We start from the raw sequence: 144,179 nt of genomic DNA on the forward strand, positions 1-144,179 counted from the left end.
GGAAAGAAGCTTTTCAAGCTTCTGGAGAGAAGCTTTTCAAGCTTCTGGAGAGAAGCTTTTCAAGCTTCTGGAAAGAAGCTTTTGAAGTTTCTGGGGAAAAGCTTTACAAACTTGTAGGGAGAAACATTCCAAGGTCTTGAGGGGAAGCTTTTAAAGCTTCTGGCAGAAGTTTCCACAGCTTCTGGAATGCTTATTATTGAGTCTTTCAATCTCGAAAGCAGTTTTACAATAATATTCACTTGTTGGCAACCCTTGTCACTAGTAAGTGATCCTTCGCGCGTACACGTTTCGCCAGACTGTTGTCCACTACGCTGTACAAATCAGTCCCGCTAAACGATTTGAAGTTGATTCAGACTATTATTCCACAATATTTAAATTGCTCGTCTGTTAAGTGCCTTCATGCGGTAGGGTCTATCATCCGGAGATCTCTTACATATGTTCAGTAGTGCATTTGCACGCGTTCGAGACGGTTGACATTCACCATTGGAACGGAACTAAAGCACGTGGCGCAATTTAAACGCAGAAAATTTTCCCTTTTTCGGTGAAAACCATCTGACAGACAAGCACCGGAAAATCGATCCTGATTTTTCTCATAAATGCGATTGTGTGTGTGCGAATGGAGAGTTATGCGAAAGAGCTTTTCCGAAGGAGCTGAATTCTGCACTGCGTGTGAGAGGAGAAAACATCTGTTTTGGAAAATGTAGTGGAGTGGTCAGGAAACTCATCTGCTAGTCAGCCGACTTTACGTCACCAAAGAAGAGGCTGGGTGAATCAGCATCTCGGATTAGTTGTGCAGTGCAAAAATTTTCCCGGTTTGCGGCTAGTGTGGTTTTCGCAAAGAAGTTTAATTTCCAAAGTACGCTACTGAAGACGGTGAAAATATCTTCTCAAAGTTTGGGAAAAATGGGTGTGAATGATAGTGATAACGATGAGGTTGTTTCCTCAACGTCGAAGATGGATTTGCAGATGCTGCAGAAAATTTTCGTCAAACATGAACCGGATCTGGTTATTGATTCATATGAAGTAAGTGGTGGGTATTGATTTTTTTATGAGATGCGGTTTGAGATTTATAGAATTTGAATATTCATTTTATACGGATTTGTAAGTAAGTGGTTGTGAAAATCCAGAAAAGTTTTAAACATTATTGTGAAATCGAGTTATGTGACTGTTTTTATGATATACATTGAGTTGAACGTGTTGCCCACAGATTGTAATTCAACTATCACCCGGTTAAGGCTGAAGGCTTGTGAAGTACGAGTAATGTATGTTGATGGTGTGCTAACTCTTAAGTTAAGAGTCCTAACTAAATATTTTAGTTATTATTTTTCAATTATATATAATTTTCCTTTGGGGCCCAGATAGCCGTAGCCCAGGGCATAGAATATCTTCGTACCTGCCACACGATATACGAATGAAAAATGGTCATTGGCACAGTAAGCTCTCAGTTAATAACTGTGGAAGTGCTCATAAGAACACTGAGCTGAGAAGCAGGCTCTGTCCCAGTGGGGACGTAATGCCAGAAAGAAGAAGTGTCTAAGTGATATATGGATGACCCCTTTTAGAATGGTCTTAGGTAATACAATTCTTCAAAATATTTGATACTGACAATACTCTAAAATAATTGTTGTGATCTTCCATAGGAAAAATGCATCCCTACAGAATGCGTGTATATGACAAATTCTAAAAGACAGAAAGGAACATTCACAAGCATTTCTGAAACAATTCATGAAGTGATAATTTGTGTATTTGAAGCAATTTCCTCCGAAGTTCTTAAATGAACTCTGAATGAACATTTGGAGAAATTTTAAAAAGAATCGCTGAAAAAATCGTAGTGATGTTTAGATTCTTAACAAAACTTTTGAATAATTTCTAGCTAAATGTCTGGTACACTCAAGAATTTCCCAATAATTGTAGCATAAGGCAATTATTCCCATCACTTAGACACAAAAACCTTAATTCTGGAACCTCTCCCCCCTCCCCGTGGACAAACGTGGACATTTCGTCAAACCTTGCCCGTGATATTCACGTGAAAATATGTAAAAATATTATTCAAATTTATTGATTACACAGCGCAACAAAAATGACATTTTTGTTTGTCTCGAGGATTAAATTATGTGTCTCTAGTAAATTTGGGATCGCTGAATCTGTTGCTGTTCTCAGAAATGTCACTGCACGTCACAATTTTTAGCTACAGGTAGCCAAAGTTGTATAAAACACTGATTAAATGGATGTTTACATGGAATTTAAAGTATGATTTATTGAACTTTTTTGTGATCTAACCCAGCAAGCATGCAAAATAGGACTTCAACTTTCATTTCAGTTATAATTTGATCGAAATTGTACGATAAAATTAAGATTAAATCGTTTTTTCAACATGCTTGCAGTTTCCATACAAAACTTCTCGTTTCTCTTATATGCCAAAATACAATACTTTTCTAAAACACCAAAAAACAACTTTTGAGCATCGATAGAATCATGAACTTTGATGATAAGTATAGTTATACACATAAAGCTTGAATTCTGTGGCAAATTAAGCAAATATATTGAAACACAAGCTGCAAAACTTGCATGCAAGCTGGCTGATGTAGTCAAATTTTGCATTTTCAACAGCCAATATCTCAAAAACTAGACGTGCTGCGATATTTTTGAAAACGGCAATGGATTCAGCAACACTTAATTAAGTAAATAGTGGTATTTTGATGTTTGAGACAAAAACGTGTTCCACAGTGTTATTCCCAAAAATACAAACTTGTATTTTAAACGATCAAGGAAATAATGCATTGCGAAAGTTTTTATAATCCACCTTTTTTGTATGAAACAACTTTATGCTAAATATCCATTACCCCAAATGCTTTTTACGAAGAGCCAAAAAAAAACCAACCCAGTTCACCTGTCAACAGTAACTTATAACAGAAAAGAAACTTTTTATAAATAGGTACTTCTTATTTTTCGTGAGGTTGAAAAAATCTGGTCGAAAATCCTTAGAACGTTTTGTCAAAAGCTGAATTTGAAATGATTTACACGATAGACACGTGTCCGAAATGTTCTATTTTAGATAAACTTACATTTCCTCACATATAAACAATTAATCGTCCTATGCATTGATTATTATCTTCTACGTATTGCAATGTTGGTGGAATAACGTAGTTTTTTTTGAATAATCTGAATTATTAAATGTTATTGGATAAAAAACGAGACGTTTCATGGTATCCTTTTTTATCTTAACACATCTATTTTATGTGATTTGTTATGTTATGCAATCATCTAATTTTTAAGGGTACCGTAATTCGGGGTGTAGTTGATCAGTGGGAAGAAGTTGATCATTCCCTTACCAACATGTATTAACTGTCAAGAAAGCTATGATTCGATTTCAATTATCACAATTTCTATGATGTCGTATTACCTGACAGCTCAAGATAATTAAACTATGGGAAAACGGATTTTTAAGGAAATGTTTTTTGAACTGTTGAAGGGTTCTTCTCCAAATTATCGAATATTGCCAAGACTATAAAAAGACACCATTTAAATACACTGTTTCGCACATTCCGGATATGTTCTGTGAATCAAGTTTTGATTTTTCGCTTTGGGATGAAAATTCGTTTACAAAGAAAAAACATGTTCTTTTTGTGAGTGTGTTACTAATTTAAAGGAAAGTTGCATACCTTTTGGCGTTTAATGTGGTGTATTCTGTAGTTTACAACATCCAACTCTAAAATTGACCGTTTTATCAACAAATTGTAATGTTTTTGAGACTTAATTCGGATTCAGTGACCTCAAATTGAGTGAACTGCATACCGTTTTATTTTAGGTAACCTATCGCAGTTTGATCAACTTCACCCCGGATTCAAAAACTCCACTTTCTGATTTAATAAAACATATTTTTGTAATTATGATAACATTTCATCAAAGTTACGTTTGTATAATTCGATAAACATTCAATCAGTACAGGTTTTGAAAATATTTCGATAGTAATACATGCATCCTACTAGGAATTATAGAACATAATCGCTCAAAAGTGATCAACTTCACCCCATTTTACGGTACTTTTAGCACATTTGCTGAAATAAATTGCTATAGTGAATTTTTCTATTCTTTTGAATAGAATCATCATTCTTTGAAACAGGGCTCAACAAGTTATATGATATTACTCAAAAATGTAAACATAATGATTTCTTTATTTTTTTTTTTCCAAAATGTCATTGTTCTTTGTAATGAACTGTTGATCTTCATCAGTATTCTGAGAGAGTTCTCGGGATGAAATCCAGTTCTTGCGAACGTGGGCAGAACGTAGTAAATCTTAAACATCCTCAACAGGATACGTTTCTCTACTTATGGTTAATTAACTTCCAGCGTAATGACATTCCATAAGAAAATATAAGGTTTTACTTGCAATGTTAATGACTTCAAGTGCATAAGAGAATGTTCCGGTAAAAGCTTTAAATGATTTCGATTAGAGCACCTAGGATGATCGAAAATAATCAAAATAAAAAATTGTGCTAATTCTGAATGACTAGTTGGCTGAGGTGGTAAAAGTTGGTTTCCTTCCATTTGAGATTAGCTCGTCTCGACTCACAGAAAGGAAAGGCATAATGAAACATCAAAAACGCAAGGGGTTGGTCAATTTATTGGAAGAGTATAGTTCAACAAATTGAATATTACTAAACGCATATTGATTTTTGGTAAAAAGGCTATTATTTCTTTCAATCACTCTATGTTCTTCTTCTTTCTGGCATTACGTCCCCACTGGGACATAGCCTGCTTCTCAGCTTAGTGTTCTTATGAGCACTTCCACAGTTATTAATTGAGATCTTACTGTGCCAATGACCATTTTTGCATGCGTATATCGTGTGGCATAAAATGCTACTCTCAACGATAATCGGACTAAACGTAGAACTTTGATTCCGTACTATTTGTATTCGACCAAATGTTCCTCCGACGAAATGTCCATTTGACGAAATATGCGTTTCACCAAACGTACTTTCGACTAAATGTCTTTCAACCAAACGTCCCAGATTCCATTTGACCCCCCCCCCCCTCTGCGTGGACTTTGCGGCTTTAGAACATTTGGTCGAATGATGTTTGATCGAATGACATTTGGTCAAAAGTACATTTGGTCAAAGGGATAATTGGTCGAATGACTTTAGAGCATTTCGTTGAGAGATTATTTTGTAATGGTTGATCAGTGTTGTAAGCAATCACGGTAGTCGACACGTTTTCGCTGATAATCGGCAGCGCTTCCCTTAAACATGCACAACACGAGCGATCAAACGAATGTCGAGAAGAAAAATGTCAATGGAATGCCACTGACCGCGATAGAGCACTACGGTTTTGTTTGTTTCTGTTCTGCTTACACTTTATGTGTGTTACATTCGACATAACAGACAAGATCAAACTATTCATGTTGTTAATGATCCGATGTCTAAATTTTATGCAAAACTTATGATTTATGTAAATGTCATCGTGTAAGACGACATTCAGTTGATACTTTTTTGTGTTTGTCGACGTTCATTCTATAGCTCGTGCTGTGACTGCTGACCATGGCAACGAAACGAACGTCGCGCAAAGTGTCGAATGTTTACAGCACTGTGGTTGATCGTTAAAATCTTTTGTTTCAATAGATATAAAACCAAACTTCATTTTTCGCACCATTAATGACCTTAAGTTTATTTAGAGCAAATATACTTGTTCGCGTTCATCACAGACGCGTCATCGCTGGTTCCCGCTCAATCGAAGCGTGTGCAGAGAGGGACTGTGCCACCTATTGTGCCATTCATCGACGCAGTAGAATATTCCACTCTTATCCAGCGTGCAGCGTAAGGGTATCTGGTGTAATATGCACACCCGGGGCAAACCGACTTTTTGGGGTTTCTATGAATATTTTGGAAAAAATGAGACATTTTGCGTAGATTTTTTCTTGTCAAATCGTATTATGCTGATACTTCCTGTCGGTCCTTGATAAAAAAATGTTCCCATTTCCTTCGCAAACAGCCTAATGGAGCACCGTGGGTCGTTTTGCCTCAAGGGTACATATTACTCCAGATTCCCTTATATCTCCAGTTGGCGCCAATCTTATCGTCCCCTTGATGCTACAACTAGATAACTCGAAATTTAAAATTTTTGACTTCAATATGTCAAAATATTATTCTCAATTAGATCTGAAAAATATCTACAGCTCATAAGCGTGTGATTCAATATACATAACTTGAAGTTTATTTTCAAATCATATTCTCTGCGAATAACCATCACCTTGTTAAACGGTCATATTTACAAAGTTGCACAGCTCAAAAGTTTGATTTTCGAGTTATCTAGTTGTAGCATTAAGGGGACGTTATGAAAGCAGCGTGCGCGCTAAGTGAAAAGTTCAATTGTTATATGTCCGTACTGTGCGCCTATATAAGGCGCAACCATTTAGGATGTAAGTTTGTAGTTTGTTTCATTTCACCTCCGAGTTATTCGTTGTTCATTTGAATCGTCGGCCAAACCGTATTAAGTTAAAAGACACCATGTAGGAAAGAAATCCTGACCGAAACAGTACTTTTCATCAGAAGTCAATTAAAATAACTACATAATATCTATGCTTTGAAACGTGGTTAGTATATGAACTATTATTTATATAGGATAAATTATTGTTGAAATGTTCTTATTCTTCAGCGATTGGATTGTTAGACGGGACGTTTTATACAACCCTATGTTATAGAAGTTCAAAGGTAGCTAATTGTGTCTTTATATTGCCCAATCTTGAAAACATAATGATGTGGTGTGGGTAAGAACTTGGAATGTGATGACCATATACCTGATACGGTCGGGCATACAACAACTTTTATACATCGAATAAAGGGGGCAATTTTGATTGCCATGGCTTTTAGGAAATGTTTTTGAAGAAGAACATCAAAAGTTCCACTTATAGGATACGCTTTTCTACTCATGGTGAATTATTGTTTTAATTGTGACTTTCAACTAATTGACAATCCTTGGGCAAATATGTGGCTTTAATAACGAAGTCGATGGCTTCGATGGGTGAGCTAAAAATCAAGCTTCTGCCAATGAAATCATTCACAGTTGCCCCTCAGCAGGAAATACAAAAAAATCGCTTCAGGAATAATACTTGTGAAAAATGTGGCCGGCTTTCGTATATTAAAAACTATTAATTTATGATTAGGCTTCAGCTAAAGATCTAACCAGAAATTATTCGAAGGTGTAATCATTAGACCACAATGGATCTTACGATGAATCTGTTTGAAATCTGTTATGGAACTCAGAAGGTTTATGTCAAGGATTTGTCAAGTTTTATTAAAATGAATATGTCCACGAAATCTTCGAAGAATATATCAAAGATTTTGATAAGGAATAATTCCATTCTTAGAAATTCCTATGTATTGTATTTTTGTTTAGATTTCCTAAAATTTCTTTCAATAATCACTCAGGGTTCATTCCACAAATCAATTCTTGGAGTACTTTAAATTTCCCAGCAGTGTCTCAATGTTTTTTAGATTATCAATTTTAACATAATATGCTTCAAAACACAAGGGTATGCTTTATTAATTTAAAGTAATTCGTTCAAGTATTTGCATTATATGGGACCTTCAAGAATTCTTTTACATATTTTTTTTTTCTATGCATTCCCTTTCGAACTCGTTAATGGCGGGGTTGGTGGTCTAATGGCTACCGCTTCTGCTTCATAAGCTTTAGGTCATGGGTTCAATCCCAGGCCCGTCTTCTTCCTCGTATTTTGTAGTTGTATCTATCACTTGTTTCTATCTTCCATTCTTAATCTATCACACTCAAACTATTTGTTCATAGTAAACGCTAGAACCAGAGACGGACAAGAAACCGTTTCCCAACGCTTCCATCCTTCCATAATTATAGCACGCCTTTCCTTACGCCTGATACATAGGCAGCCTGCCAACCACTAAAGCAAACCTCTCTGCTATGCTTTCCCCCCAATTCATACACTCCCGCATGAACTGGTGTAGATGCAGTCGGACTCCACGGTCTACTATGGGCCAGTATAAGTGCAACATCAATTCCTCCCCCTTCCCCACATTGGCGTGCATTCTGACATGGATTATACTTATACACTTATACACTGAGGGGGTCTGTTAGTCCCAAGCAGTCATATGGTTGGTTCCTTGTGTAAGTGCAGCTGATCTGGTGATACTGGAGTAGCATCCACGGGCGGCCAATCAAGCCCTTTCGAACTCGTTAAAGAATCCCGCTATGGGAATTATATTCAGAGGAATCATTCTTCTTCTTCTTCTTTTTGGCATTACGTCCTCACTGGGACAGAGCCTGCTTCTCAGCGTAGTGTTCAATGGACACTTCCACAGTTAGGGGTCTATTTTATAAGTCGAGTCGATCAAAATGATTCGACTGAAGTCACTGTCGACCAAAAACTTTGCTCGACACGGGTTTGTCACTCGAGTTTTTCGACAGTTATCACTCTATGTGACTGGATTACTATGGGAGTCGATGGGTGACATTTGAAATATGCATGCTTACTTTGATCGACATTGTCTACAGACGAGTCACATGAATCTGCTCGATTTATAAAATAGGACCCTTATTAACTGAGAGCTTTCTTCGCCAAAGTTGCCATTTTTGCATTCGTATATCATGTGGCAGATACGATGATGCAGAGGAATCATATATTTTTTTATTATTTCTTGTATTAGTCTATGTTTTTTTCAGATATTTTCAGTAACTTCTCAAGATATTCTTTCAGAAATTACTACTGGTAACTCTCCTCGGATTATGTAATGAGTAACTCAATAAAAATCCGTTCTCCTTAATTGTCTCCGAAAATACTTGATAAAATGCAATCTAAACTATAATTTAAAAAAAATGTTTGGGGATACTTCTGAGCAGTGCTGGGAATGGTAATAGTAGTAGGCTTGAATTTCGTGAAACTCACGTGGCTCTCTCACTACAGTAGTTTAAAATCGTGAATCTCATCAAGTAGCCTATATTGGGTACATGAATTTCTCTAAATCAGTAGTGTCATTGAAGGTCCTTAATGCGGGAAATGCAGCGGGAAATAGAACATTTTTCTACAGTAATTGTGGGTTGCCCTTAGCAACGGGTGTTTTGCAATTTTCAAGGCTTTTTGCCTACAGCAGCGATGGGCGTGAGTTTCACTGGCTTCGCTGACTGTGATTGGCTTTGTTTCACTACTGTAGAGTGAATTTCAGATTTTTTCCCAACCCTGCTTCTGAGAACTTAGAGTTGGAGGAATCTGTAAGACTTAGAATTACCTTGTGTTTTGAAGCAATACATTTGATAGAATACATTGAATCGTTTGTGGAAAAACTCGTCGAAGAATGCAAAGTCACGGGGAAAACTGCTGCTCTCTAAACATGGAAAGATAGTCATGATTTCGGATTCCGGAAGAATGTGTATTTTTGTGTTACAGTGCTGTTCTGAATAATAGCAGCGCATGTCGATTTTCATACAAAATGCTCAACTTTGACATGCTGTAGTTTTGTTCCCTTTCAAGCAATCGAGCTGAAATTTTCTCCATAGAACTACAAATATGATCAATTTTGTAACTACAAAATTTCAGTTTTTTTCTGAGTCCCTGCCGAAAAGTGAGACACTAGGTGAAATTTTTCGAAAAAATAGCAGTTTTTCATTTTAAAATTTTTCTTCTACAAATATTTTAAACATTTTCGGTTTAGGTGTAGGTTTGATAAGTAGGAGGAGATTGTTCCAATGGTAAGTGATATACAATTTAAAACTATAATGTCAAGCCGAAATTCAAATTTTTAAAACTGCTATTTTTTCGAACAATTTCACCTAGTATCTCACTTTCCGGCAGGGGCTTAGAAAATTTCGAAATTTTGTGTTTACAAAATTGAGCATATTTGTAGTTCTGTGGAGAAAATTTCAACTCGATTGCTTGAAAGGGAACAAAACTACAGCATGTCAAAGTTGAGCATTTTGTATGAAAATCGACATGCGCTGCTATTATTCAGAACAGCACTGTATATATATACACTACCCGCCATAAGTATGGAATCGCATCATCTAGTATTGCAACACCTCAATTGAATATTGCAGCACCCCAAAAAGTTTAGCATCACCCGTAAGCTATTACACTAATGACGCAATATCTTGGAAACCTTACTTTCTAGAAAGCTGCGGTCTTTAGCAAAGTTGTTCGGAAGCCTTACGGCGTTCATCAGCTGAAATTTTTAATGCGCCATTTTGCCGCTACGTGGCGCTAGTGTGCATGTAAATTGGTCATATTTTAGACGGCTCTAGCTCATGAACCTGACTACTTAGAATGTTCGTGTCTTCAGCAAAGTTGGTCAGAAGCTTAAAAGCAATCTGAGGCAGCACTGATTGGTTAGCAATTTTGCCGCTACGTGGCGCTAGTGTGCATGTAAATTTGTCATATTTTAGACAGCTCTGGCTCATGAACCTGACCACTTAGAATGTTCGTGTCTTCAGCAAAGTTGGTCAGAAGCTTAAAAGCAATCGGAGACAGCACTGATTGGTTAGCAATTTTGATGAGGGTGGCTCTGCTTTTAGCGAAATGATGGATCCGAAATTTGAACTGAATGTTGGAAATAACTTTAAATTAAAACTGTGTACGATTCCTTAAGGCATTAAACATAGCCTATTTTAACAAAAAATGTCAAATTTTGTAATTTTTTAACACATAGTAAACAATTATACAGTACTTACCCGATATTGTCAGCCCCCGATTTTGTCTGCCCCCGATGTCTACCCCCGATTTTGTCAGCTTTTTGACCTGATTTTGTCGGCTTGTTTTAAATTTATCAAAAAATTGTTTTCGCCATGTTCTACCATATTTTCATTAAAAATGATGATGATGTTTAATGTCATGCACGCATGGGCATAGTCAGAGGGGGCAATGGGAATGCCTCCTCCCCTTTGGACGATGCTTAAAACAATATTACGGGAATTTATCATGTGTTTGTATTCTTAAAAGATTGTCTCCAGCACTCATATTTATATAATTGTTGCATGATGATAGATTGGAAAACTTATGGAGTATTCCAAACAATCAGCTTTTTGAAAAACTTCTTGCCATAAATTTATCGAAGGGTATATCAAATCTGTTGGGAAACTCAAAAAGGTTCTACACAATTTATTGTCCTCGTATTTCCCACAGGAATTCCACTCAAGATATCATTCATAATGCTCCAGATATTTCTCCAACGTGTTTCTCTAATTATTCCTGAAATTATTCTATAAATCGTTCCTGGCTGTACCTCGAATTTCTCCAGAGATTCCTCAACAAAATTGAAAAGTGTTTTCTAGAGGTGATTCTAAAAATTCTTCCATAAAAACTCAATTTAATATGCCAAATATTAAACGAGTTATGCACAGCGATCTCAAGTATCATAAAACTGTGTGACTCCGAGAATTTCTCTCAATACTATTTCAAAAATTAATCTATGGATTCCTGTTGAAACTTTTCTTTCAAAAATTTCCAAACAATAATTTCATAAACTGTTCCAGAAACATACTGGGTACACCGAAAGGGTTTTGCGTCTAAATTAAAATTGATTTTTGCTTGAACTTGAACTCGACCACAAACTTCACTCAAAATTCTAATAGAATATTTTTATTTTTCAAGTAATTACTTCAATAATTATCTTCTTTTAGTCCTTGTTGAATTCATTCCATTTTTATCTTCAGTATGTCTCGAGATAAACTTCAAAATTTGCTCACGAGGTTTTCAGGAACTTGACAAGGAATTTCACCAAAATCATTTTGAAGCATTAAATCATCCCTTAGGTATAGGAATAATTTATGAGATTTATTCACAACTTCATGTGATGTAATTTATGAATACTTCTGCGCTAAAAACCCAGCAAAAAAATCCATGAAAACTAAAGAAAATTTCTTGGTTTTCATACAGTAAGAAATATTTTTACACACATTCCATTTCCAAACATTGAGTTTTAAAACAATGTTTAGGAACAATTATGTGAAAACTCCGTATGAAACATTCTTTGAATTATACTAAAATGAATTCCAAGAAGAGCTTCGAGGCAATTATTTATGCTATGTATTTCGAAGGAGTTTATAAATCAAGAGGAATTTTAATATGAACCTCTTTAGGAATTTCTGTGTTCTGTGAGAAATTTTAAGATAATTCATCGATCATGTATAACTAGGAACTCAGGTTGATTCCATTTGTTTTACTGGACAAAGCAAAATTGCCGATCAAAGGAACCACAACGAATCGAATCTTTGGAATTTTTCCAATAGGTAAATCTGCAAGACTTTAAATAGACCCGTCACTCAACATTGAAATAAGACGCGTTTAGGATTTTACTTAGCTTACTATGAAAAAAATACGGTGGGTATCTTGTATAGTTTTATGTTTCATGCAAAAAGAGTGTAATGTATAATGATCGTTTTTTCGATGACTGCACATTTTAAAAAGTTGATTTTTTTATTCATACCTTTTTCACATTGAACAACAATGAGTGAATGATAAGATCATTAGACCGTTGTGCACAACCCAAGAACAAAAGAAAGAAGTCTAAGAAGGCAAGAAAACATGCCAACTGTCAGTGAGCTGTCTCCTCTCTCAGCTGTACGCTAGCACCACATAGCGGCAAAATTGCTAATCAATCAGTGATGCCTCACATTGCTTTTAAGCTTCTGAACAACTTTGCTGAAGACACGAACATTCTAAGTGGTCAGGTTCATGAGCTAGAGCCTGCTAGAATATGATCAAATGACATACATACTAGCGTCACGTAGCGGCAAAATTGCTAACCAATCAGTGCTGCCTCAGATTGCTTTTAAGCTTCTGAACAACTTTGCTGAAGACACGAACAATCTAAGTGGTCAGGTTCATGAGCTAGAGCCTACTAGAATATGATCAAATGACATACACACTAGCGTCACGTAGCGGCAAAATTGCTAACCAATCAGTGCTGCCTCAGATTGCTTTTAAGCTTCTGAACAACTTTGCTGAAGACACGAACATTCTAAGTTGTCAGGTTCATGAGCTAGAGCTGTCTAAAATATGACCAATTTACATGCACACTAGCGCCACGTAGCGACAAAATTGCTAACCAATCAGTGCTGCCTCAGATTGCTTTTAAGCTTCTGAACAACTTTGCTGAAGACACGAACATTCTAAGTGGTCAGGTTCATGAGCTAGAGCCTGCTAGAATATGATCAAATGACATACATACTAGCGTCACGTAGCGGCAAAATTGCTAACCAATCAGTGCTGCCTCAGATTGCTTTTAAGCTTCTGAACAACTTTGCTGAAGACACGAACATTCTAAGTGGTCAGGTTCATGAGCTAGAGCCTGCTAGAATATGATCAAATGACATACACACTAGCGCCACGTAGCGGCAAAATTGCTAACCAATCAGTGCTGCCTCAGATTGCTTTTAAGCTTCTGAACAACTTTGCTGAAGACACGAACATTCTAAGTTGTCAGGTTCATGAGCTAGAGCCTGCTAGAATATGATCAAATGACATACACACTAGCGCCACGTACCGGCAAAATTGCTAACCAATCAGTGCTGCCTCAGATTGCTTTTAAGCTTCTGAACAACTTTGCTGAAGACACGAACATTCTAAGTTGTCAGGTTCATGAGCTAGAGCTGTCTAAAATATGACCAATTTACATGCACACTAGCGCCACGTAGCGGCAAAATTGCTAACCAATCAGTGCTGCCTCAGATTGCTTTTAAGCTTCTGAACAACTTTGCTGAAGACACGAACATTCTAAGTGGCCAGGTTCATGAGCTAGAGCCTGCTAGAATATGATCAAATGACATACACACTAGCGTCACGTAGCGGCAAAATTGCTAACCAATCAGTGCTGCCTCAGATTGCTTTTAAGCTTCTGAACAACTTTGCTGAAGACACGAACATTCTAAGTTGTCAGGTTCATGAGCTAGAGCTGTCTAAAATATGACCAATTTACATGCACACTAGCGCCACGTAGCGGCAAAATTGCTAACCAATCAGTGCTGCCTCAGATTGCTTTTAAGCTTCTGAACAACTTTGCTGAAGACACGAACAATCTAAGTGGTCAGGTTCATGAGCTAGAGCTGTCTAAAATATGACCAATTTACATGCACACTAGCGCCACGTAGCGGCAAAATTGCTAACCAATCAGTGCTGCCTCAGATTGCTTTTAAGCTTCTGAACAACTTTGCTGAAGACACGAACAATTCTAAGTGGTCAGGTTCATGAGCTAGAGCCTACTAGAATATGATCAAATGACATACACACTAGCGTCACGTAGCGGCAAAATTGCTAACCAATCAGTGCTGCCTCAGATTGCTTTTAAGCTTCTGAACAACTTTGCTGAAGACACGAACAATCTAAGTGGTCAGGTTCATGAGCTAGAGCTGTCTAAAATATGACCAATTTACATGCACACTAGCGCCACGTAGCGGCAAAATTGCTAACCAATCAGTGCTGCCTCAGATTGCTTTTAAGCTTCTGAACAACTTTGCTGAAGACACGAACATTCTAAGTGGTCAGGTTCATGAGCTAGAGCCTGCTAGAATATGATCAAATGACATACACACTAGCGCCACGTACCGGCAAAATTGCTAACCAATCAGTGCTGCCTCAGATTGCTTTTAAGCTTCTGAACAACTTTGCTGAAGACACGAGCATTCTAAGTTGTCAGGTTCATGAGCTAGAGCTGTCTAAAATATGACCAATTTACATGCACACTAGCGCCACGTAGCGACAAAATTGCTAACCAATCAGTGCTGCCTCAGATTGCTTTTAAGCTTCTGAACAACTTTGCTGAAGACACGAACATTCTAAGTGGTCAGGTTCATGAGCTAGAGCCGTCTAAAATATGATCAAATGACATGCATACTAGCGTCACGTAGCGGCAAAATTGCTAACCAATCAGTGCTGCCTCAGATTGCTTTTAAGCTTCTGAACAACTTTGCTGAAGACACGAACATTCTAAGTGGTCAGGTTCATGAGCTAGAGCCTGCTAGAATATGATCAAATGACATACACACTAGCGCCACGTAGCGGCAAAATTGCTAACCAATCAGTGCTGCCTCAGATTGCTTTTAAGCTTCTGAACAACTTTGCTGAAGACACGAACATTCTAAGTTGTCAGGTTCATGAGCTAGAGCTGTCTAAAATATGACCAATTTACATGCACACTAGCGCCACGTAGCGGCAAAATTGCTAACCAATCAGTGCTGCCTCAGATTGCTTTTAAGCTTCTGAACAACTTTGCTGAAGACACGAACATCTAAGTGGTCAGGTTCATGAGCTAGAGCTGTCTAAAATATGACCAATTTACATGCACACTAGCGCCACGTAGCGGCAAAATTGCTAACCAATCAGTGCTGCCTCAGATTGCTTTTAAGCTTCTGAACAACTTTGCTGAAGACACGAACAATCTAAGTGGTCAGGTTCATGAGCTAGAGCCGTCTAGAATATGACCAAATTACATGCACACTAGCGCCACGTAGCGGCAAAATTGCTAACCAATCAGTGCTGCCTCAGATTGCTTTTAAGCTTCTGAACAACTTTGCTGAAGACACGAACATTCTAAGTGGTCAGGTTCATGAGCTAGAGCTGTCTAAAATATGACCAATTTACATGCACACTAGCGCCACGTAGCGGCAAAATTGCTAACCAATCAGTGCTGCCTCAGATTGCTTTTAAGCTTCTGAACAACTTTGCTGAAGACACGAACATTCTAAGTGGTCAGGTTCATGAGCTAGAGCCGTCTAAAATATGATCAAATGACATACACACTAGCGCCACGTAGCGGCAAAATTGCTAACCAATCAGTGCTGCCTCAGATTGCTTTTAAGCTTCTGAACAACTTTGCTGAAGACACGAACATTCTAAGTTGTCAGGTTCATGAGCTAGAGCTGTCTAAAATATGACCAATTTACATGCACACTAGCGCCACGTAGCGGCAAAATTGCTAACCAATCAGTGCTGCCTCAGATTGCTTTTAAGCTTCTGAACAACTTTGCTGAAGACACGAACATTCTAAGTGGTCAGGTTCATGAGCTAGAGCCTGCTAGAATATGATCAAATGACATGCACACTAGCGCCACGTAGCGGCAAAATTGCTAACCAATCAGTGCTGCCTCAGATTGCTTTTAAGCTTCTGAACAACTTTGCTGAAGACACGAACATTCTAAGTGGTCAGGTTCATGAGCTAGAGCCTGTCTAAAATATGACCAATTTACATGCACACTAGCGCCACGTAGCGGCAAAATTGCTAACCAATCAGTGCTGCCTCAGATTGCTTTTAAGCTTCTGAACAACTTTGCTGAAGACACGAACATTCTAAGTGGTCAGGTTCATGAGCTAGAGCCGTCTAAAATATGACCAATTTACATGCACACTAGCGCCACGTAGCGGCAAAATTGCTAACCAATCAGTGCTGCCTCAGATTGCTTTTAAGCTTCTGAACAACTTTGCTGAAGACACGAACAATTCTAAGTGGTCAGGTTCATGAGCTAGAGCCGTCTAAAATATGACCAATTTACATGCACACTAGCGCCACGTAGCGGCAAAATTGCTAACCAATCAGTGCTGCCTCAGATTGCTTTTAAGCTTCTGAACAACTTTGCTGAAGACACGAACAATTCTAAGTGGTCAGGTTCATGAGCTAGAGCCGTCTAAAATATGACCAATTTACATGCACACTAGCGCCACGTAGCGGCAAAATTGCTAACCAATCAGTGCTGCCTCAGATTGCTTTTAAGCTTCTGAACAACTTTGCTGAAGACACGAACATTCTAAGTGGTCAGGTTCATGAGCTAGAGCCTGTCTAAAATATGACCAATTTACATGCACACTAGCGCCACGTAGCGGCTAAATTGCTAACCAATCAGTGCTGCCTCAGATTGCTTTTAAGCTTCTGAACAACTTTGCTGAAGACACGAACATTCTAAGTGGTCAGGTTCATGAGCTAGAGCCGTCTAAAATATGACCAATTTACATGCACACTAGCGCCACGTAGCGGCAAAATTGCTAACCAATCAGTGCTGTTTCACATTGCTTTTAAGCTTCTGAACAACTTTGCTGAAGACACGAACATTCTAAGTGGTCAGGTTCATGAGCTAGAGCCGTCTAAAATATGACCAATTTACATGCACACTAGCGCCACGTAGCGGCTAAATTGCTAACCAATCAGTGCTGCCTCAGATTGCTTTTAAGCTTCTGAACAACTTTGCTGAAGACACGAACATTCTAAGTGGTCAGGTTCATGAGCTAGAGCCGTCTAAAATATGACCAAATTACATGCACACTAGCGCCACGTAGCGGCTAAATTGCTAACCAATCAGTGCTGCCTCAGATTGCTTTTAAGCTTCTGAACAACTTTGCTGAAGACACGAACATTCTAAGTGGTCAGGTTCATGAGCTAGAGCCTGTCTAAAATATGACCAATTTACATGCACACTAGCGCCACGTAGCGGCAAAATTGCTAACCAATCAGTGCTGCCTCAGATTGCTTTTAAGCTTCTGAACAACTTTGCTGAAGACACGAACATTCTAAGTGGTCAGGTTCATGAGCTAGAGCCGTCTAAAATATGACCAATTTACATGCACACTAGCGCCACGTAGCGGCTAAATTGCTAACCAATCAGTGCTGCCTCAGATTGCTTTTAAGCTTCTGAACAACTTTGCTGAAGACACGAACATTCTAAGTGGTCAGGTTCATGAGCTAGAGCCGTCTAAAATATGACCAATTTACATGCACACTAGCGCCACGTAGCGGCAAAATTGCTAACCAATCAGTGCTGCCTCAGATTGCTTTTAAGCTTCTGAACAACTTTGCTGAAGACACGAACATTCTAAGTGGTCAGGTTCATGAGCTAGAGCCGTCTAAAATATGACCAATTTACATGCACACTAGCGCCACGTAGCGGCTAAATTGCTAACCAATCAGTGCTGCTCAGATTGCTTTTAAGCTTCTGAACAACTTTGCTGAAGACACGAACATTCTAAGTGGTCAGGTTCATGAGCTAGAGCCGTCTAAAATATGACCAATTACATGCACACTAGCGCCACGTAGCGGCAAAATTGCTAACCAATCAGTGCTGTCTCAGATTGCTTTTAAGCTTCTGAACAACTTTGCTGAAGACACGAACATTCTAAGTGGTCAGGTTCATGAGCTAGAGCCGTCTAAAATATGACCAATTTACATGCACACTAGCGCCACGTAGCGGCTAAATTGCTAACCAATCAGTGCTGCCTCAGATTGCTTTTAAGCTTCTGAACAACTTTGCTGAAGACACGAACATTCTAAGTGGTCAGGTTCATGAGCTAGAGCCGTCTAAAATATGACCAATTTACATGCACACTAGCGCCACGTAGCGGCTAAATTGCTAACCAATCAGTGCTGCTCAGATTGCTTTTAAGCTTCTGAACAACTTTGCTGAAGACACGAACATTCTAAGTGGTCAGGTTCATGAGCTAGAGCCGTCTAAAATATGACCAATTTACATGCACACTAGCGCCACGTAGCGGCTAAATTGCTAACCAATCAGTGCTGCTCAGATTGCTTTTAAGCTTCTGAACAACTTTGCTGAAGACACGAACATTCTAAGTGGTCAGGTTCATGAGCTAGAGCCGTCTAAAATATGACCAATTTACATGCACACTAGCGCCACGTAGCGGCAAAATTGCTAACCAATCAGTGCTGCCTCAGATTGCTTTTAAGCTTCTGAACAACTTTGCTGAAGACACGAACATTCTAAGTGGTCAGGTTCATGAGCTAGAGCCGTCTAAAATATGACCAATTTACATGCACACTAGCGCCACGTAGCGGCAAAATTGCTAACCAATCAGTGCTGCCTCAGATTGCTTTTAAGCTTCTGAACAACTTTGCTGAAGACACGAACATTCTAAGTGGTCAGGTTCATGAGCTAGAGCCGTCTAAAATATGACCAATTTACATGCACACTAGCGCCACGTAGCGGCAAAATTGCTAACCAATCAGTGCTGTCTCAGATTGCTTTTAAGCTTCTGAACAACTTTGCTGAAGACACGAACATTCTAAGTGGTCAGGTTCATGAGCTAGAGCCGTCTAAAATATGACCAATTTACATGCACACTAGCGCCACGTAGCGGCTAAATTGCTAACCAATCAGTGCTGTCTCAGATTGCTTTTAAGCTTCTGAACAACTTTGCTGAAGACACGAACATTCTAAGTGGTCAGGTTCATGAGCTAGAGCCGTCTAAAATATGACCAATTTACATGCACACTAGCGCCACGTAGCGGCAAAATTGCTAACCAATCAGTGCTGCCTCAGATTGCTTTTAAGCTTCTGAACAACTTTGCTGAAGACACGAACATTCTAAGTGGTCAGGTTCATGAGCTAGAGCCGTCTAAAATATGACCAATTTACATGCACACTAGCGCCACGTAGCGGCAAAATTGCTAACCAATCAGTGCTGCCTCAGATTGCTTTTAAGCTTCTGAACAACTTTGCTGAAGACACGAACATTCTAAGTGGTCAGGTTCATGAGCTAGAGCCGTCTAAAATATGACCAATTGACATGCACACTAGCGCCACGTAGCGGCAAAATTGCTAACCAATCAGTGCTGCCTCAGATTGCTTTTAAGCTTCTGAACAACTTTGCTGAAGACACGAACATTCTAAGTGGTCAGGTTCATGAGCTAGAGCCTGCTAAAATATGATCAAATTACATGCACACTAGCGCCACGTAGCGGCAAAATTGCTAACCAATCAGTGCTGCCTCAGATTGCTTTTAAGCTTCTGAACAACTTTGCTGAAGACACGAACATTCTAAGTGGTCAGGTTCATGAGCTAGAGCCGTCTAAAATATGACCAATTTACATGCACACTAGCGCCACGTAGCGGCAAAATTGCTAACCAATCAGTGCTGCCTCAGATTGCTTTTAAGCTTCTGAACAACTTTGCTGAAGACACGAACATTCTAAGTGGTCAGGTTCATGAGCTAGAGCCGTCTAAAATATGACCAATTTACATGCACACTAGCGCCACGTAGCGGCAAATTGCTAACCAATCAGTGCTGTCTCACATTGCTTTTAAGCTTCTGAACAACTTTGCTGAAGACACGAACATTCTAAGTGGTCAGGTTCATGAGCTAGAGCCGTCTAAAATATGACCAATTACATGCACACTAGCGCCACGTAGCGGCAAAATTGCTAACCAATCAGTGCTGCTTCAGATTGCTTTTAAGCTTCTGAACAACTTTGCTGAAGACACGAACATTCTAAGTGGTCAGGTTCATGAGCTAGAGCCGTCTAAAATATGACCAATTACATGCACACTAGCGCCACGTAGCGGCAAAATTGCTAACCAATCAGTGCTGCCTCAGATTGCTTTTAAGCTTCTGAACAACTTTGCTGAAGACACGAACATTCTAAGTGGTCAGGTTCATGAGCTAGAGCCGTCTAAAATATGACCAATTACATGCACACTAGCGCCACGTAGCGGCAAAATTGCTAACCAATCAGTGCTGTCTCAGATTGCTTTTAAGCTTCTGAACAACTTTGCTGAAGACACAACATTCTAAGTGGTCAGGTTCATGAGCTAGAGCCGTCTAAAATATGACCAATTTACATGCACACTAGCGCCACGTAGCGGCAAAATTGCTAACCAATCAGTGCTGCCTCAGATTGCTTTTAAGCTTCTGAACAACTTTGCTGAAGACACGAACATTCTAAGTGGTCAGGTTCATGAGCTAGAGCCGTCTAAAATATGACCAATTTACATGCACACTAGCGCCACGTAGCGGCTAAATTGCTAACCAATCAGTGCTGTCTCACATTGCTTTTAAGCTTCTGAACAACTTTGCTGAAGACACGAACATTCTAAGTGGTCAGGTTCATGAGCTAGAGCCGTCTAAAATATGACCAATTTACATGCACACTAGCGCCACGTAGCGGCAAATTGCTAACCAATCAGTGCTGTTTCACATTGCTTTTAAGCTTCTGAACAACTTTGCTGAAGACACGAACATTCTAAGTGGTCAGGTTCATGAGCTAGAGCCGTCTAAAATATGACCAATTTACATGCACACTAGCGCCACGTAGCGGCAAAATTGCTAACCAATCAGTGCTGTCTCAGATTGCTTTTAAGCTTCTGAACAACTTTGCTGAAGACACGAACATTCTAAGTGGTCAGGTTCATGAGCCAGAGCCGTCTAAAATATGACCAATTTACATGCACACTAGCGCCACGTAGCGGCAAAATTGCTAACCAATCAGTGCTGCTTCAGATTGCTTTTAAGCTTCTGAACAACTTTGCTGAAGACACGAACATTCTAAGTGGTCAGGTTCATGAGCTAGAGCCGTCTAAAATATGACCAATTACATGCACACTAGCGCCACGTAGCGGCAAAATTGCTAACCAATCAGTGCTGTTCACATTGCTTTTAAGCTTCTGAACAACTTTGCTGAAGACACGAACATTCTAAGTGGTCAGGTTCATGAGCTAGAGCCGTCTAAAATATGACCAATTTACATGCACACTAGCGCCACGTAGCGGCAAAATTGCTAACCAATCAGTGCTGCTTCAGATTGCTTTTAAGCTTCTGAACAACTTTGCTGAAGACACGAACATTCTAAGTGGTCAGGTTCATGAGCCAGAGCCGTCTAAAATATGACCAATTTACATGCACACTAGCGCCACGTAGCGGCAAAATTGCTAACCAATCAGTGCTGCCTCAGATTGCTTTTAAGCTTCTGAACAACTTTGCTGAAGACACGAACATTCTAAGTGGTCAGGTTCATGAGCTAGAGCCGTCTAAAATATGACCAATTTACATGCACACTAGCGCCACGTAGCGGCTAAATTGCTAACCAATCAGTGCTGTCTCAGATTGCTTTTAAGCTTCTGAACAACTTTGCTGAAGACACGAACATTCTAAGTGGTCAGGTTCATGAGCTAGAGCCGTCTAAAATATGACCAATTTACATGCACACTAGCGCCACGTAGCGGCAAAATTGCTAACCAATCAGTGCTGTTTCACATTGCTTTTAAGCTTCTGAACAACTTTGCTGAAGACACGAACATTCTAAGTGGTCAGGTTCATGAGCTAGAGCCGTCTAAAATATGACCAATTTACATGCACACTAGCGCCACGTAGCGGCTAAATTGCTAACCAATCAGTGCTGCCTCAGATTGCTTTTAAGCTTCTGAACAACTTTGCTGAAGACACGAACATTCTAAGTGGTCAGGTTCATGAGCTAGAGCCGTCTAAAATATGACCAATTACATGCACACTAGCGCCACGTAGCGGCAAATTGCTAACCAATCAGTGCTGTTCACATTGCTTTTAAGCTTCTGAACAACTTTGCTGAAGACACGAACATTCTAAGTGGTCAGGTTCATGAGCTAGAGCCGTCTAAAATATGACCAATTACATGCACACTAGCGCCACGTAGCGGCTAAATTGCTAACCAATCAGTGCTGTCTCAGATTGCTTTTAAGCTTCTGAACAACTTTGCTGAAGACACGAACATTCTAAGTGGTCAGGTTCATGAGCTAGAGCCGTCTAAAATATGACCAATTACATGCACACTAGCGCCACGTAGCGGCAAAATTGCTAACCAATCAGTGCTGTCTCAGATTGCTTTTAAGCTTCTGAACAACTTTGCTGAAGACACGAACATTCTAAGTGGTCAGGTTCATGAGCTAGAGCCGTCTAAAATATGACCAATTTACATGCACACTAGCGCCACGTAGCGGCTAAATTGCTAACCAATCAGTGCTGCTCAGATTGCTTTTAAGCTTCTGAACAACTTTGCTGAAGACACGAACATTCTAAGTGGTCAGGTTCATGAGCTAGAGCCTGCTAGAAATATGACCAATTGACATGCACACTAGCGCCACGTAGCGGCAAAATTGCTAACCAATCAGTGCTGCCTCAGATTGCTTTTAAGCTTCTGAACAACTTTGCTGAAGACACGAACATTCTAAGTGGTCAGGTTCATGAGCTAGAGCCGTCTAAAATATGACCAATTACATGCACACTAGCGCCACGTAGCGGCAAAATTGCTAACCAATCAGTGCTGCCTCAGATTGCTTTTAAGCTTCTGAACAACTTTGCTGAAGACACGAACATTCTAAGTGGTCAGGTTCATGAGCTAGAGCCGTCTAAAATATGACCAATTACATGCACACTAGCGCCACGTAGCGGCAAAATTGCTAACCAATCAGTGCTGCCTCAGATTGCTTTTAAGCTTCTGAACAACTTTGCTGAAGACACGAACATTCTAAGTGGTCAGGTTCATGAGCTAGAGCCTGCTAGAATATGATCAAATGACATGCACACTAGCGCCACGTAGCGGCAAAATTGCTAACCAATCAGTGCTGCCTCAGATTGCTTTTAAGCTTCTGAACAACTTTGCTGAAGACACGAACATTCTAAGTGGTCAGGTTCATGAGCTAGAGCCGTCTAAATATGACCAATTTACATGCACACTAGCGCCACGTAGCGGCAAAATTGCTGACCAATCAGTGCTGTTTCACATTGCTTTTAAGCTTCTGAACAACTTTGCTGAAGACACGAACATTCTAAGTGGTCAGGTTCATGAGCTAGAGCCGTCTAAAATATGACCAATTTACATGCACACTAGCGCCACGTAGCGGCAAATTGCTAACCAATCAGTGCTGCTCAGATTGCTTTTAAGCTTCTGAACAACTTTGCTGAAGACACGAACATTCTAAGTGGTCAGGTTCATGAGCTAGAGCCGTCTAAAATATGACCAATTACATGCACACTAGCGCCACGTAGCGGCAAAATGGCGCCATTAAAAAATTTCAGCTGATGAACGCCAGTAAGGCTTCTGACAACTTTGCTGAAGACCGCAGCTTTCTAGAAAGTAAGGTTTCCAAGATATTGCGTCATTAGTGTTAATAGCTTACGGGTGATGCTAAACTCTTTTGGGGGGTGCTGCAATATTCAATTGAGGTGTTGCAATACTAGATGATGCGATTCCATACTTATGGCGGGTAGTGTACAATAATTTACCCAGTTGTACGTTACTTTTTTCAATTTTTAGCGAAAATGGTGTCAAATTAAATCATGATGTATGCTGGAATCTTCCTTAGCCGAGTTGTTAGAGTCCGCGGACACAAAGCAAAGCCATGCTTGAAGGTGTCTGGGGATTCTTTTTCCCGATCGGTCCAGGATCTTTTCGTAATGGAAATTTTCTTGGCTTCCCTGGGCATAGAGGAGTATCGTCGTACCTGCCAAACGATAGCAGTTCGTAGCAGTTCGTGACTCGTGTTAGTGTTACACATGGTGTTGCTAGGTGTATATTCACCTCTTTTTCCCCCGAACACCTGCGTCGTGAAATTCAATTGTCAATCGCGCAGTTATTTTGTAATTCGAGATTGGCATGATGCTGAGCAGGGGCATTGCGGAATTCGCTCTATCTTGAGTATGAAGCACGATCAAAGCAAGCAAAGAAAAACATCCCCATCTGTTGCGATCCACGATCGTCATTGTATCGCAAGGTGTAACAAGTCTGATAAATGGAAGCAGCGAGCGAGAGCCCCCAAAGAGAGAGCGATGATAAATCCCATTTTTCTTGCTTGTTTACTGTTGGGGATAGGTGTTTTTCTTTACTTGCACGATAAACAATCCACGAACTTCCAATAGGCAGATAGTGGTCCCCCCAGGCTTGGACATGTTTTTGAGGGGGTTTTATTCATGCCTGACTATCCCCGACCAATCTGATCAAAGTTCGTAAGGCAGTATACGATAACAAGTCTCCTCAATAAAGGTGCAGCATGTTATGATAGTTACAAAGAGCGATACGTGAGAGATTCTCTCAATTTTCTCAGGATTCAATCCCTGATGCTGAGTATGTGCTTTGGAAGCGTTCCAGAAAATTTCGAACAACTGACGTTTTCGAAAACAAAATGATTTCAGGGAAAATTTCTTTTAGTTTCGTGGCTTGCTGACCTACTTGAGCATAACAAACCAGCTAGCTGTCATCCTTTTCTCCATGGCGGAAAGCTATATTTGACACATCGAACTACCTCCCTTCTAAATACCTTGGTCTCCTCTCTCTCAGATGATCACTAACTGGAGTCAAGCTGAGTGAAACTGTTTGCTTGCAAAACATGGTCGCTTTGATTGCGTAAAACTCATGCTCATTACGCTCTCTCAAGCCTTCAATGCCTGGCTTAGACTAAGGCAAAAAATTGACAGTTAGATTTGTGTAACGCCCAGAGCACACAAGTTCTTGAATGTTATTCATGGCTTCATAACTTGTCAGGCTTGACAGAAACTCCGCTGCGATGCAAAAATGAGGCGATTTTAACGTTTTTCTGAGGAGTAAAAACTTAACTCGAAATTCTCAACACAGATCCTTAAACGATTCGAGTGAGATTGCAAGAAAGGTGAGGTTTTTTCTGGGGCTTTTTCTCTCTCGTTGCTATGCTCACGTTTACTCACACTATGAAAGAACTCTTGAGTGACCCTCACAACAAAACAGCCCTCGCCGAGTTGTGATGGTACTCTTATGTGATGGAATTTTGATTTGTTGCGTTTTGTGCTGCATATTTCTCGCTCATGTTTTGTTGCCGCTGCTAGGGTTTTTGTCGCTCCCTTTGAAAGAGGCAAAGGCAGCATGCTGCTCACTATACTCTGATAATTTGAAAGAATATTATCAAGCCTACTTGTAATCATGATACCGTGGACCCCCGCTAATTTGAACGGTACCTCATGCAAACCATCGGGGTTCATTTTTAATTTGAACATCTAGTCACCCTAGAAACGTGTTTCTGGTTACCTTCTTTCACTGTTTGTTTTGATTCTGGTTCCGTTCCATGAGCTAAATGACGTTTGAACGCATTTTTAATCTGAACGACCGTGCAAATTAGCGGGGTACAGATTAATTAAGTGTTCAGATTAAATGTGGTCAAACAACGGGGGGTTACCCGGTATCATGAAACATAAAATTTGATGATTTCAGTGACTTTTTGTTCATGAATCCCGCAACGGTTTTTATACCGTGACCCCAGAGGGAGAAATAAAAACAAATTCTGGAGAAATTTCAACAGGAACTCGAACAAATTCCTGTGTAATTTCATTCGGATTTCCTTAAAAAATATATTAGAGATGCCTAAAATTTTTAAGAGTTGTTCCTGGAAGAAATGCCCGATGGAATCCTTATTTCAGGCACTTCTTGGAGAACTGTAATGAAATCAACCGAGTTCATGTTTAAAATTGCTGATCAATATAGTTTCACTTCTTTTTTGGAAAGATCCTTGACCAGCAAGAAATCGGATCCACGACCCTAATCTTGGCCATGCTGAAATAGCTGGCGGCATATAACCCGCTACGGCTATCTAGTATAGTTTAAACGTTTTATTGCAAAAATGAATACATAAGTTAATGTTTAAATGATCGTTTTTGGCATTAGATTTGTAAATGTACTTTTGTGTTCGCTTTGACCCCTCCCCCCCCTCCTGATAGAAATCCTGGCTTTATGATATAAGAATATAGATATTCTATAGAAATGTAACACTAATGATTCTCTTCTTGAAGGTAGAGCTGATGAATTTTTTGATTGTATTGGTTATACTAAACTAGAATAATTTATCTATATCCTCAGGAGGCCCAAGGATCCGGACGCGGGGACAACTATAACCGCGGCCCTAATTCCGACTAACGCTCAAAGGCTAACCCCGCCCCAAGGATGGCACCAAAAAGCTTCGCCTGGGAGCGATCGGTAATCTGTAAGCGACTTCCGGATTTGCAAAGTCAAACGTGAGGCGTTTAAAGTGAGGCTCTTTTCCGCAAATGAAGTTGAGTTCTACAACTGCAATCATGCCGGAGTTCATTGCGTTCCAGAAACGTAAAACCAAGGACGTGAGTCCACATTTTCATGGCGATCCAACGTGTCTATCTGGCCCAGAATGATCTGATAATGCTGGAAGATCTGCGAGCTCGCCGGTTTACCATGCCGGATCGACAGGAAGGTCTTGGCATGGAGCAGATGAAAGGCCATACTGGTGGAACTGTCGAAGTTCCACGCGGTCAGCTTGGCCTACAAGACGCAACATCCGAAATGAGTTCAAAAGGTTGACTTCGAAAATTTCCGAGGGAATATTCACCAAAGAGAACACCGAGTGGTACAAGCATTACTAATGACATTTTGACGAAGAATGCTATACAAATGGTTTTCGCAGACCATTCCGGGTCAGAAGGAGTATCTGGACAAGATGAAAGGATTTTTGGAGAACTGCTTCGGCACCTGGTGGAGTTGGTGAGCCGGAAAAGTAAGCTGTCGGTCATCTGCCATGGAGACTGTTGGACTAATATATACTCTTTAAACATGACGAAAAGGGTTCGATAACTGAGGTTTGTGGAAAGTAATTTAATCATAAGGATTGATCGGTAATTAGTGTTTCTTTATTGCAGACTGCTTCTTGGACTTCCATTGATCCGCTACGGCTCGCTCGCCCTGGATTTAGCCTACTGATCTACTGCTTTACGGACGGCTCGCTGCGGAAGGCCAACCTCCAGAATTGGCTCGGCATCTACCACCAACAGCTGGTGAGGTCCCTGAAAATCCTTGGATCGCTTCAGGACTTCTGCACCGATGAAACTGACCTGCTCCGACAGATCGAGGAAGAGTTTCGAAGCTGTTCACCGTTCGGGCTGGGAACGGCAATGGACATGCTCCCGATCAGTACCTGTTCGTCGGAGGAGCTCCCGATTTGTACGTCAGCGGATCGGACTCGGCATCTACGCCACCGGAGTTGAACGTCCCACCGAACGAACTTTGCCGGCGGAAGATGACCGACATTGTGCTGGAGTTGGTCGATGGCGGAAATGATCTAGGCGCGTGTTCACGACAGTGAACTGAACTAGATTCGCATCGTCATGGTTTGTGAAACAGTATTCGATGGATAAGGGGCATTATCTATGTATGTCGTATTAATATAGTACTAGAATGATTGTGACAATAAAATTAAACAGTTTAAAGATTTGTTGGTAGACTACTGTAACGTATGTTTTATTCCATGGAATGTATAGACAAAGAATTAGTACAGGATTCGTCGCTTGTAGATCTCGGTCTGTAACACAGGTTTTTGAATTTCAGTCTTGATTTTGTTTACCGAAACTTGTTGGCTTAACGATGCTTATTTGTACAAGATGACAGTTGAACTTATCTACTATAAGCGGGCTATAAAAGCTCGACGCTATTGCACTAGAGTGTTTTTCAATCATTTTAACACTTGCGGTCTGTTTGTTTATAATCTGGTATAGAGCTTACTTTCTTCCGTGTTCAATTCTTTACTGTGTTTCATCTTTGAAACTATATTTTGTCATTTTGAAATTTTGATTTTTAGGTGTCTCCTTACGGATACTAACTGGTAGTAATCTAGAAATTATTTCATGAAATATTTGCAGCGTTGCTTATAGGAATTTATCGGAAGATTCGAAAATAAGCAGTTTAATCAGAAAATTTTCGAAGAATTACTGTGATAATTTCTTCCAGAAAATTCATTGAATTTTCTAGAAGTGCCTTGAGAAGCGTTATGCGAATTCCAGAAATTTCATCAGAATTTAAGGAATTTCTTTTTCTCATTTTAATTAGAACTTTCTACAAATTTATGGAGGGGTTTGGGCCTGACATTCACGAAGAGGTAATAAATAAACTTTGTCCACGCTTTTAGAGAGAGGAAAGAGGTAGCGTAAAACAAATTGAAAATTTTCGACTCCCTCCCCCTGAAGAGTTCTTCTCCAAGCAATCGACTATGGCCAAGGCTATATAAGGACACCACTTAAATAAGTTGTTTTATTGAAATGAAATCAGTTGTTTCGAATCTGTATTGAGGATAAAAACTAATTTCAAGGTAAAGAAAAGTCCACCTTCAAAGAAAATTGCCTGTAACTGTAATTATCAAAATTAAATTCTTTTTTTTTTTTCATTTATCAACAAGTTGTAAGATTAGGTTGATAAATGCTGCGTATGGCTTACCATTAGTACTTCGTGTGATTGAAAGAATAAAATAGATCCTTTTGTGTGGCGGCCGAGGTAGGAGAAACTATGAAGAAGTTTGGAAGCATCAAGAAAAATACAGAAAGCGTCTCGGAATAATTCAAGAAGCATCCAAAAGTATGAAGTATCCTGAAAGAATTCGTCTAGCGTCCTGAAAAATCTTTAGCATCCTGAAAGGATCCTGGAAGCATCCAAAGGTACTCTTCCAGCATCCCGAATAATATCTTCTAGCATACTGAAATAAAAATATTTAAGCATCTCTAAAGGATACTATCCTGAAAAGATTTTGCTACTATCCTGAACGGATTCTTCCAGCATACTGAAAGGATACTTCTAGCATCCCAAATATATTTTTTCGTTCATCCTGAAAGGACTCTTCTAGCATCCCATAAATGATTCTTCTAATCATCCCGAAACAAATATTTTAGCATCTTGAAAGGGTCCTTCTAGCATCCCTGTAAGGATACTTCTTGCATCCTGAAAGATTTTTACGAGCATTCTAAAGGATTCTTCTAGGATCCTGGAAGCATCCTGAAAGGAACTTGAAGCATCCTTAACCTGTATAGGCCCTGAAAGAGAGAGCTTTGCAAATAAAAAACGGATTTCAATCATTTTTTGTCAGTGAATTCGTATACATATCTAGTTACGGAAAGTGGTCAGAGGTTCTCGGGAATGTTCCTGTGGCCGGAGTGATTCCGGTGGATCACTTGGTCAGGTCGGGTGAAAAGAGTGCAGTGCGTTTGTGCCCCTTCAACAACGAGTTCCGTGAAGAACAGATCGAAAATCCACGCAAGGTGCCCCCGTAAACGATAGGATTCATAATACTGCAATCAATAATGTACATATTAGTGCGTTGATCAGTGCTGGGAACGGTGATAGTAGTAGGCTTGAATTTTGCGAAAATCACGTGGCTCTTCCCACTACAGTAGATCAAAAACGTGAATCTCATCGAGTAGTCTATGATGGGTGAATGAATTTTTTAAATTGTTAGTGTCATTGAAGGCTCTGAATGCGGGAAATGCAGCGGGAAATAGAACATTTTTCTACAGTAATTTTGGGTGCCCTTAGCAACGGGAGTTTTGCAATTTTCATTGCTTTGTGCCTACAGCAGCGATGGGCGTGAGTTTCACTGGCTTCGCTGACTGTGATTGGTTTTGTTTGGCTACTGTAGACTGAATTCAGATTTTTTTTCCTAACCCTGGCGTTGATTTATGGGGGAGAAATTATGATGTTCTCGGCCAAGAGTTCTTACTCTCGAGCGCGTTCTTACAGATAAGTATGAGAGTTTCATAAAACTGTTGCCAAGGTCACTTATTCTTATTGAAAATGAAGTTTTATGGAATGCATCCCAAGTGTTCTTGAGGAAGTATTTAAAACCAAAAACGGTTCAAGATCATTTCTACTGGATGAAAACCATTATAAAACATAGAAAAATATGCATATCTACGATAAAACTATCATAAATATAAATGAAACCAGTTAGAACATAAATTGTTACTTGGGCAGAGTATGCAGCCCCTGAGGTTAAGGTAGGTTACATGAACCTCTACTCTAATTTGTTATAACCCTGAAAGGATCAAGGAAGCTAAAATAGTTCTCTTAACTAGTCGGGTTTATTTGATATAATACCGAACTTTGTTTTTTCCAATTTGACTCATTGTGTTGGTTAAGTAGCCATTCTTCCAAAAGGTTTATGGCTTCTTTAACTGGCATACTAGGAAATAATGATTTAACATCAAAAGAAACCATAATTTCATCATCTTGAATATAAATACCCAGAAGCTTGCAAACTCCTGAGTATTGCTAACTGAAGGGCTTTCAAGAGGTTTGTACATGGATTGGAATTCCTTAACCAGCCACTTTACAAGTTTGTGTGTAGGAGACACTTCTGCTGATATAATTTCTCTCATTTCATTGCCAGGTTTGTGAATTTTTGGCAAGCCATCAATTCTTGGTAGAACTGCACTGTAAAAATAGAAAATACTAAACAGCTTAGTGTTTCATATTGACATTTTTCATATTAATTATTTGCAATGCATTAGAAATATGCGTCGAATTATTTTGTGTTATACATTGAAATGAATATTGAGTATTTATTTCCTCATAATCATATGCGTTAGGGTCCATTCGCAAATTTCGTAACGCTGAAGGGGGTGGGTGGGTGTGCTCGGGATGTTACAGCTAATACGAAATTCGAAAAACATTCGTACAAAATGCGTTACGAGGGGGTGGGTGGGTATCAAAAATGACAATTTTTGGCGTTATGAAATTTGTGAATAAACCCTTACTGATTGGTAACCTTGGGACTTATTGGAATTAATTGATATTTTCAACAAGCAAGCCACGACACGTTTGTTGAGTGTAATAGAAACATTTCCGTTAATCCGTTAATAACTGATCTATTTAGCTATGGGGCACTGCACTGTTTTGATTTCGCATGAGATTTTGACGTTTACTGGCTTTGTAGTTTACTAATTTCATAAAGGAGGGAAAGTGAGAGACAGATTTTTGTGCAGAGCCCAATTGCAGAGAGTAGTGAATGGGGCCCAGATAGCCGTAGCGGTAAACGCGCAGCTATTCAGCATGATCATGCTGAGGGTCGTGGGTTCGAATCCCGCTGGTCAAGGATCTTTTCGTAAAGAAAAATTTTCTCGATTCCCAGGGCATAGAGTATCTTCGTACCTGCCACACGATATACATATCCAAAAATGGTCAACCGGCAAAGAAAGCTCTCAGTTAATAACTGTGGAAGTGCTCATTGAACACTATTCTGAGAAGCAGGCTTTGTCTCAGTTGGGACGTAACGCCAGAAAGAAGAAGAAGAAGAAGAGAGTAATGAAGTACACCATGAGAAGAAAAAAGTTCTGTGAAATTCCTGCACAGTAAACTACCGGGCCGGAAGCTCGTTGGGAAGCAAAAGGAGATAATGCTGGAACCCATTTGATCACCAAGGAAACCTTTAAAGCCAAAATAGGAATTGGGGTTTTTAAGGAACGGTGAATATTCTCTGTTGGGTGTTTATGGCGGCGAGTATTGTTGAAGCTTCGTCCATAAACGATTAGCATACGCAAGCAGCTAATCGTAGGTAGGAAACTTACTTTTACTATGCAAATATAATTTCCTTTCTGAATAAATTTACGATGATGATTTTTCATTTTTACAAAAACAAAAACAGCTAGTAATTTTAAGCAATTTATAGAATAACCATTTAAAATGCATTGGAACAATAATAGTGAAATATGTCTGTACTACTATAAAAACCGTTTATACTAGCAAGACATATTTCATAAAAAATCATTGCAAGGGGTGAATAAACCAAATATGGTTTTAGTATGACTTTTACGCTATTTAGCATTTATTTTTTAACCGTGTGAATTAAAAACATTGAGGCAGCTAGTGTTATCTCTAAAAAGCGGCTTACATTCTTTTTAAGTTTTTTTACATGTCTCACCATTGTGGGAAGTGGATTGACTCTGAAATGCCTATAGGAGCAATTCTCGCTGAAACCAGGCCGCCATCGGCACCCATCGTTAGAATTCCAATTTTATGTCACTGATCGCTAGTTTTCGATAAAACTTAAGGGTGATCCTTTCTGTTTTCTCAAATTGGTGGACCCCTCGAACGCCAGCTAGCCGAACAGTTTGCGAAAAAGCCCATTTTTTTGATAAATATTGGGTATTTCTTCACGGGATATGTCTCATATTTCGCTTGGAACACATAGCAAACTTAGTGGCATCGTATAGGGAAAGGATATAGCTTTCATTTAAACTTGAAAAAAAAAATTGGCGGCCATTTTGAATTTGGCAGCCATCTTGAATTTTGTTATAAAAATCGATTTTTCACCATTAGCGCACCGCTAGTTATGAATTCTGAGATCACCATCAGAAAGCTGAGGAAAAATTGCGTAAGATAGGCTACAAAAACTAGGTGAGCAAAGGTATTTACTCTATGATATGAACGATTTTCTAAATCATGTTCTACTATTTTGACGTATATGGCGAGTGCAATCAATGCAAACATAATTTTTTGTACAACAAAGAAACAAGTTTTCAATCGTTGGTGTATTATTTGAACCATTGAATACAAATGAACAATCAGTTGAACAGCTGAGATAAGGTAAGAAAGATAGAATCTGATTGTTTTTTTTTTGACGGAGTCCTTATAATTCAACATGATGAGGACTGAGATGGTAAAAAATCATGCAACTGCTAAAAATCAAGATGGCGTCGAAGCCAAGATGGCCGCCAGTTTTTCTAACCTCGAAATTATACACCTGCCTTTCGGCATTACGTCCACATTAGAACAAAACCTGCTTCTCATCATTCAATTTTGCTATTTTTCACATGCATGTTGGGCGGTACTAAAACGATACGTTATGGCTTAGAAAATCAAGGATGTTTTTTGCTTCAAAATTTAAGACTTTCATTATAAATTAATGCATTTTTGTCAATGTTTTACGTTAGAACTACATATATTACCACAAGGCTTACTAATGTCCCGACACGCAATTTATAAACTTCATACAATGAACAACAATGCATAGGGTAAACAAATGTTTGTTTAATACAATCAATGTTTTTTGACGGTTTTCATTTATTGAATTTATTTATTCATTAATACTGAATTCAATGATATGTCGAAGAATTATTCTGTTGTCGGAAATCGCATTTAAAAAGAAAATTCTTGTTTAATAACCTGGATTTATAACTAATAAAGCTGAGTATCAGGCTCGGTTCCAGTAGGGACGTACGTCAGTAAAATGAAGAATAATAAGAAGAAGAGTATACGTAACTTTTTTTATTGGTAGCCTCTGCATTCGACATGCTGAGTGCTAACAAGGTGAAAAATTAATTCTACTACCTAAAATCAAGATGGCGTCAAAATCCAAGATGGCCGCCAGATTTTTTCACTAAAAATAATATTCTTATTCTTTACTCGACTCGAATAAAACACCAAAGGTTGAAAACTTGTTTCTTTGTTGTACAAAAAATGATGTTTGTATTGATTGCACTCGCCATTTACGTCAAAATCGTATAACATGATTTAGAAATGCGTTCATTTGATAGGGTAAATACTATTGCTCACCTAGTTTCTGTAGCCTATCTTACGCAATTTTTCCTCAGCTTTCTGATGGTGATCTCAGAATTCAAAACTAGCGGTGTGCTAATGGTGAAAAATCGATTTTTATAACAAAATTCAAGATGGCGGCCAAATTCAAAATGGCCGCCAAAATTTTTTCAAGTTTAAATAAAAGCTTTATCCTTTCTCTATACGATGCCACTAAGTTTGTTATGTGTTCCAAGCGAAATATGAGACATATCCCGTGAATAAATACCCAAGATTTATCAAAAAATGGGCTTTTTCGCAAACTGTTCAGCTAGCTGGGGTACGAGGGGTCCACCAATTTGAGAAAACAGAAAGAACCACCCTTAAGTTTTATCGAAAACTAGCGATCAATGACATGGCGATGGCGGCCTGGTTTCAGCGAGAATTGCTCATAGGGACCAGTAGTTATTTTTTCGTTCATTTGATTATCATAATCATCTTTATCCAAAATAACCACAGCATTGCCCTTGTCCGCTTTTACATAGTATACCGATTTCTCTTGAAGTTCTTTCAAAACTTTATCCTCAGCACTATTTCGACCTCTTATTTGGAATTTATTTTCTTTTAATGACTCTTCAGTTTCGTTTGTAGCTGATTCTTGCAACTGTATTGGTATTATGTGTGTAATGGCGGTTTAAACATCGATTATTGTCTGTTCAATATCTGGTTTTGTGGCAACCGCATATGCTAATCCCTTATTGAGAAGAAAAAAAGCCTCCACTACTTCTTAATAGGGATCAAGAAAACGGACAGTCAATGCTGTTTAAGTTCGTACCTAAGTAATATAAACGAGCTTGAATACATAGGTAGATAATTAGATATTAGTATGATAATTGTGATCATCCCTTTTCTATTTTTGACCACGACATAGCAGGTATGGGTAGAGAGATGCGACGATTTCTCCAGAGGATACGAGTAATTGACACTGAAGAAGGCTGCAATTAAAAGGTACAAGTTACTCCATCTACTTTTAAGTTTCTCTATGGTATAAGAACTTTGATGGTATGCTGACATGGGGGTTTGCTTCTGCAAACCTGGAGCGTCTGGACTTCATGTTAGGAGCGGCTCACAACAGCGTCTGTTCCCCATGTCAGGGGCGGCTGATCATCGTCCAAGTGGACTAGCGTTTGGAAACTCGGTATAACTCCGACGCATACTCTCTAATGTACTGAAGTTCCGTGGTTTCGGAAATGTAGCGCTGCAGGAGGTGTGTTGGAAAGGAGCAATGATGCGAATGTTAAGAGCTAATCATAACATCTACCTGAACTGCGGCAACATACGTGAGCTGGGAACGGCTTTTATGGGTGACACGCAAAGCACTGATGATAGCAAGGGCGCATTACGATGATAGCAACGCGAGTACGATCGCTGCCCAAACCACGACGTCGAGATCATCGTAGGGGATTTAAACGCTCAGGTTGACCAGGAGCAGGAGTTCAGACCGACGATTGTAAATTTCAGCGCCCACCGGCTGACTATCGAGAACGGCCAACGACTGGTAGATTTCGCCACCTCCAAGAATATGGCCATTCGTAGCACCTATTTCCAGCACAGCCTTCATCAGTATACCTAGAGAACACTCCAACAGACAGAATCGCAAATCGACCACGTTTTGATCGATGAACGGCACTTCTCCGACATAACCAAAGTCAGAATATATTGTGATGCTAATATTCACTTAGACCACTACTTGGTGATGGTGAATCTGAGCCCAAAAACCATCCGTCATCAACGATGTACGGTACCGACGCCCGCTTTGGTACAATCTAGCGTGACCATATGTCGCTAATACGTAAGTGCAGCATCTTGAGGCAGCGTTGCCTCTTGAGGACTGCTGTAGGACAGTGAAAGCAGCCAATGACGATGCTGTCGGAAGCATTGTCGGATATATGGAACGGAGATCAAGAAACGATTGGTTCGACGAGGAGTGCCAGGATGTTTTGGAGGAGAAGCAAAGAAGAAGAATACATATTGAAGAGAAAACGGCAAACTCTTACATTTCGGGATAAAAAGCCTGGAAGTGGTAGAATACCAGGAGACGGAGTTGCTGTACCGATCTCAAGAAACGCAGAGGTTCTATCAGAAGCTCAACGCATCCCGCAAAGCCTACGCGCCGCGAGCTGAAATATACCGGGATAACGATGGGAGCATCTCGACGGATGGACACGAGGTGATCTAAATATGGAAGCAGCACTACGACGAACACATGAATGGCACAGAGAACAGGCACAGAAGGTCAGGACAGCGAAAATGATGGCTACGTCAGCTCAGCGGACGGTGACAACCAATCAGCTGCCAAGATGGAGGAAGTTAAAGATGCCATTAAACAGCTCAAGAACAACTAAACCGCTGACAGGTATGGTATCAGAGCCGAACTCATCAAGATGGGTCCGGAGAGGGAGGTTGCTTGTCTGAAACGGCTGATAGTCAGAATCTGGGAGGCTCAACAGCAATCGGAGGAGTGTGAACAAGGCGTTATACATCCCATCTAAAAAGGGCGACAAACTGGAGTGTGAAAGCTATCGTGCAATCACTATCCTAAATGCCGCCTACAAAGTGCTATCGCAGATTATCTTCCGTCGTCTAGCACCTATAGCAAACGAGTTCGTGGGAAGTTATCAAGGAGTTTTAAGGTGATTATAGAACGAAGCCACACCTCAAATTTTCAAGAGCACAAGACTTGAGAACGAAACAGCGCTCCGCATAGACAATCTATCCCATTGGTCACCACCAGCAAGCAAGCAATTTGATTGGTTTTCTACGTGAACTGTTGTCAGATTCTCTCGTCTTGTGCATTTGAAAATTCAAAGTTTGGCTTCGTTTTATAATCACCTTAAACGACAGCCGCTCGACAAAGAACCAGATCTTTTCTGTGCGGCAAATCAACCAAAAATGCCGTGCGTATAGAATAGAATTCTATACTCAGGATTGATCAATAGGATTGATTAAAGCAACGATAGTGTGCAAAACTGCGTGAAGATCTCGGGCGAATACTCTAGTTCAACAGACACTGATAGTCCCGTGTATGCATCGCTCTTCAGTAGATGTAACAAATGCATACACGGAGCTGTCACATGAAAGGTTTATCTTCAAGGAAGTCCCAACAGAAGTGTCTAAAATGTCCTAAACATGTCGTTTATAGAAATCTCCATTGGAGTGTCCACAGAAGTTCTTTACTAAAGCCTCTCTAGAATATACAGTCAACTCTCCATAACTCGATATTGAAGGGACCATCGAGTAAGGGAGGTATCGAGTTATGGAACACAAAATCAGTGCAACTGCGTTTCGAGGGACCATCGAGGTAGCCATGAAACCAACTTTTACTATGGTTCTCTGATTCGATATCGAGATACAGAATATCGAGTAAGGTAGAGATGACTGTAGTTAACAACAAAACTCATTCTTGATTGTTTATATTGACTTGAAAAAGTGTCACTGTACGCGCCAACATACATAAAGTATGCTGATACTTTTTCATCTGTGTCAGTGCAAAACCAACTAATTTTCTTTGATTCAAAAGCGTGAGATGAATTAGCAACAATCATCAAGGGTGCGTACTAATTTCAATGACGGCCTACTTTGCCTTCAGAATAAAAATTATGTTTACAACTAAAAATACTGAATTCATTGAATATTTTTTAACTGTATGACTGAAACAATTCTTATTTTTATTGAACACCCGTTACTGAAAATGGAAAATTCAGGGTGAAATTGTATGTGTGACATTTCCAACATCGCGTGACATAGGGCTATCTCTTGTATTTTAGATAATATATTGTAGTTTACGTCTGTTTATCTACGCTGAAATCTCCCAAGTGCAATAACGCCGAAAAGACCATTTTATTCCCTCGATTTCTACTTATTTTTCTACAACCGCATTGTTTGTTTCTAAACGTTCCTAGTTGAACCATTACTTTAAACTACAAATATGTAGAACACCTTTTGCTTCACTAAATCACACGCTAAATCATCAGAAAGTGATCGTCATCATCACATTTATTTGGCTGTCATAATTCCCACCGGACGGCACTAATGCCTCAGCGGAATCTTGACGTACTCCTGTAGCTAGGTTTTTTCGTCAATTCCCAGTGCATCGAATGGCTTCAGGTATGGCAGTGGACGCTGGGGCCACGTTTTCCGCTTCTTCAGCGACTCCCCGATACGTTCCAGGTTCTTCAACTCGGATAGTATCGGAAAGATGCGCTGCTCGATGAACTCACCGGATGTCCACTGAAATTGGAACGGAGATTGTAAGATTCATGGATGAATACGAATTATCCAAAAAATGCAACTACTCACGTGATCATAAACATCGGCCAACGTCGAGGCAGCGTTCCTCGCTAGATTGGTTATCGAATTCAGTAGATGGTAGTCTTCCCCGAGAAGATCATCCACACGGGTCCCCGCAGAAAAGTTGTGCCTTATGTTGTATTCCGTCAACCAACCGCGTTTGTTCTTCACCTCGTCGATGTATTCTTTGGCTTCGGTCATGAGCGTCATTAGTCTGAGCATAAATCGATAGATCACACTGCCCGGGAACATACACCTCGAAAACGTAGACAGCATCGAATCTTTGTGCAGTTCAACCCATGCGTGTCGATCACTCGTGGGTTCCGGACAGGTAAGGCTACTCAGTACGGGATTCGTTTTTGGGTTAACATCGAAGTACCCACGCGAGGCCGTTGATAGGCAAACTGCTAGGGATGGAAGAGCGCTTGGAAGTAGCTCACAGAGTATCGCAAAATGATCGTACCGCTGCCATCCGGTCAAAGCAAGGCCTTGGATACCATGACTGAACCGTGTTCCTTCTCCTTGCATCACCGCCAGCCAGCGGAGTGTGTTTTCCAGATGCCGGCGAATCGGTGGAAGTAGTAGAGCTTCTCCATGAGCTCCCTTGAAGGCTGATGCAGCCCAAGCTGTGTTGAAGACGTTGGCATACTTGTCCCAGGTGGACGACTGGATGAACTTGTAGATGTCTTCAGCGTAGACCCAGATCATCGGCTCCACGAGTTTTCCGATCCCGGATGTTTGCAGAGTATCAAGGGACATGTGCCGCAACATGTCGTCCCATATGATGATTTTCAGGTGCGGCCATTTCTTGCGGATCATCGTGGCTACATTGTAGATGTGATCCAGGAATAGAAGATCCTTCTGGCGATTCCTGCATCGATTGCATTGCGCTATCTGGTACACCTCGTCACAACCAATGTGGATATGTGTCAATTTAGGGGTGAGCTTTTCTATATCGTCTTTGTGCAGAAGATTGACATTTTGTGAAGGAGTATGAAACTCAATCACTTGATCAAGCATCTCCTCCAAGAATACCGTTGAAGCATTCTGACTGGGACATATTGCCTGAGGGGCATCTTCTACCTCTCGGAGATGTTGGAATTCTTGTAATTTTAGCACGAACTCCAAATGGCCAAAAGTTTGTACCAATGGAATGACATTGAGTCCCAAACTGAAAGCAGTTTTCAAAATCTCCAAGATGTCGTCTTTACTGTAAGCATTTTTTGCGGATATCGAAGAAAGAACACCGCTGTACGGGAACATGTCTTCGTATTCCAGTAGAATTCCGGTAGCTCCCAAGGTCTTCATGATTGGCATCAGTCTTTTCAAGTAGGATACTTTCGGTGGTGCTCCTTTGAGATCCAGGTGAACCAATCGCTGAACGGGAGGTGGATGACCCCCGGGTCCGAGTCCGGCGATAACCGGAACACCCATCTTCTTAAGCTCGTGTTCGTAGTGATTCTGTTTTTCGACAGCGATTCGCAGCTCTTCGGCAGACTTTCGCTTCACTTGCTCTTGTTTCGAATTACTCGGCTTCCCGTCCCGATCTTGCAGAATACTTTCCCAGCCATCGATGAGTTTCCCTGAAAAAAATATTCAAAAAAATATATCATGGAAATCTAATATTCTTTACATTTTTACTACAAAGGGTCCGATAAATTCGGGAGTCCTACTTTGACCATGAATATCTCTGTCGTTTCCAAAGCGATTTTTCTAATTCTATCAGCTATGGACACTATTGAATATCATTTCAATGTTTTTGAAATAGACGCCTACCCAAAGTTATTTAGCAAAAGACATTGCAATTCTTCTTGAAAAACACATTTGGAAAATTTAAATTTTATTGAACAAAATTTAATATACAGTATCGAACATATAAAATGCATCAAAGCTGTTTTCTCATACAAAATGGTCAACTTCTGAGGGCTATATCTCCGTCGTTAACGAACTACAAATTATATCATTTTTTAAAAACTATTGAAAAAGTTGTGCAAAAACTAATGATTCAAAAGTTACAGATAGGTTGAATTTTGACATAAAAAATGCACCAAGACAAAAAGTGATGTAGCAGACAAACTACACGTCGTATCATTGCTGTCTGCAGCACATTTGGTCCTTATCACTCAATCAACAAATTCGCTGAAGACGCCAAGATGATTCGACCCGTAGTTTTATTACTACATCACTTTGTGTCTTGGTGCATTTTTTATGTCAAAATTCAACCTATCTGTAACTTTTGAATCAATAGTTTTCGCACAATTTTCATCAATAATGATCAAAAATTGAGAGAATGTGTAGTTCGTCAAAGAATAGATGAAAAGAATCGGTTGTAAAACGGCGGAGATATTTCCCTCTGAAGCTGACCATTTGGTATGGGAAAACGGCTTTGGTGCATTTTATATGTCCGATACTGTATATACATATAGTTTTTTCGACATGAACTTGTTTGTATAAGTGCAGTTAACCCGTTTGCGCAGAAATTGACATTTTTTATTCAAAATTTATTTTACTTAAAATATAACGAAAAATTTTATATTTGGTCCCGTTGACCTGTAAATTCAAACTCAATGCGATGACATGAGGATGACATAAAATGGATAGCGATACATCAAGGTTTGAATAGAAAAAGCAAAATTTGAAAACACTTTATTTTATCTAAAACATTACAAAATCCTGAACCTGTTTTCTGTGCAGTAACCATGTTTGGGCAGAAATTAACATTTTTATTTATACACAATAGGGTCCTAAAGCCTTGTCCCAATTTAAGTGCCAAACACTTAAGTTTAGGCCAAAAATACATGCTTACTCAATTTCTCAATGTTTTCCGTTTGTTTAAGCCCAAAAAACATGTTTTCATGTTTTTTTTAGATTTTGTCACAAAAAAAATGTATGTAAGCATGAAACGAGCCCACCAGGTCGTCTTGCTTGGGCTTTCCGAACCACTGCTTCTTCAATATACAAGCACAATTAAGCCGAAAAAACAAAATAACCTCTCTTTGAATTTTGTTCTACTGTTAATCTTGCAAATTGTGAAACTAATACTTTTTGGATTATTTTTGTTTGGGATTCTTGCATAAGTTTGCTGGACTATAAACCCAAATGTAGCAAAAAAAATAGCAAACAAATCCATAAATATCTCTTTTTCCATCCGGATAGAACTGCTCTCTTCCGCAACTTCTTTCATTATTGTTTGTAGAATGAGTTTTCTTCACGGGATGTACTTACATTACAGTACCAACGCGTTTGAAACATATTTCACGATTTCTCCATAGAAATTAGATATGAGAGATTTTAAAACTTTTTTAAAATTTTGAACCGCACTAGAATGTAAAGGTGTTTATGCCTTACCTCTTATCCTATTCACCGAATGACTCGTCGGTCTAACGAACTTCACCCCACCAGCCCCTCCATCTTCTGGTCCGTCGTCCAAAGAATCGTCATCGTAGAAACCCAACCGTTGCAGAAGACTTTCGTGGTGTGGTCCATTCGCGCCGCCGCTTCCGCTGGCACCCATCATCAGTTCCTTCACCGAAACGATCTTGCCGCCATCGCTTACATGGGTTGTATAGAGAAACCCCCAGAACCAGAGGGCCACCAGAAAAAGCAGCGACGAAGCGAGCAGCAGTAGTTTTCTGCGCCAAAACAGCATCAGCAGACGAGAATGCATTGTTGCGCCGCTAAAATTGGAAATGAGATTCTATTAGTTTGTGCAACCGACACTCGAGCCGCTTCCCACACGTTGCTCATTTCTATTCATGTCAGGTTTGTCATCAATTCGTTTTTAATGTCCACCAGTAGATTCGTTTTCCGATTCCTTTTCAGTTAAGGATCGAATCAGTCTGAACCTTTTTCGACGGCATAATTTTATGTGTAATGCGACGAATGTGTCATTTGGAATGGGAATTTAGCGGCATAAATGGCAATGCCAAAGAATTTTCAAATTGATTAAATCAATGAGATGTTGGTGATAAAAATATATTTGATTAGATTCGTTTTTTTTTTGTCAAAAGATGGAAGATCAATCCACTTTCTAGTGATTCACATGCAAACGCTAGAAAGAAAAAATATCCAATTTTTTTTGCAATCGACTACAGATGACATGCAGGCTTCGTCCTTTGACGGAGAGGCCTGTGTCATCCGCAAACAAAGATTTTTGACATCCTGAGCGGTAACTCAGGTAAGTCAGATGTGAAAATATTGCATAATATTGGTCCCAAAATGCTGCCTTGAGGAACACCAGCTCTTACAGGAAGTCTTTCAGATCTGGAGTTCTGATAATTACCCTGTAGTGTACGATTTGACAGATAACTTTGAATTATTCTAACAATGTATGTTGGAAAATTAAAGTTTTTTAATTTTACAATCAAGCCTTCATGCCAAACACTGTCGAATGCTTTTTCCATGTCTAAAAGAGCAAGACCAGTAGAATAGCCTTCAGATTTGTTGGAACGGATCAAATTTGTTACACGTAAAAGTTGATGAGTGGTCGAATGTCCATGGCGGAATCCGTACTTTTCATTGGCAAAAAATGAATTTTCGTTGATGTGGGCCATCATTCCGTTCAAAATAACCTTTTCAAAAAGTTTACTGATGGAGGAAAGCAAACTGATTGGACGATAGCTAGAAGTTTCTGCAGGATTTTTGTCTGGTTTTAAAATTGGAACAACCTAAGCATTTTTCCATTTGTCAGGAAAATATGCTAATTGAAAACATTTGTTTAATATATCAACTAAGAATGATGAGCTACTTTCTGGAAGTTTCTTGATGAGGATGTAGAAAATTCCATCATCGCCAGGAGCTTACATATTTTTGAATTTTTTTAATAACAGTTCTCACTTCTTCCAAATCAGTCTCCCAAGCATTTTCGAAAACGTTCTCTTGATTGAGATTATTTTCGAAGTCCTGAATAACTTGATTTTCAATTGGACTAGTAAGTCCTAAATTAAAATTGTGCGCACTTTCAAGCTGCATAGCAAGTTTTTGAGCTTTTTCGCAATTAGTTAGTAATAATTTGTTTTCCTCTTTCAATGCCGGTATTGGCTTCTAAGGTTTTTTGTTCGATACTCTACCAGGCAAATTCCGGAAACGACCGTTATCGTAACGGACATTATCTTTCATCTGCCTGGCACGAGCCTCAACGACTCTTTTGCGCGAAGGACAAGACCAAAAATTTGACTTTTGATTACCCTTGCAATTGGCGCATTAGAACTTATCGGTATTGAAGGAAGAATGGACAGACGTCCTTGGCGTGAGAAGAACCTCCGCAAATCATGCATTTAGCATCCAAGCGACAATTTTTTGTACCATGACCCCACTTTTGGCACCGACGGCACTGAGTGGGGTTCTGGAAATTTCCTCCAGGTTCCTGGAAATGTACCCATGTCACACGGATATCGAATTTAAGTCTGGCTTTGTCTAAAACTTTAATATTATTTAGATTTGTTTTGTTTATAAAGTGAACTAAATAACAATCTTGAGAAAGCCCTTTCCGAAGAATGCCAGATTGAGTTCTCTTTTTCATAATGATAATTTGGACTGGGGAAACTCCAAGTAAATCATTAATTCCATTTTTGATCTCTTCAGGTGACTTATAGTCACTTGAGAGACTTTTCAAGACGACTTTGAACAAACGTGCAGTTTTGTCATCATAAGTAACAAAATTGTGCTTCTTCTCTTCAAGATGTTGGAGAAAAAGTTCGCGATCTTTAAGAGTTTTAGGCAAAACGCAGCAGTCTCCTTTCTTTGCGATTTGAAAGGAGACCTTGATTCCCCTAATGGAGTTCAAGATCTCCTGCCTAAATCCGGCAAATTCGGAACAACTGACCACGATAGGCGGCACTCTTTGCTTCCTCACTTGAATCAAAGAGCCTGGGCTAGAGGCTGCTTCGATTTGGTGTTCGGAAAATTTGTCTAGAGCATCAAACTGATTGCTCATTTCGATACAATTATTCATTTCACCCTTGGAAGAAAGTTCGCATTCCGGGGAAACGTCCTTTCTTCCATTCTTGCCACGTGTAGTGACAGTTTTAGAACCCACTTTTTTGGAAGGAAGTTGTGAATTCAGAGATTCACCCTTCCTTTTGTTAGTTGTTAATACCATGTTTAGTTAATAAACGAGAAAGACGTGACCTTCGAGAGGTTTTTTCCCAAGACAGTGTCCAAGAAGGATTACCACCGCTAGCTTTCGCCAACGGGTCCAACGAAAAATCGAAGGCACGGGTCCAAACAAGGATCGTAAAGGGATCAATAGTAGAAAAAAATAGTACTAAAAAGTACTGTTTTAGTAACACTGAAAAGTACCGTTTTTAATTTTAGCACTGAAAAGTACTGTTTTTTTTAGCACTGAGAAGTACTGTTTTATTGCTTTAGGTAGTTTTTAGAGAAAGTTTGTGTACGCACAGCACGAAGGTACGATGCGCACTGATTAGGTATTATTTAGTTATCAATACCTGATTTTGGTATTATAATGGTATTTGAAAAAATGTTTAAAACAATCAAAAATACTTCATTTTGGTATTCGATAGCTATTGAGGACTGCTGGAGGTATTAGAATACTTTTGAAAAATTCCACTTTTACTTGAAAATATATCACCTATTATTTAAGTACCGTCGGACGGGGCTACTTTTGATTCCAGGGGCTACTTTGGACACTCACCCTTTGTATTTATTAGCAGCGTAAATACTAATCTGAACAATTTTGTGTCCAGTCCTTTTATTAACCAATGTATGCTCTACCACTAGGCAAGATTTTTTGTTGGAACAACAACAGGATAAACAAGAAAACATTTAAAAAAAGTCCAAATAAATATTCACAAGGTATAAAACATTGGCTATGCAAACATTGTTTGAATTTTATCCATGTCGTGGAAACTTGTTGGCAGCATCACAAAACTATCGAATCGTCATGTTTCATAAAAATCTTGTGTTTGTTTTGCTTAAAATTGTTATTTTATTAAAATAATTGATCAAAGGTCTTATTTTTACGACTTTCATTGTATTATAATGTTTTGGTTTGTAAAATATTACAACATAAAAAATTAAATAAATGTTTGTAAAAGTGAATAGACATAAATTACACATATTTCAATACGTACCAAAAACAAGTTCACAACATAATCCCTAAAAAAAAATTTACATGAATTTGCAGTAGAAAACAATAGCATCCTAAAAAAAACTTACAATAAACTACTTTTAAGCCAGCTCTAAACTACTAAGAAGCTAAAATCATTTTACAAAAGCAAACTTACTTCTTCATGATCTTGCAAAGCTTTACTTCATAGATTGCGTTTTTAATGAAAATTACTTACTGGTATTAAATTTGTTACTAGTAATAATGTGATCCTTCTACATATCGTTTATATAACAGTAAGAATAGAAAAAAAGACAGTTTTTTCACATAACTCATTAATTATCGCAGTACCTACTAATTACATCGTTCGTTTATGTCAATTTAAAAATCAAGCATTCGTAACTGATAGTTTCATTTAAGATGAAGTTGAAAGTTCAAGTTTCATACTGCATACTGAGAATAGTAAATAGCATGTTTCGTTGAAATTTGTTATGTATGTGTAATTGTTTTTAGCTTTTCCATTTATTAATTATGTTTATCAATGAAAAATGTTCAATAACATCACAACGCACGATAATCTTTATGATCAGTTTGAAAGTTATAAGGAAAAATCATTTCATTATTAAATTGTGAAAATGTCCAAAGTAGCCCCTTTTTTGTCTTGAAGAACACACTTTTTCGCTATTCAAGCATTTTTGATATTTCTTGATGGATTTGCCTCATATTTTGCACATTTGTTACGTACATATACAACTTAAATATAGGCAAGAATTATCAATATCTATCCATAATTCTAAGAGTTACAAATCCTCAAAGTTAAAGAAAGTGAAAATAATGTCAAAAGAAGCCCCGTTTGACGGTATTACAATACCTGATCTAATTATCAGCTTGGTATTTGTAGAATATGCAGAAGGTAATATTTGAGGTATTTTACCTCTTATGCAGGGCTCATTTATACCTCATTCAGGTTGTAAGTATTGGAAATTATCTGGTATGAAATACCTCAATTTGGTATTCAGTAGTTATTTTCTTCTGCTTGGGTCACCCTCCCTTTTGTTTTTAGCTGCAACCATGTTTAGTGTATAATCGAAAGAAAACGAGACCTCCTAAGAGGTTTTTTTTTCCAAGACGGTGTCCAAGAAGGATTACCACCGCTAGCTTTCGCCAACGGGTCTAACGAATAATTGAAGGCACGGGTCCAAACAAGGATCGTAAAGGGATTAAGAGTAGAAAAAATAGTACTGAAAAGTACTTTTTTATTCCCGACACTTTATACCTTCAAGGTTGAAAAGTTTTTGTTACACAGAAAAGTACTGTTTTATTGCTTTAGATAGTTTTTAAGAAAACTTCCAAGAGCAGAGAGAATTCGTGTACGCACAGCACGAAGTTATGATGCGCACTGATTTACCAATTTATCATTCTTCAAAAGTATCAGTGCCAAAATTTTTTCCGATAGTGTAACTCAAAAGAATAATTAATATTTGAAAGAAGAGCAATCTCTGAGTTAATATTGAATTGGCAATATTTTCTCCACTGTCGATAATCAATGAGTTTTTTCAAGAGCATGAGATTGTTGAATAAAGCATCATTTTATTTTGTACTCATTGATTCTAAAATAAGTCTGATGTCGTCCGTGGGATTCAAAAGAAACGTAAAAACGACTGTCACCTTAAGAAGTCGTTGGTGTCATTATGCCAAACGACTATTATGCCAAATGACCTACCACCGAAGCTCATATGTTAGTAGTGATATCCATTACATTACCCCTCTACCGGCAGCTTCATATTTTACCACAATGGAATTATTTAAACCTCGATAACTTTTTTGTTTCTCGATATGTTTGTACCATTATTTCAGAAGTTCTCAAATAACTCTTCTATAGGCTCTCCCAGAAAGTATGGGCACGACTTTACTATACTGCCATTTCGAAACTAGTGCAGATAAAAATCTGATTTTCACACATATTATTCTCGCGCTTATTAAGAGCAGATTTTGAATTTTGAGTATTTTTTCCGGTCCCTGTTTGTATATGGTGTAACATTTCTGGAAGCTCCTCTTATCAGGTTTGCAAAAATCGCGTTATATCTGAGCGACTTTGTTGTACAAAATTTGTGCTAGGCCATGGAGTACGTACAATAAAAACCTAAAAAATATATTTATCATTGCTGATACGGTAAATGATCAGACTATCACCTATTTTATAGGAAATCGTAAACTTGAGTATATGAAATTTGGATAGAAACTTAAAATCAGATTTCAGCTATGGTCGATTTTTGAAAGGGTCAAACCAAGTCCTTGTATATCCGTTAAAACATGTAAAAATCTAAAATTAGGAAACAATATTTAAAATTATAGATATTTTACATAAGTAAATATGAAACGAATTGTTTTTGTTTTATATTGAAAATATCGGAAAATCTATGATTTCGTGAATTTATCATATGTGGAGAGAATAATTAGCGATTTTTCAGAATTTTATAATTTTTTCAAGTGTTTTCTAGCAAAGCCAAATAAAATTTTAAACAAATATTCTTGTAGATCATCTTCGATACAATGTACTTGAATTCACCACATCGATGGATTTTGATAAAAACATTTACTATTAGCTAAGTTCCAACAAAACTCAAAAGTAGGGTCTGTGCTGGCTAGATAAGAATTGATTTTCTAGTAACGAAAATTTCACAAACATTATTTGAAATACCCCAAGAAAAAATTTAAAAAAAAATTTTGTTTGAAAAAATATTTTATTTTTTTTTGATAAATTAATGTAAAACAAAATGACCGCCAAATAATTTTATGTGGAGAATGTCGGTTCCCCCAGGAACATCGGAGTATCTTTAAAATCACCAATGATTAATATTTTGAAGATAACGAAGGATAATATCTTTAGCAAAGTTGCCCATTGAATAAAGGTCTATACGCTGTATGTCTGGTCAGTCCAAACAAAACTGCCACTGGTGTGCTGAGAAGCAGGATCTGTTCCAGTGTGGACGTAATGACAAGAAGAAGAAGCAGGTTTCAAAAATAATTTAAAAATATGAAATAACTAAAAGAAAGTATTGGAATAGTTTCCATTGCAATCTAGTTCTGACTGAATAGACATAAGAATTAAAAGAAAAATCATTTAGTAAACTTCAATAATAAACAATTTTCCTATATTTTACTCCATACACCTCATCATGAATTACCCCCCCACAATCTGATAAAATTATGCTTACTGTAAAGAAAAAACAACTCCTCGTAATCGTAATTGGCAGCCGAAAGCGTTCAACACTTTCCACTTATTCACAGAAGATATGCTTTTACAGCCCGCACTGTCCCAAATTGCTTCAGTAAAGGACTTCCGTTTCCAACTTTTTGGTCACTTTCAATTTGGACGACACTTTTTTTTTCTTCACTAGTGCTGATGATAGCGTCTCGGTTATCCTTTCACTATTTCTTCGAAATCATTTCCCTCCCAGTGAAACTGTACGCTTTGTATCCATTTCCGTCTGTCTGCATCGCCGTCCCCCAGGAAATTTCACACACAACACACGTTTCGCTTTCACAGCTCCATTTTCCAATCAAACAAAACTGCAAATTTGCACTTAATCCTCATGGCGACCGACGGCTCGACTGACTCGACTATTTCCTCGGGTGAAATTGCACACCCAAACCAATTGAGACGGCGGTGGAAAATTCACTGCAAAGTGTTCGTGAAAAATAATCCTTTCTGGTGTTTGGGGTGGTCTGGTCAATTAGGGTGTTGAAGAACTGGGACTCGAGTATCGGAGAGAGAGCCCTCGTTTATGCTTATAGGCGTTTGATGTCAGCGTGAAAGCTTCCACCCTTGAACAGAACCGTTTCGATGCTCTGCAGTTCGGTTTTATATGTCTGACGAAGGACCGACACGGAAGGATGCTGGATATTCGTCTCGTCTCGACTCGGTTGAGAAGTTTGAGCAGCAATTTTATTTGGGCTCTGCTCACAAAAGTTCTGAAGGATGAGAGCGAGAAAGGAGGCTACGTTCAGTAGTGCTCTCTGTTTTCATTTGTCGGTTTGTTTGTATTTTGTTTAATAAGGCAGTATCCTAAGGTGGGGTAGGTGTACCAATAATGGATGTAACATGTCAACAATATAGATAAAAACAGATTTTGGCCGCGTTTCTAATACACAAGCTTATTAACTTGTTGATGATAATTACTAGGCTTCAATTAGTAATCATACAAAATATAAAATTTTCGTATTAAGTTTAATTAAAGCCTTTAAAATTGGTCCTCAAAATAGTTGTTTTTGCACCAATCATGTCAATAGTTTTCCTGGTACTCGCCATAAAAGTGTAGGGGGACAAGGGACAAGGGTGACACCCGGGGCAAGAGAGCCACCTCCAATTTCACGTAGTTCAAACCAATTTTCTAATGTTTAACCTAGGATAAGTAAAAATTGAATTCTTATTGAGGTTTGTGTTAATATTACAGTTGAAAAATTTTACTATGAAAAATTTAAAAAATGTCTTCAACTCGCCAACGCGAAAATTGAGAATTATTATAAGAATGTAAGACTGGAAAATTAGGTTTGACTCAAAATAAATCCAAAACATAATGATTTGTCTGCACAGTATTAATGACATACGATTATTGAATAAACTTGTAAAGATTTTTTTTGCAATTCCATTGCACATCAGCCAACTTTATACTAATTGACCGACATAACGGCCTACTTTTCTTGCCGAAAGAAACAGTACTGAAAAGTGCTACTTTTCAGCATTGAAAATTGTATGCGGAGTCTTACCTAGTCTGTCTTTCAGTACGGAATCGGCAAGGGAAGTGTGAAAATTAGTGACAGTCATACCACAGCCTACCTGATTGAGAAATACTGAGTTGTTACTACGCCCATGTGGATTTTCTTGATATATGTTTGTTCTCCAAGGAACAATCCAAATATAATGACATTATTGCAAAAAATGTTGTATGCTCGTTGCAAAACTCGATGTTTTCAGTAAAATTCAGTTCAATTCAGTAAATAAAATGGCAATTTATCAGTACCATTTTTTTACAGTGCTGCAGGTGGATTGAAACTATGTGTTGGTCACTTAACAACATTAATTGCTTGGAGAATTACCACGTGATCACTCATTCTGCTGTGATTATGATCTAGAGTGCGATGTCGCATCACTGTTGTTGGTTTTGTGGGATTCGTAGCCGTGCGGTTAGTGTCACCGAGGCATTTAGCCGCATCGTGCTAAGGAGTGTGGGTTCGATTCCCGCCTCAGGCCGAAAACTTTTCGAGAGGAATGTTTTCCGACTGTGCCACTGGGCGTTGCATGCTAGTCCATTGTCTAGTGTGGTGCTTCCTTCAAAGGGCAAACAGCCCACTGGAAGCCCGACTAGAGGCTTACAACAAAAATATAATAACATTTTATCAGAATATGATATGCATATCATATTATGATATAATTTTGTTAGGCTCCGTTATCCATAGAACATAATAAAACAGAAATATAACATAATGTGTTTTATTTCCCTTTAAGATATTCTTTTGTTCATTTTTAACAACTTTATAACAAAATAAATAGATAGTTATGCATTTCAATAATATACAATATTATCGTATATCAAACAGTATTATAATTTTGATACTTTGTATCAAACATTATAACATGCTTTGATATGTTTTTGATAGAATCAAAACACATGTTGTTATGTTTATGTTACTATTCATACACCTTTTGTTATAATTTTAGTTATTTTAACAACATCCTGCATCAAGTTTGTAACAACCTATGTTCGAAAAAAACTTTTAACATAATAACATATGCTGATATAATTTTGTTATGTACCCTTAGTCGGGAGCAATAACGTGTAGTGTCTTGAGCATGAGCATGAGCATGAGCATGAGCATGAGCATGATTGACCGCTCGCAGTTGCTACTCCGTTATTGCAAGAACAGCTGTACTTACACAGGGAACCAACAGACGCTACTCGGGATCAGTAGCATCATCAATGTGTAAGTACTGGTGCTCTCATTATAATAAACAATAACGGCGCCGGCTGCGTCCGAATGCAGGTCAATTTGGGGATGGGAGGGAAATGTTGACGTGTTACTTGCTTTATGGAAGCCGAGGAGTCCTCTGCACTTCCACAAGTAAACACTGGGAGTTGGGATTCGTTTTGGTAAACGATAAATATATAATTTGAAATAAATGCGCCAAACCGGATTCGCGTTTTTACTTGATAAACGCATTGAACGCCGATCAAGTGTTCGTCACTCGCCCCATAGGAGCAAGCGACAAGATCAAAGGATCAAACACTACTAACGCGTTCTGCGACCCGTGACACTATTCCTTCTTGCCACGCGAGCGGCGCGCAACACGATTGATCCTGCCCTCATCACTCGCCCCCGTAGGAGCAAGCGTCAAGGTCGAAGGATCAAACAGAACTCTCATTAACGTGTAGTGTCTTAAAAAAAAAAAACGATGTGATATTGATAGTTTTAATACATCAAATATCAATTGATATGACTGATATTAAGCAACTCTGATTCCGACAGCCATGATGAAAACAAAATCAATTTCGTTAAATTACTGTTTTGTACCATTTAGGCGGAGAAATAATAATATAAAAGATTTGTTTCATTTTACTCTGGTAGTCTTCTTGCCCCATACGATAAGCACTCTTACCTAGGGATGTTCAAAATTCAAAACAGTTTCAAAATTTATTCTTTCATATCTTCCTTACAATCTTTACCATAAAAATAGTGTTCTGTTTAATTTTCAGCTTCCTAGGTTGTGATTTAAAGGTGGTCCAAGGACGAGGTAGGTTCATATGGAAATTACTATGGAGATATTTTGAAAAATGTTCCAAACATGTTAGAACTGGAATGTAAGTACAAACTTATCATCTCATAGTGAAAACTCATTCTTTAATCTATACTAAAGTAAGCTGCTGAAGAGAACAATAAAATCCGAGAGATGGGAGAAGAGATATTCATGAATTTGTTTGCTATTATTTAGCTCCATATGGGATTATAGCCCTATAAGCTTCTGCAAATATCTCAAAAAAAAAAAAAATAGTTCAAGCAGGTTTTGTTTCAAAATTTATTCATAGTAATTTCCATACAAACCTACATTGTCCTTGGGCCACATTTAAATCACCACTGTAAAAGCCGAATATTTCACAAAACGCTATTGTTATGATAAGTAAGATATGGGAGATTGAATTTTCAAACATTTTTAAATTTTAAACCTTGCCCCGTGCATTGTAGAAATTTTCATAATCTCAAAATAACATTAGGGTGCGGCTAATTTTTCAAAATGTTTCAAAGCCAAGAATTCGTGTGCTTTTCAAATTCAAATCACATAAAAAGAGAAACCTCAAATTTTGAGCCTAAAATATTAAGATTTAGAGGTGACGCAAGCGACTTGAAGGTGATTTTTCAAGTTATGAAATACGACATTCAGTTAAGTAGTCATAACTTTGTTATTTTCCAACCAATTTCGAAGCTCTTAATATAATTCTTTTAAAAATTAAATTTATGAAAAGTTTGTAGAATATCAAATTTGTCTAAAATCAAACCTAGTCTTAGTTAAAAGTAGTTTTCTTCAAATTTTTCCTCTCTTTACTATAAAAATCATGTTTATTTGACCATTTCTTCATAAATACTTATCCGATCCTAAATCCTTTCACATGCTTGCGAAGCAAATTTAGTTGGTTTTAAATTGTGGGTACTACAAATTTTTTTAACATATTTTGGCCTACTTATTTGACAAAAACGGCCCAAAAACATGAATTTTCAAAGGAAAATATTATATTTTGTTAAACTTTGCCAGTTATTTGTTAATACTTTAGCGGAAACTGGGTTTTATTGTATGTTAAACCTTTAAAAAATCTTAGAAGATTTTTTTCATAACATAACATTTTTCAACTTGAAGTGATAACAAGATGCTTCATAAACTTTTGTTAAACAGTAAAAATCGAATTTCCGGCAAAAAGTTACCAACAATTCAAAAATAAATACTTATTTTTAAAAAATCATGTGTTTGGGTAGTTTTTGTTAAATAACTATGTGAAAACATTTTATAATCAAATTCGTTGTATACACAGTATAAAAACAACTAAATAAGCTTCAAAACCATGTAAAGAGATCTGGAATCGGATGAGTATTCATAAAGTTATGGCCAACAAATTTTGTTTTAGTAAAAAGAGGAGAAATGTGAAGAAAACTACTTTTAACTAAGACTAGTTTTGACTTTGAACAAATTTGCTATTGTACAAACTTTTCATAAATTTAATTTTGAAGAGAATGTTGCTAAAAGCTTCAAAATTGGTTGTAAAATGATAAAGTTATGACGACTTCATTGAAGGTCATATTTTATAACTTGAAAATTAATCTTCAAGTCGCTTGCGCCACCTCTAAATCTTAGTATTTTTGGCTCAAAATTTGACGTTTCTCTTTTTATGTGATTTTAATTAAGAAGAGCACACAAACTCTTGGTTTTGAGACATTTCGAAAAATAAGCAGCACTCTAATCAACATGTATTTCTAATATTTTTTTTTCGAAAAACATCGATAACATCATTTGGAACATTAGGTGAGCTTGCTCATTAGGCTGCATTGGTTTTATGACAAATTTTCGAAATCGAAAAACTGCAGACACAAATGCAAATAGGACCCAAAGGGAACCCTTTAAAAATTCTAAAAAATCGTTTAGCAACTCGCCAAGCGACTTGAAATTTAGTATGGGAAAATGATTTTTTTAGTATGGGGAAACGGACGCTTTTAAAATTAAATAGAAAAATATTTCTCCCTAGCTGATAATTGATAATTGGGCATGAATAGGTGAACATTTCGTTTGAACACAACTCTCTAGTAGTACTTCAAAAAAAAAAAAAAAAACGAGTTATGAAATTTGGAACAACCCAAAATTTTATACGCATGATTTGCCATTTTTTAATCTGGCATCACGGTGCATTTTATGTGGGTGGAAAAGCCGTCTTCCGCAACACCACCCACTAGATGGAGGTGCCAAGTAGAGTAAAGTGGGGCAAAAGTTCGAGTGGGGCAAGAGTTTCTTTTTAAGATTTCTAGCTCAAATCAAATCAAAACTTAGAAATGTCATGGTGGTTCGAATGCTATTCAAGTAAGAGACTTTCACTCCAAATATCATAAAAATCGATTGAGATTTGGAAAAGTTATGGCTATTTGTTGTTTTTCGACGTAAATATTGTAATATTTGGTCAAACTTTCGATGCATGGAACCAAATGAAGATAAAATATTTTTCAATATTTTATGTAAGGGCGTTTCTAGGCCTATCTTAAGAATGTTTTGACGTGTATTAGTTTTTCCATAAATAGTTGGAATCAATTTTTGGCCCATAGCGGGGCAAAAGTTCGAATCTGCGGGGCAAAAGTTCGACCCATGTATAAACCCACGGAAAATTTTTCAAATTTCCTGAGATCTACATATTATCTTTAAATTTAGCAAAATTTGCCTGATCGAGCGAAAAATGTCACAAAAATTTTACATTTTCATTTAGTTTTGCGAAAAACTGCTATTTTTTGGGTGTATTACAATTAACCATGTTTTGGGCATTTTTTGATGAAAATTTAGTGTGTATTTTTCGGCAAACATAAGTTTACGGCTGGTATAAAGTATGCCTTTCATAAAAGTATTGATATTTTGTGTTTTAGCCAACGAACTTTTGCCCCACACTAGATTCGAACTTTTGCCCCACCGGTGGGGCAAAAGTTCGTTTAAGACAATCAATTTTGAAATTGTTATAACTAAAAATGGGTAAATATTTTGACACAAGTTTGTTCAGCAAAGTTTTAGCCAATATGTTGAAGGTTCGCTGTATGGTATTAGTTTTGTTTCATCTGCTATTATTTTCATGGAAACTTTGATTATACCACTAAGGTCGAACTTTTGCCCCACCTTACTCTAGTTGTTGAAACTAGTTTCACTTCAATGTTAAATATTCTTGTGATTTTCACTACATAGAAGAACGGTGTCTTCAGCAAAGTTGTTACCTAGTGCGAGGACTACCCCTTGGTGAGCCTATTTTTTTTTAGGAATTCAATCGCTAGGTGGCGCTAGTGAGCATGCGAACTATGCACAAACTCTACAGATTTATGCTTGTATCTCAAGATCCTGATCAGTTAGAAGGACTATTTCTTCGACAAGTTTGTCCAGGTTGAAAATTGCTGTCAAATAAACATTTTGGAATCCAAGATGGCGGTCTAGAAAACAAGATGGCGACTTTCGGTTCATGAAAATTATTGTATCCTAAGATCCTGCTAATTAAGAGAGAATGATTAATTCTACAAGTTCATCCAGGATGAAAATAGCTTTCTATTGAACATTTTGGAATCCAAGATGACAGCCTAGAAAACAAAATGGCGACTTCTGGTTAATGACAATTATTTTATTTCAAGATCCTGATTATTAAGGAAGCATGATTTTTTCTACAATTTTGTCCAGGTTGATAATTGTTTTCAATCGAACATTTTGGAATTTAAGATTGCAGCCTAGAAACCAAGATGGTTACTTTAGATTCACGAAATTCATTGTTTCTCAGGTTCCTGATATTTAGAAGCATGATTTGTTCGGCAGGTACAGGTTGAAAATTTCTTTCATTCGAACATTTTGGAATCCAAGATGGCGGCCTAGAAAACAAGATGGCGACTTTCGGTCCATGAAAATCGTTGGAAATCAATGCATAATGGGTATTTTCAGAACGGGTTATTTTAGTAGGTGTTAGAAATCGATGCATTACGTTCCTGTAACGCTTTCAACCATATGTTGTTTAAATATTGCATGATTGCCGTGCACCCAGAAGGAGATCCAGAACTGATTGCGTCTTTGACAAAGTTGTTCAGTAGCTCAAGGGATACCTTTATAGATGTCTTGAGATTCAAAATTTCTCAACTTGGTGTCGTAAGTGTTCATAAAACTTTTGTTTTGATGATTTTTCTGAATCGAGAAAATCTATATAATGGTGTTAGTGAGCATGAAGCTCACCACTTAGAGAGATTGCGTCTTCGGCAAAGTTATTCAGTAAGGTAAGGGCTATCATTGTTCGAGTCAAATGATTCATTACTTTATCATCAGGTAACAACAGTAAGCATGAAACTTTTGTTCCTCAAATATTCAGCCATTTCAGTCCTATTATTTCTTGCTCGAGGTATACTTATTGTATGGAGATTCCAAAATTTTCAATGTATTGCTGGACCTCTTCTCTACACACGTGAAGCAGAACTTTTACTATAATCTGTGAAAGGACATCGTGTTTGAGTTAAAAAGAGTGCTGATAAAACTGTACTGTATTCTGTCAAATTAGAGTTACGAATTTAATATTAGAATAGATATCCAGTTTGAACTTCACTACGTCTTTATTTTGTGTTTAAAATTATTTACAGTCCCATCCCTTATAATAAAGAAATGAACATGAACATGATACATAATAAAAAATAGGTTCTTTGCGACTCTACACGCTCTTAATTCGCCGCTTTGGATGAAAACTTAGCACAGAGCAAAGGCCAGTTACCATCCGGTGTACTTTTGCTGCTATGCGACTTATATAGTGTTATTTGACGGCTTATTGGCATTATATCAGCCATAAATCAAACTGTTGCCCAATACATTTATTGGTTACCTGGAGTGGAATATATTTGTTCACTTAGTGATTATTTCCCAAGGAATTTCACCTCGAATTTTTCCAGGGAATTTCCCCAAGAATTAAGTTTTATGATACCTCAAGAGTTCAAGATGCATTTTACGAAGGATAACCACAAAAATGGAATTTCTTCTAAGATTATTTGAGAAATCCCCTGAATTCCTCCAAAAACCCTTCATGAAAGTTCCAACTTCTCCAAGATGATATCCAGTGATTCCCCATCGATTTCCCCGGCACATCCTCCAAGATTGTCGATCAAAACGCCTTCTAAAATTCAATCAACAACTTCTCCAGAAATTTCTGGGGATTTCCTTTGGAATTGTCTTTTAAGATTTATATTAGATTTCAACTATAAATTTCTCTAAAAATACCTTCAGCGATTGCTCCAGAGATTCCTTCTAAGGTTTCTACAGCAATTACTCTAGTTTTAAATTTTCTCAAGTAAGTAAGGAACGTCTCCATGGAAATGCGAAGGAAATGTTTCTTATAAATAAATCCGCAAGGTATTTCTAAAGAATATTATATAGTAACCTATGAAAAAAACATGGGTAAGTTGTAAAATGACCCGTAATGAACAAGCATCTCTGAAATATCTCCTGGACTTTTGTGGAAGTTTCAGATGATTTCGTAGTAAATTTGCTAAGAATTCTGCAGAATTTTCTAAAGAAAATTCTCGAAAAAACATTAGACACAACCTTTATAGATATTTGTGTAGGAATGATCGGAGGAATAATTGGAAAAATTTCAGTAGTGGGCATTTTTTTAAATTATCGGACAGGTTTGGGCCGGAGGTTCTCCGATTTGCATGAAATTTTCACCAGAGGTAGAGCTCGTGGATACATGACCAAAAGTGAAATTCAAAAAATTTATAGTGGCCTATTTTTCCGGAAAACTCTAGATGAATTTTCACGATTTCTCTATATACTTCAAACTTTGAAAATTCATATCTCCTGAACTATGCATCGTAGAACAAAAGTTTTTTAGTGAAATCGAAAGGAAATTTTCTCAGCAATCTATTAAAAATATAAAAAGAAAAACATTTCTCGGAAAATTTTTCACCATGGAGAAAATTGTCGGAAAAAATGCGTAAAAACTATCGTCTGTATCATGAAAAATTTTCAAAAAAATATGTTTTGTTTCATCAATCCATACTCGAACTTTCGTCCATAGACGCCAAAGTGGTATCTTTTACCGTTTAGGCGACAGAACTGAAAAACCGATGACCACCCGCACGCTTCCCATAGGAAAATGTGTTCTATTGTGGGCCTCATAACCGTGCGCTAACGGCGGCAGTAATTTACACGCATTGTAAGTGTAACGCAGTAAACCATCCTTTCCTTTCCAGTCAGAAGAAGCTTTTCGTCAATTGGACCACTCTCCTTTGGTCAGTTGGGTGTTTTGTGTGCCCTTCATCAGCAACGTTATTTAGTATTAAAGCTAACAGCCTCTATGAAAGCCGCACGGGAAGTTCTTGTTACAATCAATCATTATGGTAACGTTTGAAGGATCAAATCTCAAGATCCACTTTCTTTGAAATCTTATGGATATATTGTTAATATGTTGTTTCGGCCAGGACGTCTTTCCTACATTGTGTCTTTTACGATACAACGGACGGCAAATCAAGCGAACGACTTCACTTTAACAGATTTATTACCACTGAGAGGCAGCATGCCTACTCGGTGGAGATACGAAAGAAACTACATCCTTACAAATTCAATGGGTGCGCCTTATATAGGCGCACGATACGGCCAGACAAAACATACAATAATTATTCATTACGCGCGTACGCTTCTCAATACAGTTTGGCGCGCTGTTGGGTTGGCGCCAACTGTAGAGGCTGCAAGCTGACTGGCAGTGGAATATTCCACAGCAGCCATCAATGGAACCACATATAGCGTCCCTGAGTGTTATACAGTTGATTGATATTATATACATGCAAATACTATACTATATTCTTCCAAGGAACAATCAGAATTTATATCAAATATATCACTTTGTATAGAAAACAAAACTGAAAATTTATTCGTGCGCTTTTAGTTAATTATCGAATTATTTATAAATTGAACAAAATTTGGAAAAAGCAAGAAAATTACAAATAGCACTTTATGTATGCACAAATATCCTTTTTGCTTGGCAACTATATGATACTGAGGGTCAAGCATGGGAAACACTCACTCAGTTATTATGTTTCCCTCACTCGCTTCCACGCACAGTCGGGAGCGAGAAAGCCGTTTTTTTAACCAAGCCGAACGTTTCAATTTCCAGTGCCCATTCTGCTTCTTCTGCGAGCACTAAGCGAAACAAAAAATGGCATCTGATCAGTCGAATGCAATACCAAAATTCGGACAAAGGACAAACATTTGAAAAGGGCCCAAGAGGTCTTGAGCCTTTTTTCAGAAATGTTGCTGTTGAGCCCTTTTTAGCCCGCCCACGCAAACTAACCCCACTATCAGAAAGATTGGTATTAGCTTTTCCTGATAGTGGTATTGGTGAGCGTCATCGAGTTGAATTGGGTTCAACAGCGGCTTGCAAAGCCAATGTTTACCAATGAAATGTTTGTCCAGGAATGATTGCTTACATTCTGATTTCGTTCGAATGGCTTTCGGGTTTGAGTGCTAATGTGCGTTCACTGACTGGCAGTCCACACCACGGAATGATTCAGTGAGTAGGAATCCTCTCAGTCAGTTCAATGCATTCGGCGAATGGATGCTAAGTGCATTAACTCGTGCCTCGCAGATACAAGTGTATTGGTATTCACTTCTCTTCGCGTTCCTTCCGATTGTCGCTTTTACACAATCGGTTTCGACGCTTTCATGCTACACTTCGCCTAGGACGGTTCAGCTATCACTGAATGTTCGATAGCAGCAGATTTTTTGCTATTTTTCATCGGTGGCGTTCGGGTGAGTGAGTGAATTTTCCCATGCTTGCTGAGGGTCAGTTCCTATAACCTATATTACTAAATGTTAGGATCGTTTTCAATTAAAGACTGTTGGTCTCAATAGTAATGGTTACGAATAAAGGACATACAAAACACCCAACAGACCAAAGGAGAGTGCTCCGATTGACGAAAAGCTTCTTCTGACTGGAAAAGAAAGGATGGTTTACTGCGTTACACTTACAATGCGTGTAAATTACTGCCGCCGTTGGCGCACGGTTATGAGGCCCACAATAGAACACATTTTCTTATGGGAAGCGCGCGGGTGGTCATCGGTTTTTCAGTTCTGACGCCTAAACGGTAAAAGATACCACTTTGGCGTCTATGGACGAAAGTTAGAGTATAGATTGATAAAACAAAACATATTTTTTTGAAAATTTTTCATGATACAGACGATAGTTTTTTCGCATTTTTTCCGACAATTTTCTCCATGGTGAAAAATTTTCCGAGAAATGTTTTTCTTTTTATATTTTTAATAGATTGCTGAGAAAATTTCCTTTCGATTTCACTAAAAAACTTTTGTTCTACGATGCATAGTTCAGGAGATATGAATTTTCAAAGTTTGAGGTATATAGAGAAATCGTGAAAATTCATCTAGAGTTTTCCGGGAAAATAGGCCACTATAATTTTTTTGAATTTCACTTTTGGTCATGTATCCACGAGCTCTACCTCTGGTGAAAATTTCATGCAAATCGGAGAACCTCCGGCCCAAATTGTCCGATAATAAAAAAAATCCCCTAGTATAAACTGGTGGGCGAAATTTTAATAAACTTTTGTAGATTGCATTGGGAAGCATTTTTGAAGCATTGAAGATTGCATATGAAGATTATTGAAAAAACTTTTTAAAGCAATGTTTGGTAAAACTGCAGTAGTCATACAAGTATTGCTGGAAGAATTCTTAGAAAAACAACATAGATTTGTTCGAGGATCGCTTCAAGGAATTTTGGGTTTTTGCGAGTAATGTGGATGAATTCTTGAAAGAACCCACATGACAGGTGAAGGAGTTTTTGAAAGTGTTTATTGAAAAAAAAAAACCCTTAAGCTATTTTTTCAAACACTCTGTGTATCTCCTCGGAAGAAATTCTGTAGAAATCTTTGGAAGATCTCCTAGAGTAACAAGTAGAGTTACGAATTTAATATTAGAATAGATATCCAGTTTGAACTTCACTACGTCTTTATTTTGTGTTTAAAATTATTTACAGTCCCATCCCTTATAATAAAGAAATGAACATGAACATGATACATAATAAAAAATAGGTTCTTTGCGACTCTACACGCTCTTAATTCGCCGCTTTGGATGAAAATTTAGCACAGAGCAAAGGCCAGTTACCATCCGGTGTACTTTTGCTGCTATGCGACTTATATAGTGTTGTTTGACGGCTTATTGGCATTATATCAGCCATAAATCAAACTGTTGCCCAATACATTTATTGGTTACCTGGAGTGGAATATATTTGCCGTGTATTGGAGACTTCAGGAAGTGTCCCATGTTGAAGATGTCTGAGTTCAATTCCCCGGTGTTCCCTGATCTTTTTGAAATATTTTTTTTTGTGGGCATGTAGTGGCTACAATATAAGAATGCAAAACTTTGCCAACTATGGGTTGAGTTCCATCGTTGTAACCGTTGACGTAACCATTCGTTCTCCAATACAATGAATATTGAAGCACAAGGTCTACTTCAGACCAGTTCCCCTATATTGTTTATTGTCACAAATACGAACATAACCGGCAAATGTACAACTTTTCGGCGAAGTGAAAACAAATAAATCCCAGCCAGACGGCGCACTTTTGCTTCTCGTGCTGTGGCTCTCTTTGTAGCGAAAAAGAGCGGGCAAAAATCAATGGCACGCATTTGCGCAGAATCGAATTCCCCTTTTGAGTTCCTGAAGAGTCGATTTTTATCAAACAAGGATCTCCGGAAGAAGTGGAACATATCAGTACCATATGAGAAGTGGACACATATCGCAAATATGCGTTAAGGCTCAAGAATCCATCATTCAATCAGCAGCAATCATCAAAAATGAAAAACCAGTTTTATCGTTCAAATTTAAAGAAATCCTCATAAAAATCTATCATCGCAATACATATAGCAAGGATAATGCAATGATAGATTTTCATGAACATTGCATAAATTTTGAGCAAAAAAACTGGTTTAGAAAATTTGTAAAACGATGATGGTTATTTTCCTCTTAAGGTGAAACAGCTTGGAATGTGACTTAAACATTGTTCCAAAACTTTAGAGGTTCAAATCTGGTCAAGCTTAATGCTTGAAAAGTTGAAAAATAAAGTTTGTTTACCATTTCTACAGTTTGCTACCTTCGAAAACGTCTTTGAATTCAAAGAGATTTCACCTTAAATGAATGAACTGGTCGTGATTAGTTTATCAAAAAGGACTGTATCGAAAATAAATTTGAAACATTTATATGGGAATTTTAGGTATTGTGTTTTTATCCGCAACACATCATGAGAGTCTGTTAATCATCTACTGCTGCAGCTCTGATTACACAAGCTCCAAACCTGAGGGGGCACTATTGCTATATGTGTGATATGTTCGGGGATTGTTTATCATGCCAGTACACAGTGGTCCAGGAATCAGTTTTACGCGGAAAGATGCATTTTGAGCTTTAGAATGAAACATTAGACAAAAACGGCCTTCTACAAAGTTGTTTGTATTAGTTAAGCCCTTTGTTTTGTTTTATTGAAAATTAGGGTGGTCCACCCTAATTTTCAATAAAACCAAACAAACCATAGAAATTGTGTAACTAACTTTCTTATTTGTAGAAATTATATTATACATGCTTCAGCAAAGTTGTAGACCATTCAATTTCAAGCAACTTTTCCAAAAAAAGTTTTTTTGTATCTCTTAAATTGACCGATTTAGAGCTTTTTTCCTACGGTGACATAGGGTGGTCCGAACAAAACAACTGGTTTTCTGGCTCTAGAGTTTTCAATTCAAATTTCTCATCAAAGTAGTCTATGAAACACTTTTAGAGCTTTGAAAAATGCGTAATTTGGTGAGTGAAGAAACTCGCTATTTCCTTCCGTTTAGGAGTTATTGTTGTTTTTCTCTCAAAAACATGCCTACTTTGATTGTGAATATCTCTGATTGGGGCAAACATAAAAAATATCTTTTAACGGCATTCAAAAGACAAAATAAAATTGTATATTATATCAAAAAATAACAGATGTGTTATTTTTGTAACTCTAATAAAATGCCTTGAAAAGCAAAGGATTTTAAGCAGAAAAACTTTAATAACTTTTGAACTAAAATAGATATCATCAATATTTTTGCATGAAAATTTGCGTTTTGTTAAGTTCTTAAAGTCGTTCATAGACCGCTTTGACGAGAAAGCTGAAATAAAAAAGATAGGGCTCTAAAACTATTTTGAAGATTTTCATAGTATGTATTTCTTTATTATTTTGCATTTTGAGCATGAAAATGAAATTTTAGACAAAAATGATCTTCTACAAAATTGTTTCTAAAAATGTAAGCTTACATACTGTGTCATTTGAAACTAGGGTGGTCCACAATATCACGCATATCATATAATCAACTTTTTTATTTGCAAAAATACTGGTATATGCTCTTAGGCAAAGCGGTAGAACTTGAAATTTTGATCAACTTTGCCAAAAATAGTTTTTATGTAGCTCAAAATTTGACCAATCTAGGGCATTTTTTCCTAATCATCGCAGGGTGGTCCAACAAAACTAAGTTTTTCAACTCTAGTTTCTTCAATATTATTTTCTCGTCAAAGTCGTCTATGAACGACTTTTAGAACTTAACAAAACGCAAATTTTCATGCAAAAATATTGATGATATCTATTTTAGTTCAAAAGTTATTAAAGTTTTTGTGATAAAAAATATTTGACTTTGAAGACGTTTTATTAGAGTTACAAAAATAACACATCTGTAATTTTTTGATATAATATACAATTTTATTTTGTCTTTTGAACGCCGTCAAAAGATATTTTTTATGTTTTATGTTATAACTCTTAAACGGAAGGAGATAGCTCACTCACCAAATTACGCATTTTTCAAAGTTTTAAAAGTGTTTCATAGACTACTTTGATGAGAAATTTGAATTGAAAACTCTAGAGCCAGAAAACCAGTTTTGTTCGGACCACCCTATGTCACCGTAGGAAAAAAGCTCTAAATCGGTCAATTTAAGAGATACAAAAAAACTTTTTTTGGAAAAGTTGCTTGAAATTGAATGGTCTACAACTTTGCTGAAGCATGTATAATATAATTTCTACAAATAAGAAAGTTAGTTACACAATTTCTATGAAAATGTGGTCCACCCTAATTTTCAATAAAACCAAACAAAGGGCTTAACTAATACAAACAACTTTGTAGAAGGCCGTTTTTGTCTAATGTTTCATTCTAAAGCTCAAAATGCATCTTTCCGCGTAAAACTGATTCCTGGACCATATTGCAGTAAAGTAAAACACCTACCCCCAAATTAGCGCTCTCTCTTCGGAGTCCTCCTTCGCTGCTGCTATTTATCAAGCCTGTTACAACATTGCCGATCATGGACCGAAACTGATGCGATGTTTTCTCCGCTTGCTATGACCGTGGTTCGAGATCAATTGACAACTAATTCTGCAATGCTTGGCTGTGAACTGGGAGGGAGGCACCGGTACTACACACGAAATATAAGACAACGTTATTTTGAACTGCAAGATAACTCCAGTTTGCCAACAACAATCAAGGCAGGCTTCGAGAAAATCGGTAGTTTCCTTTTGTTGTGCACCTTCGATCTTTCCTGACAAACTTGAAAAAAGGGCCACAGTTTTCTATGCACTAAATATTCATTTTCATAGGAAAAAGTAGAACGATGCGTTTTTAATGCTTTATATTCAATCAGATTAAATGGTGCTCACGTGACATTACTTGCGTTATGTGCATGAATTGATTTTCATTCGATTTTTATCACTTTTGAATAAATACGAAAATGTGTTTTAATCAGTTACGCGCTTTTTTCATGTTAGTACAATGTTTGAGATCTGGGCTCACAGTGACAGTTCGTGACAGCGGAATCTCGGCTCAATATGACGTACAGAAATTTTGTATTGGTTTCTCCCTCCCAGGCTGTGAATATCTAATGTATTCGTATCGAAAAGACAAGTGTAGATCCTCAGCTAGTAATGTGAAAGTCTTCTCTAACTAAAAAATGGTATTAAGTAGCGCCTGTTTAACCTTTACGTTACCGGCCTCCGACAAGGCATTTTCAAACAGCTGCCATTTCGTCAATTTCCATTCGATTTTTTATAAACTACCCTCAGTTTACTTTAAAAAAGTTTTAGTTATTTGTCATAAATGGACAATTCTGTATTCGGAACCATGCCGGAAATATTCCGGGTTGTACTGGGGTTACGAGGGTGCCAAATTCGGGAAATGTGATTATATTTTTATTTATTTCAGCAACAACACTAAAGTTTTTATGTAAAACGTGAGATAATGGTCGTTTGTCATCATTTCAACATAATTTGAATAAGTGGACCGTTCCGGAACAACGTAGACGGCGACGTCTCAATCTTGATGAATTCGGGAGAACATGTCAATAAAGAAAGAATAAACTAAATTTCAATAGATTTGGCCACTTCAGAGCACCTGACACAGGTTCCGCCAGGGCCTCTTTGGGGAGAATTCCGTTTTTTGTCGGAAACATACCGTGCGACGTATCAATCTTCGTGAATTCGAGAGAACATGTCAAAAAAGAAGAAAAACTCCGGTACAAACAGATGTGGCCACTCCAGATCCTGGCACAGGTTCCACGAGAGCCTATTTGGGGACATTTCCGTTTTATGTCCAAAACATATCGTGCGACGTCTTGAATCTTCTTGAATTTGGAAGAAAAAATCAAAAAAGGAAGAATAAACTAAATATCCATAGATGTCGCCACTCTACAGCACCTGACACAGGTTCCGCCAGGGCCTCTTTGAGGACATTTCCGTGTTTTGTCGGAAACATACCGTGCGACGTATCAATCTTCGTGAATTCGAGAGAACTTGTCAATAAAAGAAGAAAAATCTCGGTACGAACAGATATGGCCACTCCAGACCTCCAGACACAGGTTCCACGAGGGCTTCTTGGGGAACATTTCCATTTTATGTCCAAAATGAAGAATGACCTCGCTACCAACAGATCTGGCTACTCCAGAGCACAAGGCATAGGTTTCGCCGAAAACCTTTTTTGAAAATTTTCCGTTATTTGAACAAAACATAATGTGCCACGGGAAAAGCATAATGAAAATTCTGAAAATTGAATACTTTTCTAGGGTAAAATACATACAAACTGATGTAGCTCCTCTTCACTGATGCAGTCTTAGGAAGGATCTTTCTGAACAGATGTTTTCCATGATTTTTGGAAAATCTGAAATGCAGATCTTCATGAATACGCCAGGAATGCATTGTGCAACTAGTTAAAACTCAGCAGAAAGCTGAGAAGAAAACTAACTAGGAATTCACCAGAACTTTGTTTCGAACATCATCAGAAATTCAATAAGAATCCTAAAAAGGTTTTGGCTAGAATGTTACCAAGAATCTATTGTAAACTCCGGAAAAAAATTTCTATTAATCTCAATAAATTTGTTGATTAAAACTTAAAAGGAATTCGCTTTGGAACTCCTCATGAATACACCATAAAAGTATTTATGAAATTTATGTATTTATGAAATCCCTTTGGCTTACTGACCTTTGGCATATTTACTGCCAATAATTGTTTTAACAGTATAAAAAAACAACCCATTGCCCGTTTAAAGAAGAGTAAATTCGACCAAACGTCGGATTCGTCAATCGTACCGCTTATTCATGAATGGAAGAATTACACGTGCAACAGAATAAAAAATTGGCTTAGAATATGTTAAGGATTTCATCTGAAATTAAACAATAATCTAGCCAGCAATTATCTAATTTGTAACCCATTCGAGATTTCATCTATTACCCGCAAAGGGTTTTCCTAAAGATTAGTGCTCGGGCCATCGATTGTGTCGCTTGCCCCTACGGGGGAGAGCGATGCAATAGACATTAGTGTGGGACAACATTTAGATTCTCGCTCCAGTCCACTTTTTGGATTGCATTTAGATCCCATAACAACTGTGCAAAATTTCAGCTCGATCGAAGAAACTATATTTTAGCGCCAGTCGTTCAAAGTTTGTATGGGATTTACTATGGGAAAACTTACTTTTGCAAATAAAAATCACCAGAGGTCACCCATTGACCTCTATAAAAAATCTGAATACATATCTCGATAGGTATTTTTACGATGAAGAATATTGCCGAAGACCGCGAAACAATCCGACATTTGTGAAAATAGTTATTCAATAAAAACCTATTGGCACGGCGGCGTTGATTAGCACGTAAAGGAATAACAATAATAACAAAATCAGGCAATATTTCCGAATGGTCTATGCTTAATAACTTTTTTCAGAAGCATCGGATTGCTTTGCGGTCTTCGGCAATGTTGTTCATCGTTGTAATACCTATCGAGATCTGTTTTCAGAATTTTTATAGAGAACAATGGGCGACCTCTGGCGATTTTTATTTGCAAAAGTAAGATTTCACATAGTAAATCCCATACAAACTTTGAACGGCTGGCGCTAAAATATAGTTTCTCCGATCGAGCTGAAATTTTGCACAGTTCTTATGGGACCTAAATGCAATCCAAAAAGTGGACTGAAGCGAGAATCTAAATTTTCATATAACCGTGTCCCAGGCTAATAGACATCAGACGTGTCCGGTTCACACAGTGCGAAGAAAAAGTGGTGTAATCCAGTCATAAATGTTTGGTCCATCGATTGTATTGCTTGTTCCAACTGGAGCGAGCTATGGGACTGGAAACACCCACTAACCCTATGTACTTTCCAAGACAATTGTGGAGATGCAGAGGTATATTCAGTCTTTGAACTCTCGATTCGTGCTCCTTGAGAATGGTTCGCTAATTCCAAGCCCCATTCATTAAATCTTTGTGCATTTTCGACTGCTACGGTCAATCACGGAGTGCAACTACGAAGCGGTCATCTATGCTTGAGCTCATGCTCATTATCCGCAAGGGTTTTACTTACAAATTCTTCATGCATTTTTTCTTTTTTAATTTTTGAAGTTTGAAACTTGAAAAGCCAGTTCATTCGCCCCAATTCAAATTGTATTGCTCAGGAGTGGCCAAATCTTCGTTTATTGACAAGTTCCCTCGAATCCGTGAACGTCGCACGGTATGTTTCCGACAAGAAACGGAAATGTCCTCAAAGAGGCATTGGCGCAACCTATGTCAGGCGCTCTAGAGTGGTCGATTCTATGAATATTTTGTTTATTCCTCCATGTTCTTTTGAATTCAAGAAGATTGAGACGTCGCACGGTATGTTTTGGACATGAAACGGAAATATCCCCAATCCTTTTCAAAGTAAACTGACGGTGGTTTCAAAAACATGGAATGGAAATTTACGAAATGGCAGCTATTTGAAAATGCCTTGTCGGAGGCCGGTAACGTAAAGGTTAAACTTATTAAAAATTATTGAACTTAGTCCATTGTATATTATGTCGTTTATTTTTTTTTGTGGCCGTGAAGCGAAATTTGAATATCTTCAGTATCTACTAGTTCTACAAAAAAACAAATCGTTTGAGTCATAACACTTGCATCGTTCTCCTCTTTCCATTTTAAGCGCGTTACGTAATTTGTAGACAATGCTTAATAATTGATGAAGCTATCCGCAGCTTTCATGCGATTCAATCGAACAAAGAAACTAATTACTCAAATAAAAAAATCAATTACTCTAATCGTTCAAACATTTCTCCTGTTAACCTGTGTCATCGAACGCGAACAATGCAACAAAGGATTTGCCAGCTGCGTCATCCGGCTCGGTTATTATTCCAGTCGGTCGAACCTTAAAAACAAATCTCGCAAATTCCGGCTATAGGTATAGCAATTTCAAACTATATTTGCTCTCTGCAGAAAACTTTCCAATTAGTGCCGCCGAAGCCGTGCTGACTTCTCCACCGTTCGTGGACTGAACAATTAAATTCATTAGATTTCCTATAGGGTAGATGTTCCGGTATTGGCCACCATAGTCTAAGGTTCTACGATGTAAATAAGTATAAATCGTTTAGCGTTTATTAACATACTTTAAAATGCTGCGACAACATCCCAAAATTGTCCGGAAAATAATGGAAAAAATATTTCTAGCTCTTATGCACCTTATTACGCCACGGTGTCCCTCCCATAAGATAGAAACGAAGAAGCCGAATTCAGGAACTGAAATTAAAAACATGGCAAATACCAGTGCATGTAAACCAGTATTCGCCACCCCAGTTTTCTATACAAAAACAATGTTTCTGATCAGTTCTGATATTTTTAATAATAATAGATTGAAAGCTTTCGTTTAAAATATCGACAGTATTCAAAAATCTTTCGATAAATAAAAAAAATGTATTCTTAGGGTGGTGAATACTGGTACACCTTCCCTATAGCCCGGTACCGTTTTAGTTTGCATTCGAACTAGTGGAATGTTTGCTTTCGTCCAAGCCTACGAGAATGGCGATGATGACGAACATCGTCGGGATATCCGGTACCGTAAAATCGGGTGTAATTGATCAGAAGGGTGAAATTGATCATCGTATCACACGATTTTATTTATTCGTAATGGAGCACAAATATCAATGTAAGTTGCAGTAAATGAACGTTGCTTGTCGTAACTATTGTCGATTTGTGTGTTGTGAAGTTTTTTGCGTTAAAGAATGTTTATTACTATGAAAATAACGTTAAATTTCAAAATCATGCACGGTGCAGTATTGCCAAACACCTATGAACTTCTATTTATAAGCAAGGATTTGAACATGGTATAAACCTGAAAGTTTGTGAGGATGCATGAGATTTATCCCCAAACCAGATTTCATCACCAAAACTCGTACCAATTTGCTCATATGGTTGAAATAATTGAATTTCTGTTAGATATCATTCAATTCCTTAGGAAATTGCATACATTTAGGCGTTTTCCGCGTAATTCTTGAAATTTAACTATTCGTTATTTATATAAATATTGCATTGTTAAGAATTTTACAAGCATATTCGGATTCTGGGAGCTCAAATTTATCATATAGAGTTGTTTTGAAAACTAACAATAATGGCATTGACAAGTGATCAATTTCACCCCGAAATGAGATCCACTGATTTTTTATTTTAGAGGTATTTGTTAACACTAAAATGACATTTGTTAGAAAATTTCGGTACATAAGTCGATGAGGCTCACCTTCGTACTTGTTATCCTGCATTTAGTTGTTTGGCATTATGAACGTTATAGAAAAGAGACTAGAAGAACCGTGAAAAATGATCAATTTCACCCGAAATTACGGTAGAACGAACGCGAAAATTCTATTGAACGGGAAACGTTTTTTTTTTTCTTCTCTTCTGATTCTAGTGTGCAATATGGGCTATATTTGCCGTCCGCATTCTAAATAGAGGCGCTTTCTCAGGAAAACCTGTCCCATTTTCAATATTACACCGGCAACGACGACCTGGTACCTAGTTGTGAACCGATGCAATTAAAAGCGATGCGTTCACAATTAGTCCGGTGAGTTTTCAACCCTAGCGCGGTGGTTCAAATTGAGAAAATTGTCACTTCACTAAATAATATTATTTTGGAAAGAAGAGAGCCACGTAGAGTTTTGGGGTTCAAATTCGAAACTTTAAACCTACCGTAAAACGGGGTAACTTTGATAATGCGGGTAACTTTAATAGTGCGAGACCCATAACATATTAAACGAAATAACGAAGTTTCTGTTAATCAGTTAAGCAAAACGAATGCAAAAGTGAAGAGTACTAGTATGACTCTTCATGTCAAAGCTATTTTCGTTGGAATCAAGTGCTTTTGAGGATTTATATGCAAATATTAAAAATATCTACGATTTCAGCATTTTTGCACAGCTTACAAACAATCTGTTGTACGATCACTATTTGATGAAGTCATAATGAGTTCGTCACTTATCCTTTACAGCATAGTTATAGTAGAACGTGAATTCAGTCTCAAATCTCTTAGCGAAAACCATTTTTACAAACTGGGACCATTTTTGCAATCTAAGTCATAAATTTCCATATAGCGTTGAACGCCTAGAGGTATGCAACGCCCTATAAATGTTCCGAGATTCATTCAATTTTGTTCGACTATCAAAGTTACCCCAAAACAGAAAACCGACTTTCGATTATATGAAAAATTATATATCCATTAAGAATAAATCTTTTGGCAATCTATCAATTGCAATCGATAGCTAGAATGTCAGTACTTGTTTTAAAAATATAAATTATAATTCTTTTTAACAGCATGCATAAATAATCAAGTTTTCTTCGAAAAAACTATCAAAGTTACCCCGTTTTACGGTACTAAGTTATTGAGTCATCAGCTGGTTTAGTAGCTTAGCTGGTAGAGCACTCGTCTAGCATACAAAAATCGTAGGCCCGATTCCCACTTGATTTTTTTTTCATGATTCAATTATAATTTGTCCACTGTTACACATTCATTAATTTATTTAGTTAACATCTAAACAAATAGCTCTGAATCACGCCACAATACTCGTTTCGTAGCCGCATCTCTCCATCCTCGGTTCTGCCCCACGCTCGTCAAATCGATACGCACTTGATCCGCCCACATAACTCGCTGCGCTTCACGCCTTCTAGTGCCAACCGGATCCGAAGTGAACTCCATCTTTGCCGGGTAGCTGTCCGGCATTATTGCAACATGCCCTGCCCATCGTACCCTTCCACCTTTGGCCACCTTCTGGATACTGGGTTCGCCGTAGAGTGATTCATCCATCGCCGCCACATCGTTTTCCTGCACACCGCCAAAGATCGTGCTAAGCACCCGAAGATCGAAGACTTTAATTGATTGCAGGTGCTCCTAGAGCAACGTTGATGTTTCATGCCCGTAGAGGACTATCGGCCATATGAGCGTTTTTTACATGGTACATTTGGTGCGGGTGTGAATCTTCTAGTGGGGGCTATAGTAGGCCCGACTTCCACTGTTGATACGCCTCCATATTTCACAGCTAACGTTATTATCAGCCGTCAGCATGGATCCAAGGTAGAGGAACTCGTCGACCACCTCGAACGTATCCCTGTCTATCGTAACACTGCTACCACAGAGAACAGCCGTTCATCTTTAATAAGAGCTTCAATTTTGCCGCTTTTTACACTTTGGCGCTAGTGTCAGCATCAAAAATTGCCACTTGTCGCTAGCGTTGCTTTGTGTGCCAATGTATGTTGACGTTCACTAGTGCCATCGTGTCGTGTGTGATTTTGATGGAATTTTGTTCGAGCCTCCATGTCTGTTGCTTCTACCTAAGGAGGCGAGTCTTGCCGTGCTCGGCTCCACATACTAGCATGTACTTTGTCTTGGACGCATTCACCATCAGTCCAACTTTTGCTGTCCCGCGTTTCAGGCGGGTGTACAGGTCTGCCACCGTTTCAGATATTTGGCCGACAATGTCTATATCATCCGCGAAGCAAACAAATTGACTGGATCTCGTAAAAATCGTACCACGGCTGTTGAGCCTGACTCTCCGCATAACATTTTCAAGCGCAATATTGAATAACAGGCACGAAAGTCTATCACCTTGTGGTAGCTCCCGGCGGAATTCAAACAAACTGGAATGTTCGCCTGAAAATTTCACACAATTTTGCACACCATCCATGCGTCCATGATTTTTCATAGCTCTACGCGGTCGATACTATCGTATGCTGCATTGAAATCAATGTGCCGGGACCTGGTATTCACGACATTTTTAGATAATTTTCCGTACAGTAAAGATCTGATCCGTTGTCGATCGGCCGTCAACGAAGCCGGCTTGATAACTTCCCACAAACTCGTCTACCACAGGTGACAAACGACGGAAAATGATCTGTGATAATACTTTGTAGGCCGCATTTAGAATGGTGCTCGCTCGAAAGTGCTCACAAGCTAACTTGTCGCTTTTTTTGTAGAAGGGGCATATTACCCCTTCCTTCCACTCCTCCGGTAGCTGTTCTGTTTCCCAGATTGTGTCTATCAGCCGCTGCAGAGGAATGGCCAGCCTCTCCGGGCCCATCTTTATGAGTTCAGCTTCGATACCATCCTTACCAGCAGCTTCATTGTTCTAAAGCTGGTGAATGGCATCCTTAACCTCCCTCAAAGTGGGGGCTGATTAGATTCCATCCTCCGCAGTACTGACGAAGGCATTTCCTCCGTTAGCCCGTCCTTCATTGCCTGTGCTCTCAGCGCCATTCAGGTGCTCGTCGAAGTGCTGCTTCCATCTTTCGATCCCCTCACACTCGTCCGTCAAAATGCTCCCATCCTTATCTCTGCACATCTCGGCTCGCGGCACGAAGCCGTTGCGGAATGCGTTGAGCTTCTGATAGAACTTACGTGTTTCTTGAGAACGGCACAGCTGTTCCATCTCCTCACACTCCGTCTCCTCCCTTGCTGCAGCATGACCGCCCACGATGCATTCTTCTCCTCCATAATCTGCCTACATTCCTCGTCGAACCAATCGTTCCGTCGACTTCGCCCTACGTACCCGACGTTGCTCTCAGCTGCATCGTTGATGGCTGCCTCCACTGTTCTCCAGCAGTCCTCAAAAGGGGCTTCATCCAGCTCACCCTCTTCCGGTAATGCAGCCTCGAGGTGTTGCGTGTATGACGCTGCGACATTCGGTTGCTTAAGTCGCTCTAGGTCATACCGGGGCGGACGTCGGTACCGTACGTTGTTAACGACGGAGAGTTTTGGGTGCAGTTTAACCATCACCAGATAGTGGTCAGTTCCTTAGTCGAGTGGTTAGAGTCCGCGGGTACAAAGCAAAGCCATATTGAAGGTGTCTGGGATCGAATTCCGGTCGGTCCAGGATCTTTTCGTAATGGAAATTTCTTTGACTTCCCTGGGCATAGAGTATCATCGTACCTGCCACACGATATACGAATGCGAAAATGGCAATGTAGGCAAAGAAAGCTCTCAGTTAATAACTCTGGAAGTGCTCATAAGAACACTACGCTGAGAAGCAGGCTCTGTCCCAGTGGGTACGTTAATGCCAAGAAGAAGAAGAAGAAGAAGAAAGAGAAGAAGAAGAAGATAGTGGTCAGAGTCGATGTTAGCGACACGATAGGTCCTGACGTCGATAATGTCGGAGAAGTGCCGTCCATCAATCAGAACGTGGTCGATTTGTGATTCTCGTGGTGATCTCCAGGTGTATCGGTATGGAAGGCTGTGCTGGAAGTAGGTGCCATGGATGTCCATATTCTTGAAGGCGGCGAAATCAATCAGTCGTTAGCCGTTTTCATTCGTCAGCCGGTGGGCGCTGAATTTTCCAATCGTCGGTCTGAACTCCTTCTCCTGGCCAACCTGAGCATTTAGATCTCCTATGATGATTTTAACGTCATGGCTTGGGCAGCTGTCGTACTTGCGTTCGAGCCGCGCGTAAAAAGCATCTTTTTTATGCTGAAGTTGAAGAACCCGCCTTTGAGCCTCAACTTGCACATTCTCTCTTGCCTCTGCATATCACCCATTACTATAAAAGCTGTTCCCAGCTCGTGTGTGTTGCCGCAGCTCTGGTAGATGGTATGGTTACCTCTAAACGTTCGCACAAGTGATCACTACCACCACACTTCCTGCAACGCTACGATGCCGAATCCGCGGTCTTTCAACACGTCGACGAGTATGCTCCCGATGAAGTTGAGAGATTCACAGTTCCACGTACCGAGTTTCCAATCGCTAGTCCCTTTGCGTCGCTGTGGTCTTCGCCGATTGACCCGGTTCGTATTCTCTCGTTGATTAATCGTTGCTTGATTTTTTTACGGTTGGCATGCAGGGCCTGACACCAACCCCCTTGATTTCCGGAGGATCATTCCTCCTAAATGTTCGGAGGGCCATAGTGCACAGTTTAGCTTAAAGTCATTCTCTGGCACTCGGACAATGATCAGCCGCTGCTGTTCCCCATAACAGACGCTGTTGTGAGCCGCTCCTAACATGGAGCACAGACGCTCCAGGTTTGCAGAAGCAAAAGCAAAAGCAAATCCCCCTTCCCTGTCAGCATACGACCAAAGTTCTCACCGGGGGTTGGTTACCCGATCCTCCCTAAGGTTACTCGTACTCCGGCCAGTACCGCGAGGAGGTAGGGATAGGAGTTGCTGGGTAGGAGGCTAAGGTCCGCACAGAGAGTATGGTACGCCATGCCCAGCCATTTACCAACCAACCTGCCTTAATAACCACGCCAAATGGACTTGCCGATCCTGGATTTCATCGACGAAGGTTCGTCGTACACACTTGTAGAAGACTCCATGGCTATGCGACTAGGTGTTACCGGCGAAGCACAACCGTGGACAAGTGGTCAGGAAGCGTAAGCAGGGTCGAATCCAAATCGCAGCAAGTACAGCTCGATATTTCCGGTAAGGGTATCGACACTCAATACACACTCAGCCACGCTCGCACGTTTGGTCGTTTGGTTTTGCCCACCCAAAGCGGAAAGTATAAGGAATTAGTACGCCGTTTTCCACACTTGCGAGGATTGCCAATAGAGGATTACGAGCCAGTTCAACCAAAAATACTTATTGGACTGGACAACCTCAGATTGGCCGTCCCACTGAAACTGCGAGATGGAGGTTCACTAGATCCCATCGGAGCGAAATGTCGTTTGCATGGATTTTGCAATTATGGATGTGTTCCGAACCAAACGTCGGTTTTCACGTCGCTGCAGCCTCCGTATCGGATCAGGAAATGAGTGATCAACTTCGACACTATTTCACCCTCGAGGAGGCCGGTTGCACTGAGCGTGGCAATCTTGTCGAACCAATATAAGATCAACGGGTCAAGCGGCTGTTGAAAGATACAACACAACGTACACGATCGGGATCAAATTTCGAAACGGGTTTACTTTGGATGACAGATGACCTGAACTTTTCAGATAGCTTCCCAATGGCCGTTCCCCACCTAGAATCGCTTGAACGTCGGTTAAACCGCGAACCGGCATTGCAGAAGTGTGTCCGTGATCAGATCGCAGGTTATGAACGAAAGGGTTATGAGCACCGAGCCAGTTTGTGGGAATTGACATCTGTTGACTCAAAACGCGTTTGGTACCTTGCACTGGGCATGGTATCTAATGCCAGAAAACCTGGAAAGGTCAGATTGATTTGGGACGCAGCAGCGAAAGTAGGTGATACGTCGTTCTACTCTCAACTTCTGAAAGGGCCGGATCTCTTGACCCCTCTTCCAAAAGTCCTATGCCAATTTCGACAGTATCCTGTGGCCATCACCGGGGATTAATGAAAATGTTCCATCAGATCAAAATTCGCGCACCAGATTACCAGCCCCAACGTTTCTTGTTCCGAGAGCAGCCAACGGATCCTCCCAAGGTCTACATAATGGACGTGGCCACCTTCGGGTACACCTGTTCACCGGCGTCGGCGCAGTACCGTAAAATCGAGTGTAATTGATCAGAAGGGTGAAATTGATCATCGTATCACACGATTTTATTTATTCGTAATGGAGTACAAATATCAATGTAAGCTGCAGTAAATGAACGTTGTTTGTCGTAACTATTGTCGAATTGTGTGTTGTGAAGTTTTTTTGCGTTAAAAAATGTTTATTACTATGAAAATAATGTAAAATTTCAAAATCATGCACGGTGCAGTATTTTTTTTTCTTTATTAGTATCATTCAAACATTACATTCATTTCTTATATCTAGGTGTTCTCCCAGTAAACACACCATCGTTTATGATGGGATATAAGAGTACAAATGTGGAGGCGATATACGTACATCTTACACGCAGCCTTTTGGCGCATTTACGTATATCGCCTCCACATTTGTACTCTTATGCGCTATCGTATACGAGTTTGTGTTTACTGGGCTGTGTTATTAGACAACACTATCATCCTAATTTGGTAAAACAAATTTAAGATTTAATTAACATTTTGTTAACAACATATTACATTTCATTTGCCGTAGCAGTTCAGATTTTTTACAGGTGATTTGATTTCACCTGCTTATAGGAGAAAAAAAAAGTTTTTAATATACTTAACCTAACTTAACCTAAACATAAAACGCATTAATCGTGGCAATAGAAGATTGTAACGATTTTTGCCTGAAATTATTAATTATTTTATTTGACATTTATTCCAATGTTTCAACATTGGATATTCTATGTAACTCATTGGTACTATGCCAGGGAGGAAGCTTCAGAATCATTTTCAAAATTGTATTTTGAATTCTCTGCAGAGCTTTCTTCCTGGTATTACAACAGCTAGCTGAAAATTTGTTTGAATATCAAAAGCTTGTTCTTAAGACAAAGCTTTGATTTCTATTAATAAGGGGATAGAGACATTTTATATATTTATTACATTTGGCTTGAATGCCCTCAATGTGATTTTTGAAAGTTAAATTCTTATCTAGCATGAGCCCTAGATATTTAACTTCATCTGACCAATTTATTGGAACCCCTCTCATCGTGACAACATGTCTACTTGAAGGTTTCAAATAAAGAGCTTTTGGTTTATGTGGGAATATTATTAGTTGAGTTTTGGAAGCATTAGGAGAAATCTTCCATTTTTGCAAGTATGAAGAAAAAATATCCAAACTTTTTTGCAAACGACTACAGATGACACGCAGGCTTCGTCCTTTGGCGGAGAGGCCTGTGTCATCCGCAAACAAAGATTTTTGACATCCCTGGGGTAACTCAGGTAAGTCAGATGTGAAAATATTGTATAATATTGGTCCCAAAATGCTGCCTTGGGGAACACCAGCTCTTACAGGAAGTCTTTCAGATCTGGATTTCTGATAATTAACCTGAAGTGTACGATTTGACAGATAACTTTGAATTATTCTAACAATGTATGTTGGAAAATTAAAGTTTTTTAATTTTACAATCAAACCTTCATGCCAAACACTGTCGAATGCTTTTTCTATGTCAAGAAGAGCAAGACCAGTAGAATAGCCTTCAGATTTGTTGGAACGGATCAAATTTGTTACACGTAAAAGTTGATGAGTGGTCGAATGTCCATGGCGGAATCCGAACTGTTCATTGGCAAAAATTGAATTTTCGTTGATGTGGGCCATCATTCTTTTCAAAATAACCTTTTCAAAAAGTTTACTGATGGAGGAAAGCAAACTGACGATAGCTAGAAGCTTCTGCAGGATATTTGTCTGGTTTTAAAATTGGAACAACCTTAGCATTTTTCCATTTGTCAGGAAAATATGCTAATTGAAACCATTTGTTAAATATATCAACTAAAAATGATAAGCTACTTTCTGGAAGTTTCTTGATGAGGATGTAGAAAATTCCATCATCGCCAGGAGCTTTCATATTTTTGAATTTTTTAATAATAGTTCTCACTTCTTCCAAATCAGTCTCCCAGGCATTTTCGAAAACGTTCTCTCGATTGAGAATATTTTCGAAGTCCTGAGTAACTTGATTTTAAATTGGACTAGTAAGTCCTAAATTAAAATTGTGCGCACTTTCAAACTGTATAGCAAGTTTTTGAGCTTTTTCGCAATTAGTTAGTAATAATTTGTTTTCCTCTTTCAATGCCGGTATTGGCTTCTGAGGTTTTTTCAAGATTTTAGATAATTTACAAAAGGGCTTAGAGCCAGGGTCCAATTGAGAAATCTTATTTTCAAAATTTTTGTTTCTTAATTGAGCAAAACGTTCCTTGATTTCTTTCTGCAAATCCTGCCTTATAATTTTCATAGCAGGATCACGAGTGCGTTGAAATAGCCTCCTCCTCACGTTTTTAAGACGGATCAAGAGTTTAAGATCATCGTCTATAATCACGGATTCAAATTTTACTTCACATTTTGGAATTGCAATGCTCCTGGCTTCAACAATGGAATTTGTTAAAGTTTCAAGAGCATTGTCAATATCAAGTTTTGTTTGTAAGGGAATATTAACATCAAGATTAGAGTCGATAAATGTTTCATATATATATTTATCCAGTTGGCTCGAAAATAATTGAAAGTGGGGCTGATAGGATTGAGAATCGCTTCTTGGGATATTTGAAATGTAACAGGGACATGATTAGAATCAAAATCAGCATGAGTAATCAGTTGGCTACAAAGATGACTAGAGTCGGTTAAGACCAAATCAATCGTAGATGGATTTCTAGAAAAGGAAAAACATGTAGGGCTATCAGGGTATTGAATTGAGAAATATCATGAAAAGCACTCATCAAATAAAATTCTGCCGTTGGAATTACTTTGAGAATTATTCCATGGCCGGTGTTTGGCATTAAAGTCACCAATGACAAAAAAAATTGACTTATTGCGAGTCAATTTTCGCAAATCAGTTTTGAGCAAATTAACTTGCTGTCCAGAGCATTGAAAAGGCAAATAGGCAGCTATAAAAGTATATTTACCAAACTGTGTTTCAACAGAAACACCAAAAGTTTCAAAAACTTTAGTTTCAAATGACGAAAACAGTTGATGTTTTATACGCCTATGAATGATGATGGCAACTCCCCCACATGCACCATCAAGTCGATCATTACGATAAACAAAAAAGTTAGGATCTCTTTTGAGTTTAGATCCAGGTTTTAAGAGCCAGTTCGCGAGAACCGCAACCCCCTTTCCAAGGGAAGTTGTATTGATGTTGTCCGATCAGGCTGAAATTTTCAGGGATTGTTCTTCTATATAAAAGATGATATTTTGCAAAATATTAGATTTTTATATTAGGGGGAAGTTGGACAAAATGACCCCCAATAATTTCATGTCACTAAACATGCAAAATCACAAAAACTGATATAACTATAGTAAAACTGCACGGATTATGTTGAAATTTGGCATGATTACTCTACGTTATATAAACTTTGAGATTGGTCTGGTATATGAATTTTAAAAGTACTTCAAATCGAGAAAAATGAGTTTTTCATAAAACAAATAGTGATTTTCAAATCGATTTTTTTCTTACCAACCGAACTAGGTCAAAAAACTAAATATGACGTTTTGTAGGGTAACTCATGGGCTTTCATTTGAGGTGTAATCCAGATATGCAGTTTCAAAAATTTTTGAAAAATTTTTTTTTTTTCGGGGTAGTGTTTGAACTTGAGCCATTTTGCGAGTACCGCAACCGCCTTGTCTAGAGAGGTTGTATTGATGTTCTCCGATCGAGCTGAAATTTACAGGAGTTGTTTTCCTATATAGAAGAATATATTCCGCAAAATTTCAGATTTTTATATTAGGGAGAAGTGGTACGAAATTACCATTAATGATTTAATATAAAAAATACAAAATTAATTAAACTGATATAATAGCGATAGTAGGGGCCCAGATAGCCGTAGCGGTAAACGCGCAGCTATTCAGCAAGACCAAGCTGAGGGTCGTGGGTTCGAATCCCACCGGTCGAGGATCTGTTCGGGTTGGAAATTTTCTCGACATCCCAGGGCATAGAGTATCTTCGTACTTGCCGCACGATATACATATGCAAAAATAGTCAATCGGCATAGAAAGCTCTCAGTTAATAACTGTGGAAGTGCTCATAAGAACACTAAGCTGAGAAGCAGGTTTTGTCCCAGTTGGGACGTAACGCCAGAAAGAAGAAGAAGAATAGCGATAGTAAAAATGCACGAATTTGTATGAAATTTGGCATGTTTACTTTACGTTATATGAATGATCATTTTGGAAAAAAAATTTCAAATCGAGAAAAACCTGTTATTTTGTAAAATTAGTTTTTTTTTTCAAATAGACTTATTTTTGGACAACCAAACTAGGTTGAAGTTTTGTAGGACAACTCAAGGGCTTTCATTCGCGGTGTACCGTGGTGAATCAAAATCCGGGCGGTATGAGCAGCGTATGGAGGCCTCTTATCGGTAGTTGAATTACCGATTATATCATACCGTGTTGCCGCTGCCATATCTGAAAGAAATGTCACTTTCTTGCAAAAGTGATGATGTGGATAACAATAAGTCATTGCATCAATGTTTTCGTTAGCAGCTTCGGCGGTTCAGTAGTAAGCGTTGTTTCTTCTCACGCTGTTTGGATGGGAATCAACTACCGCATTTTTTTAATTTGGATAATATTTGATGGGTTTGATTAGGAGGGTCACATGTATGTGTGTATGATGGTATGTTTGCTAGAGATCAGTTTGTAAATAATTGAGTTTAGCTTAGTTTAGACTGGCTTCATATATGGCTGCTATGAGACACTGTATCAGGTATCAGAAGGCCGGCTCCAGAGGCACGTTCCCCGCCATTTGGGAGATTTGTGCCATCGCCATATTTGAGCCTATTTCATCATCTACCCGATGGGAGAGGAAAGGGAAGGGGAAGATGGGAGGAAATAGGAGTGGGGTCCCTTGAAGAGGGAAAATCGCATAAGCGAATTAAGAGCATATAGCTCCATACCACAATGGGTTCGAACAGCGCCCTAAAAAGGGCACTGCAAAACGCATGAGCGTAAAGAGAGCCTATAGCTCATTACCACAGCGGGTTAAGAATAACAGAAGGTCCTGAAGATTCAGGTTACTGAAATAAGTTTCACTTAATAAGTGTTTACCAAGTAATTGGAATCGCAACTACGCGAGAACTTGACAGTTACATATCAGGTGATAAGAAGTTCCATAATCGGAATCACAATTATCACACACAAATGTATCAATACACTGAATATTTGCCATGTGATAGTTGAGTCAGCAGTGGCCAGTTAAGGTTGTAACCAAGTGACTGCAATTCTGTTTTGACAGATTTGTTAAATACTTAGCCACCTTTGGGGTGGCTCAGTAATGTACAGACGTCCACTCGTCCCGCGAAGGAAGTTGTGAGGAACATTTCCTATAAGCAAAGTGACAAGCAATTTTGAGATCACTCGAAGCAAGGACAATTGTGTCCCAATTCACCGGAAAGGGGGACAACCAAATCACTAGGATTTCCAATGGACGGAGAAAATCCATGGAATTTGGTCACAACCAATTCACAGTTTGTGGAGTATAACAAATGCAAAGTCAGCGAATTAACATTCTCATGTTCATATAGAGATGTAAGCGATTTCCTACTATAAGTAATCCAAGATTTGAACTACTTAAGCATTCCATCAGACTGGAGCTTCTCAAATTGATATCTGAGCTGCTCCAGATGATGTGATGAGCATCACTGCCCACAATCAGCAGAAGGCCTTTTCATAGACAGTGAACGATAACTCGTTTGAAATCATCCATTAGGGATGGTTCATCATGTGGTAAATACACCACAAAACGAAAGACGTATTTCCTATTGAGGTCACATACAGAAATATCAATTGTGACAGCACATACATCTCTGGTTGTTAACTCAGAAATGAGTGTAGTGACGTCAGCGCTATTTACGAGCACGCATGCACGAGGCATGGCACGCGAGTATGCCATTTCATGTTTCTGAAAGTAGCAAAAACTGGGTCCACTAGGTTACCTAGATAAAAGTTCACAGAAGTAAGGTTTTTGAACTAGCGCCATTTGAGCTGTACCATTTGTATGAGTCTACAAAGATTGATCGTTGCTGACATTTAATGCTGGAGATTGATCTAACTAAGCTATCCTAGCCGTAGCCACTACCCAAACTAGGCAGAATTAAGCTTTTCGCAATCTCAGAACGAAAAAGATCAGCAACGAACAAAAACCAGATCGGTATCTCTTAAAAGTCGCCAAAGGCGAAAAGCACAGATTACACTGCATAAAACGCATAATGCGAAACCATATAGGTGAAAATTTAAACTTAATTACAATGTATTAATAATCCCACCCTTATTTAGCCTCAGGCTTGAGACTGAAGAAGGGCAGCCGATTTTCTCGGAGAAACACAAGGTCACCTGCACCATTGCTCCGGGTAGCACAGGAAGGGCATAATACTGTAGAGGGCGCCCTGGAACTCCACAGGCTCCGTTTGCGGCTAGGTTTTATTTAGACCCCCCTAACCATTCATTCTTAGGCACGGTAAGCTTAAAGCCGTATGAATTAGGGGTCACCTGTGAGGTGGACTTTTACCACCGGAACAGGCAGTCCGTAGTGTTAATTCTTAGCCAGTTGAAACAACCGCTACCGACACTACGCGGCTATCTAGGCTGATCGGGAAAAGGAAGTTAACATTGATGATTAACTCCTGACGTGCCCAAACAGCCGAACAACAGTGTATGATGGTATGTTTGCTAGAGATCAGTTTGTAAATAATTGAGTTTAGCTTAGTTTAGACTGGCTTCATATATGGCTGCTATGAGACACTGTACTGTTTATATCTTGAATGGAATTTTGACTTTTATTAGCCTTGATGTTTGCAAATTTCTCGAAAGAGTAAAAGAGAGACGAAGATTGTTAAAAATTGCATATTTCCACGGAAAATTGTGTGTTTTTTACAAAAAAAAAATAACATATTTTCTAGTACAATCCGTTTAAATGGTACAGTAGTTCTTGTGATTTTGTGTTTTCCGACACAAAAATATTGGGGGTCATTTTGACCCACTTTTCCCTTATAAAAAGTGTAGTTCTGCCAAATGGGTTTCTTTTTGAATAGTAATGAACACATATTGTGTAAGCAATGTTTGTGATTTAGTTGTTTGGACAGACATGTTGGTGGTTCAAACTGCAATCATCACTGATTGGTTCAATGAACGACGCACAGTATTGTTCTTATTACATATTACTCATGTTTTGATGATGTTCAAAGTATTATTCCAGTTTTATTTGAAAATTGTGTACTTACGGCATCGAAACATACAATTCCAATACAATGTCCGGATTCAAAAACAATGGGCTCCAATTCCGGACAGCCTTTTCTTACTATTTTAAACTATATATACAGCATATTTTTTTAAAGTGGTGTCACTAAACTTTTAAACTATAACTTTGTGTATTATTATGTTACAATCACTACTGCTGCGACGATTGCCTCCATCTAAGCGCCCCTCGAACGCATATATACCATCCATGCGAATGAGTGGGGGAAATGTCAAGAGGGGGAATGAGAATTGAAAAAAATACCTTCTCATTGTTGATTGATCGATGTGAATGCAAAATAGTTTATTAAGTGAATTATAATTTATATATTATTACTATATGCTTATTAAAACTGAATAATTACAGATAGCGACCTGAATTACCCTATATTAAATTTAAAAATTTGAATTTGTTTGCCTAGTAAGAGACCAAATGTAAGTAATAAAATACTATACGATTATCTCTAACCAATAAATTTATACCTTTGAGCTGATCTCATCGGGGACATTGATGAGTTTGTTGAACAGAGCTCCGAAAGGACAATACGTCGTAATAACTACAAAAACAGCTATTTTTTCATTCAATATAGTTGTATAAATGTTGTCAATTCAGCATTTTATTGGTAAACTAGTGGTCCCGGCAAACTTCGTCTTGCCATCAAGTAGGCTGTTGCAAAATGTCATGTAATCCCCCATACAAAATGACACCTGAGTCTTCTCCCGTTTTCCCGATTATTCCGGAGACTTTCCCAAACTTTTTCCTTGCACGAACAAGTCGCATCCCTTGTCGAGTGCAACAGTGAAAAACTTACCTCAATCGGTTGATCCGTTCTCAAGTTATTTCGTGACATACAAACACCACTCCATTTTTATTTATACAGATATTATCAGAGTGTCCGGATATTGGTACCGTCCGAATTTTGATTCACTACGGTACACCGCGAATGAAAGCTCCTGATTTTTCTTACAAAACTTCATATTTAGTTGTTTGACCTAGTTTGGTTGACAAAAATATAAGTCGATTTGAAAAAAAAATCTAATTTTATTAAAAAAAAATATAACAGATTTTTTTATCAATTTGAAATTTTGTTCTAATCCAAATACCATGTTCATATTGAAGTTCATATAACGTTAATTAAACATGCCAAATTTCATGCAAATTCGTGCATTTTTACTATCGCTAATATATCACTTTAATTGATTTTGTATGTTTTTATATATTAAATCATTAGTGGTTATTTTGTACCACTTCTCCCTAATATAAAAATCTGAAATTTTGCGGAATATATTCTTTTATATAGGAAAAAAACTCCTGTAAATTTCAGCTCGATCGGAGAACATCAATACAACCTCTCTAGACAAGGCAGTTGCGGTACTCGCAAAATGGCTCAAGTTCAAACACTAACCCGAAAAAAAAAAAATTTTTTTCGAAAATTTTTGAAACGGTATATCTGGATTACACCTCCAAGAAGGATTACCACCGCTAGCTTTCGCCAACGGGTCCAACGAAAAATCGAAGGCACGGGTCCAAACAAGAATCGTAAAGGGATCAATAGTAGAAAATAGTACTGAAAAGTACTGTTTAAGTAGCACTGAAAAGTACCGTTTTTAATTTTAGCACTGAAAAGTACTGTTTATGTAGCACTGAAAAGTACTGTTTTATTGCTTTTGGTAGTTTTTAAGAAAACTTCCAAGAGCAGAGAGAATTCGTGTACGCACAGCACGAAGGTACGATGCGCACTGCACGGTGCAGTATTGACAAACACCTATGAATTTATAATTTATAAGCAAGAATTTGAACATGGTATAAACCTGAAAGTTTGTGAGGATGCTTGAGATATATCCCCAAACCATATTTCATCACCAAAACTCGTACCAATTAGCTCATATGGTTGAAATAATTAAATTTCTGTTAGATATCATTCAAATCCTTAGGAAATTCCATACATTTAGGCGTTTTCCGCGTAATTCTTGAAATTAAACTATTCGTTTTTTGTATAAATATTGCATTGTTAAGAATTTGACAAGCATATTCGGATTCAGCATGTAGAGTTGTTTTGAAAACTAACAATAATGGCATTGACAAGTGATCAATTTCAGCCCGAAATGAGATCCTCTGATTTTTTATTTTTGAGATATTTGTTAACACTAAAATGACATTTGTTAGAAAATTTCGGAACATAAGTCGTTGAGGCTCACCTTTGTACTTGTTTTCCTGCATTTAGTGGTTTGGAATTGTTAACATTATAGAAAACAGACTAGAAAAACTGTGAAAAATGATCAATTTCACCCGAAATTACGGTACCGTAAAACGGGGTAACTTTGATAGTTTTTACGAAGAAAACTTGAATATTTATGCAAGCTGTATCAAAGAATTTCAATTCATATTTTTAAAACAAGTACTGGTATCCTTACTATCGATTCCAGTTGATAGAAAGATTTATTTTTAATGGATATATAATTTTTCATATAATCGAAAGTCGGTTTTCTGTTTTGGGGTAACTTTGAAAATGGAGCATCACTCGAACAAAATTGAGTGAATTACAGAACATTTGTAGGGCGTTGTATATCTTTAGGCGTTTAACGCTATATGGAATTTTGTGACTTAGATTACAAAAATGGTCCCAGTTTGTAAAAATAGTGTTCGCTAAAAGTTTTGAGACCGAATTCGAGTTCTACTATAACAAAGCTATCAAGTATAAGTGACGAATTCATTATGACTTCATCAAATAGTGATCGTAGAACAGATTGTTTGAGAGCATTTCAAAATTGCTAAAATCTCATAAATTTTCCATATATGCATAGAAATCCTCAAATGTACTTGATTCCAACGGAAATAGCTTCAACATGAAGTGTCATACTAATACTCTTTACTTTTGCATTCGTTTTGCTTAACAGATTAGCAGGAACTTTGTTATTTCGTTTAGTATGTTGAGAGTCTCGCATTATCAAAGTTACCCGCATTATCAAAGTTACCCCGTTTTACGGTACGTGAAGAACCTTAACGCAGAAGAGTTCACCGAAGAATATCTGCGAGCAGTAACAGCAATCATTGATAAGCACTACGTCGACGACTATTAAGACAGTTTCGAGATGATTTCAGAGGCGGTGAGTGTTGTGAATGAGGTAAAATTTGTATAATCTAAAAGTGGCTTTACTCTTCGTCGATTTCTGTCCAATGAACACGCAGTTTTGCAAGGCATAAGAGAACTAATAGAATCGGAATCGAAGAACTTGGACAAAACGGGAAGTTGCCAGAGTAGTCACGAGTCTGTTTGGCCCACTCGGGCCAAACACCCGATCGATAGAAGCAATACAAACTTAACAATCATATCCGATAAGTCAACGTTTCTGCTGGACGGACGCTAGCACTGTTCTAGCATGAGTTCGTTCTACTGCTCATCGTCGATATCACAAATTCGTCACCGTTAAATAGGGGTAATTTTGTCATCCACGCAACAGTCAGTATGGTTTTGGGTACCATCGAAAACTAACGTAGCTGATTTGGCCACTAAATGGAACAACGGACCACAGGAATTGGTTTAACGGACCTTTCTTCTTATACAATCCTGAAGAACATTGGCCCAGACAGCAGAAAACACCATTACTGATGAAGAACTTCGGCCCGTACACTTAAGCTTAGCACACTTCTCTTCAAGCATGGTGTTCGAAAGATTTAACCAGTGGTCCAAATTGCTACGCGTGGCTGCGTATGTTCTTCGTTGGATTGACAACCTCAAAAGGCGTAGAAACGGGGAAAATCTGGAACTTGGCATCCTTACCAGCAATGAACTACGTCGAGCAGAAGAAGCATTGCTGAAAACGGCTCAGTGTGAGTCTTATGCAGATGAAATCGCCTTCCATCAGGACCACCTGAGCGACGTCATCCGACGGCAAATCCAGTGTAATCTACAAAAAGTTACCATATATCGACGATTTAGGAATACTGCGAAGCCGTGGTCGAATCGGTGCGGCCCTATACGCATCCATGGACGCAAAATTTCCTATCATACTCTCTAAGCAACATGTTATCACGTTCCTAATCGTTGGTTGGTATCATCGTCGTCTCCGTCACGCAAACCGTGAAACTATATTTAACGCAATACGTCAATGATTCGAAATATCTGCACTACGGCGGCTGCTGGAGAAAGTAGAACGGGTATGTACGATTTGTCGCATTGCGAAAGCTACACCAGAATCGCCGGTGAAGAGGCACCTTCCAGAGATGCGTCTGACAGCGTTCATTCAGCCGTTCACTTATACCGGACTGGATTACTTTGGTTCGCTGCTTGTGAAGATGGGCAGAAGTAACGTAGTAACAACGTGAAGCGTTGGGTGGCTGTGTTCACTTGCCTTACCATCAGAGCGGTGCACATAGAGATTGTACACTCGCTAAGCACTAAGGACTGTTCATTTAAGAAAGTGGACACCTAAATATTAGCATTTTGGTGTAAAAATTCCATAAAAACAAATAAAATTTTGTTTCAGTGTGATCTCAAGTGTTTATTTTGACAGCAGACAAAAGTTGACATAAAAAAATTATAAATTCTAAACAATGGGTCGAATTGACATGGCGACTCTCAATTTTTTTCTGCACAAATGGTGTACAGAAAAACTGCCGTTCCGAGATTTGGCTCAAATCGCGAAGTGTCCAAATTGAATTTTTTCAACGCTGTGGCCAAAACAGATATTCCTGACGACGTACGATACATCCCAACAGAAAAATTTGGGAAAAATGATTTGGTATGGCAAGCAATTTGCTCCTGCGGTATGAAAGTACTACATATTTCACGACGGGTTCAATCAACGGCGAAAATTACAGCACTGAATGCATTAAAAAATGGCTTCTGCCCATCTACTGAAAGCATACCATGCCTCCATTGTTTTTGCCAGACCTAGCATAGGCTCACTATGCTTCAGCTACTTTGGAGATGCTCTAGAAGGAATAAGTCGAATTTGTAGAAAATGATCGAATCCATCAAATTGCTCAGAATTACGCCACATTGAAACATATTGGGCAATAATCAAACGGCATCTTAAGAAGGATGGAAGAGAAGCAAGCTCCATCGATTTTTTCAAGAAAATGTGGTCAGCAGTTCAAAAAGCAGTTCGAAAAGTTCCGAAAAAAGTTGTGCAGAATTTTATGGAAGGTATCAAAAGAAAAGTAAGAGCATTCTCCAGCAATGCTCAATAAATGTTCAAATTTATGTGAATTTGATCGAAATTACGTTGATTTCCATGTATTTTAGGTAAACTCATGAATTTGTTCGAAAATAAACAGTTTACTGTAGAAAACACGTGCATCATGGCAGTTCAACGATTCGTGGCACACAGAGGTCATCCAAGAGAGTTTTGGTCTGATAATGTCACATGCTTTCTAGATACAAGCAATGAACTAAAAGAGCACAACAGATCCATGGCATCCACCTCTAGATGTACGTGGAAATTTATTCTCTCTTCTGCTCCTCATATCACAGCTAAAAAAATGTTGTAAATTTAAGTCTATTTTCATGCACATATTTGGAGCATCAAAATAAACCTAAATTTCAACGACCAATCCATTATTTTTCAATCAAATTCACTTTAAATTTACAGAATCATGTAATATTCAACCATTTTGAGTTGAAAATTGAATGTATATTCGTTTAACTTTACATGATGTTGTAACAACTCACGAATTTGATTTGATTTTACAGTAGACTTCAGTTTACATCACATTGAAAATTAAATATTTTTTTCTGTGTGGGAGGGGCCTGGGAAAGACTAGTGCTTTCGATGAAGGTGGGGTTTCGGGTCATTTGGCTGAATGTCGTTTGGCCGAACGTCATTTGGCCGAAAGGGTTATTTAACCGAATGCCGTTTGGCCTAAATTGCAAACAATAGTGAACTACACTTTGCATGCATTTGTAATTCATTCTGAAGAACAGTTTATTCTTAAAGAAGGATAGATCATCAATGATGTACAGCTCTTTAGTATTAGTTTAAGAAACATTAAATGCTGAAAGAAGAACATCCTTAATGTAAGCGATTATTCTCTGCTAACGGTAATAGCTACCAGCAGAGATTTTCGCATTGCATTTGTAGTGAGCTTTTGACAGGTACTAAAACATTTTACAATTTATTCGTCCTTCTTTAGCATCGGTTTGCTTCAAAGCTACGAATCGTACTAAGTAAATAAATTCATAGTTCTAGCAACCAGGAGTTTTGACTTCTGCTTTTCACTAGGGAGAAACAGTGAGCCAATTTGACGTAAGTGTTTATCGAGTCGTTTGATTTACTGATATACACAAGCAACGGTGCAGAGTTAATCTTGGATGAGAATAACATCTCACCTAAGTTAACCGTTGTGCTAAAAATATGTTTTTAATAAGACTCTCTATGAGAATATTATAAGCCATGATTTCAATGAACAAAATATTCATCTATGAAAGAACAGCCTATGACAAAAAGAAGGAAAATTATCTAATAAAAACTTAAATAAGCGTATAAAAATTTGACAAGCGTGCAAAATTATTTTATCAGTATAACAAAAACGAACTGTTGATGATTTAAAATAGGTAAAAATCCCATTTAAATATAAGCTCATTTATTGCAACTAGTTATGGAACCAGCCATAATCTTCTTCAGTGTGCATAATTCAGTGCCTCTATTTATACATGGTCAATAACGGCGCCGGCCACGTCCTTGCAGTCAGGTGGGATTGAGGGAAGGAATGTTAGTGTGTAACCTTTGCTATTTGAAGACCGTGTTTTCCTCTGCATCTCCACAAAGGCTACTGAGAGGGATGGTTGTTAATGGGGAGGATCGTTGGGTCACAGGATTCACTTTGATAAGCGATTAGACCATGATAAACGATTATTTGTGAGTTATAAACATGCTTAGGAATATAATATTTTCAATTGACATGGAAAATTTCCAAATAGGAGTAAATAATGTCGTTTTTTGAAGTGACGAACCATTCAAAGTTTGTTGAACAAATAGCTAAAAGCAGCATTCCTACAGCTGTTAGGACGAAAGCATGTGTAACAATATTTTACTCGAATTGAAAAAATAAATCGATTGGCTGGACCATCACATAATATTCTTATGCCGACAATTACAGTGGTGAACCATTCAAAGTGTTTTGAATAAAATGAACGTTTTACAAGTCTACACTTCTAGCACAGACAAGCAGACCGAACCATTCAATGCTTTTTATTTATAAAAATAAAGGTAAAAGGCAAGCGATTTTATATGAAAATATAAAACAAAAAAAAAATGAATTAGAGTTCATGCCGACACTTACAGTGATGAATCATTCATATTTTGTTGGATAATCATATTTATGTCCCACCGTTGTAACGATTAAATGTGCGGTCATATATATTTTATAGATTAAAAAGAAATGCATGAAACGAGCTCACCAATTGATCCTTCATCCTTGATTGAGCAGCCACAATTTTCAGTTTTATTTGAAGCATACATACTAACTGAGAAACGTGGATATTTTTTCGCAAACGATTGGTCTTGATTCCGTCGCTCACCCTGCAAGAGAATGCCATGGAATCGGAAGACCACACTCCACTCCACCCTTTGTTTTCGTTTTTTTTTTTTTTCGAAAAACACGAACCGGTCAAAATTGATCCGTCGCTCGGCCTCAAAAGAGCATGCAACAGATTCAACGGATCAAACACTACTCTTTATACCCTAGCACACGGTTAGTAACCCAGAAACGAACAAACTATCAGCTTAGAGTCTTGACGCGAGTTCGCCTTTCCGTCCTCAAATAGCGACAAACACGTTCGGCCACATCATAAAAATCAACAAATTATTTGCTGATCCACACAGGGCCACACTAATGAATCCTACTCATCAGCGCAATTTGATTTTTTTTTGCTACTCGAAAAAACTTAATATGGCGAAATGCATCTAACTAATTACTTCTCAAAATTGAAATTTGAAGTTATATTTGAAGCCTTTCCCCATACAAAATGAATCGAGAAAACTTCTGCTGATCAACTGTGGGCAAGAGCAAAGCAAGTAATCCATTAAAATTGAATATGTACAAACTAATTTTGTAACGTTCACTGGATCCATATTATTCGGAGTGGGAAGTCGCTGAAATTCAATACCACTTCCAGATTTAGAACACCAAATTTGTAAGCAATTGAATTTGAGTTATCCAAATGAGTTTAATAAAAATCTTATTCGTAGCTAGAAGCACACTAACATAAAAACAATGTTTGCTCAACGGAGTTGGTGACATAATCCAAGATGCGACTGGAAGATAGTCGACCCAAACTTCGTAGCATTAACAGCACACTTAAATCTTTAATTGACATAGGGGAACTTACGTATTCTCGGCAGCTTAAGCCGATGCCGTGCTTCTTTTGTAATTTTCTTGGACATCAGCAGACAAATTCCGTGTTTGTCTATTTACATTTATGCGTTGCTCAATCCTCTATCGATTCACACCGACAGACTTGTCAAAATGCTTTTGGAAACGTTTTTAGAACGCTGCGAACATCCCTTGTCAGTGTGACTATTGTCGGCAGCCTCAATCTCTTCGGCAACTTTCCCATAACAACTGCTGGTGAATCTCTTCGGCAGTTCCAAATCAGTCGCATTTTGAGGCGTGCTCATTTGAATTGATGACATCTCCGGCGATATCGTTTGTTCAGTCTCGGAAATCTCGCCAGCGGGAAGCGGGCAGAACAAAGATTCATCTCAATGTTTCCACTGATGTGTTTTGATTGAAAAATACTGTATATTTGGTGTTTGAAATTTGGTTGCCGATAATAGTCGAATGGTGCCGAAGCCGTAAGTCTCCCTATCTTGGAAATCCAAGATTATTATATGGATTCAAAAATTCTACATTCTTCTAATATGACATCATTTCACTTTATGCAAGAAATGAACTGTGTTGAAAGAATTAGAAATGAGCGTCCAAATAAAATGATTTAGCTTCGAGGCCTTCCGACCACTGTACTATGGAACGTGCCAGAAATCACCGACGTCCCTGAACAGATGCCACCGTCATAATAGTGAATATCGATTGAATTTTACTCCACCTGAAGTGCCACCTACTAATTCCGTGCAAACACATCCCTCCATCCTCACCAACGTAGGTAGTATGAGCACGTCGAGCATGTTGTGAAAGGACGTGTTAATGACTCACCTGCAAGTCAGCCGTTAATTTGCTGACTTTTGCCATTACACCAGATTTGTTTCCGATCATTGGCCTGGGGTGTAGAATCCTATCCGTTATCCCGGTTCGATAGGTTCCGGGGTGATTGGCGAACAAATTGTACGTTTTTCGCCCGTTTGGTCACGGCTATCGACTCGGACACTGAACTGTCTGGCGTGAGACCAACTGAAGATAGTTTGAAGTGATTGGACTGAAAGTTAGAATACGTTTGATTTCTTTCCGTTATGAGACGGTGCACTGCACACATTTTTACGAGGTTAAGGGACAAATTGTCGGAAGACAAAAGGTCGAAAGGGCAAAATGTCGAAAGTAGTAATTTTAAATCACGATTTAGGATTGTTTTCCAGACTATTTTTTTCCACATCGTGTTTGAGTCAATATACTACACTCTGCGAAATAAAAATAGCAGCACCCTGCTTTTCTGCAGTTTTACAAAAACTTTTGAAATTATCCTTCTGATGTTCATTGTACAATGAGCGAGCATGAAAGGACCATGTACATTTCAGCATAGTTTCGAAGATAAAAATATGTAGTACCACTCGAGTTTCATTTCAAGAATTTAACTGAATTTGATACAATTCATCAAATATTATGCATGTCTGTATGCTTTAGTCTTGTTCGACTTTTCAAAAATCACATGGAGCGCAATCAAGCCAAATGTAACAGATATATAAAATGTCTTTATCCACTCATTAACAGAAAACCAAAACTTTGTCTTGAGATCAACCTTTTGATCTTCAAACAAATTTTTAGGCCAGCCATGTGGTATGCAATATGGACTAGCTGTTGTAATACCAGGAAGAAAGCTCTGCAGAGGATTCGAAATTGGTGAGTGATGGAGTGCTTTTTTAATTTCGCAGGTTTCATGAGTAATGTTTTGCAAATATTGAGTCTTTTATTCTTTCGGTGAAAATTATTCTTCCACGAAATTTTCGTTTTCTTTCCGTTCTCTTATCCCGACGTTTAGCCCTTTCGACGTATTGGCATTCAACGTTTTGTCACCCAACCTTTCACGAGAAACCGACCCATCTTTCCAAGTCACAAAACTGAATCACGTAGCTGGCTTGACCCGTACTCAGCACCGAATGGAATCTTCGCAACTGAAGCCCCCTCCTAGAAGTGAACAGCACCGGAACGGCTCGGTTGACAAAGTGCTCTGGTTGATCGTTGTCACTGACGGTATTGACCGGTTCATTGGTTTGATTCGTCATAGTCTTTGTTTCACTAATTGATCGGATAACTGCTTAATTTTTCACACTTAGATATCCTGCTCAGGCCCGTCACGAACAACTGACAGGCAGTTACTGACAAACCGTCGACTCACTCTGCCAAAAGGTTCGTGTGTGAGGACTACAGCGTGTTTCTGTGCCATGACCCACCGCCATTTACAAAGCGATCAAAGGTACATAATTGCTGTAGCCGGTGCCCAGTGCTCTGCCAAGTGTACCGAGTTTTATGAATGAAAGCGAGGTCAAGGTAAAGCAACTTTTAGTGGCTTCACATTCAGTTGGAGATTGGATTCTTATACGTAATGGCTGTTCCTTATATCATTATCCTTGAACTTTTGTTTTTCAATTAAAAATAATTCAGTAAGTGGGATCCAAACGTCCACAATTAGAATTTCACCCTAGTGAAGAAATTTGTTTACGGGGTGTCATAAATTGCCACCCCATTCCATTAGCACTCTGGAGGTAACCTACATCGCATACCACAGCGGAATGGAGGTGCATGGTACTTCACCACCACCATTAGTTCTAAGCAGTGGGAACGCTTGAGTATTTGTGGCCGTCTGCGAAAGTGAACGCGCCTAAATGTAGGCCATCCTGGTGTAAGTGTGTTAAAACGCTTAAATATATGATAACGCTTACATTGTACGCTAATGTATGTGCGACGAAGCTGGTTCGTTTGAAATACGAAAAAGAAATGCAGCGTTATGTGCTCTGTAATAACGCATCAATAATTTAGAGAGACTTCATTAAATAATCAACCTTAGGGGTCATGCACAAATTATGTCACGCTCCGAGGGGGTTGGGGGGGAAGGGGTCAAGCCAAGCGTGACAAGCCTTACAAAATTTTCGGAGAACCCATACAAAAAGTATGACAAAGGGGTGAGGGGAGGTGGTCGAAAAAGTTGAAATTTAGCGTGACATAATTTGTGTACCATCCTTTATATAAATTGTATATACTTTCTCGTGTCATTTCACGTGAAATACCTATGTCCATGGCAGAGAATGGCAATAGTAGTAGGCGTGAGTTTTAGCAATCAGTTCGATACTTTAGACAAATTTTCCAAACTCAAAAATCTCTAGCCCAGACTCTTGTTTTTCAAGAGAGGAAACAAAGGGTTAGATCTTGCAAATCGCAAACAAAGGAGACTGTCGAGTTTTGCCGGAAACTTTTCAAGATCGCGATCTTCGTCTCAAACATCTTGAAGAGAAGAAGCACATTTTTTTTACTTATGACGACAAAACTGAACGTTTGTTCAAAGTCGTCTTTCAAGGTCTCTCCAGTAGCTATAAGTCACCTGAAGAGATGGAAAATGGAATAAATGGTTTACTTGGATTTTCCCCAGTCCAAGTAATCATTATGAAAAAGAGAACCCAATCTGGTATTCTTCGGGAAGGGCTTTCTCAAGAACAGAGCCGTAGCGTGGCCTCATGGCGCCCTTGGCAAACCGTCATTTGAGCGCCCCTTATTCAAAGCTCTTTTATGTAGTTTAACGTCAAATTCTAGAAAATTGTCAAGGACTCTTCGAAGTTTTCTGTTAGAATTGTTCATCGCAATTCAAGAAAAAAGTGTCATGGTGAAGCTCAAGTAATACTTAACCATTGTTAGACTTGTGCAAGTAGGCATACAAAATGTTTTATATCTCCTTTAGAGGTAAACGTTCTGAATTTCTTGAGGATTTTGAAGATTATAAAAAAAAATCAAACAAAATTACTGTTTATATGGCCAGAGACGAATTTGAAGAAACTACTGGATTTACTGCTCAGAACCTAGTGTCGCGTCTTGTTTGCGCTTCTGTTAAAATTTCAGTGATATGCATACTCTTGAAAATATTATTATAGACATTATTACAGACTGGCTGATTCATTAATTTCTCAATAAGTGATTAATACATTTGTCCAATATTTCAAATGAAATGTTAGGTAAATCTAGTAAATTCCATGCCATTAATTAGTCATATTTTGTTGAATTCACAACTAGAGGTAGAATATATTCAAAACATTTCTCGATCAACTCCTTTAATAATCGAAAATTTGACAAATATTATTTCTTGAATCATACAATAATTAAAGGAGTAGTAGCGTATTTAAGTTGTGTAAAAATGTTTAAATTTAAGGCAATTAAAAAATTGAAAATTTGTTTTCATGAAATAGTCGAAAAGATCAAATGAAGACTTCATATGAACCAAGATCCTCAAGAAGTATCATTGGAAAAAATAGTTGTAAATCAATGAAAAGTTCTGTATGGATTCGAACGTTTATCAGTCAGTTCAGAGCATTATCAGAGTATTGTTTTGGAGGAAAACAAAGTAAAATTTGTGTTATTACAAAAATTATGCTATTCGAATGTTGGTCACTTTTGTTCTAATTTCACTGTTAACCGAATGTTGGTCACTCTTGTTCTAATTTGAATGTTAACCGTTCAGTTTGCCCCCGTCAGAACCACCACGCTGCTGTTGTGAACGAAAGGCGAGGTTTCTTTTACCAGTGTTGTACAAAATACAACAGCGCGACGACTGAAGTGTTAAATAATTCTCTAATAATCCTTTGCGGGATTCTATGAAAATTGCGCTCAGAATTAAATAAAACTGTCGTTTAGGGTCTATGCTAATTTGACCTGAGGCTCTGTAAGAACATTATTAACTATACCAATAAATCCTGCGAATTCGAAATCCGCCTATTATGTTTATATGATAAGAATTACTAAGGATTATTCATTGAAAATCTGTCCAAGATTTTTTGTGGAAATTATGTGTCGAGTTGTATGAGAATCCACCCAGCAATTCTGTGGAATCCTACTATTTTAACTATCAGTTGATCAGTTGATCAGTTGATGGTATCAGTTGATAGAATTGGAGCAACATTGGGCCTCTTCTTTTTCTAATTTACATAAATGATATTTGCAAAATTAATCTGAAAGGTACTCCGAGGCTATTTGCTGACGATACGGCATTGTTTTACCCTAATATAAATCCCGAACTAATAACAACAAATATGTGTAAAGATCTGCGTTTACTTCAAAGTTATTTTGCCTGCAATCTCCTTTCTTTGAACCTGAAAAAAACAAAGTATATGATTTTCAGATCACCAAGAAAAGCTCAACCGAATACACCTACCCTTATTATTGGTACTGCTACTATCGAACAAGTTGATTCCTTTAAATATTTGGGTCTTACCCTTGATTGCACATTATCTTGGGATCAACATATTAAAACGGTCTGCAATAAAATTTCAGCAATGTGTGGAGTCCTTAAACGAGTAGTATCCTACCTTCCACGCAAAGCTTTACTTCTGTTTTATTATGCCCATATTCATTCTCATCTGAATTATCTTACTCTCTCATGGGGTAGAGCATGCAAATCTAAGCTCAAAAAACTTCAAACCCTACAAAATCGCTGCCTCAAAATTATCTTCAATTTACCAATCCTGTTTTCAACTGTCCGTTTGTATACTGAGCTACCCCATCGCGTTTTACCAATTTTAGGAATCTGCGAACAGCAAACGCTGCAAATGGTTCATAATGTTCTCCACAATCCGTTATTACATCATAACATAACCCTCAACATTGCTTCTCGTATTCATAATACTAGACAATTTAATACTCTCTCTCGATCTAGAGTGCATTCCAATTTTGGTCAAAAACGTTTTTCCTTCCTTGGTCCTTCGAAATATAACGTCCTACCTAGACATCTCCAACAAATTACTAACAGCTTTTCCTTCAAAACTAACCTTAAAGAATTCCTGCGGCGAAGAATTCCACATTTACTTATTTGAATTGAAACTATGTCGTTAAAACAAAAGATTGTTAATCGTCTCCAAACAATTAGTTTAACTGTTTAATAATAATAATAATTCGTATTTATTTATAATTTCGTATTTGTAGTGTAAAATTTTCTTTTTCATATGTGCTTCTTTAAAAGGATTTACAATCCACTAGAAGCACTTAGCTTAGTTATTTTGTTTCAAACTCCCTGTTGTTGTCATTTTTTGATTATTCTCAGCCTCTTATAAATATTTGTTTTCTTAATTAAGTGTTGCCTGTGGCTGAGAATTGAGTGTCCATTACCAGGGGGCTCGTCATGAGCTTTTTGGTATGGGGGAGAGCGGAGGGTCACTCAAAAAAAAAAAAAAAAAAGAATATATATATTCATTTTGTAGATATTTTAACGTGGCACCATGCGTAATCTGATTAACCCGTATAGGCCCGAGTGAAAGAAAAAATATTAAAACTCTCACTGCTGAGCGAATACTAAACTGATTTTTTGTCAGTATAGGATGCAGAACCCCTTGGGCAACGCAGTTTAGTGATCTGTTATGTTTGATTTCTAGTTTTCGAGAATTGGAACGGTTTAGTATCCATCTAAACTATAGCTAGTTTTTCAGTGTATTACGTCGAAGTGGCCATATCCAATATATTCTAAATGGTGCAAACCTCTTTATTTATAATGTTGAATATCAGATCTCAATGATTTATGTAATTTCAAATTAATGTCACTGCAAATAAATAAAGCTAACCTGGCATGTCCCAAAAAATATCCGTTTAGTATCCGCTGAGCGGTGAGGGTTTTAGCATTTTTGCTTTCACTCAGGCCTATACGGGTTAATATTTCACTGTTAAAAATAATGAAAATTGCTGTGGATGCAATCCTCGAATGACACATAATGTAAGTGATGGAACGACACGAAACGTGTCCTTCGAAATTACAAAAAAAAAAGTATTTTACATATAAAAGGATATGAAAACGATGGAATTGCGATCGACATTTCTAAAATCACACAATAACGTATTTAAAATTCGACACAAATTTACGTCATTCGGCTCGCTTCTTTTATGTACATCTAAAAGAAGTAAAATAACACGATTTTTTGGGAGGGTACTGCTATGGAGTATTATTTGATTTTTTTCAGGGAATTTTCAATTAACAAATCATTCAACACCTTCTTAGTTTTGTTGAATTCGTTCCAGGAATAGTTTCAATCTACCATGTTTTTGAACAGAGCTAATAAATTATAAAGAAAGAATGACGCGAAATTAGTCCTCTATAGTTATTTTTGCCTAATTGTTTATGTGCATGATGGTTTTTCCAAATATTGTAACTTGAAAAAACTTTTAATAATCTTGTACATGTCTCCAAAAAAAATCCTGTTATTTAATATGCAACTTCAAAAATTGCCCATGTTTGCGCCCCCTGTAGCCTGGCGCCCTTGGCGAGTGCCAACCTGGCCAACCGCACGCTACGGCACTGCTCAAGAATACAGTATGGCCCTGTCCCTTTGGCTCTCTGTTTACTGTTGCGGTGCGTTTAGCAGTACACGTTATGAAGTGCTCGAATCAAAACTTATCAAAAAGTTATCATGTTATAATGCGATGATTACCACATTGGTTATTATTTGGCAACATGTGCTTGAACTATGCATGTCAAAAAGGTTAAATAATAAATAAAAAAGCAATCAGAAACAATAGTGATGGATCAGGCGAATATTTCTATTTGTTGAGAACAGTGTTGTGAATAGGAGGATCATCTGGAAGAATATTCAAACTAATAAAGCTCTTCTTGAAATTCTTCAATTTTGTATGAAATGTTATGATGTTTCCTACTGAAAAACTACCGTCGATGAGAGTGACAATGGATCAGACGGTGTAGTCATAATCTTCATAGTGTATTCTTTCCAGATTTTCTTCTTCTTTTTATTTCTGAGGTAATTTCATAGTTATTTGCAAATATATTATATATTCAGAAGAATATTTGTGTTCATTTATTTATTAATACGCAATTGGTTTGGAGAATTTATGTGTGCATTGGGCAGGTTTGAAATAATTTTCCAATAATTTTTTGAAAGAATATTTGTGTGAAATAAAATTGTTTAAAAATGCGATAAGTTTAGAGATTGTTGGTAAGGATTAAAAAATTGTTTAAATTATGAGATTATTTTTCAATACTCAGGAAAACAATATCGGCAAATTCTGATATTGATTATGTACCGTAAAACGGGGTAACTTTAATAGTTTTTTTTCGAAGAAAACTTCAATATTTATGCATTCTGATTCAATGTACCGTAAAACGGGGTAACTTTGATAGTTTTTTTGAAGAAAACTTGAATATCTAGGCATGCTGTTTCAAAGAATTATAATTTATATTTTTAAAACAAGTACTGGTATCCTAGCTATCGATTGCAGTTGATAGATTTCTAAAAGATTTATTCTGAATGGATATATAATTTTTCATATAATCGAAAGTCGGTTTTCTGTTTTGGGGTAACTTTGATAATAGAGTATAAAGCGAACAAAATTGAATCAATTACGGAACATTTGTAGGGCGTTGCATACCTCTAGGCGTTTAACGCTATATGGAAATTTCTGACTTAGTTTACAAAAATGGTCCCAGTTTGTAAAAATGGTTTTTGCTAAGAAATTTGTCACCGAATCCATGTTCTACTACAACTAGGCTGTCAAGGATAAGTGACGAACTCATTATGACTCCATCATTTAGTGATCATAGAACAGATTGTTTGTGAGCGTTTCAAAAACGTTAAAATCCTATAAATTTTTAATATTTGCATATAAATTCTCAAATGTACTTAATTCCAACGAAAATAGCTTTGACATGAAGTGTCATACTAATACTTTTTACTTTTGCATTCGTTTTGCTTAACTGATTTACAGAAACTTTGTTATTTCGTTAAGTATGTCGTGGATCTCGGACTATCAAAGTTACCCGCATTATCAAAGTTACCCCGTTTTACGGTAATACAATTTATATTTTTAAAACAAGTACTGACATCCTAGCTATCGATTGCAGTTGATAGATTGCCAAAAAATTTAGTCTGAGTGGATATATTATTTTTCATATAATCGTAAGTCGGTTTTCTATTTTGGGGTAACTTTGATAATGGAGTACATGGTACAAACAATCTGTTCTACGATCACTATTTGATCTACTTTTGAATAGTTGGCCACTTATAATTGGCAGCCTAGTTATCATAGAACTTGAATACGGTCTCAAATCTCTTAGCGAAAAGCATTTTCACAAACTGGAACCATTTTTGTAATCTAAGTCAGAAATTTCCAAATAACGTTAAACGCCTATAGGTATGCAATGCCCTACAAATGTTCGTAATTCATTCAATTTTGTTCGATGCATACTCCATTATCAAAGTTACCCCGAAACAGAAAACCGACATTCGATTATATGAAAAATTATACATCCATTCAAAATAAATTTTTTGGCAATCTATCAACAGCAATCGATAGGTAGGATGCCAGTACTTGTTTTAAAAATATACATTATAATTCTTTGAAACAGCATGCATAAATATTCAAGTTTTTTTTTTCGAAAAAACTATCAAAGTTACTCCGTTTTACGGTATACAATTTTCTGATACTTAGCAGATCAAAAGGATATATTTGAAAAATGTTGCAAACTTTGATTTTTTTTAATATATATTTTTAACACGTAGGAGTGTTGGAAGAATAATTTTTTATCTATATATGTTTGAAAATATGAAATAATATTTGAGTTAGTAATTAGCGGTATTTTGGTGCTTGAGACAAAAACGTGTTCCGCAAAGTTATTTTTTTATGCGAGGGACCTTTGGAAGAATTCTGAAATTATTTCTAAATTATTTGTGAATTTTTTTTGAGAATTTTTTTTGTTATAAGGAAATGTTTAAAACATTTTTAGTAATTCTTAGAATTATTTCTGAAATATTTTTTGTTTACGTGAGAGTCTTGGAAAAAATATTTGTATTGTATCGAAGTGATTGTAAATAATGTAACATTTTCGCAACATTTTTAAATTACTTTTTTGTGCTTGGTGTTCCTGGGATAGTTTTGTTCCATTGAAGAAAGTTTGAAAATTTCGCTGAATTCATTGCATATTTCTAAATTTTATGTGAAAACATATGCAATTAGTTATGTGCCCAATGGAATAATTGGAAGTAGTATCGAATTCTTTGGTGTCAATTGGTAATTTTTGAAAATTTCGGGAAAGTTCAAAATTGTTTTTCAATACGTTATATTCTTGAGATATTATTTGTTATTATCTGATTTGTTTTGTAACTAATCGAAAACTCTGAAATAATAAGAGTAGATTATTCTTGAGATTGCGAGATTTTTTCCAGGAATGCCTCCAAAATTTGAATTTGGTCCCTTTGAGAATTTCCCCCAAGAATTCCTGCGAGGATGTCTCCGGGGATATCAACAACTACTTTTTCCAAAAATTCCTTCGGGGATTTCAATTATTCTTCCGGAGATATCCCCCAAAAACTTCTCCGGGGATGTTCTGCAGAAATTGTTCCGGGGCTTTCCTCCGGGAATTCCTCCTAAAATTGGATTTGGTCTTTTCAAGTATTCCTGCTAGGATGTCGTCCAGGAATTCCTCTGGGGATATTGTCCAGATCTTCTTTCGGGGATGTCCTCTGGGAATTTCATTAAAAAAAAATCCTTCGAGGATTTTGTCCAGGAATTCTCCTGGGGATTTTTCAGAGATTTCATCCAGGAATTTATCTGGAAAGTGCACGTGGAATTTCTCCGGGAATTTTCTCCAGGAATTTCTTAGGAAATTTCCTCAAGAAATTGGTCCGAGAATTTCCTCCAGGAATTCCTCCGGGAATTTCAAGGATTCCTCCGGGGATATCAAGAACTACTTTTTTACACGAATTCCTTCGGGGATTTTAACGATTCTTCCGGAGATTTTCCCTTATGAACTTCTCTGGAGATTTTCTGCAGAAATTGTTCCTTGGCTTTCCTCCAGAAATTCCTCCAAAAATTCCTCCATAAATTACCTCCAAAAAATCTTTCGGATTTTGTTCCTTTTGAGAATTACCCTCGAGATTTCCTGCGGGGATTTTATCAATTCCAGGAATTTATCTGGAAAGTGCACGTGGAATTTCTCCGGGAATTTCCTCCAGGAATTTCTTAGGAGATTTCCTCCAAGAATTCCTCCGGGAACTTCAAGGATGCCTCCGGATATATCAAGAACTACTTTTTTGCACGAATTCCTTCGGGGATTTCGATGATTCTTCCGGAAATACCCCCAACAACTTCTCCGGGGATTTTCTGCAGAAATGGTTCCTGGGCTTTCCTCCAGGAATTCCCTCAAGAATTTCCTCAAGGAATTGGTCCGAGAATTTCTCCAGGGATTCCTACGGGAATGATTCTTCAAGGAAGCCTCCGGGGATATCAAGAACTACTTTTTTCCAAGAATTCCTTCGGGGATTTCAATTATTCTTCCGGAGATATCCCCCAAAAACTTTTCAGGGATTTTGTGCAGAAATTGTTCCTGGGCTATCCTCCAGGAATTCCTTTTAAAAATGTTCCGTAGAATACCTCCAAAAATTCTTCCGGGGATTTAATCGTTTTGAGATTTTCCCTCGACAATTCCTGCGAGGATTTCATCCAGGAATTCCTCTGGGGATTTTGTCCAGATATTCTTTCGGGGATTTCAAAATGCGAAAGTTATTTTAACGTGAATTTAGCATCCACAAGCGTTATTTTTGTTATTTTTGTGAGTGAATGTAATTTCTGATTGGTGTAGTATATTTCAACACAACTTCGCTATCAAGGAAAATTGTTGTCATAATTTTCTTACTGTACGAAATAATGTAATAAGGCAAAGAAGTTCAAAGATTTTGTCCGTTCAAAGCTAGAAACAGCGTTTGATTGTCGTATACTCTGGTGATAAACTTTCTACCTTCGAAAATCAAACTTTATTGTAGAAAATATTAGTTTGTTTGGTATCAGAGGATGGAGGAGTTCTTATAGAACGTGTTTTTCATGGTCACAATAAAATATTTTGTCAGGGTCTTATTTTTGAGGGCATTTGAGGCTTATGGGTTTGTTAAAATTAAATGAAAAATAAACACAGAGTTCTAAAACAGTTTTTTGAGGAAACATTTTTTTTTCCTTCGGTTAAAGACAACTTATATCAAAACTAGCTCATAGGTTTTGAGCAATACAGAGCCGCTTATCACACTTATACGAAGGTTCAACCACGGCTCTCCAAAATTAGCAGTTTGTTCGAAAATATGTTTATGTCTCCAAATGCGAATGCTGAAGACAAGGCCTGTGAAGGTCATCCCCCCATCGTTGACGTTTTAGAAGCTTTAATCACAAAGATATTGAACTTGATGACTGCATGATAAAATTTGAAGGTATGCTTCCAATTCGTCTCTGGTAAGGTGAAAGTCACAGATAAAAATCATGTCCAAAGCGAAAACCTGAGTTTAAACAGATTAAACAATACAAATAATCAATAACATTTATGTTTAGTTCACATTTTCTCTATGAAAACTACCATAAAACATGATATGACTATTTTCGCATTTTTTTATGGGCCATACTGTATGCCCTATCTACAATAAGGACGAATGTCTATATAGATATATCTATAGTTCATCTATCTGCAATGCTTCCATAGAAGATGTCAAAGGCTTGCGGGTAAGTTACTAAAGGGTGGTAGAAGGAAAGAAAGAGTAAGGAGATAATCTAAAATAAGCACTAACTACAAATATAGTGTTATTTTACGCCACAGCGTTCACATATCAACTCGTAAAATGATAACGATTGACATTTTCCTTAACTTAAGACCGGTTGGATAATATAGGAGTACATGTGACACTACATAACCACGTACCGTCGTTGGGGGTGACAATGGGTCAAAAAGGCATATGTATGATTTGTTTATTGAATAACTATCGCAATTTAGCTCCAATAAACTTCAAATTTGGTGTGTATGTATTTTGATGGTACATTAACAACTGTTCAAAAAATTATTGAAAAATATTTATTCACAGCGGCACTACAAGTGAATGAAAAATGACCCAATCTCACCCCATAGAGGGGGTGACATTGGGTCACTATAATTGAAATAACTTATTTTTGAGAATATGATTGCAAAACCATTCACAGCTGAAAAATATTGATGAAATACGATGCAAACAAGATGAAAAGATATCTAAGATGTTTCACAAGTATGATAAACCCACTTAAAAGAACGATTATACCAAAAGCTAAAAGCTATGAGAAAATATATGAGACCCAACATTTATCGTCAAGTTTACATAAATTTTCTTGTTTGTTTCCCTCAAATTATCTTCAAAGTCTCATCCCCATTGCCATAAAGCCTATTCAGTTTTCCCAGAGGTGTACTGAAACACTGATTATTTTAAATCCTCGCAAATAGTTATAATTCGGTGCGACATTCCTCGATCAATATATTTCAGGCAGATTTTGACTTCATAATACCGGTATTTCAGCGATCCAACTCATTCGTACTTTCGTGAGATGTTTCTGTATTATGAAAACACTAATAAATAATTAAATTTATTGAAAAAAAAAATTGATAACATTTTACGATGTTGCTGCGCACGAAACACAGTTGCTGGTTTGAGAAGTTGTCAAAATTCGTTGCATTGTTATTCGATGCACGGAATCCTCAAGTAGATTTGTTTGATGTTTCAGAGATACTGTATTTAGAAAGAATAAACACATCTTAATGAGGAATGAGAACACCCGGCACCGTAAAATGTCAAAAAAGTGGTCTTGCAATTTAATTTACTATCGTTCTTGCTTGACCCAATCTCACCCCCATTTTCAATGTTTTAGACACCGTACCGAAAAAAATAAAATTTTTGTGGAAAAATCAATTAGATTCCGGAAAATACTTGTGTAATGAAAAGTCTTTCAACCTTCTACTAATACAACGAAAGAGGTTAAAGTACATGCGTTATACTTTGCACAGGAGAAATTTAATGCTGTAAATTTTATCTAGTTTCAACATACAAGTTTATTGATATAGTAAACAAAAATTACTAATTCTAAAAATGTATATTGTGATGAATTATGTGTAATAATATGTTCCTCAACATATGAATTATTATTTCTAGCAATATCAGCGTTATTAGCTGATATATTACATAAATCATAATTTTCCGTTTTGACCCAATCTCACCCCCTAGACCCATTGTCACCCCCATCGACGGTATGCAGTATACAGCGCAAGCAAGATGATTCTAGCGATGTTCTGGAGCTTGATTACCGTTTGAACACATGACAAATTTGAAAATTAAATTTTCCAATTAGACCCTGGCTCTAAGCCCTTTTGGAAATTATAAAAAATTTTGGAAAACCTCAGAAGCCAAAACGGCATTGAAAGGGAAAACATTACTAACTAATTGCGAAAAAGCTCAAAAACTTGCTATGCAGTTTGAAAGCGCGCACAATTTTAATTAAGGACTTACTAGTCCAATAGAAAATCAAGTTACTCGGGACTTCGAACACATTCTCAATCAAGAAAACGTTTTCGAAAATTCCTGGGAGTTTGATTTGGAAGAAGTGAGAACTATACTTTAAAAATCAAAAATGAAAGCTCCTGGCGACGATGGAATTTTCTACATCCTCATCAAGAAACTTACAGAAACTAGTTTAGCATTCTTAGTTGATATATTTAACAAATGTTTTCAGTTGACATATTTTCATGACAAATGGAAAAAATGCTAAGGTTGTACCAATTTTAAAACCAGACAAAAATCCTGCAAAAGCTTCTAGCTATCGTCCAATCAGTTTGCTTTCCAGCATCAGTAAATTTTTTGAAAAGGTCGTTCTGGTCAAATGGTCCAAATCAATGAAAATTCATTTTTTGCCAATGAACAGTTCGGATTCCGTCACGGACATTCGACTACTCATAAACTTTTACGTGTAACAAATTTGATTTGTTCCAACAAATCTTAAAGCTATTCTACTGGTCTTGCTCTTTTAGACATAGAATGCTTTCGACAGTGTTTGTCATGAAGGCTTGATGGTAAAATTAAAAAAACTTTAATTTTCCAACATACATTGTTAGAATAATTCAAAGTTATCTGTCAAATCGTACACTTCAAGTTAATCATCAGAACTCCAGGTCTGAAAGATTTCCTGTATAAGCTGGTGTTCCTCAAGGCAGCATTTTGGGACCAATATTATAAAATATTTTCACATCTGACTTACCTGATTTACCTCAGGGATGTCAAAAACCTTTTTTGCGGATGACGCAGGCCTCTCCGCCAAAGGACGAAGCCTGCGTGTCATCTACTAATTGTCAATCTACTAATTGCAAAAAAGTTTAAATATTATTTTTAATTAAAAAAAAAATTGAAGATTTATAAATGCTTCCAAAACACAACTTATAATTTTCCCACATAAACCAAATGATCTCTATTTGAAACCTTCAAGTAGACATGTTGTCACGATGAGCGGGATTCCAATAAATTGGTTAGATGAAGTTAGGTATGTAGGGCTCATGCTAAATAGTTACTTATGGCTTCCACAGAGCGCTAATGAATTCTTATAGAATTTCCACAGGTTTTGAGATTCCATAGCAGTACACAAACTTATCCATATTTTCAAAGCAATCGCAGGGTTATCTAGAAAGTTCCCTGAGCAGTATTGTGAAAAACTCATTTTCTCATAACTCACGCTAGAGATTTTTCATGCGTGAGTTGTCAGTCACGCAACTCAGCAGTCAAAAAATCATGGATGAGTTGGCTCACCTTTTTAACTCATTGTCTCGTATATACACAGTTTACTCACACACGGACATAATTTCTGCTTAGTCTGGTAAAATTATATTAATCCTCACCACACCAAAAAGTCATGGAGAAATATTGAAAAAAATTCGAAGATAATGCCAAAATGAATGCTACTATGACCCAGTCCTATAAGTTCACTGAGAATAAAGTCAGTAGTTAGCCAGGCAATTTTTTTTCCAAGAAGTCGATAAGGAGCTTCCAAAAATGTTTCATGAATTCAACCTTAAATCAGGAAATTGGTCAAGGACATTACCAGTTGACATTGATGCGTTGAAAATTCCTTACATTTATTCGGCAATCAAGAAAAGTGACACTCATAGACAATGGCTTGAAAAGTCGTCACGGACATATTGCATGTTTCAATGGTCAAAAGCGCATCCTCTCATTACTACCACAAGTGTATATTTCAAAACAGTTGTATGCTTCCATTACTCGTTAACTGTATCAACAATCTAAAATACCGTCCATTTAATCCAAAATTGGCCTCATGCACGCCTATTATTAACCCGAAGGAAGTTGTTCATAGCCGAAAAACTTAAATTGTGTGAAATTCAATGTGCCCAATTCAATTAGACGAATTATTTCTATACCTATTCATCAGAGATAGGTTCCCCCCGAAGAAAGAAAAAAACTTAGCAGCTTCACAGCTTCTCCTCGGAGAGCCTAAAAAGATCTCAGCCAAATAGCCAACGCAGCAACATTGGCATTCCACGCCAGTTTCACAGGCCCAAACATAGAGAGAAAGAGTGATTGCCATGAAAGAGATCGATATTACTTAAAGATAGGTGTGGATGATGGCAGAATAATTGAGCCGCGCACCATTGAAGATGGGAATTTCTTCCTATCCACATTGGGCCAGATCGTAAATAAAATAATCTGACTGTAAAGATGATGTTTTAGATGTTTTAATGGAAAAAAATGTTACATACACTTCATTTTGAGATTATGTGACGAAATGGTGGTCGCACACAATACAGAATATTTTTTCCAGCTGTTTTGCATTTTGGACTTTGGCGTTTAAAGCTGTTTTTTCGCTTTAAACACATATAGTATGGCCCATAAAAATGCGAAAACGTTCTACCGTGGTGAGTCAAAATCAAAATGGTATAATACTGACAGCATCCTTTGCAAATTTCTGACCGAATTTTCTTTTATGAAAATTGCAGGATCTAGGACAGGATCAGCGAAGTAATATAGATTAATGAAATTTGGTATCGATTTCTACGGAATCGTAACCAAGGTGTTCTTCAGATATAACCTGTTTCGAAATTTATCCAAAAGAAACTTTTTAATTATTTAAAGGTTTTTCAAAAATGTTGGCTTTTCTTCTGTGATGCAGAAATTTGGCCCGCTGCTCAAAATTATTTTTGTAATTTGACACGCGATCTGAAAATGTTTGACAGGCCTGTTCTATAACATCATCTTCTTGATCAGAAGTTTTCTCCTCCTAATTTTGCGATCTTGCCCAATGTGCAATCGTACCGTCTTGCCGTCGAGCCTCCCTCCACATACCTCTCCCTGAGTCCACGAATCGTTCGGCGGCTATTATGCCATTTCTTGCGTGCTAAATTCTATAATAATTTGTTTCCTATTTTGCTTTAATTTGTGTGTCTGCTAATCGATTAAATGATCGATGGCTGGCAGCACTCTCGCTTCGGGGGAAGAAGATTCGCGTCGTCATCGCATTGACCGGTCACACTTTGTCGAGGTCCCCCGGCCTAGGCCTGGGCTGATCCGGGGTGGACCACGTGGATTTAACGGGTTTTGCTCTTTGTATATCCGCTTCGGGGCAATCGGTGTGTCGTCTCGGAGTGATGAAGCGTGTTGAAAAATATGTGTTTTTTTGTGGCTTTTGTTTGCTAGTGACGATGGAACCGTTGGGCGATGTAACTGTTTCGCCATTATGGGTTTAAATGACGAGATAACATTGTGGGGAAAGAATTTGTGATGGATTTCAGTCTTAAGAGCATTTCGAGTTCAAAAATCAAATCGTGTGGAAGCTTCATCGTCCTCTCTCTGGCGTTACGTCCCAACTAGGACAGAGTCTGCCTCTGAGCTCATTGTCTTTATGAGTAATTCCACAGTTATTAAGCTGAGAGCTTTCTTAGAAACCTGACCATGTTTGCATTTGTGTATCGTGTTCTAAACACGGAGATACTCTATGTTCTAACACGACCGACCTTTACGAAAATATTTCAAGGAAATTCATAAATCATCACTATGGTTGGCGTTTCATGGTTCTGATCGCAATCTATCCAAATTAAAAATGGAACACAAGCTGACCTCGAATACTCAAGCCGACGACGCGTCGTTCAAATGTTATTCACCAGATCCAACTTCACATACAAGTCACAAATATTTAAACTATTTTCCCACACTATTCTTTTATCGCCAAAGTCGTCGTCGTCTCTATCGAACACTCGCGAGAAGCACTGAAAAAGGAAACTTTTCACCAATTTACCGAACAACAGCACTATATGTTAGGCAGCAAAATCCACTTCCACAGCAAATGGATAGGCCTTTGAGATACTCTCAGTGCCCCAACGAGGGAGACCATTTGGATGGGTTGTCTGTTGCATAATTTATTCATCTATTAGCACATACTTATTAATTAGCTCACACATGGGAATTCAGTGTCGACGGATGGGGCTTTGCTCTTTATACTCAGGAACGTTTAATACGACCAGAAATAAGCACTGATGACATTTGCGGCAGAGTTAGATCTAGGTAAATGTAACGGATTAATTTTCTCCTCACCTACTGTAGGTATTCTATTGAGGTCAAGATGAATCGAAGATACCTTCGAATTATCATAAGATCAAATCTGGAAATTTTGCGATGTTCCCATTGGTTGGTTGGTTGGTTGGCTGAATTTTTATTGCACGCGGAATTAACGAAATTCAAGGAAATTCTTTTCATTGTTTCTTCCACAAAAAAAAAATAAGAATATTTACATATATTTATTGAAGACTTTTTTGAATGATTGCTCAAAGCAATTTGACAAAAACTCTTCGAGGTGTTTATTTCGGGATTCTTGTTAAAGTCAGATACATCAGCTTTTCAGGAAATTCCTGAAGTTGTTTTTACCGAAGGTATTGCTTGAAAGCAATTACTTCAGGAACTTTTGTAGATATTCAAGCAAAGATTCTTACACAAGCTAATTCAAGGTATTTCTACAAAATCCTATCAACAATTCGTCTAATAATTCCAATGTAAACGTTTTTCATCGAATAACTTCAAATATTCCTTTTTGAATATTGAATAATGATAATGACACTCGGAACTACTCTAGAGATTACATTTGTCAAGAATACTGCTTGGAGTTTGGTAATGAAATGCATCCACGGATTTCTTCAAAAAATTGCCAAAAGATTTCTCTGAAAACACTGCTATGAATTCTTGTATGATCCCATAGATTTGTTTTTAAGAATTAACACAAATGGCTATTCTTAAAACACTGCTGAACTTTTTTTTTTTGTTTCAAGCATAAAATACCGCAATTATTCAATAAAGGGTTGTTAAATACATAGCCGTTTTGTAAAATATCATAGCACGTCTAGTTTATAAGATATTTGCTGTTAAAAATACATGGTTTAACTATTTCATTTAACATTTATGCATAGCTTGTATGGCGATTTCTTTTCTCCATTCACCACAGAACATAATATATGTATTAAAAAATATCTATTTTGTTGCTTTAGAAAAGATTTGCAGATAAACAGATACAATCAACGAAAAATATTGTAAGAAGTCTACAGCCATGATGAAAAAAAAAGATTTAATCAAAATTTAATCATTTGAAATAAACCAACACACTAAAATTATACTACGGATTCTTGTGAAATCTCAACAGCTGAACAGTTCTGTGAAATAAATTAACGGAGTACGGTAAAATTGGAAATTTTCTCGACTTCCCAGGGCATAAAGTATCATCGTACCTGCCACACGATATACGCATGCAAAAATGGTCATTGGCATAGTATGCTCTCAGTTAATAACTGTGGAAGTGCTCATAAGAACACTAAGCTGAGAAGCAGGCTTTGTCCCAGTTGGGACGTAACGCCAGAAAGAAGAAGAAGGTAAAATTTTACAGTATTCGGTATAAACTCATCGGAATCCGTCAAATTCCGACGAAACTACGGTGTTTTATTTCGCCGAACTGTTTAGGTGTTGAGATTACGGTGAAATTCACCAATTTCCGGTAAAATGAGCTTAGTGTGAAACAAGGGTAATTCACGGCTATTCGAATATTATCGGTAATCACAATTAAAGTTAACAGTATTATTCTGTCGAAAAAACTCCAATGAATACTTTTAAGCCCTAAAGACTGAATAAACAATTTAGCCAGAGTTTCCAGTTTAGTAATCGCGCTGTTGTAATTTGTACAACACAGGTGAAAAAACTTCGCTTTTTGCACACAATATCAGCGCGGTGCTTCTGTCGGTGGTCAAACGCGCGACGAGCGAAAGGTTAATTGAAAAAAAAAAAAAAAATACGGCGGAAAATGTAGCTGATATCGAGTTGTCTAGAATAGAATGATCAATTAACTTGCAGTTCTTATGGGAATAAGAAAGTGCGACTTTACAATAGAAGTTCGACGCGTCGTAAAAATGGTTCCAAAAGATCTGTTGATATGAATCGACGAAGGCGCCATCTTTCTAAGTGGCCAGGATCCTAAGATAACCGCAAAACAAAAGTTCCATGCTCACTAGCGCCACCTGGTGGCAAAATTTTGAATCGCATAGCTTTTATAATGATAGTCCTTGAGCTACTGAACAACTTTGTCTAAGACGCCATCTCTCTAAGTGGTCAGGATCCTGAGATATCCCTAAAACAAAATTTATATGCTCACTCACGCCATTTAGTGGCAGAATTATGCAATTCAATGACCGCCATATGTTAGCCCTTGAACTACTGAACAATTTTGCTGAACATCATGATCCTCTATTTTGAATACTTTTTAAGATAATGATCATTTATAAAAACGGTCGTTAATCTGAATTTCGGTCGTAAAAAAGTGGTCGGAAAAAGAACCGTCGGTAAAAAAACGGTCGTAAAAAGAGGTTGGAGTGTATATTTAGGGCATGCGTTGATAGCAAACAAAATAATGAGTCCAATGGTTTTTCTTTACCTTTTTCAATGAATTTTTTTGTTGGAATCAGGATTCGAACCCACAACTAGGATGTTGGTGTGCTGCATGCCTGGTACGTTGGTGTTCTGTGCTAAAGCTGCTGATGTGATAAGGTAGGATAAAAGTTCCTTATAAACGAAGCCACTGTGTGTGTTAACCATTACTATTCGCCCAGTTATTACGAATAGAAAGAATTCTCTTCGGCGATTGAACAACAGTGATTTCCTCTCCTCACCAAATGAAACATCGATGGAAAGAATTTGATCACCATTCTTTCTTGTAGAGGAAATAACAGAACTTAACCCACAAAACAAAGCCCTAGCGCATTGGAAAGATTTCTTCGAAATTTCTTCTCGCTCCTCATGAATAAAAGAGTATCATATACAGAATACAACATAATTCTGAATGAATACATATTTGAGATGGAAGAAATTCATTTCATTATAAAAATTGTTCTTTTTCCACACCCCACAAAACGTAATGAGCGAGTGCGAACGTGCTCGATCGTCTTACTTATTTATTACAGATTCGAGTGCTTTTAATGAGGTTACGTAATCTTGTATGACAGCATAACTGTATATTCACTCTAAACGCTTAACATAATGCTGAATTAAAATAATGCTACAAAACATTTATAATGTTAATAAAATGGATCATTGCTTGACAGTTATTGAATAAATGCATGATAACATTATTAATGCAATAAGTGTTGACTTTCGATCAATTTAATGCAATGATTTAATGCTTGTGGCTTCTTGGGTTGCTTCGCGGTCTTCGGCAGTACTCTCCATCGTACAAATACCTATCGAGGTCTATGTTCAGAGTAAGTTTTTCCGTAGTAAATACCATACAAACTTTGAACGTCTGGCGCTTAAATATAGTTTCACCGATCGAGCTGAAATTTTGCATAGTAAATATGGGACCCAAATCTAATCCAAAAAGTGGAATTTAGCGAGAATCTTAATTTTGTCCCATGCTAGTGGCCACGTATTAAGTATTCTGGCGTGAAATTGTTGATTCACAGTTATCTGTTTAGATGTTAACTAAATAAATGAAATGAAAAATGAATGGGAGTCAATACTCCAAAATATGCATCAGCCTTATGTGCAGTATAGTATGAGTCATGCTTGAAGAAATTGAGATTGAGGACCTTTACAGTCATCACAGTTCCATAATTACTTCAAGATATGATTCATCTGACTTTTTCCAAACCATTTCACTAACTCTCGGTTGTACCCTTTTCGAAACTTCATAAATATTGAACCACTTCCCACTTATCGTCGCACTTAACACCACTTTTGCAAGTGGCAGTACTTTTCCACTCGACAATGTTAGGAACAATTCCGCAAATGCAGCAAAAAGAAAACAACGGAACCACCAGAAAGCCACTCATTGGCCTAAGTTTCGCTAGGTTATGCCCCCATTGCCGCCAGACAAGCCTCTCCAGAATCAACAATTTATCGGCGGCAGCCAGGGCTCAAGTGCAGCATAAATTCTAATTCCGAACAAATAATCTCGCAATATGTTCCTGTGGTAGTTTAAGACACTTTCCTCCTGGCATTCAGGGGTACGGCATTCCCTATCAGCGAAAGATGTATTATTATTTTCATTTGATTACCGCTCAAAAGTTTAACATTGCAGTGCGCAGCTCATTTCAATAAAATGCAATGTTAAAAGCCAATCCTGGTGCAAATAATCGTAAACAATCGCTCAACGACTCACGACGCGCCTCGCGTATGGGTATGCATTTGAAATCGCCAAAGAGTGCTTCCAACGTAGCCCAACAACAGCCATTACAGCATCCAATCCGCATTGGGCCAGACCGAAAAATGAGTAGAAAACAGATTTTTTAACTATGTAGTTGATTTTTAGTCTGTAACGAAGACTACATTCTAACATTTAGTATTATTTTTCTAACTTCTTCTAAATAGCGATTTGAAAAGTTCTTAAAAGTTATTCCTTGTTTTTTTTTTACTTAAACGTTCATTTAACAGGCTCAAGCGTCACTAAGCATTACGAAGCCAAATTCATTTTTTTTTCAAATTCTTAATTGCTTCTTAGTAATCTATGTTAGTTTTGGGGAACCGTAAAACTCACGGTTTAGTTATGGAGAAAAAAAAATGTGGAGAGGATGGAGTTAAGGTTTACACTTTGACGTTCAGCATACCAGTGTGCAGCGTTGTTCTTGCAGGTTAAAGACAGAGTGAACATGACCACAACTTGTAACGGCACAAACAAACGTATATTGAAGGGACAAAGTGGACAAACGAAGCCGAAGTTTTTACATGGATAATGTCCAGAAATTCAATAGACCATATTAAATTTTGTCTTGCATCTTCATGGTCAAAATTATGTTTTTCTCTTGATTTTGCTCTCTGGCCCAATGTGCAATCCAATGCATCCAATGCCCCTCGGGTTGGGCCCCGTGTGTTCTATTTTATGTAACGCTTTAAGCCAATAAGTGCATCGAAAAAAAAAACAGAAAGAAAAGACGGGTCTTTCGCGGGCAGTAATTACCTCCGGTCGAAGTGCGCAAAACCGTTCGCAGCTGCAGAGTTGCATGATCTTGCACCGGGCGAATTAATCCTGTAAGAGCACTCGTAGGCTGGTTCTTTTCCGACTGCAATAACAATATTATCCCAAACGGAAAGAAACCACGGATGACTCTTCATCTAATATTTTATTTTCAGCGAAATGGATCTGATCCCCGCTTGCACCTTGCAATGCACATTGGTCCCAAAGCCATATCTAGGAAGACAAAAATGATTGCGCCTAAACCATCAATTTTAGATATATGGTGTCTTCGGCAAAGTTTCTCCATATTTTTCAGACATTTTTTTTCAGAGATGTGAAATTAGGGTGGCCCACATGGTTTACGAGATCAGCACATAAACTTTTTTGCTGACGCATTTAGGATTACACAATGTTCTACAATGTTTTAGAACAACCGATTTGGAGCAACTTTGCAGAAGGACCCAAATTTCTATCTCTTATGGTTCGCGAGTTATGATTTTTTTTAACAAAAAAGTTAGGGTGGTACTAAAAAATCTGTTTTTTCTTCATATCTTTTTATGCAATAATTTCTCGCAAAAACTTTGTTCCGAGCACTTTTAGAACTTTTGATTGCGCAACTTTTTGCCCAAGAAACTACTGTTCTATCTCTTATGGTTACAGAGTTATCAGAAATTTTCTTCGAAAAAATGGTTGTTTTCAAATGCCGATATCTCCGAAAGGCGCAAACGGATTTTCAATCTTTTGTCGGCATTAGAAAGATTATTTCTTTCTCTGTTTATGGTGGAGAAAACTGTGAGGACGTTTTTTGTTTGAAAAGATTGATAAAAATTTGAAAATAATATGTTTTTCAACCGAAAATTGTCTATAAGTTGAAAAATATTCGAGATAGGCACCAAAGAGCAAAAATATGCAAAATTGAAAGTTCTGATAGTGTTTCATACAAGGTATTCATAAAAAATCAACGCTTACACATATATTCACCCTAAACCGAATTATATATGGTAAAGAAAGCGAAAAAAAGATATTTGCTAGAACAATCGAAATAACTGTATGTATGTCATTAAAATTGAATACACATGTATTGATATCGATCATAGTAAGCGGAATCTAAGGAGTTAAAAAAAGGAAAATTATTTGCTGAAGCAGTTTTCAAGTAATCAAGGCCCACCTTCTGGTTCGTTACCTTAGACAGATATTTGGAATTTATATCTGGCTCTCGTTCAAGATTCATGTATTCTTCAACAGGCGAATGCTGCCCTGACTAATTCGTTGTGGCAGATTTTTTTGGATTTGATTGAATTGAATGGGATAAGTTGGATGCCCAGATAGAATAATTGCAGATACTTCTATATTTCTATGGGAGGATATCACGGGAAGGAATTCTTCAAACTATACGTTTTGTTATCGTTTGGGGTTTATAATATAATAAACGGAAATGGTATTGAACGCATGACCTTCTGCTTAGTAATCCGAAGCGGTAGCAGTTTATAACCAACCACGGCATAGGTTAGCTGGACAAACATTATGTCGCGTGAAATAACAAGGCACCGTTTATGGATTAATGTTCCATGGATCACTGTTAAAACTGCTTCAACAACTAACTTTCCCTAACTCCAAACATTTCGCTTACTGTGATCGATCTTATTTCATTACATATATTTTCAATTTTAAATGACTTTACATACAGTTATTCCGGTTGTTCCGGCAAATATCTCTTTTTCGCTTTCTTTACCATACAAAATTCAGTTTATGGTGAATATATCATAAAGCAATGATTTTTTATGAATACTTTGTATAAAGCACTTTCAGAACTTTCAATTTTGCACATTTTTGCTGAAGGCACCAAAGAGCTATCTCGAATATTTTTCAAGATATGGGCAATTTTCGGTTGAAAAACATATTATTTTCAAAATTTTGTCAATCTTTTCAAACAAAAAACGTCCTCACAGTTTTTTCCACCATAAACAGAGAAAGAAATAATCTTTCTAATGCCGACAAAAGTTTGAAAATCCATTTGCGCCTTTCGGAGATATCGGCATTTGAAAACAACCATTTTTTCGAAGAAAATTTCTGATAACTCTGTAACCATAAGAGATAGAACAGTAGTTTCTTGGGCAAAAAGTTGCGCAATCAAAAGTTCTAAAAGTGCTCGGAACAAAGTTTTTGCGAGAAATTATCGTATAAAAATTTATGAAGAAAAAACTGATTTTTCAGTACTACCCTAACTTTTTTGTTAAAAAAAAATCATAACTCGTGAACTATAAGAGATAGAAATTTGGGTTCTTCCACAAAGTTGCTCCAAATCGGTTGTTCTGAAACATTGTAGAACATTGTGTAATCCTAAATGCGTTAGCAAAAAAGTTTATGTGTTGATCTCGTAAACCATGTGGGCCACCCTAATTTCACATCTCTGAAAAAAATGTCTGAAAAATATGGAGAAACTTTGCCGAAGACACCATATATCTAAAATTGACGGTTTAGGCGCAATCATTTTTGTCTTCCTAGATATGGCTTTGGGACCAATGTGCAATGCTGATTTATCTAACAGGGTGCTTAAACCTTATCCTAGGCCAACGGTTTATTTGGCTACCGGGTGGAATTCTGATGGACAAAAACACTAATAACTGATCAACGCAAACAAGCCATAAATTACGACAACCAAAAACAAGTACCCTGAACCACTCTACCTGCTGCAAGAGTACCTATCTAATGCGTTTGCTTATTACAGGAACATGGCTACACGCACAAAACATTTCTACCGATATCCACCCAAGTAGATGATTAGGTCTCACGAGGAATTTTAAATAGATGTTTGAGAGCTTTGCCGAAACACAGCGTACGCGAACCTATGCACAAGCAGCTCGAGAGCAGCAATATTTCTTTTCGATCAGTCAGTTCAGCTTCCAGAAAGTGTTTGGCCCCAATCTGTACAGAGGTGTGACTAGAGTTGTTTCCACGTTTCTAATCGGTAGAACTTTTACAAAAAACGGTTTTTAATTCTACAGATTTTTGATCTATCTCAAACATTCAATGTTTCGCTTTCTATTACATTACTACATTTAGGTAGTGTTTCCAAAACTTTTTGGACTATAACCCCATCGCTCAAAGTCAGTTTATGGCAGCTTTTCTCCATCTTTGGCTGCGGTCTGAGCTGTCCACTTGTTTAGTTGACCAAGCTCGCTGCGTCCTCCAAAGACGGGGTTTGTGGTCTAATGGCTATCGCTTCTGCTTTAAAAGATCATTGGTTCAATCCCAGGTCTGTTCCTTTCCTCGTTCGTTGTAGTAGTATCTATCACTTATTTCTATCTTCTACTATTAAGCTATCACACTTGAACTAGCAATCGCTACGAACCAGAAACGAACAATAAAACAATCATTATAGCATACCTGATACATATGTAGGTAGCTGTTAACGAAAAGCAAGCCTCTCTGTCCTAAAATTACCTTACCCCTAATACCCATATCCTCCCGCATGAAATGGCGTTGATACATGGGTATATTCGGTTTGCAGGGAGATAGTTATAAATTTAAAATCCATTCCTACGTTTTTCTTTTCATTGGTCTGCAACCTGACGTGGTAGACGCTATTGTTGCATAAAAATAAAACCCATGCATTCTGCAGCGCAATCGGCTAACCTGAAACCAAAGTCCGTCACGACCCCATATTCTCCTTCACAATTGGGAGTCGTGGGATCGAAGCCCACCAGAACGATTCCATTATTTTTCACAATTTTACATCTCAATTTGTCCAAATTGACTTTTGTGTCTACGACATTTAGGTTTTTTCAAAACACCGTCGGCTGGTTTAAGCCGTAATAGACATGACAACCCTAGTTCCGTAAAAATAAAAGTTCTCCAGCCCTTATCCACTCAGGATTTCAAGTTAGTCTCAAGCAGTCGTCTTGTTGATTCCTTGTATAAGTGCAGCTGATATGGTGATACTGGAGTAGCAACACATGACACCTTCGGTTACGCTTGAATCAGATCCGTCCCACTCGGGCTCAGATTGGGTACCACTTCTAGTACTGCATTTGGTCCCTTGGTGCTACAAAAGATACCCAAGTTTGACAGATCGCAGTACACTTTTCACGGCATTCAAGATTTTGCTCTATTACCTTATGTACCATAAAATTTAAGGCAATTACAAGGGACATGGAGGTCTCTATTTATTTCTTTTTTGTCTATTAATGGCAAAAATCAAATTCCATTATCCGTCGTAGTCCCCAATGAAATTGGAACGAAATAGGAACGAAATAGAGTGATCGCCGGAGTTTTACCGGAGTTCCCTCGATGTGGGTAATCGGCAAACCTATCCTGGCCAGCGGCAATGTTTTATTGCGCTGTTTAATGGCAGCAGTACGCTTTGCTGACGTTGGCATTACCGTAGATAACCTGAGCCTCTGTGTCTGTGTTTTTTGTGCTATTCAGGTGCTCAACGTAGTGGTGCTTCCTCCTTTCGATCATCTCACGTCCTTCTGTCAAGGCCCTTCCATTCTGGTCCCTGCACATTTCAATTCGTGGACGAAACGAATGCGGTGAACTTCTGATAGCACTTTCGCGTTTTGTTCCGGAATATGCGGGTTTGCTGTTTCCGCTTCAGTCTATCATGCTTCACGTTTCGCTTAGTACCGTGCTGCAGTACTGCCGCCAAAGATGCATTATTTGCATCTCATAACTCCTGGTACTCTTTGAGGAATCAATTCATACTTGGGTTTTTTTAAAGAGAGAAATTTGTAAACAGACCCCTGACAAGCTAACTCAGGGAGTGTGGGGATACCGCACCACCGACGACCCAATATAGCCAGCCCATGCATTGTACTTGAGCAATTCTTGTTGAGTGCACCGACATTACTCTTGGCCTCAGACCCTCATCTCCCCGGAACCAGCTGACGGCATTTCGGGGAGGGGCCGGTGCATATAGCAATTGATGCATGTAGCGTAGCCGACAATGTTAGAGGGGACCTCTGCAGCGCGCCATAAGCGCTGTCATTCTAGCATACTGTGAGGGTCAGCCGTAGTTACTGCATTCCAGCACTCAGCATCTGCACACATTCTCTGGATTATATTATCACGGATTGATGGGAACAGGGGGTTGCGACCATTGAGAGGTCCTCAAACACCACAGGTTAGGGCGGATCAGGAGGGGACGCTCCCTGGACAACCGTAGAGCGAATGAAGAGGAACAAGAAGCACGAAGTGCAGGAGCGTAGGGATACCAGGCCAAAGAAAGGTAGGAGGGTAGGTGCCAAGCGCGAAAAGGGTGATGCGATCATCATCAAGACGGAAGAGTCCAAGTACTCGGTAACGCAGGCAGTGACTCTGAAGGTGATGAACCTTGACGAGATCACTGACGCAGAAGAGCTCGTCACGGCACTGCAGCACAGTGCGAGGTACAGGTGCTCACCGCTGCCGTTCGGCTACGGAAAGGTCCGGGAGGAACTCAGGTGGCCTTAGTACAGCTACCTGTGGCGGACGCTAATAAGTCCGCTAAGGTAGGAAAGATCAAGGTGGGATGGTCAGTATGCTCATTGACCATACACGAGCAACCGGTGATCTGCTTCAGGTGTAGTCTGTTAACATATTTAACAAACACTCATGTCTTAGAATGTGTGACTTTTCATGACAGCCTTAATGCTTTTTATTCGTACTCATTTGAATAGTCTTATATTTTGTATCTTAGTCCGGCGGACCTAACGGATAAAATTCGTTGCAATAGCAGCCCCCTATTACGGCGAGCTTTTTTTGCCTTTAAATTACGGTAACCCACTTCAAAGGTGAGCTTGAACACTTCCGCCGTTGCTACGGCAACCCGTTTTACAACGAGTTTATATTTTAGTTCCAACTTACACTGATTCGAACTGCATAATTTCGTGAACACTTCCTTTTCTTCAATAGATATGCTGACAATCAAAGAACTTCCATCTTAGTATTCAATTTGAAGAATGTTCTTCTTACTGCAACACGCCGGATTTCAGAGAGCTGCCGTAGCGACAGATTCGAAAAGTCGGGTCCAACGGAAGTAAAAAAAGCTCACCTTAGAAGGGTCAGCCAATGCAGGTACTGCCCTGGGAAGGAGGCACAAATACTACACACGAAATATGGCTTGAAGTTTTTTTCAAACTGCAGGAATACTCCAGCTTGCCAACGACAATCAAGGCAGACTTGATGAAAATCGCTAGTTTTTTTTTTTTTGTTGTGTACCTTCTATCTTTTCGGACAAACATGGAAAAAGGGCCAAAGTTTTCTATGCATTTCATTTTCGATTTTATTAGAAAAAGTAAAACGATGCGTAATTGAATACTTTGTATTCAATCAGAATAAAAGGTGCTTTCGTGCCAATACTTTTGAATAGGCATGTTGGCGCCAGTGGCAAAAAGTACAGATAACAACCCTTCGAACATTCAGTTTATCTGTGCTGGCCGCCTAGCGGCGACACTGATGTGTGCATTCCTTTCACTGATCGCACTACGCACGCTAACTTGGAAGTACCCATTAAATGGGTTCCAAGTACCCATTTTTATGAACAGTACTGAGTTGTCAGATAAAGGGTATTTCTTAAATGTCATAAAAAGGGTACTTAATCCCCATGATGAAGTTTCTATTCGTTGAACAATAATGGGTATATAATACGCCAGGACAGTTTGAAGAAAATCACCGTCATTTTGCAGTGGCTTTTGCGGTGCCGCGTCATTTTGGTGATCTGAACTTTTGTTTTTGCTGCCGGAACTATTTGTTGTGGTGTGAAAATGCTGCTCGATATGCTACTAGCGATCATATTTACGAAATACTTGTCAAGGTAAGTAATTTCTAAAACGTTTTTCTGGATTATTTGTTAATTTTTTCCTCGTATGTATTCCACAGAAGGCGGCTATGGATGGGCCAATCTCCGGAGCCGTTGTCCAATGTCAGTCAGTTGGAGCATCTACGATTGGATCTTACAAATTTTAAAATGATATTTAATTGTGATGATGAAAATATTAGCTTGTGAAATAATAAATATGTAATGTTTTATGTTTATTTGCCTGAGATTCTTACAATTCGATTCTTGAAACTCTCAACCTAAATCCAGAACGAAATTAGCAAAAAATATGGGGTTTTTTACCATTTTTTACAAAATATATCAAGGGTGAAAAATACCCATGTTTTGAAGTTCCTGCCGAATACTCTTTAATGGGTAAGTCGGCCTTACCCATTTAATGAGTTAAGCCACTTTAGTTGGAAATGGGTACGAAAGTACCCATTAATGGGTACTTGAGAGTTAAGCCCCACGCACAATGTGAGCGGCAGCGCGGTACAACGGCATTACGGCAAGCCCATCTTGAGCTACACTCTACTTGTCAAGTCAATGTTGATAAGGATTTAGTCAACATGGGATTGATAACTAAAGTGTAGATCAAGATGGGCATGCCGTTTTGCCGTTGTACCGCGTTGCCGTTCACATTGTGCTTGGGGCCTTAGCGTGCGCTGGATTCTCAAATTTCTCAAATTTCAAACACAAACGCATGGAAGAATGGTAGTCGGTGAACTGTCAAAACGTATGGGAAATAATGAAAAACGTAAATTACTTGCAATTAGGAAACTGGATCGAAAAAGTAGTGATAAGAAATCAAGCGTAATATGAATACATAACTTTTTGTGTTTATTTCATCTTCCATTGTGCTTTCTTTGCTTCAGGATTTCGTTTTTACTACCAGTGAAAAAGAGTCATCTATTGCCTTTTCAGTTTTGAATATCGCCCTATTGCACCACATGATTTAAAGTGCTCGATTCAGTAATCGAATGCTGCGAAAATTTTCTGATGTCCATATAATAATTCAATACAAAGAATTTACTTTTTTGACCAAGTTTAACATCACTCAAGAGTATCTGGGATAATCCCGCTTACCTTTAGGATGGTGCCTCGAAAGGAGAATTTCAAGATTGAGTAATTTAAGTAAATGAAGTGGGTAGGGGCTCAAAGGGAAGCACTTAGTCGATTTCACCATGTGATCTAACAATAAACTGAATTGGACTCGACAAAATCGTGCCCATGAGATCTTGGTAGGAATCTAAATCTAACTTATCATAGCGATGTTGAGGAAGTTCGGGTCTAAGATTCGTTACGTGTCATGTGATGGTAGTTTTAGGTGAACATGTCGAACGTTATAAGTGAACTATTGCCGGGAACATGAATAAAAAAACTGAAAGCAGGTAAGATGTTGCCATTTGTCAAAAAAAAAAAAAACTGTCGCCTAGTCGCATTCAGCTGTGGGCAGAATAAGTAAAGCTCGATACACATAATTCTTAATGTCGTCAGTACGTGCACGTAAAAATATGCTTATAAGCACGATGAGGCTCCTGATTGAATCTGGCACCAACGGCGAAGGCCGCCGATTGAAGCGCTAAACGAAAAAAATAATAAAATAAATCATTACCAATCATTTAGTGTTTCCTATAAGAGAAGAAAAGCAACAATAAAATACAATAAAACCAAATAAAGTTTAGGAACCTAGATAGCCGTAGCGGTAAACGCGCAGCTATTCAGCATGACCATGCTGAGGGTCTTGGGTTCAAATCCCGCTGGTCGAGGATCTTTTCGTAATGGAAATTTCCTCGATTCCCAGGGCATAGAGTATCATCGTACCTGCCACACGATATACACATGCAAAAATGGTCAATCGGCAAAGAAAGCTCTCAGTTAATAACTGTGGAAGTGCTCATAAGAACACTAAGCTGAGAAGCAGGCTTTGTTCCAGTTGGGACGTAACGCCAGAAAGAAAAAGAAAACCAAATAAAATTTTATTTGCATCATAAAATACTCAACCTATTTTAGGACAATGAACATTTTCACCCGCAAACAACTGCATTCTGACAGTTTTTAACCACGCAATGGGTAATATGAATAAAAAACGTTGAATTTTACTACATGTAGTATCTACTCAAAAACAAAATCCACAAAGTTTACTACACTTTTGGTACGAATAAAAAACTGCAGCTTCAGTGCACGTTAATAAATTTCCATTCAGAATGCAGAGTGATTCTGCACGTAAAGAACAATCTATTCAGAGTGACGCTTAAAATTAATACAATCATGCATATGAAGGAAATGCATGGAATCTAATCGATTACGCGACAATTTGCACAAAATCATGAAGGTGCTGTAATTTGACAAGATTTGTAGTGTAATTTTGCGATTAGTCTGGTATTCTCTTTATGCCTATGATTTTATGATGATGGTACATCAAAGAATTTTCTGAGTGGTTTTCGGTCTTCACCAACGCCAGTGACTGATGATTTTTTTATATTAGCTTAACATCTATGAAGAGATCTTGAGACTACAGCTATCAAATTAGGAACCACATATTTTCTAGCACCAGTACTGAGATTCTGGTGAAATTGCGGTAGAATTTTGATGCTCCCCGTGTATTTCTTAACAGCATGTTGAATTCCGGAAGTTCTAAGTGTTTCTGTGATATTCTCGTTATTTTGGTGGGGTTTCTGATAGTATCCTTGGAATTTCTAGAAATTATATATAGAGATTTTTATGGGAATTGTAGTGATTCCATTGGTAGTCGTTAGAATTTAATCAGGATCTCCCTTAAAACACTTTTCCCTTTGAAATTATTAAAATTCTTATCGATTTCACAAAAAATCCCATTGAAATCTATAAAAGTAAGTATTTCAGACATTCAAAAGGTTTATATTAAAGCCGACATTCCAAAGGTTGATATTAAAGCCGACGGGGTTGGTAGTCTGATGGCTACCGCTTCTGCTTCATATGCAGAAGGTCATGGGTTCAATCCCAGGCCCGTTCCTTTCCTCGTACTTTGTAGTTGTATATCTATCACTTGCTTCTATCTTTCATTCTAAATCTATCACACTCAAACTATTCGTTCATAGCAATCGCTAGAACCAGAGACGGACAAGAAACCGTTTCCCTAACGCTTCCATTCTTCCACGCGCATGCCTTCCCTTACGCCTGATTCATAGGCAGTCTGCTAACCGCAAAAGCAAACCTCTCTACCAATCCAAACACTCCCGCATGAACTGGCGTAGATGCAGTGGTATATACGGTCTACGTGGGAGCCAGTATAATGCATCATCAATTCCTCCCCCTTCCCTACATTGGTCTGCATTCTGACGTGGCAGGCACCATTGTCGTCTAACAATAGAAAATCACCAGCACTTATACACTGAGGATGCCTGTTAGTACCAAGCAGTCATTCAGTAGCCTTGTGTAAGTGCAGCTGATCTGGCGATACTGGAGTAGCATCCACGGGCGGCCAATCAATCTCAAGCTCAAGCTCTAAAGGTTTATATTAAACCTTTGCTTTGAAATTCCAACGGAACTGGAGATCAACGGAATCTTAAAGGTTTTTACAATAATTACAAAGATTGATTTTCAGAATCAAAAATATTCACACAATAATTCGCAGGAATCCCACCACAATCTAATAGATTATTACAGAAATACTGTCTCAAAGATACCCAAATAATTTTAAGAGATAGGAATTCCGGAATTCCAAAGGAAATCTAAGAATATGAGATGTCAGAATTTACGCGTAAAATTTGGAATTACATTATATATATCTGAATCTCTACCGACATCCTAAAATTCCTAGAAAATAATATAATTATCGTAATGCCAGAATTCACACAGATATTACAAATTGCTACTGCCGTAATCTTACCGGAATCTCAGAATTGGCGGGGCGAATGTTTTCGTAACCTCAGAATTCCTAAGCAAAACTCAAAATACTTTCTGAAATATCAAAACTCATATCGTTTTCACATGATTTTTACTCAAAAGTAAATTATTCCATTCAATTCCGCAATCTCAAAGTATGTGTAGCAACCTCTGAAGCTAACTACCAGTACACGCAGCGAGCTGGATTATCGAATTTCATACATTTTACCTTATGAAAGGTGAAACGAATATTGCAATACGAACGCTTTATGTATCGTTTTAGCATCACTCCTCATCAAGGCGTCGATAGGCGCGTGGTGTACGCTCGGGCCTATCGATCGCAAGGTTCTTGGTTCGATTCCAGGTTGCCGCGAAAACGTTTTTTGTTTTCAAATTCTGGTTTCATAAGGCAAATTTATAAATTTCAATCCGATTTCTTGTGGCGAATTTTCATAAGGGGTTCCTATGTTTATCGATAGTCCATTTGCCTGAGTGTAGCTTTGTAGTAAATGCTACCTTTAATCATAGCAATGTGTTGTTTGTAGTATGTTCGAAAGGTGTAGAAAGGAGAATGACACAAACATGTTCCACTCATGTTCCACATATAGCGTTTACTACCGAGAATGTAGTACACTCAGGCAAATGGACTATCGATAAACATAGGAACCCCTTATGAAAATTCGCCACAAGAAATCGGATTGAAATTTATAAATTTGCCTTATGAAACCAGAATTTGAAAACAAAAAACGTTTTCGCGGCAACCTGGAATCGAACCAAGAACCTTGCGATCGATAGGCCCGAGCGTACACCACGCGCCTATCGACGCCTTGATGAGGAGTGATGCTAAAACGATACATAAAGCGTTCGTATTGCAATATTCGTTTCACCTTTCATAAGGTAAAATGTATGAAATTCGATAATCCAGCTCGCTGCGTGTATGAATAAAAAGTGTTGACCTTTACTACATGTAGCATCTACTCAAAAACAAAATCCACAAAGTTTACTACACTTTTGATATGAATAAAAACAATTCGAACATGTAGTACCTACTACTTTCGAACATGAGCAGTGATTGATGCTGCACGGTAAGAAAATTATATTCAGAGTGCAGAGTGATGCTGCACGTTAAGAAAATTCCATTCAAAGTGACACTTAATATCAATAAAATCATGCATATATGCCAAAATTGTCGCTTATTCACACGACAAATCATGTGAAAATATGAATATTACTACATTCCCGCTGTGCATCGCGTAATCGATCATGAACACAAATTCATGTTGGTTATGTAAATTTACACCATTCCCTTTATGTGCATGTGAATTTTATAATGATTTGACTACAAGGATTTTTCTGGGAATTTTGGAATATTAGCTAGAAATCTGTATGAAGGAATCTTGAGATTACAGCAATTGTGATATTATAAAGTTCCTAACATTTTCAAGATTCCAGTATTGAGAATTTGATGAAATACCGGTAGAATTTTAAGCTTCTTCTGTGAATTTAGAAAAACAGCATGTTGAACTCCGATGATGGATATGGGATTGTTAGTATTTCTGTGGTATTCTCTGGTATTTCGATAGGTTTCCTGGTAGTGTCCCTGGAATTTTTAGAAATAAAAATAAATTCTCACAATAGTGGTTGAATTAAGGATTTTCTTTTACAATTTTACATTCAGATACTCAAAGGTTTATACTGTAATTGAAGATTTCCTCCGAAATCCCAACGGAGCTGGAAATCAAAGTTTACAAGAATTCCAAAGATTCGGACCAGAGTTTGCAGGAACCTCACTGAAATTTCAGAGGTTCTTACAGAAATACCGTGTTAAAGATACCCGAATAATTTCAAAATAATTATAGCCAGATCAAATACCATATTTACAATATTGCCAAAAGAATCCCAGAATGGCTTACAGAATCCCAGAATTGTTATAACAAATCTAGAATGCCTATCGGAAACCCAGAATTACTATAGGTATTCCAGAATGCCAAAGGAAATCAGAGAATCTGGGATGTCAGAATTCTTACATTAAATTAAGGATTATTTTATAATTAGCTGAAATCCATCCGACATCCAAGAATTCCTAAGAAACAACATAGTTATCGTAATGCCAGATTGAACATAATTATCGTAACGAGTATCTTCGTATCTGCCTCACAATATTCACATGCAAAATGTTTAATTAACATTGAAAGCTCTCAGTTAAAAACTGTGTAAGTACTCATAAGAACACTAAGCTGAGAATTAGGCTCTGTCCCAGTTGGGACTTAACTTCAGAAAGAATACCAGATCTCTCAAATAAATTCAAAATTCTTTACCGGGATCTCAAAATTCTTTTCGAAATATCAAAATTTCTACGGAAATCTTAAAATACCTTTCGAAATATCAAAACTGACATCGTATTCCCATGACATTTACTCAAATTTTAATTATTCTATTCATTTCAACAATCGCAAAGCATGAGTAGCAACCTCTGAATCTAACTACCAGTAGCATTGTAGTAAATGCTACCTTTATTCATAGCAATACGTTGTTTGTAGTATGTTCGAAAGGTTAGAAAGAGAAATGACACTAACATGTTCCACTCGTGTTGCACATCTAGCGTTAACTACCGATCATGTAGTAAACTCACTTAACTACATTTTTATTCATACCGCCCAATGCCACAATAATCGTGCGGTTGCTACTAGACATATTCGCCCAACAGAAGGAGTTGATATTTTTCTAGATCATTGATGCAGTACCGTGATGAATTGATATCCGGACAGCACCAATATCCGGACACTCAATCGATTTTTATTAATTTAACAATGAAATCTCAAATAATCTTATCATATTTTGTTCGCAATTTTAAATATATACTTTTTTATCATTTTACTTTCATACACCATCTAGTAACCTTTGCCAAAAATAATATTAAAAATAAAAACAAATTTGCAAACGCAGTGTTGACATTTTTCCTGCGCCGTACAAGTTCGCATTGTGATGATTTGCACTGGCTCACCAAACATGGCTCATACGAAATAATGTTGCTAAGTGATTAATTTAATAATTGTTTGGTTCGAAATAGTGATTGTGGTGATAAATTATAAGCAACAATGGAGGCAAGTTTTGCGTGTATGTGAAAATTATCTTATTAATTGATAAATTTATGCATAGATAAATGCTGTCCGGGTTTGCGAGCCAGTGATTCTAAATCCGGACATTAGGTGATATCGTTAGTAATTGCAATGGAAACGCAAATTTGTGAAGAATATTTGTAGAAAATTGGTAGTTACTGAAGAAATAAACATTATAAATGATACAACAATAGTTCTACGAAGAAAATCTGCTTCTAAACAATGATAATTGCAATGACGCTACTACATGGCTTCTGGTATCAAACCACAAGCAAGGAATGGTAATAAAAGCTTGAATTTAATATAAAGTTATGTGTTTCATAGTATAATGTGGCAAATTTATGTAATACGGTTACGGTAATTCAGATCTTTTCCAGTTTAATTGGTTTTCCCGGAGAGGTTATATGGTTTTGAACACTTAAAATTAAGCTGTCCGGATTTTGATTCACCATCGTCCGGCGGATTGATGCATGTGTCCGGATTTAAGGACATGACATGCTGAATTATTTTCATGATTTTCGTTTAAAATTTTATTATTTTGGTGGAATATTCTTCGTTTTCATGATCGTGTGACCTTAAACTAATTGTATGCAGACCACTCTATGATACAATAAAATAATGAGGTAGTGAAAATAGCTCTGAAAGATTAGGTGTGTCATAAGTGTCCGGATATTGATGCAGCACGGTATTTTCATGAAATGATAGGATCAAATCAAAGCAATTCTGGATTAGGAAATGAGGAGTGTGCATTTTCCTACTCCCTAATTTATTGATCAAAGCAACGCAATGCAAAGGATATTTTGAAGACTGTCTCATGTCATAAAATCTCTGTTAGAAATCGTATCATATTTGTATTCAAATCATCAGTATCAATATATCAAATCATTAATAAATAAAAACCTTTAAATAGTGTATATGTATATGTATACATTTCTTTCACTTCACGGGGCCCCCTAGATCGGGGACCCGAGGCATTTGCCCCATTCCGGATCGGCCCTCAGCTTTATCGTGCTGAATAGCTGCGCATTTACCACTACGGCTATTGGGACCCTCAAATTCTAAAACCTTCTTCTTCTTCTTGGCGTTACGTCCTCACTGGAACAGATCCTAAGACAGAGGCTGCAACTCAGCTTAGTGTTCTTATGAGCACTTCCACTGTTATTAACTGAGAGCTTTCTTTGCCAAAGTTGCCATTTTCGCATTCGTATATCGTGTGGCAGGTACGATGATACTCTATGCCCAGGGAAGTCAAGGAAATTTCCATTACGAAAAGATCCTGGATCGATCCGGTATCGAACCCAGACACCTTCAGCATGGCTAATAATTGAGGCATCCGATTTGCTTGCTTTTCCCATATTAATTCCAATATAAACTTTGAAGGGCTTGTGTAGTCTCAATTTTCATTCGAATGAGCTCAAATTGTGGAAGGACACTCAGATTTTGATCTAGAATCGAATGAGCGGTGTGGAGCAAGAACAAATTTTTTGAACATCACTCTAGTAGGTATACCTACTGGCCCCGTATGGCTACGCTCATGAACATCTCTCGGATGCTGTTCCTTACACTATGCATCACCATCGGGTCTTCGTCAAGTCGCAGCTACAACAACAAATCTCTGGAAAAGTACAGAGAACGAACCTGAGCGCATTTTTTTTTTCTTGCCTATACCAAGCACTTTAAAAATCGTTTCCGACAAGTTGGTCGACGAGGATCAAGTTCAAAGCAATATTCAACTAGGCGGCAACTGTTTATGGCGGTGACTGCTTTCATTCCACATGCCTAGATCTGTTCACAACAACGGCGCGCAGTGGGCCAAAAGAGTTATTGAATTATCCGGTCGGGGGCTTCTTTGGTTCAATCCCGTACCTAGCTATAGCCAGCAGCCGTGGAGAGGCAGAAAAAAATGAGGAAAAAGCCCTCTCATAATCATGAACCAATTGTTGACGCGGTCGGTTCGGATCACGCCACAGTGATTCCTGAGGTCTGGATTTTGGCCGAAGTTGGTAATTTTAGAGGTATGGTGGTCTTCAGAAAAGTTTTTTTTTGAGATTTTGAGACCCTTCTTAAGAAAGTATTGTGATTGTATTTTACATTATGTATCAATCTATATGCTTTTCGATCGGTTGTACTCTCTAGGATAAACCAATTTTGATCACGAATTTAGGCTTCTGGAAGCACTGTAGTAGCTTGAAGGAAAGTCCAACCGTATGAGGGTGTTGGAGGTGGGATGAGGGTTACAGCAACAGCCGGGAACGCGATGTAAGGTTGCATTTGAAGAGTCGGTAATTGCATCTTGAGCAAAAACGAGGCCACGATAAAATGAGTTCTACTTATGTAAGTTCCCAAATGGCAAATAGCGATCGGTGTGCGGACTCTGATCTGAGGTCTCGGAACTTGAACTGGGGTGCATTTTTTTCTTTCCTATATAGCTCTGTTACTGCGCGTAATCAAAATTATTGCCTCTGGGGCTTACGGCGGCGTCCTCATCGTGGTCGTCGGATTCAGAGTTGTTGGAGGGCGAGATAGCGGTACTTGTGCGAGGCCAACCTGTGGGATGCTATGGTTGCTGCTGTCGCGGATTTGCGGTCAAATTTGAATTGGTTTTACTCTGTGGACTAATGTGTATGAATTATTTCCTAATGATGGTCGAAATGGTTGAGATATTAGATAGCGTCAATCTTGGCGGCAGGTTCGTACGATACCGAATTCTTGCTAGTGGGGAATATTTTGCCTTACTGTTGTGAAATAACGGTCATAAGTCGCGATTCATTCTGTTTCCTTGAGTATTTCTGTTCCTGAGTATTCTTAGCTTTGATAAAAATGACGTGGGATTAGCATTCTAGAGATGACAGGATCGGTGCTTTCCGGTATCGTTTTGATTCATATTACGGACACTTAAGGCTTCAGTGAAGTATAACTCATCAGGAAGTAGCTGAAATAAATTATTCTGTATCGTTCTTTAATGTGATCAAGCTTACAAAACTCTTAAGTGGGTAAAAGTCTTGATTTTAAAACATGCGTAATTTTAAATAAAAATAAATGTGTGTCCTTTTCATGATTCTTATTCTGGACGCACCCGTACTTTGCCTCATATTCTGGACACTTCTATTCAAATTCCGGACAGCTTATGTGAATCATAATCATAATCATCAAAGTGGGAACTTTCAATCGTCAAATATTGAAAAGTTTCGATACAAAGTAAAGTGTCCGGAATTTGAATCGGAATGGTACTGTAGGAATACGCAACTAGGGTTGTCACGTCTATTATGGCTTAAGCCAGCCGACGGTGTTTTGAAAAAACCTAAAGGTCGTAGTCGTTTTCACAATTTTACATCTCAATTAGTCTAAATTGAGTTTTGTGTCTACGACCTTCAGGTTTTTTCACTGTAGGTATGTTTCGACATAGGAAGTGTGTCAAATATGGGTATCGTGAGAATCTAACTAACCATCTAAAAAAAAATCAAAATAATACAAATTTTGGCTGTGCATGGCGTACCATTGGTACCTCGCGTACCTGCACACGGGTAGAAATCAGAATCCAAAAACAAGATTATGACTCATGATATCATGATTCCAGCGTGTTTTCGTCTTATGAAAATACACCATGATTTGGACTCATGATATCATGAGTCAGATTGCCGTAACGAAACACACGCGTTAGGTTTTTGTAGCTGATAGCTCGTAATTATGATTCAAATGCCAAAAATGCTGAGTCGCGCATCCGTTTATGATCGACAAAATAAAAAAAAAAAGTTAAAAATAGCATATATTAAGATTCGAGCCAAGAACGTTCCGATTGTAAGCCACGTACTCTATCACTCAACCGCTTCGTCATCTTGAAATAAGGGTGATCGATACAAATGAGATGAAGCAAAGTGCGCCGCTTAGTGTTTTCATACTGGATGTTACGCTTATGAGGAATCATGATTATGACTCCAAGAACAGTGATTTGTGATCCTGATATTATGACCTAACCAATTTATGAATTTCATGAATTGTAAATCATGGTGTGCGGATCAGATTTTTATCCGTGCAGGAATAAAATTGACCCCTTTGTGTGGTTCTCAGCCTCTTGCCCAGCAACTCCTATCCCTACCTCCTCGTGGTACTGGTCGGAGTACGAGTAACATTAGGGAAGATCGGGTAATCAACCCCGGTGGGAACTTGGGTCATATGCTGACAGGGAAGGGGGGGTTTGTTTTTGCTTCTGCAAACCTTGAGCGTCTTTACTTCATGTTAGGAGTGTCTCACAACAGCGTCTGTTCCACATGTAAGGGGCGACTGATCATCGTCCGAGTGCCAGAGAAAGACTCTAAGCTAAACTGCGCACTATGGTCCTCCGAACATTTAGGGGGAATGGTCCTCCGGAAATCTAGAGGGTTGGTGTCAGGCCCTGCAAGCCAGCCGTAAAAAATCAAGCAACGAATAATCAACGAGAGAATACGAACCGGGACAATCGGCGAAGACCACAGCGACGTAAAGGGACTAGCGATTGGAAGCTCGGTACGTGGAACTGTAAATCTCTCAACTTCATCGGGAGCACACGCATACTCGCCGACGTGGCCGAATAATGAGAAAATGTGCAAGATGAGGCTCAAAGGCCGGTTCTTCAACTTCAGCAAAATTAACGTACCTAGCCCTCATTCCGGAAGCACTGATGATGATAAAGACGCTTTTTACTCACAGCTCATACGCGAGTGCGACAGCTGCCCAAGCCACGACGTTAAGATCATCATAGGTGATCTAAACGCTCAGGTTGGCCAGGAGGAGGAGCTCAGACCGACTATTGGAAAGTTCAGCGCCCACTGGCTGACGAACGAGAACGGTCTACGACTGATAGATTTTGCCGCCTCCAAGAATATGGCCATTCGTAGCACCTATTTCCAACACAGCCTCCCTTATCGGTACACCCGGAGATCACCTCAGCAGACTGAATCGCAAATCGACCACGTTTTGATCGATGGACGGCTCTTCTCCGACGTAACTGGCGTTAGGACCTATCGTGGCGCTAACATTGACTCCGACCACTACCTGGATATGGTGAAACTGCGCCCAAAACTATCCGTCATCAACGATGTACCAATCGTCATCAACGATGTCACCAATGCGTACGCGCAGCATCTTGAGGCCACGTTGCCGGATGAGGGCGAGCTCGATAAGGCCCCTCTTGAGGACTGCTGGAGGACAGTCAAAGCAGCCATTAACGACGCTGCCGAAAGCGTTGTTGGATATGTGGAACGGAGTTCAAGAAACGATTGCACACTCAATCTGTTCGGTAAAAATAACTGGGATTTGGAACTACCGTAAAACGGGGTAACTTTGATAATGCGGGTAACTTTGATAGTGCGAGACCCACAACATATTAAATGAAATAACGAAGTTTCTGTTAATCAGTTAAGCAAAACAAATGCAAAAGTAAAGAGTATTAGTATGACACTTCATGTCAAAGCTATTTTCATTGGAATCAAGTGCATTTGAGGCTTTTTATACGAATATTAAAAATTGACACAATTTTAGCATTTTCGAAACGCTTACAAACAATCTGTTCTACGATCACTATTTGATGTAGTTTTGAATAGTTGACCACTTTTCTTTGACAGCCTAGTTATCATAGAACTTGAATACGGTCTCAAATCTCTTAGCGAATAGCATTTTCACAAACTGGGATCATTTTTGTAATTTAAGTCAGAAATTTCCATATAACATTAAACGCCTAGAGGTATGCAATGCCCTACAAATGTTCGTTATTCATTCAATTTTGTTCGATTCATACTCCATTATCAAAGTTACCCCTAAACAGAAAACCAACTTTCGGTTATATGAAAAATTATATATCCATTCATAATAAATCTTTTGGAAATCTATCGACTGCAATCGATAGCTAGGATGCCAGTACTTGTTTTAAAAATATAAATTATTATTCTTTGAAACAGCATGCATAAATATTCAAGTTTTCTTCGAAAAAACTATCAAAGTTACCCCGTTTTACGGTACCGAAAAAGTCAGTAAACTAAAAATAAATGTCAGAAATCGAAAAACAGAGATTTTTCACTGAAATTTTGCAGAGAGCTTTCTTTTTATATCATATATTGATAAAAAATAAAACATGGTAAAATTTGCTTTTCAATTACGCGTGGCGACAGTTTTCATTTTACTGACTTTTTCGGTAGTTCCAAAACCCAGTAAAATTTTACCGACCCCAGTAATTTAATCTAAGTGTGTGGTCCGACTAGGAGTGGCCAGGAGGTTTCAGAGGGAAAAAATGCAGCGCGGGCTGCAATGCTGAAGCATGGTACGCGGTGCAACGTGGAACGATATGGACTGAAGCGGAAACAACAAACCCGTCTGTTCCGAGACAAATAGCGCCACCTGGAAGAGGTGGAATGCCAAGAGATGGAGTTGCTGCACCTTTCTCAAGAAACGCGGAAGTTCTATCAGAAGATCAACAATTGAGTACGCCGTGAGTACGCACCATTTGCTGTTCAATATTAGGCTTGAAGGTGTCTTGCGGAGATGCGTCGAAAACAAAGTACATGCTGGTAGGCGGAACTGAGCGTGACAGGGTCCGCTTAGGAAATATGAAGGCTTCCATGCGTTTTAACACCTATATTTTTTTTTATTTTAAAAGACGATTATGAATTTTACGACAGGAATGCTGTAAATTTTTACGAATTAAATGTCACCTGCAATTATTAAAAAAATACCTACAAATTTCTATCTATATACCTGATATGGAGTGATTCGTAAAGGAATTTGTAAAGCAATTCTTAAAAGTATTGAGATATTCAGGGAGTAGATTGAGATAGTAGAAAAAAAAATGGTATTATTTCTAGAACCTAAAATAATACTTGATGGAATTTCTGGAGAAGTTTTTTGAGATGTCCAAGAATGAATTGCAAAATCTTAGTAAATCGATGAAAAATTTCTTCAAAAAAAATCTTTCGAGAATATCTGGAGGATTTTCTTTTAGGAATTTAGTTAGTGCGGTTTGGAAAAAAAAAACTCTGGAAAATACTTAGAAGAATTTTGTATTTTGTTCGGGAGAATCTTAGGGAGACAATAATTTAATTCTCTTAGACATCTCTGAACAAATTACTCGGGAAATCTTTGAGTATTTTCGTGGAAGAGTTTTTGAAACAACAGTTCAATGGTTTCCGCCAGGACCTTTATAAGAATGTTAGAACTTTTTATACATTTCTTAGTTAAGCAAAACAAAGAAAATAAAACAAAAATGCCGAGGAAGTTTTGAAGGAATGGGGGATATTGCTCCTTGATTTTAGAGAAATATAAAAAATGCAGGCAGATCTGCGTTGATTATGAGTTAGCTTTTCAGGTTTGACTAAACTAAAAAAAAAAGTTTTTTTATTTTGTCCAACGTTTCGGTCCGTTTGGTACCTTCTTCAGAGACTCAATTTTAACAGTTCTTTTTCCAGTTCTTGTTCTGAGGATTTTGTAGAATGAATCCTTGCTTGGTGATCTTGAAGGCATTTTTGGTGATTTTTCTGTACTTTTTTTTTAAATTAACAATTTATATATAATAAGTCCGTAGAGGAGATTCTTCGAGAATTTCACTGATGAGAACAGAAAGTCTGGGAATGATTTTCTGTGGAAAGCCAAGGACGAACTGGTGAAAATTGGTAAAAGAGATTCTTGATGAAAGCACTGAAAATTACGAAAATAATTCATAAAGAAATTTCCGTAGAAATTTTAAGAGGAAGATTCTTTTTAAAGAACATGATTGAATACTTGAAAAAATCGAGGAAGAATGACAAAAGACAATCCTTGTGATTTTTTTCACTAGAATTCTTGAAGGATTACAAAAAGAATGAATTTGTATATTTAAATATACAAATGAAACTGATGTGCCGCAAAATGAGACAAAATCACAAATTATTAAAATCAATACATATTTGATAATAATACGAAATTTGTGAAAATCGTGATTATTGTGGCCGACACTACATCTGTAAATTTGAGATGAACCAGCCATGGGCTGAAAATCTCCCTAATAGAGATAATAATGATATTACATCTGTAAAATAGGTATATGCGAGGCCCCCCCAGGCCCCCTCCAGAATAAAAAGTCCTAGCTACGCCAATGATAACACTGTTACCATCTTTGGTCAAATTAGTGAACTCGTGCATCAGTCCATGGGCCAGTGCACGAGTTCACTATTTGACGTTTGAGCGGTGCCGTGTTATTTATGTGGCCATGGCAACGAGTGAATTCGACACCGCTCAAACATCAAATTAGTGAACTCGTGCATTGGTCCATATACTGGTTATGTGGTTAATAGGTTTTGACCTGGGAGGGAGAAACCAATACAAAATTTCTGTACGTCATAGTGAGCCGAGATTCCGCTGTCACGAACTGTCACTGTGAGCCCAGATCTCAAACATTGGACTAACATGGAAAAAGCGCGTAACTGATTAAAACACATTTTCGCATTTCATCAAAAGTGACAAAAATTGAATGAAAATCAATTCATACACAAAATGTAAGTAATGTCACGTGAGCACCTTCCAACTGATTGAATATAAAGCATTGAAAACCGCATCGTTTTACTTTTTCCAATGAAAATTATTATTTAGTGCATAGAAAACTGTGGCCCTTTTCCCATGTTTGTCAGGAAAGATCGAAAGTACACAACAAAAGAAAACTAGCGGTTTTCCCCGAGCCTGCCTTGATTGTTGTTGGCAAACTGGAGTTATCTTGCAGTTCAAACAAACGTTGTTCTATATTTCGTGTGTAGTATCGGTGCCTCCCTCCCAGGTTTTGACTATGTGGTTCCACACATATTTTTAATTCAAAATAATGAACTTCATTTATATAAATTTAATGAGTGAGGTTGTTTCTAATAATTATGTGTCAAGACAAATATATAAAAGTATTACAATTTTTCCAGTGCAAGATTATGTTGATGTCAGTTACAGCACCTTGAAATGTTTCATTTACGCTAATAAAACCATTTTTCTATGTACCGTTTTGATTCATATTACGAACAGCTTCAAATTCCTGACACTCTACTTTGTATGGGAAACATTTCACACGAATGTTTCAATTTTTCGCTTTTCTATAAATATCTATGCACATTTATAATACTCAATTGCCTTAGACGTCTCTTTAGTGGTTTGATGATTTCAATTGATGATTTGACTTTTCTATCAATCATTTCCATAAGCTGTCCAGAATTCGAATCAAAGTGTCCGGAATATGAGGCAAAAGTGAGGAAGCGTCCGGATTAAGAATCACAAAAACGCCACAGATTTCGATTTATTACAGGCCACAGACAACCGTATATCAGTACACAGTGATCTTCGTAGCCAGGATGTCCCGGGCGATAAGTGAATATCGCCCACTGTCAGTTGCGACAAATGTGAAAATATCAAAAATATAGACCATTGCTTTGTTTAATGTTTGTTATGGTTTGATTATCAATTTTTGATATCGTCAAATCAGCCAATAATGTGCCAAAATGTTGAAGCACATTCAATATTACAATGGTTTTGGAAGGAGAGCAAACATTTAAAAGCATCCTGCAAGCCTCCAACTGATTGCATAGTTATTTTATTGCGTCGCTTCTTCGATTACGGATCATAAACATTGAACAAAACTTCGCATTATGATTACACTATCGATTCAATTTACCCGAAAATGGGTAAACACATCAAGATGTTGACTACGCTAGAAGTCGTCCCTTGCCATGGGCCTGATTTTATGTAGAATAGCTCAAGCTGCCGAAGCGTATTCTTCACATATCATTCGAATGTTTAGGGTTTCCAACGCTCAGAATGATTTATTTTGTATGCCCTTTATTGAGTTATACTTCCCTAAGGCCTTAAGTGTCCGTAATATGAATCAAAATGGTTAATCTACAGAAAACAGTGTGTATCTTTGACTAAAATTGGTTCATTCAACAGGTTGTCACTTACATTTAAATTGTTTTCATTAAATTTGATCATATTTCATTAGCATTGTAACTTAGTTTTAGATAATCAAAATATGTTGAACTGTTTGTTTCTATAGATTTGTGTTTTTTTTATTTGAGGCGTTACATACATGCCACATACATACAGGTACAGATAGAAAATCTCTCCCTCAATCATTATTGCTAGAGTTTGAGTTTAAGGCCGCACGGGACGTCATCATAATCACCCTATCCATTTCAAAAAGCAAATCCCAAGAACCATTCCATATATCGATGCTAAAATGTATCACTATGATTCTATATATATATATATATATATATATATATATATATATATATATATATATATATATATATATATATATATATATATATATATATATATATATATATATATATATATATATATATATATATATATATATATATATATATATATATATATATATATATATATATATATATATATTTCTATATATATATATATATATATATATATATATATATATATATATATATATATATAGTGCACAACCCGATAAATTTTCAGCTTCATCGGTTCACTAAAACTCGAGATTTGCTTCCACAAAGTTTTGATGATTATTGTTAGAGTGAGACGAAATATAGGGAAAATAACACGGTCTCCAGTGTCCCCTTAAGTGGAACTGTAAAATATGCGAATCAGTGCTAATAATAGGTTTGCCAACAACAGATACATAATTGGTCGTATGGTTAAGCATCATCGTCCAGGATCGTTTGTGATTGTATCCAATTATACACCAAGACAAATCCCATAAACCTACAATGTTTTAAAATCGTTATCAAGATGCAAAACTTTATCTTCAATTGCGCAAATTATCTAATTTTCGCAAGCGCATGGTCCGAGAGCTGTCCCTAAGAAACGAACCCTCATAATAGTCGTTTGTCTGCAAAAAGATACAAAAACTAGGTGAACTGAGTGCCCCATCATCGCCATCATCAACAGCCAACAGCCACCCGACTAGTGGATTACAACAAAATTGAAAATACAAAATTTGATACAAATTTTAATTTTGTTTCATTTTTATTACAAAATATTATTAATTATAACTGTATGTGTTATGAATGAACTTAGAATAACTGTTCTTGTTTCAATTTGGTGTAGCGTCGAGGAAATTTGGTTATAAAATTTGTTGTTTTAACTACTAACCAACCTAAATTATAACTTAACTAAGTTACAATTCTGTTGCCATCCACTGATCGGGCATCCATTGATTGCGTCGGAAAGGAGGAAGACAAATCATTCCCCGACAGGGCCAGCAAGCAATCGCTCAGTGTTGGTGGAGGAGCACTGCAGATCCCAACAAGCGCCGTTATAATTATATGATGACATGGTTTTATCTTGTTTCGTATCACTTGCTGTTCCTGGAGGTGCTCTGGCACCACTCCTTAAGACGCGCTCGAGCTCTGACCTGCAGGTCTGCTAGCTGAGCCAATTTATGGCCGTTTGAAACCATTTTCACAGTATAATTAGAAAGTTGCGATACAAAATGAGCTTCGAATATCCCTCGGCTTCCCCCTTATGAAAGACAGTGCACCTTTCCAAGCCGTGGCCGTATTGCGGTCAGTTCGGTTCCAATGCGCGGACAGGCAAATTTATCTTTTCGTCATCAATTCCAACTATCACCCTTTTTTGCTAGGCTGATACAATTTCACCAGAAAGAGATACTGTAAAACTGGGTACTTTTGTTGATGCGGGTAACTTAACATAACTACTAAACTCTATTTAATAACAAAGTATTCATTAATCAGTCAAAGTAAAACAACACAGAGGTTAATATTATAAGAATGACACTCCATATCATATATATTTTTGTTGGAATCAAAAATATTATAACCTATTATTGACAATATATAACCTATTATTGATGGGTCAGAAGCGCAATCAGTAACCTTAACTACACCCAAAATAATTCGGATGGCGGATTTCCCTCCTAGCGTATTAGGTGCTAAATCCACCTATTGATGGTAAGATTCGCCTCCTAAGCGTAGACGGGCAAACCCGTCAATTGAAATCGAGCACATTGGACTTGAAAATTCGAGCAATCTAAATGTTTACGCCCGACCCACACAATTGCACAACCAATCCGAAGCCGAATGATGGCATCGGAAACGCACACTTAGGCAAATGGTCACGCGGCAAATGGATGGTGGACATGTCAGAGGAATGGAATGAATATTGCAATATAAAACGCTTTATATATTGCTTTTGTCACTGCTCCCAACAAGCTGTCGATAGGTTCGTGGAGTTAGTACTGGTTTATGAATCGGGAGGTCCTTGGTTCGATTCTGAATAAGCGCGAACATATTTTTTGTTTTTATTTTTTGGTTCTTCAGGCAAATTTATGAAATTCAACCCGATTTCTTGTGGCGAATTATCATAATAGATTCCGGTCCCTGTATTTAGATAATCATTTTGCTTGAGTGACTATCGAAATAAGGTACCGTGTGACAAATGGGTAAAGGAAATCGTATAGAGAGGGTTCTTAAAAAAATAAAATGAATAAGATCTACTATATTTTTCAGATTGTTTCCTACTAAATCTATGCTATATTTAAATTTAATGTTTGTGTCAAAGTTCAAGGTAAATATTGAAAATTTTGGAAACTAGTGGGACAAGTGAAAATATTGTCGTTTTAAATGACTGAACTGAAACTAAAAAAATAACAGTCAGATCTGTGATTTCAAATGGCCTCATTTGTTAGTGTATGAATACACAAAAAATCACACATAAATAATAAACATTTTGTTCTTTTAAAACAATTTTCTTGAGTAAAGTTATTTATTTATCAACAATGTTCCTTATATTGAAAGTAATAACATCATCGAAAATCAAACACCATTCTATTTTACCGATTTTCTACTACTCATTTTATATAAAGTTAAGTTATCTCTTTTCTAAGTAATGTATTTATTGCCTTTATCGAGCGGATTCAACCCGGTCAAAAGTGTTAACATTCTTGTACCTACTGAATAAGTCATTATTTGAACCTAGTATCCAAATTCATGCGTCATCCGTTGAAGCCATTCAGAACATTACGATGTACATGTTTTTTTTTTAATTTCTTTATTAGTATCATTCCAAACATTACATTCATTTTTTATATCTAGGTGATCTGTGTTAGACAACACTATCATCCTAATTTGGTAAAACAAATTTAAGATTTTATTAACATTTTGTTAACAACATACTACATCTCCCTGGCTCTTCACCCGAAAGGCTTTGGGGTTTCACATATTTCGACATGTTGAATCCAACAAAAATAGTCCGGTTGAAAACCCCGTGTAACACATCGTGACCTTCCCTTGTTAGCTACCCCATATACCCGATTGCTCCAAGGCTCCGCCACAAGAAATTTGCCTTAGACACCAAAATATGAAAAACAAAAAAAAAATAACTGTAACTGGATTCGAAACCGCAACCTTTGGATCCTGAAACATAAACCCACACCACTCGCCTATCACAATTCCTCATACGTGGAGTTCTCTACATCCCACAACATGGAACCATCTTGTCACGAAGGACAACCTGCAAGAGGAGCAAAATACAACACCCGTTGGACAGCCAAGTGCGAGAAGGGGTGAGATGATATGTTCTATAAATATATTTAAAGGTCCAACGCGGTGCTGCGGGAATTTCTTACTTATACCAGAGTCAAAATCTATATGTTTGTATATCTTTATTATCGGCAATGACTTATACATTTGCAGTGGAAATAGAATTTCATGCCGTGCGTGTTGGATTGGGTAATATATTAGGGAGAAACAAATAAACACACTTGACTATAACAGTCGGGCGCTTTATAAGCAGAATTTTATCGTTGACGTTTGCTGATTGATTTACTTTTAATTTATTTACATTTTGGTCTCCTATTAGTCGCATGGTTGGGGACGGTATGAGACTCCTCGAAGTAGGAGACCCAGGGTTTGTGGGATTCGATTCATTTGACGATGTAATATTGTAATCAAACATCTAAGTGTGCATACAGCAAACTGGATTACCGTAATTCTTTTAACAATTACTTATCAAAATAGAGGCCGTTGATAAACTATGTTATCATTTAGCGGGAAGGGGGTATCTAGCCAAAGACCACGGTCCACCCATTTGTGTTTCAAAGAAAATTCCACCATCAACTAAACCTGAAAGGTTTCATTAGCAGTCGGATGGTTCAAATTAAAAAAAAAAAAGTTTTAAAATTCAATATTTCATATCTTCTTTACCAACAACGATTAGAAGACGATTAAGATTTCTATGGAAATTACTATGACAAAATTTGAAAAAAAATGTTCCCCACATGTTAGTACTGTAATGTTAATACAAAATTATCTCTAAGTGAAAACTAATTCCTCAAACAATAATAAGGAACACTGCAGTAGAAACAAATCTTTTATGAGCTAATTTTGTTAGGGATTTTTGCAGAAGTTTGTCACACTATACCCGGATAACTATCAACCATATCTGTACAGTTTCCCGTATTATCCATAACCATTCGTGACAATATATGAACAGTTTCCTTTAACACCCAAAATAACAATAAGACTACAGTTCCATGAACGGTTTTAACAGTTCGAGAAATGGTAATTGGGAAAATTACAATGTGGGGAATAGGCGGTTAAGTTATGTAACCATTTAAAAATGCCAATTTTCCCGAACATATTTTTTCGTTCACTGTTCGCTAAATAGTTGACATACTATCCATTTTTTGCACAATTGACTGTTTAGCAAACTGTTTGAAAACAGTTTAACCATTACGTTGGAATACAAATGAATAATGTACGTGAAACTGTTTGTTTATTGTGTTTAATGGTAATGTAACCCTATACTGTACTGTACTGTTGTATTTACACCATATGAAAAGATAGGATATTATAGCTGAATAGGAAAAAATGAAACAAATAATTAAGTGTTTTGAAACTTTTGAATCTTTACTTCTAATACAACATGTAAAGTTTAATATTTTATGGTACTGGATACTGGAGCGGGCCGGAACATGCTGGGAACCATTCTCCGCTCAAGTGCCAATTCTTCGACCGAGTGCACTCAGTTCACCGTTTCTCATAGTCCGGCAGTCCTGCTTTTGCTCCACTTGTTGC

General features: G+C 37.8%; 1 protein-coding gene, 1 long non-coding RNA gene and 1 pseudogene across 3 annotated transcripts; 2 read left to right on the top strand and 1 right to left on the bottom strand.

Moving 5' to 3' along the window:
* Positions 1-26,559: 26,559 nt before the first annotated feature.
* LOC110678095 lies at positions 26,560-27,981 on the top strand (annotated as a pseudogene).
* A 9,895-nt stretch (positions 27,982-37,876) lies between these two features.
* On the bottom strand, positions 37,877-94,194 carry LOC5564630 (hexosaminidase D). Of its 2 annotated transcripts, XM_021851893.1 has the most exons (5): positions 93,921-94,194; positions 92,866-93,085; positions 41,724-42,052; positions 38,385-39,958; positions 37,877-38,315 (listed from the first exon to the last, which is right to left on the bottom strand). In XM_021851893.1, the coding sequence occupies exons 3-5, from the start codon at positions 42,040-42,042 to the stop codon at positions 38,151-38,153; spliced, it is 2,058 nt and encodes a 685-aa protein (XP_021707585.1). In that variant the 5' UTR covers positions 42,043-42,052; positions 92,866-93,085; positions 93,921-94,194; the 3' UTR covers positions 37,877-38,150. The 2 variants fall into 2 exon arrangements, with proteins under 2 accessions (XP_021707585.1, XP_001649003.1); XM_001648953.2 differs by lacking the exons at positions 92,866-93,085; positions 93,921-94,194 and adding an exon at positions 48,663-49,309.
* Positions 94,195-121,862: 27,668 nt separating this feature from the next.
* On the top strand, positions 121,863-122,349 carry LOC110679615. Its single transcript, XR_002502645.1, has 2 exons — positions 121,863-122,128; positions 122,194-122,349. It is a non-coding gene; the product is annotated as an uncharacterized LOC110679615 (long non-coding RNA).
* The last annotated feature ends 21,830 nt before the right edge of the window (positions 122,350-144,179 follow it).

Source organism: Aedes aegypti, chromosome 3 (genome assembly GCF_002204515.2).
Source record: "Aedes aegypti strain LVP_AGWG chromosome 3, AaegL5.0 Primary Assembly, whole genome shotgun sequence".
NCBI lineage: Eukaryota > Metazoa > Arthropoda > Insecta > Diptera > Culicidae > Aedes > Aedes aegypti.

What these genes read in the sequence shown, in the direction of transcription:
- LOC5564630 (XM_021851893.1), bottom strand. Translation starts at nt 42,042, where the DNA reads ATGCATTCTCGTCTGCTGATGCTGTTTTGGCGCAGAAAACTACTGCTG. An exon ending in TTCGGTGAATAGGATAAGAG is followed by an intron (nt 39,959 to 41,723) that starts GTAAGGCATAAA and finishes TATTTTTTTCAG; the next exon opens with GGAAACTCATCGATGGCTGG. An exon ending in TGGCCGATGTTTATGATCAC is followed by an intron (nt 38,316 to 38,384) that starts GTGAGTAGTTGC and finishes TTCCAATTTCAG; the next exon opens with TGGACATCCGGTGAGTTCAT.